General features: G+C 33.3%; 9 protein-coding genes and 1 long non-coding RNA gene across 26 annotated transcripts; 6 read left to right on the top strand and 4 right to left on the bottom strand.

Annotated features, from left to right (window-relative positions):
* Positions 1-1947: 1947 nt before the first annotated feature.
* On the bottom strand, positions 1948-26698 carry LOC119081645. 4 transcript variants are annotated; one of them, XM_037190727.1, is made up of 5 exons: positions 26537-26698; positions 16083-16998; positions 3121-4279; positions 2766-2959; positions 1948-2631 (listed from the first exon to the last, which is right to left on the bottom strand). In XM_037190727.1, exons 3-5 carry the CDS (start codon positions 4271-4273, stop codon positions 1990-1992), a joined length of 1989 nt encoding a protein of 662 aa, XP_037046622.1. In that variant the 5' UTR covers positions 4274-4279; positions 16083-16998; positions 26537-26698; the 3' UTR covers positions 1948-1989. The 4 variants fall into 4 exon arrangements, with proteins under 4 accessions (XP_037046622.1, XP_037046624.1, XP_037046623.1 ...); XM_037190729.1 differs by lacking the exon at positions 26537-26698 and adding an exon at positions 19861-19964; XM_037190728.1 differs by lacking the exon at positions 26537-26698 and adding an exon at positions 19677-19963.
* Positions 26699-27272: 574 nt separating this feature from the next.
* LOC119081648 lies at positions 27273-28031 on the top strand. Its single transcript, XR_005088509.1, has 2 exons — positions 27273-27482; positions 27579-28031. It is a non-coding gene; the product is annotated as an uncharacterized LOC119081648 (long non-coding RNA).
* Positions 28032-28676: 645 nt separating this feature from the next.
* Positions 28677-30268, top strand: LOC119081647. Its single transcript, XM_037190731.1, has 3 exons — positions 28677-28818; positions 28884-28971; positions 29151-30268. The coding sequence occupies exons 1-3, from the start codon at positions 28798-28800 to the stop codon at positions 30179-30181; spliced, it is 1140 nt and encodes a 379-aa protein (XP_037046626.1). The 5' UTR covers positions 28677-28797; the 3' UTR covers positions 30182-30268.
* Positions 30269-32156: 1888 nt separating this feature from the next.
* On the top strand, positions 32157-35858 carry LOC119081644. 2 transcript variants are annotated; one of them, XM_037190725.1, is made up of 8 exons: positions 32157-32302; positions 32362-32557; positions 32747-33984; positions 34044-34206; positions 34584-35087; positions 35152-35330; positions 35387-35514; positions 35584-35858. In XM_037190725.1, the coding sequence occupies exons 1-8, from the start codon at positions 32267-32269 to the stop codon at positions 35783-35785; spliced, it is 2646 nt and encodes an 881-aa protein (XP_037046620.1). In that variant the 5' UTR covers positions 32157-32266; the 3' UTR covers positions 35786-35858. The 2 variants fall into 2 exon arrangements, with proteins under 2 accessions (XP_037046620.1, XP_037046619.1); XM_037190724.1 differs by having other exon boundaries at positions 32362-32686.
* Positions 35859-35943: 85 nt separating this feature from the next.
* LOC119081646 lies at positions 35944-39969 on the bottom strand. Its single transcript, XM_037190730.1, has 7 exons — positions 39838-39969; positions 37196-37888; positions 36952-37115; positions 36786-36895; positions 36421-36724; positions 36196-36357; positions 35944-36133 (listed from the first exon to the last, which is right to left on the bottom strand). The coding sequence occupies exons 2-7, from the start codon at positions 37858-37860 to the stop codon at positions 36045-36047; spliced, it is 1494 nt and encodes a 497-aa protein (XP_037046625.1). The 5' UTR covers positions 37861-37888; positions 39838-39969; the 3' UTR covers positions 35944-36044.
* Positions 39970-45717: 5748 nt separating this feature from the next.
* On the top strand, positions 45718-66249 carry LOC119081643 (ion transport peptide). 6 transcript variants are annotated; one of them, XR_005088506.1, is made up of 4 exons: positions 45718-45893; positions 62539-62753; positions 64235-64875; positions 65491-66249. XR_005088506.1 is itself a non-coding variant. In XM_037190722.1 (3 exons), the coding sequence occupies exons 1-3, from the start codon at positions 48879-48881 to the stop codon at positions 65600-65602; spliced, it is 378 nt and encodes a 125-aa protein (XP_037046617.1). In that variant the 5' UTR covers positions 48285-48878; the 3' UTR covers positions 65603-66249. The 6 variants fall into 6 exon arrangements, 1 of the variants encoding a protein (XP_037046617.1); XR_005088504.1 differs by lacking the exon at positions 45718-45893 and adding an exon at positions 48230-48929; XR_005088505.1 differs by lacking the exon at positions 45718-45893 and adding an exon at positions 54194-54844.
* A 7375-nt stretch (positions 66250-73624) lies between these two features.
* LOC119081639 (DEAD-box ATP-dependent RNA helicase 20-like) lies at positions 73625-81585 on the bottom strand. 4 transcript variants are annotated; one of them, XM_037190714.1, is made up of 10 exons: positions 81487-81585; positions 81190-81274; positions 79956-80539; positions 79486-79848; positions 79078-79412; positions 78590-79013; positions 78248-78517; positions 77881-78183; positions 77444-77548; positions 73625-75668 (listed from the first exon to the last, which is right to left on the bottom strand). In XM_037190714.1, exons 2-10 carry the CDS (start codon positions 81213-81215, stop codon positions 75601-75603), a joined length of 2478 nt encoding a protein of 825 aa, XP_037046609.1. In that variant the 5' UTR covers positions 81216-81274; positions 81487-81585; the 3' UTR covers positions 73625-75600. The 4 variants fall into 4 exon arrangements, with proteins under 4 accessions (XP_037046609.1, XP_037046608.1, XP_037046606.1 ...); XM_037190713.1 differs by having other exon boundaries at positions 78248-78568; positions 78623-79013; XM_037190711.1 differs by having other exon boundaries at positions 78248-79013.
* Positions 81586-81745: 160 nt separating this feature from the next.
* Positions 81746-86742, top strand: LOC119081641 (NF-kappa-B essential modulator). 5 transcript variants are annotated; one of them, XM_037190720.1, is made up of 10 exons: positions 83719-83938; positions 84099-84467; positions 84535-84637; positions 84700-84945; positions 85016-85158; positions 85251-85434; positions 85495-85616; positions 85680-86141; positions 86201-86337; positions 86418-86742. In XM_037190720.1, the coding sequence occupies exons 2-10, from the start codon at positions 84111-84113 to the stop codon at positions 86590-86592; spliced, it is 1929 nt and encodes a 642-aa protein (XP_037046615.1). In that variant the 5' UTR covers positions 83719-83938; positions 84099-84110; the 3' UTR covers positions 86593-86742. The 5 variants fall into 5 exon arrangements, with proteins under 5 accessions (XP_037046613.1, XP_037046615.1, XP_037046614.1 ...); XM_037190721.1 differs by having other exon boundaries at positions 83811-83938; positions 86424-86742; XM_037190718.1 differs by lacking the exon at positions 83719-83938 and adding an exon at positions 81746-81753 and having other exon boundaries at positions 85251-85616.
* A 1409-nt stretch (positions 86743-88151) lies between these two features.
* Positions 88152-91522, bottom strand: LOC119081640 (putative sodium-coupled neutral amino acid transporter 10). Its single transcript, XM_037190716.1, has 7 exons — positions 91302-91522; positions 91202-91237; positions 90740-91138; positions 90557-90678; positions 90234-90488; positions 90142-90172; positions 88152-90073 (listed from the first exon to the last, which is right to left on the bottom strand). Exons 1-7 carry the CDS (start codon positions 91350-91352, stop codon positions 88616-88618), a joined length of 2352 nt encoding a protein of 783 aa, XP_037046611.1. The 5' UTR covers positions 91353-91522; the 3' UTR covers positions 88152-88615.
* A 288-nt stretch (positions 91523-91810) lies between these two features.
* On the top strand, positions 91811-92889 carry LOC119081638 (splicing regulatory glutamine/lysine-rich protein 1). Its single transcript, XM_037190710.1, has 3 exons — positions 91811-92418; positions 92473-92613; positions 92682-92889. The coding sequence occupies exons 1-3, from the start codon at positions 91906-91908 to the stop codon at positions 92814-92816; spliced, it is 789 nt and encodes a 262-aa protein (XP_037046605.1). The 5' UTR covers positions 91811-91905; the 3' UTR covers positions 92817-92889.
* Positions 92890-101032: the final 8143 nt, after the last annotated feature.

Genomic DNA, 101032 nt, shown 5'->3' with positions numbered 1-101032 from the left:
CGTGCTCAAAATAGTTCACATCTGTACTCGAACTGTGTATCATTTGTTCACATGTTCTTGGTTTCTGTGCACATTTTGAGTTGTGTACACAGAATGTGAACACTCTGTACGCCTGACTTTTTCCGTGTACAGAATGTGAACACTCTGTACACCTGAATTTCTTTTGTGAACAGAATGTGAACACTCTGTGCTCTGGAATTTTAGTGGACAGAATCTTCATTTTTTGGCCAGGTGGATACTTACTTGGATTTAATTAAATTGAAAAATTGGAAAAAATACCTTACGTAATCGTTGAAGGTTGTTATTTTGCCACTAGGTATTATAGCCCTTGCCTTCGGCTCGGGCTACAAACCTCCCTCTCGGCAAAATAAAAATCTCCAAACAAGGACGTAATACTAAACTCTTTCGATTTTTATATATTTCTACCGGTCTGGAAGAACCATTTCGAAATGGGATGTGTTCGATAGGATAAACTCTCAATTTGTCTGCCAGTTCTGATTTCATGTCGAAAATTAAAGTTTTTGTACTTTTTTTCTAAGTCATTAATATTTATTCGTCAATAATGATAGTAATAATAATATAATTGTAACGTCTATGTTAAATCCAATATAATAATAAAATTATGAGTCTCATTTTAACGTAAATATAATTTCTAAAATTTATTTTTTTTTTCAATTTTTTAATTTTTTTTTTTGTATGGAGTTTTTTTAGACGCCAATCTAATTATTCTGTGACTTTGTTGTGTTTGTTGCACTAACACTAAATTTTTTGTTTGTTTTGTATCAAAACCAGTTCAAGAAAAGGAACATTTTAAATTACAATTTGACCAAACTATAACCAAAAGTTTACATGAGATTTTTCCAAATTTTTTTTTTGCTTACAATTTTTTTTCGTTTCATTTTTGAAAAAAATTATAATAATGAAATTATCACAGATTTGTCTAGAATAATCATGTTCTTTTTTGGCTTCATGTTTTTGTTCAATGTATTCTCTTTTATTCACTTTTAATTATAATAAAAAAAAATCGATTAACCCATTTTGAATGAGCAAATGGAGTACCAATAGACCAGTGCAGTGCCAGAACTATGAGTCTGTCATGAATCCACGGTCTGAAACCTACATTATTACCCTACCTGATACAAAAAAAAAACATTTTGTTCGACAAGTACTGTTTTTGAGCTTTAGAAGAGTCCTAATGCGGATATGCCTATTGTATATCGTCGTTAAAATTCGAACTGGTGTCCCAAGAGACAAAATTAAAAAAATTAAATTTTTATTGAAAATCCGGTCGAGTCAAACTAGTTGGCAATCGCCTTACATGTCTTTCAAAAAAAAAAATATTTTAAAATTTCATTTGTCTCTTGAGACCTTAATTTTGATTTTCTGCGATGTTCTATTGTTCTAAAATAAAACAAATGAACAAATGTTTCCCGTATCAGGTGTAGTGTTATAGTACGGCACAGAATTCAAACCGTGCCCTTACGCGGCACTCAGAGTGTCGTGTCACACCGGTCTACAACTAATTTAATGATATTTTCATAAAATTATTTTTTTTAATTTTTAATTTTAGTTTTTAAGATTAATATGGTTCTCTGTTCACATATTTAAACTTTTTTATAATTTTTATATTTGAATTGTACTTCTTTTACTATATACGTTTCATTTCATTGTTATTAAAAATTTGCTGCTTGAATGCTCATTAGTCGATTTAATCGTTTAGTTTATTAAATTCAAAATGTAATTTTATGTCAAAAAGCTAAACTTATTTATGATTTTCTTTTGTACAAAATCTTTTGTTTTTTTTTATTTATTATTTTGCTTTTCTTTCAATGACCATGACAACTAGAAAACTAATAACAAGTGAAAGTATAATTATAAATATTTTTATCAAAAAAAGAAAATACGTTTTTCACCAAATCTTCCTCCGTTCCTCCATATCCGTCGAACAGATTCAGACAAATCGATAGATAGACCGAGACGACAAAATCACTACTTGGCCATATGTTTCTTAACCAACGCATCCAACAGCCGAAGCTTAGCTTTCTTCTGTTTATAAAGTCCGTACGTTTCTTCCATCATAGTGCGATCAGATTTAAGCATTTTACGGCCGTTCTGTTCCTCGAAAACATCTTCGAATTCTTTAATCGTCCGTCGCAATTGCTTCTTTTCACGACGTGCCAATTCCAATTGCTTCCACAATTCATCCACCGACAACGTATGCACATTTTCATGCACCGAACCAGTTGTGGTCGTTGATGTGTCTGTTGCCGATTCGTTCGATTGCAGCGACACTGATGTGTCGGTGGGCGATTCTAATTGAACGAGTGGTGCCGCCGCGACAACAACCGGAAATTGCATAGCTTCATGCTCTAATATGGTTGGAAGATCGGAAACTCCTGTGCCGGATAGGGACACTGTTGCGCTGCGATTTATCGTTCGTTTGATGATGCGATATCGATCGTACAGACTACGGACTGCATCCCGTTCCTCACGAGTATTAGGCCGACCGAACAGCGATTCGATATAAAGGAGTCCACGTTGAATGGCTGTCTTTTCTTGAATTAATTGTTCCGGTGATAGGTCGTCGATGAGCACAGGCCGATTTTCCTCGTCGCGTTTCACTTGAAGGCGCTAGAAATTGAGAAAAAGGAAATGTTTGTAAACTTGGATTTTGATCCGTTTTGAATCGGCTTAGCTTGAACTTTAGTCAGCGTCTAAGTGTCGAAATGAGTTTACGAACAATTACAGCTTAAATTTCCATTTACCTTTTCAATTTCCGCAAGCACATCTTTGAGTTTATCGGTTTTCTTGCCAGTATTACTTTGTGCTACTTTCAGTCCACTTCCTGAAACCGAATTCGATTTAATTTGTTGCTTCTCCTTGCGCAGTTTATGAATTTCAGCGACTGCATTTTTCATGTATCTATCGTTCATCTTTTCAGCGTGTGACGGTTTGTAACCTATGGGAAATACGAAACAAACGAAAACATTGAACAACTGTGAACAAGAACTCTTTAAAATAGACTAACAAAGCGTTGATTGGCAGTTATTGAGAATTTTAACTTGGATAGAGAAGATTGATAGAAATTTGAGGATATGAAAGGTTAAATAGGATACGTACCATGTTCCCGCTGGAAAATTTCTTCAAAATTTTCGACTCGTTTCTTCAGCGCAATCAGTCGTTTATTTATTTGCTTCAGTTTTTCGTCCGGAGGCTGCAGCAGATTCACCGACGGAATGCTTTGCATCAACTCACGAGTTTTCAGATTTTCCACCTTAGTGAAATTTCCCAACGTTTTCAGTCCATTGTTGGATGCAGCACTTACACTTCTGACCGAACTGTCTATCGATTGATTCACGTGATCGAATGTGTTTCCCGAAAATCTAGGACAAACAACCGGCGTTTCATCGAGTGATGAAATCTCCCATGGCAGTGATTCGTTTGCGGATTTGTTTTTGGGAGTGTTGTTTGGATGCGTAGTTTCGTTCTGTTCGAGTAGGGCTGTCGTTTCATCAACAAGATCATTTTTCGATAACTTTTCGTCACTGTGCCTGGAAATGCTCACAAAACCGCGTCTCTCGCCTTTAGATACCGCTTTGTCATATTTGTAAACATTTTCGTCTCGTTCGCGAAGTTTAGATGCCAGATACTTGTTCGTCTTTTTTGATGATTGAGACCGTCTGCCAGGGGGAGCTCGAGCTTTGCAGAAACGTTCGCTATTTCTTCTCCGTTCATTCTCGCCGTCGACTTCGTCGTTATTCTTATAGCCGTGACGACTATCTCTCAACGGTGATATGCGGTGCTTGTGTGAAAAATCGAAAGTTCTGGACCGTGCTGGACTTGTTTCAGCTCGTTTGTGGGTTTCCCTTAAAATTTCTTGAACTTCATTGTTTGATGCCTTGCGTTCGCGACACTCATGATGGTCGACATTTTCATTCGTTCGGTCTTGTAGGACATGCTTGAATTCTTCATGGGAGCACACTCGACGAATAACTTCATAGTCAACATTTGGAATATATTCCTCACTGTTTGATCTTATCAATTTTCGGTCTTGCGTTATGGACGATGTACTGTCTTGACGTTCTTTGCGCTTTCGTGATATTTGCCATTCCAACGGATCAATTACTTCGGGCAAGTATGTGGAAGAAAATCGATGTGATATTATTTCCGATTCCGGTAAGTAGATACTGTTTTGGTCATTTGTTGAAGATGAAGAAGATGTTGTGAGACGACTCAGGTCGCCTTCTTTCTTAGCAGATGACGGATGTCGCATGCCGCACTAAAAATAAAAAAGAAATAAGATCGATTATTAAGTTGTTCACACTTTTGGTCCATTATTATTAGGATAAATCACCGAAATAATTTTGCTAACAATGAAAGAGAAACTGTACACCAAACCTAATACTTGATACATTATTTTGTAAATGATACGGACGGTGATACAGAGGGTTGTGGTGTATTTAGCGTTGCGAATAAAACTGAAATTGTCAGTGGAAATTTTGTACAGCTTCAGCTTTACCTTCCGACAACAATTTAACCCGTAATTACATAATTATGTTATACGTTCCGTCATGGACGGCGTACGTGTGCTGTTATTCTTTTCTTTTTGACTAAAAATAGATAAATAATCCGAAACCAAAATAAACCAATTGATTGTCAATTATGTAAGTTAATCGTCAAGAAAACAAAGTAAAAACATGTTTTTATTGAAGTAGCTAATACAAACTTAACATATTTTTAAATCAAAACAATTCTGGGCTAGCTAGATAACCGTGAAAGTTAAGGATTTGCACAATGTGCACTAAACATATATAACTTCTATCACTGAACGTCTGCTACAATCAGTTGAGTAAAGTATATCTGAGTACCTTAAACAAAATCTAGTACTTCAATATTTTACATAGCAGAACATTAACCAGAGCTCATCGTGTATTATTCTTGCCATCGCTGTCGATAACAGATGTGTAGCCGTTTCTAAATCCAATACAAAAATTCAACATAGTGTTTCACGGGGTGATAAACCATTTAATTAGTGAAATGCCGATGATTAACTAAAAAACGCGAGCATTGATCGAAGGATGGTCAGTGTCAATTTATTATAACAATTACCACTCACAACCTGTAGAAACAATGAAAAATTTATTTCTCGACGTATGAAAATCTCTAAAAAATATCGGAAAAATGACGGACAATGAAAATTGCGTTGTCATTAATTTATTGCATGTCGTTTATAGACTTCAACGCACGTACAATTTCTATCTTAACGTACAGAACGTATAGGTAGAAAAATTATTGTTTCTTGTTATTTTCAGTATGTGATTTTAGTGATGCATTTAAGATGTACATAGTGGGTTTTGTATACAGCCTGAAACTGTGTAGCTAATACAAATACATTAAATTAGTCAGCAACATAAATGGAAACAATGAAAATGATCGACTGTTGTTCTTAAGTAAGTAGTAGTCACTCATAGAGAAACAACACAAAGGCTCATTGAGTTGGTTCTTTGTCAATGAAAAATAAATAAAAGTATTGTCGAGTGGCGAACATTTACATAGTATCCTGTTTTTTCACATAGACCCAACCACATAAACTTTATTTTAATGTACCCACTTTACGAAGCTTTTTCTTGTCTCCCTTTTCACCGAAAAAGCTATAGATATCAAATGACGCTGTAGAGATGTATGTATAATAGTCAGTGTGCTATACTATTTTTACTTTGCTAAAGTAAGCAATATTGTTTGGAGTTGGATTGACTCATTATGTGCACAGTACATACAGGTATAAATTTACAATGTCCACAACGTCACACAATATACGAAAAGTTGCCATTCTACTTAACGTTGTTCAAGCTTTTGCAGAACCATTGTATTAATGAAAATGATATCGGTTGAACAAACATCGTCGTTGAGGAAGACAGATTGTCTACGAAAGTTTCGCTTCACTTCACGTTATTGAATAACACACAGAATCACAGTGATATTAATCTAGATATATATTCCAATCAGGAAAATGGTTGACAACTAAAGCTCGTGAATAAGCTGTTATTGTTGACGGGAAACAAATGACAATAAGAGAATTGCAGTAAAAAAATATTTTATTAATTGAAAATATTATTGTGAATTAGGCTCATTGTAACATTTTAGTCACCTTGTTAAGGTGCGAAATAATACCAGTATTAGCTTGGTTTTAATCGGTTTCAACTTGTGTAAGATATCATCACTATAAATTATCAAGATATCAAGATGCTTGAAAGTGATGTTCTTGTCAGCTAACTTAAAATCATCTCGGTAAACGAGGATTTTCGTGCAGGCAATACAATATGAAGTGATTGAATTATTGAAAAAGATCTTTGTTAATTTCATAACACCTACTCAAACAGCCTTTTTACGGCTTTCCGTACGTGAAAAAAGTTCTTCGTTTTGTCTCTTTTGCTTCTATAGCAAGAAACTCGTCCTAATAGACCGAATAGGGAGACCCAATCTGAAACCTATGCCGTATCCTTACATTTTACGACTTTAACTTTTGAAGGTAATTCAGCCATCTCAGCATCACACATCGAGAAAATCGAAATCGGTGTCAATTTGGTTAAAAAAAACTGTGACCTTATGAGGTCCTGATATGCATGTGTGGTCTCGGTCTGTAAAGATAAATATGAACAAAAAACGGAGGCACAAGTAGGAACTGTGTAAAGGCCATTACATCACTTCTATGTATTGTTGAGTCCGAAGGTTGTTTTTTTTATTAAATTTTCATTACGTACAAAGTAAGTCACTTGTAATATACATCCATCACATCCATATCTCTATATCACAGTTCCATTTTACATAATCTACAATTACCGCTTATCAAAATTGTGTGAAAAACTAGTTTCAATCACCTTTCATTCCCACAATCAATCAGCTATCAAAGACAATGCGTAATCGTAAAAATGCTTCAGCTGGAAAAGGCTTATCGCAACTATTTTCTTCCATTGGGAAAAACGAAAAGAAATTGCAACGTTCCAGCGTTATTTATAAATTGTTATTGTAAAAGTATTATTAACACTTAGCCAGACAAAAAATTTATTTTCTACGGTGTGTAAGTAGAAACATTTTATGATAATTTCTTTGGCAGTAGATTTTATTTTGATAATGAATTAGGTCAAATGATGTGGGCAGTAAAATTTTGTATTTACAAGTCATCCACAGTATGCATAAATGTTTGTTATGAAAAGATAGTCAATGAAAACAAATTTTACCTTTAAAGCAACTGGTATTATTGCGCTCAACATTATTTCCAATTAAATTTGGTTCATTAATCGAACACCATTGAGAATATTTAACAACTTTGAAGCGAGTGTTATAACCTTTCCGCACCGGCTTTGAAATGATACTGAGCTAATTGAAAATTATGTGTCTAAAAAACTGGTAATATTAATATCTTACACTTACTTGCAAAAAAAAACGTATAGAAAATATCAAAATAAAAATTCTTATCGTTTAAACTGAAATTCACTCAATCACACAACATCATCCTCTCTTTGTGTAAGTATAACTTGTGTGTACTATTTCAGCAATTAGATAGAATGATAAACGCGCTTTTTTTTTCTTTTCATATACTTATTCGATTGACTCTGGTGGTTCTACTCTATTGTTTTTATTATATACAATGAAAATAGTAAACAGCCGAACCCCGAACTGTTGTGTTTGTGACTCTCTCGGGAGAAATTATCATCGAGAGAATGTAAACAAAAGACAGAAGTAAATGTTTTTCGCGTAAAATTATGGAAATGAAACAAAGAAGATAGAACCGGTACGAATCTAGATTAAAGTGGTAATCCATTTCGCACGCATTACAATAATTGAATCAACATTTAGCCTATGACTTTATGAACATGTTTAAGTATGAAAAGGCCATCGAATTGAGTTCTATAAAAATAATCGACAAATTACTCGTTCAATTTGTATGTTTTTATTGTAACATGCAGACGATACAGTCAATAATCTAATTAACATATATATGAGTCTTTAAGCTAATTACAATGTGTTTATCATCAATATTTTTGTGGTGATTATTTGCGATGATAATTGTTCTGAATTGTAATTGATATAAGGAATAATAATAATGAAACATATCGACTGATCATCAGTATATTATAATGTGTAGTGTAAAGTACCCACCCACTTTTTCATTTATTGTTTATTAATATTAAAATTAATCGAGAGTTTTTACGATAAGGTTTCAAAGTTAAATTTGGCTACAGTCAGAGGCAGTGAAATTTCAGCATGCATTTTCTTCAGCTGTTTTTAAGCTAATCATCACACACAATCAAAACAATTTATACTTGTTTATACGGTTGAAGTTGCCACACGCACGCGCGTGGTAGTGGCAAACCCGTATAAAGGCGTATAAACAGTTTTGATTGTTTGTGTGGATCAGCTGAAACACAGCTGAAGAAAATTCATGCTGAAATTTCACTGCCGCTGACTGTACTTGAACTAGAAGAAAAAAAAACATCAAATTCAACTCAAATCAGGAATTATTTAATAGCAAATGTTTCTATCAAAACAATAGTCACAAATAACGTCCAACGTGTACGTCAACGTGAATGCACATTGATGTTTTACGTGATCTCTATTTAATATTTACAAATTTTACTGATAGATTCCGTAAATTGTGATAAATAGTAAAGTTTGTTTTATTATTTAGCACAATGATAAGTGTTAAATTATTAGAATTCCGCATTCCGCCTCGGATGTTGTTATTGTGTGTCGTTCGACATATTAATTGCAAAATAAGCATTTGAAGCGTTATTGATAAACCATATACTTTTCGAGTGGAAACTTCAAATTACGTGACACGATTATGATCGAATGTGTCATTCTATTTTATGTTTCTTTGCACATTCATGTTGAAAATAATTCAATTGAGGGAATAAGCAAATGAGGTTTAAGGGAAACAATGTATTGATAAGCTTTCACAAGAGTTCAAGGTAATATTTGAGAATCGGTTTAATAATACCATACATCGAGTAAGGTAATGTACTTGCTTAGGCTGATTGTAATGAGCTTACACCGCATTTTTACATTACAATAAGTAAACAGTTGAACAAATTCATCGTTGTCTGGGCTGGCTTTTTTATCGATCGAATTCAACATTTTAGCTCTTTGTTGTCGATGTTAGAAATAATGAAATATTCATGAATTCCTTAAGACTTAAATTCTCGAAAGTGACAACGTCGATATCAACATTAACGATATGTAGTAGTAGCAATAAAAAGTTCCAATTTAACAGAGATCAAAATTGTTTCTCTGTCTAGTCGTATACCTCTTATGTATGAATTGTTCCATATGATGTCTTGTTTACTATTATTTATTTGTTATGAACTCTCTGAACTGAAGAGGCATCTACAGGAAGGTATATTCAAAATGGAGCCTCTTAATTTTAAATTTATGAGTTTCGCGAGAGTTTATTTGTTATTAAATTTTGAAGTCTTTGATTTAAATTTTGAATAATTGAAATATTCCACCATCCATGGCAACCGTTTCGTAATGAAAATCATGTGAAAATGTTGACAATATTTTGTATAAAATTAATCTCCTCACATTAATGGTACAGTCGAAGAAATTTAGTTTTCGGGTTTTCCAAAGGTATTAATCTTATTTAACCCACACTTTATCCCACAACAATGGAATCCACAAATTTAAATTTAGTTAACTCAGCGGTCGCAATGACGGCGCTGCAGTCACGATTTCAAAATGTGATATAGGGTGGATAAACTAAATTTTGGTTTTGGTTACATTTTCTCTTGGTTTTTAATTATTACATCAGGCTTCTAAATTAAGAGTAAATTTATGCAATATAAACCGTTTGAGTTTGAAAAAAGATGTTTTGTATCAGTGAACGATATAGGAAAGCGTTCAGTACGTCTCAACATACAAAAGAACGTAAAATATAATTGAACATTTAGCCACCCTACGTCCGTCATCGCTTCTATTGTCTTCAAAAACATATTGTGTGCTTGTCATGATATGTATCAGAAGTTTGTTTATTTATGTGTCTCATCTAAAATGCTGGCCAGCAAAATTTTGATCATTAAATTCAACGGCAAAATTGATCAAAATGTTAAAATAATTGTGAATAATAGTGAAGTTAATGTGGTTTTGTTTTCTCTTCATAAAGGAATTTGCATCAGTTCGATGTAAAGTGCGGAGCACCATTAGAAAAAAAAACTTGTCGCTGAAGAATGATCAAAAAGTTGCTGGACGCAATAGCTTCAACTAATGCTTTGCAGGATATAGAATCAAAATTAGAGAAACACCAAGAGCCGTCCATTTGAAATCTTCATCATCATCATTTCAACTAAAGGTTTTTTTTAACGAAACGGAAGTTCGCTCGCATATTCGGATCGGAACATCTCATTCGTTTTCGCTAAAGCTCGTAGCCGTCATTAATCATGATTCCCATGAAGAATCGCCAAAAATAAAAAATTGGCAAGGGATGAAGAAACGCCGGCAAAAACAAAGATTGATAAATTTGTCTTTGTTGCGTTTCTTCACACTTTGGCGATTCTTCGTGGTGATTAAACAAATCCTTGGAAATTTATCCTTTTACGAAATTTATCTAAAAGGCGTTATTTGTTCGAAGCTAGTGAATCTATCCTTTTATAAAAGTTACGAAAAGCTGCCTGGTTCGATCCTAAGGAAACTCTTATTTTACGTCAGGTAACGGCATCTTGTTCGATCCTAGGGAATTCATACTTTAACGAAAGATCCCGAGGACACTATCATTTTACGAAAGATAATGTAGAGACATTTCAAAAACGTATTTTTAAACTTTGGCGTTTCCTCACACTCTGGCGATTTTTCTCTTCTTCACACTCTATCGATTTTTCTTGGCAATTCATCATTATGGTTGATTTGTTAAATCAACAAGAAAAATCGCCATAATGTGAAGAAAAACCAAGAAATATCGCCAAAGAGTAAAGAAACTCCAAGGATCATAGAGAATTGAAAATTTGTCTTTATGGCGTTTCTTCACACTTCTGAGACTTTTCTTGATGATTTAACAAATCAACTAAATATGATGAATTGTCAAGAAAAATCGCCAAAGTGTGAAGAAACTCCAAAATATGACAAATCGCCAAATAATACAATATTGTCGATTTGACTATAACTTTTATTTAGAAAAAGATTGTACGGGACAGTATGTACTGCATATCATATAATTCCTCTCTCTTGTGTTTATCTGTGTTCTACGAAGCCAAAATATAATTTCGGACTACAAGTAAACCGTCTCGACTGCCCAGTAGTTATTTTCCTAAGTTCCTAATGAGTGCAAAAAGGCTATTTCAACATTAGTTAGGAAAGCATAATTTTTATGTGAATGTTTCTGAGGTTTTCCATCTTAATATTTTCATGAAGTTACAAATAATCCACAGAAAATTTCATTACCCTAGAACGAGGTCGGAAATCAAATAAATCAAATAGAAAACAGACTTGGAAATTGTTATTTTGTCTAAAAGTTGATATTAAAATTCTTTGGAAATCGTAAATCGCATAATTGCATGAGCAGGCATCTCAGGATTATAAATCAGGAACTTTGAAGTTCGTCATATATTCATATTCTTATCTTATTCCTGACCAGATTCTGTTTTCATGATTGAGCTCAATCATGAGCTTCACTTATACAAAGAATTTATTTCCTATGCCAAATTGTAATTTGGCGAAAAAGAATGTTCCGAATCTGCGTTTCGTTTAAAAAAAAGCCTTTAGTCTAATTTTTATTCTATATCCTGCAAAGCATTAATTGTAGCTACTGCGTCCAGCAACTTTTTGATCATTCTTCAGCGACAAGTTTTTTTTTTCTAATGGTGCTCCGCACTTTACATCGAACTGATGCAAATTCCTTTATATCACATTAACTTCACTATTATTCACAATTATTTTAACATTTAGATCAATTTGGCCGTTGAATTTAATGATCAAAATTTTGCTGGCCAGTATTTTAGATGAGACACATAAATAAACAAACGTCTGATACATATCATGACAAGCACACAATATGTTTTTGAAGACAATAGAAGCGATGACGGACGTAGGGTGGCTAAATGCTCAATTATATTTTACGTTCTTTTGTATGTTGAGATGTACTGAACGCTTTCCTATATCGTTCACTGATACAAAACATCTTTTTTCAAACTCAAACGGTTTATATTGCATAAATTTACTCTTAATTTAGAAGCCTGATGTAATAATTTAAAACCAAGAGAAAATGTAACCAAAACCAAAATTTAGTTTATCCACCCTATATCACATTTTGAAATCATGACTGCAGCGCCGTCATTGTGACCGTTGTGTTAACTAAATTTAAATTTGTGGATTCCATTGTTGTGGGATAAAGTGTGGGTTAAATAAGATTAATATCTTTGGAAAACCCGAAAACTAAATTTCTTCGACTGTAACCCACACGAAAGTCAGGATCGAGAACGTGTCGGTTATGTCTTTTTTCTATTTGCTTCTATATGGAGCTATTCATCAGTCGACTCTAATAAATTATCGTTTCGTGGTTGTTACTGACTAACACTAAACTATGTCGTGCAGTGAACTCTTTTTTTATAATAAGCATGGGACAGTTATTGCTATAATTTACACATATAATGGTTGGAGTTCAATATACACACGAATGTATCGATTAGAAATCAGATTTATTATTGTTTTGATAATGATATGCCTCTAGGGTTACAGAAGTAATTTTATGTTGACGATTTAAAGTAGTCACGTGTACCCGCTACTAATTTAGATTGTCTAATTAGCGAATATACACACGCTATTTTGATGTGGGAAGACTGTACTTATTCAAATGCTTGTTAAAATGCCATTCGCGTAGTTATTTCTTCGTTTTGAATTGCATTTTATTTGTATTTTTAACAATTGCTTCAATTATTTTTCTGTGTAAGTTTCATCGACGGTCGACTTCAGTGAGTACTCAGTACTAATGCTGCAGTAATATTACTGATATCTGAATCTAAATATTTGAACAGTAAAATGGCCATTTATCAAAAAAAAAAAAATTAAATACAAACACTGAAACAGAGAATAACAAAATTCTTTTAAAAAAAATTTGTTATCGTGCCAGAATTTCACTTTATTTATAGACTTATCATAACCGAAATATTTTCTTTAACATTTGTTTTTATCAACAACGAAATACGACCGCTCCATTTTTTTTTTTGATTTTGTTGAGATTTTTTAAAGAACATTATTATATTTAACAATAACTGCAATTTTATCAATTTCGTAAATAACTCAGACTCAAATGACAAGATTTTTTTTTGCAAAGTAAGTAAGTAACTAAATTCCTTGGCACGTGTTGCGTATCGCAGAGCGTCGGTTAGGTAAATTTTCATTAAGTTTACATTGACTGCAGACAATCTATACACGATTTTTTCCTAGTGTAAAATGAAACATGGCTATGCTATAATCAAATCATGCAATTAGAATCTGAGAATCACACAATAGGATGATTTTCTTCTAGTACCTGGACTACAGTTAGAGACAACCAAATTTATATCGAGTTTTGCTTGAGCTGTTTTACCTGTTGGTCCGCTCAAGCAAAACTCCTGCTTTTCCACAACACATTCGAGATTAATTAGTCGTATTTTTAAGAGTGTATAAACTGTTACAATGAAACTGTAATTGAATATTGAGATCAAGGCCAACAACCGAACTAGGACACCAAAATGCAAATATCTTTCCACAACACAGGCTAAAGGAAGCTGAAATTTCAGGAGGCTTTGTTTTGAAATCAGTTGTCAGTTGTGTTGACCTCTAAAACAAATAGGAAATTTAATTTTCTCACCACCCTCGAAATGAAATTTCTGTCTTTTTTCCTTCGATGAACAAATAACTATTCATGATGAAAGGGGAGACAGAAAGGAATTAATGCTTCAATCACAATTCTTGTTAACTTAAAATGCGTTCTTTGTTGAGCTCTAAAAGTAGAATTGCAGAAAGCGGGTGGTTCAGGTTGAAATGTATTGTGCTACGAAGTCAACATTGTTAAAAATTGTATAAACTTGTGAGAGAAAATATCGTAGCTGGTAGTCTTCATTATCTTCATTATATGATATAAAAGTTTGAATTTATTGACTGCCGTTATTTTGCATTGATTTGTAATTTTTTTTTTTTTCATGAGGATTGATTATTGCAATAATGCTTTCGTTGATAATATTGAATCAAGAAACGAAGTTAGCATGAAAGTAAGATACACGTTCGTGCTTTGTTGTAAGAAAAAATATTTAGGTCTGGTGTGTCTGACGTCAATTACCAATTTATGATATTATTGAGTTCAATTGTGTTTCAAAAATTTTCAATTTAACCCTACACAATCACTGATACGTGACAAAAAACACGTTCGCAGCTTAAACTATTTAGATCGATAAATACCAATGTAATAAAAGCTGTAATTGAAAACCGTATCAAACAAAATGTAATTCGTATTCGATTCGGACTATTCGCAATATCAAGGCTGGTCGTTAGCATCATTTTTAATTTAACCGAAATCCCTAAAAAAACGAATGTCATTTAAGATTTAATTCCGGAAGCTTGTTTTATATACGAAAATTGAAAATTTTATGCTGTCCATGCCAAAACATATTTACACAGTTCAAGACCGCACGAGCCAAATTTTCTTTTATAAAATTTTGTAAACAACGGATTGGCTACAAACACCAAATGTATATCATTTCAGATAAATAGATAATTTTGGTTTGAGATTATATTTATAGCTCGGTAGAAATTTGTTCAAAATTATGATTGATAATGTGATGAGAAAACGCATCTGCTGTTGCTCATCATCATCAGCTATTAATTAAATAATTAATTAATTACAATTACAGAGAGTGTTTATCCTTGACCAAAGTTATACGAATGCATTATAATACAATCACGCACTTATGTGAAGCGACAGCTATACAAAAAGTATCATGTGATTGTGAGACTGTAATTAAAAACCAATTTAGTGGATAAATGCTTCATTGAAAATTAGATGTGGTTCTACTTGAATAAGAGAAAAATGAGTGCGATGCGATATCCTGGAAGTAGAACGAAGCAGGTGTGAGTTTTTCATTTAGTTCAAATTAAAAAAGACAAAGAGTTGGAATGTAGTCTTTTTTAATTAACCTAAATTGATCAGTGTGAACGAATATCCATATCCATGGAACAACTATCTAATAGGTAAAAAAAAACTCAGTCATTTTAGCGATTGGCTTCTCATCTGAGAGAAAAAAGTGTGTCACATATGGGAATCCAGGAATGAACTGCAGAAAATCCAGGAACGAACTGCAGAAAATTAATTTTCGGATGAGTTTCGGATGGAAGTTCATTATCTGATTAATTCTTGTATGATGGTCAGGAAATGTACTACATTTCTTGTAATTCATTAATCGAATCCTGTGAATCCAGGAACAAAATGTAGAAAATTGATTATCGGATGAATTTGTGCATGGTGGACAGGAATGAACTCCAGAAACTTTATTTTTTTTTAATGCATTTTTGGTATGGTGAGCAGGAAATGTACTAGATTTCTTGCAGTTCTTTCGTGGAATCCGGTATTTAAAAATCAATGAAATTTTCTTTGGTCAAATAGAGCCGCAAAGAAGCTATCTCTCTCCTTTGTCTGTTTCGCTCAGCTGAAACTCTTAACAACTATACGCATTAAAATCAAAAAGACAAAGTTCATTCAACAAACACGCGTCCGGACAATTAAATTAATCGATGTGTTCAACCAATTCAATTCGAATTTTAACTACAGATGAGACCGCGTGACCGCGAATTTATTTGCTTATATAATCAATTTAGCTCTACTGCCACAATCACAGTTAATGGCAAAAATAAAATGATACCATAGCAACTTCAGTTAAATTAGTCAAATGACCGTCCAATTAAGCGTTTTCTTTAAATAGATTTTATATTGACAGTGATTTTCGAGTGAAAATATGTTTTTGATTAAATTGCAATATTAAGCGCAACATTCTTTCGAATCAGAAGAGTTTAAACAAAGAAAATTGCAGAATTTATTTTTGTTTAAATTCGTAACTTACCAGGAAGGCCTTCACTGACTTCCAAGCGTTCCTCGCAATGACTTGTATGTTTGCCAACTTATTGGTGCCGATGAAATTTTTTCAAAAAATGTCCGTAATGGACAACGAACAAAGTAATAATAAAAAAATGAAAAATTTACAATCAATTCACAAAAAACTGCAAAAGTTCAAATCCACACCGCTTTTGGCAATCGTCTGAGCCGACGAGTTTTCCGTCGAGAACTGATATTGACGTATATAACATTCACTTTCCTATGAATCAGTGTCCGAGCGCGCACATTACTCGACTGAATGGTGGTTGTTGAACACTACACATCCAAATGACATTAACGACGATATAAACAATTTAAACATTAGACGTATACTTAACTAATATTTTATAATTTTTTGTTTTGTAGTTTTACTGTTTTTAACAAGCACTTAATAAAAAATTCATTTATCCAAAGAACATATCGCGATCTCTGCACATTTTAGAAGTTGTCAACAAACTATGGCTGTTTAAGAAAATGTGTTGATACAAGTCGGTAATTCAACATGTAGATAGGTAGTTCAGCATGTGAACTAACTAAGTGTTATTATGATTTGAATGATGTCTACTACGCCAACTTGTTAGCCAGCACACCACCGATTACGTTTATTTCGTTTTAAAAAACTTTTTTTTCTCGCGAAAATCGTTCAAGTTTTCAACACAATACACCGTGTGCCTCAACACAGTTCGACCGACTATAAAATATTTGAAAAGAGTCACGCGGAAATTATGAACTCAGTGGATGCTATTTCGAAAAACAATTTCTTTAATAATTAGTTGGCAAATATTTTGGTCGTGATTGATGACGGGTCATGTAAATATAATGTGTTTTTTAAATATGCCGATGACTCAATAGCTGCTCGGTTGTATGCGGTACTAAATATGATCCTGTAACAAATAAAAAACAGATTAATTGATGTGATTATGTTCCCACTCGTAAAGTCAATCAATTCTATTCAAAATTTTATTTTTTCTGTACGAAAAGTCGGAATTTGATATAAAAATTCTAAACGTAAGTCAGCATATCTTTGTCGAGTTAAGCAATAGTTCTCTTTCATTGATATATTATTGGGTTAATGCATCGAAATATAGTATCATTTAATCTGTTGCTTCTTTTGTTTAAAGAGTATCATGTAATATTTATTACAAAATCCCAAAATCAATTTGTTACAATCTTGTACTTCATTTGGTTACTCAATCGTTTTGCTATGATGAGTGTTATGATGAAAGAGAAAGAGATATTTTGACAAGTATCCCAAGGCAAGTTATAATAAACTGGTCTTCGGTCCTCTCGCTCTCAACGTTCCACGTTGAAAGAGAAGCAAATACTTTGACAAGCAGCCCAAGGCAAGTTTTAATAACTCGTGTTCGGTTTTCTCGCTCTGATCATAACAGTCTATTATAAACCAAACTGAGGTCGTCTTTTTGTAATTATTGTTGACTTCAGATTTCCAAGATGTTAATGGTAGTTTTCGATTCCAACGAAAAAATGGCACAAGTGTTTAATCCCACTGAACTAACAAGTACATTTGCGACAATTGGATAAAAAGTAAATTATTGGATTTGTTCAGATATTGTATTCATTATAGTTGCACAGTTGCAGATGTATGATTTCATTTTAAAGTTTTCTTTCTTTTTCCCCAAGCCCCTTTGCCGTCATTTTTCTTTTATTGTGTCTAAAAATATGAGTGCTGGTAAATTAGAATAACGCTGGCATTATCAAGCACACTTTTATGGCGTTATTTGTAATAAGTTGTGAAAGTCTATTTTTGTCTTTTACAATTGTTGACGCTTATCTATCTGGAGACCTATGTTCCGTTAATATACGCGTATACGTTAAAAAAAAGTCACATTGTCTTGTCTTGTACAAATACCTACAAATGATTACATTTTCCGACTTTATAAGTAATTTTAGAAATACTAAATGTTGTGAATAATAGGGAGATTGCGAAAATTAATAATTGACTCTCCATACACTTTTCATGGAGAAATTACTCTTAATTTTCAGGTCTGAGAAAAATAGAAAAATAAGAAGTCACCTTTTCAACGTTTATAATCTGACTGGTTCCACATGCGATACCCACATTCTTAAGTAAACACAGTGTGTATTACACACACTTCCATATGTATTTGTATGTATAGTATCGTGGATATCGAATTTGGAACAAGTTGGAGTTGGGTTATAATTGTTGAAAGTTACGGTAATTACCATCCAAGTTTTTTTTAGCAGTTTTAAAAGTTTGATAAAACATTGTTGGAACTACAAAGAAGAAATAGATTTTTTTCACGTTTCAGCATTCCGTACCTAAAAGGAAAACTCGGTTGGCCTGTTGTAGAGGCTCCACAGTTTATTTCTTTGTGCCCTATTTTCGTGTGATAAAATTCACTCTGGTAAAATAACTATGAAATGGCACAGCTGTGAAGTTGGCCCACAAAAAAAGAGTGGAGCGCTGACGTTAGTAATTTTATGACAAAATATACTAGAATTATAAAAAAATTAATTATATTTAAGCTTTAGTTTCCAAACAGCATTTCCCCATAGTCACGGGAGATTATCCAACAAAAATCCAGAACATAATTCATTCAAAATAATCCGCAATATGAAACGACATAAAAGAAATTGTATCGCATTTCAATTTTCTATTGCACCATTTTCCTTAATTTTTTTTTCAGGAACGAGTCCTCGGGAGTCAATTGGTTTTAATGCTTTATGTCTGACAAAAAAGATGGTTGAAGAAACATTGCAAATGGTTAATTTAGAAAAGATCTGCTGAAAAAATGGTTGCATGAATACCAGAAAAGTTGTTCGACATTTTTATTTAAGATGCACTCCACCCTCACTATAACTTAACAGAAACGTCACATAAAACTATTGCATCAGAAAAGGTCAAGGAAAAACACTTTATTATGTCACAAATCTATGGTGTGCTCCCCTGCAACCATACAGAGTTGCATACACCTATAAATTGATCTGACCTTTAGCTCACCTTTTCGTCAGTACAACGGTTCATACTTCACAAAACAGAAGAAAAAAACCATTAAATTTTAAATCATATTCTCGTATCGATATTAAATATTCATACTGTTCGAAATGTCGAAACATCAACCCATTTTGTTTGGGCAGCAATCTAATTAGTATTAAGAGGCATTTTTATCAATAATTTATCAACCGTAATTTGTACCCAAAATTATTTTAATTTTTGTCATTATCATGCCGTTAAAGTCGTGAGAAAGGAATGAATATCATTGGAAACACGCAATCTATCTCAGTTGGGAATTGTTTTTTATTTTTTATTTTTAAGTTAACCGAATCAGTGACAACATTCTTTCTGGCTTTACAATTTTATTGATTTTTTATGGAGCCGTGCAATTAAGCTTTTCCAACTTTTCCTATGATTTGGTAGAGTAACTTGCATGTGTGATAATGAATGATAATGGTCATAAATGGCCACATAAGCGCACGGAGGCAGTCGAAATAAAAAGTAATAAAAATCGCTGAGCCAATGAAATTACCCGGATTCTATTTTATACATTTACATTCGAGTAAAACTAAATAAAGAACTTACATAATACGCCAATATCCGTATAAAAGTGAAATAGAAAAATGTTCCAACATAAAACAACACAACTTTCACTCAGAAATATCTTGACGTTTTTCCACAAATTTTCTTATTTTCACTTACTATACTCATGCATTCAATTCATTGCTTAATCAGTATATATTTCCTTTTAACTCACTAATGAACCCACCTAAAGAATAAATAGATTCTTGCTGGTCGGGTTTCGACTCGGTTTATCTTTTCCTACGTATAAATTCTTTCAAGTACGTTTCGTTACTGTTTTCGGTTACTGGAAGAATAAAAATTATATTTTCACTATATGGAAAATGGAATGGAATAAAACAGAAGAAAAAAAAAAGTTTCCTCGATGTTAGAGGAACGTTGTATAATCAATACGGGACAGACATGCGTCGTACCGATGTGTACATATTTAAAGATTCAGTAGTACGAGAATGTTTTCAATGAAAATATTAAATTCACTTTTGGAAACAGAAGTGTGATGTGTATGCATACACGTATTTGATACATATATCTTTATCCAAACGAACTAACCTAGCTGAAGATATAAGGGTACAATATTAGAATTTTGGTCGTCTAAACGGAGTCATCAAATTGCATATTAAATTCAAAGTCAATATTGCTTCCTAAATGCAAAATATGCAAAAAGAAAATGTGAAGGAGAATAGGCTTTTTTTATGATCACATTTATTGTTTATGGTTATTTGAATAGTTGAAGAACATGAAACTTGGTTCGTTTTTATGAACATCGTTATGAACAACGTCAGAGCGCTTTACTTTTATTGCTTTTTTTTCTTTTTTTAACTAATAAATCTTGTGGGCCGTATTGGGAATGGAGACACAAAGCTTAGCAGTTTTTGGTATTGTCTGCAGGTGATTGTTATATGTTATCAGTAAAGAAATCTTACTGGGGATAAATAAATCACTGTTTTAAGAACTAGTCCAAGACAAAGCACCCTCGTTTGAAGTCTTGTAAAGTTCAAGGTTATGATTCAATTTTCAAATTAACATAAAACTTTCGGAAACTTCTTGCATTATTGCTGACAATCACGTGATACCGAAAATTCGCGGTTGACTTGAAGGAAGCGCCGACCCCGATACATTCCGTAAAAGAAAAAAAAAACTTCGGTATAATAACGAAGTTTATTTTGATTCACTAAATCACGTTCTTAATAGGAAACTCTATTTTAGAATAAATAATTTCCATTTAGCGAATGAAATGCACGAAATGTTAAATGGATTTTATTTTGGAAGAAATTTACCATCATATTTTGACGTCATTCGATCGGGCCGTCGAAGTAAATGACTAATTTTACTAACGATAATTTTAGAACAGAAAATAAACATCACGAGAATTCATATTCGAACAATAATTTGTGGTTGTACATAGTGCGCTCTGGTTCTCTTCAAAATTTATTTAACACTTTCGAAATGGAAGAAGAAAGTGTGATCTTAAAATAGCCAAGTGAAACAGATTGAGTTGAATAATTTCTGGCATATTTGAGCTTTTCGGTACATGCATAATCAGTTTTTGTTTTGTATGGCAAATATAGAAAACTATTTTTTGTAGATGACATCACATGAATTAGTTAATGCTAATATTGTTTGTTGCCGCTAATGTTATTCTTTGGTCTTTATGCGGATTTAAAGTATATTTTAGAAATTTTAGTAATCAGTTTTCTCGGCTTATTATGACAACAAAACTTCATCATTGTACTTTCTGTGCAATCAAAAACCTGGGCAGTAATTCCTGACGTTCCTGACCTTGAGCTAATTTTTAAAGAGCTTTGTTGTTGATTACAGTTGACTGCACTCATTTCTTGCAGATCGATACCATGCAATCAATATCATTTTCAAAAATGAATACGTGCGTTCTACACACACTCCCCCTCATACTTTACCACTGACCTACAGAATATATATTGAATCAACCCTCTTTCACATTAAAAAAAAATTATTTATTTTACTGCTATGGGAGAGAGGAAAAAGTGGAATACATGAATTTTCCTTTCAGTAAATGTCGGTGCGAACTTTCAACGTTCATTCATGTACGAAGAGAGCGCATAGCGATTCGATGTCTGCGCACTGTGTAGCATAATAATATTTACACAACATAACATTTTCGCAACATCCCAATTTGATACAGCAGATTTTATGGGTTCTTATATGTTCGCTTGCAGTTCGTCGAAAATGTACGAATTGGAAAAGTTTATTCAATGAAAAGGCACAATATCCTTTGCTTTATTTCCCAACTAATGTGATAATATTGTTATGACGAGATGGAAAAAAAAGAGAGAAGGCGACACACCCATATCGATCGATATCGAACATTGAATTGGCTTACTGGCTTTAATATTCAATACGATGAAAATGGAAAGCTGATGAATAGTCAATAATAATTTCCTCATAGATATGAGAAAATCAGCCGAATATAAATCGATTTTGGTGAGATATGTTTATGAAATGTTATTGAATTTGTTGTTGTAATATAGTCCTAGACTGTAGAATCTATATACAGAAATAAACACGGATTCAGCAATAGAAGAGAAGATGCTTAATGTCAATGCTTAATGTTAAACGAACACAAATAATTCTTTAATGTTAAAAGATGTTGATGCTTACAGACAAGTACATTTCAAATTGATTTCTTCTCTCGTAGATGCGTACTAGACAGTGCAGTGTCTGACCAACTAACATCGGAGAAGTTACAAAAAACTACCTGTTGTAATAAGAAAAGTGTTAGAATCCATTTCCATCATCATGGATTAATATAATGATTAATCTAAGCAATATAAGGAAATACCGTATAACAATGAAAAGAAATACGACGCAATTAGGACACACGGTATTAACGTCGTGAGAAAATTACACGCATCTATCAAACAACATACAATTAAGGAGAGAATGGAAATTCGTAGTTGCGTAATTTTTTCCCTCATGATTTCAAGGCTGATTTTATAAATTAATGCTTTCTATCATAGCACCCCACGGAAATGATTCATTACCCGGTTACATTAAGGTAATTTTGATTTCCGCTGGGCTTTTCGAATAAAATTCCTTAAATTTTTTGTTTGGAAGTTGTAATTTTGAATAATGAAATTATAGTCGTTGCCTTTGAAAACCCTGGCATTGATTGGTATTCTCAGCTATTTCCTAAATATTGATGCATGTAAAGAGGCGGTTAGAGTCGGAGCTTTCACAAAACCAATTCTTTGGAGAGATTTGATTCTTTAAAAAAAAACAGTCGACCGAAATCGGACGCATTTTCCAGTGGAATTTTTTATTTGTGCCCCCAGAAAAGTATTCGACCATAGAAACCAGAACCACTTACAGAAATTTTTCCAGTTACACGAGCCGTACAGGGTCGTGTGGAGTGTCATTAGAAAGGTAATTTTAGGTACTTCCGGGGCAAATAGGGTCTTATTAGGTTTAAAATTCATCCACTCTGAGATATGTGCAGTTGACGTTTTCAACCAAAAAAGACTGAAAACTTACACTTTTCTTAAAGAAATTTCTTGAGGTACATGAAACGTACATGGTCGCAAAAATGGAAACTGGAAAATGCGTCCGATTTCGGCCGGCTGTTTTTCAAAAGAATCCCTCTTGCCGGTTATTGTTTGCAAACAAATTCCGCAATGAACTATGCCTAATTTCTTTGCTGCCCTATTGCACTATACATTACATAAGTATTTTACAAAAAATATTAAGCCGCTATATCAACAAAATTTAATCAACAATAGCAAATCGTTTATTTGCTCGGTAATAAACTCAAGTTAATTTAAAACTAAACTTCTTGATCTGGATTGATTGAACATGCTGTTCAAATTGAAGAAGAGTCTGAAATTTGTTTTCATATATAAATTTATAAATAACACAACCCGGATTAAATAAACATTATTACTTACACACTTAATTTAACCTTGAACGGAAAACAGTATGTATATACGAGAAAATCATATAATTCGAATAAAATTAATCATTAACAATATACACAGTGTGGAACAAAAAAAGGAAATACGACGAAAAACTCGCAAAAAATGTGATTGTGTAGAGTTCGTCTGAAAAACATTTGCTATCATTTGACCTTAGCCGATATCTGATTCCGGACCATAATAAATTATTCTAAAAAAATCCTATTTAATTCATTATTCGCAATGTATATTCAAATGTATAGATAACAGAAACAGACGACCGACACACCTCTCGCTCAATCGAGATAATAATAATACTATGTGCGTTAAGTTTAAAATTAGTCTCTTTTGTTATATATATACTCTTTAGAATACACACTAAAGCCGTCCAAATTCATCTTTTTGTATAATTGTATTTGACTGTGTAAAAAAAATGAAATACGAATCACACACAACCCGATTGTATTTATACTAACTGCGTAAAAGAATGAGAAAGCTTTTTAAAAATAAAAACAAAATAGAACGCCGCTCATCAACATAACACAGCTATACAATTTTTTGTCGGTATTAGCACTCTGGAAATATTATGTCAGAATGGAAATATGTGCAAATTGATTTGCAATAGTGCGTAGGACGTTATTGTTCGAAAAATGCATGAATGTTTGCACTATTGAAGTGGGCACTTCAATAGTGCAAATTCTTAATTTACACCATACACACATTCCGAGAGCATCTAATCATTGCATAAGTATAAATGAGAGGTTGAATAAAGAACGAGAACAGTCATGTTTTCAGCCGGGAATCTATTTTTAAATTCGTTCGCAGTGTTTCGTTTATTGTCGAGAGTTTGTTCAAACTAAGACTCAGACATAAACTGGCAATATCTACAGCAGATCAAGTCGATGTGCGGGGTTTATTTTGCCGAGAGGTTCTGAAACCTGTCCTCACTTTGATCCATTTATTTAAAGGATGGGAGGCAAATGTAACAAAGAACCTTTAATTAGCTTGGTATGATTGTAGTAGTCCCGACAATATACAACAACATAATCCATCTGTTATCGACAGTAACGATAAACACAAGAGACGTCCTCCGGTTAGTGTGGTCTTACATAGTAAAATGTATGATGTAACGATTGAGGTAAAAGTATTTGCTTCAAACAATAAGAGATTATTTTAAAGAAAAAGAAGTAACAGATTTGATGACTATTACTGCCGTTAATCCGAGGCGTAGCCGAAGTCAAAATCCCCAATAAACTGTGAACTCTAAAACCAATTCTCTTGTTTTCCCTAGTGATGTAATTCACCACTTCACCACGAAGGCCCTCAAGTGAGAAAAAGTTTTATGAAAGGGTTCCCAAAAAAATGAGCATTACTCGTAGTAAATGGACCCCAGAGGATACAAAAAAAAACACACAGCAATCTGATCCCTTCTCATACAACATTTTTTGATTTTCGATTTTTCCGAATTTTGTATGGATTTTCATGGCATCAAGAATTTTTTTTTTGAAAGGATACCCAAAAAAGAGTATTGTTAGGAATTATCGAGTGATGTGACCCACTCAGTCAGAAAAATCGTTCCACTATACACTGACAAAAAAGAGTTGAAATTCTTATCTGTAGCAGGTAACTTTGTCTCCAGGTAATCTAGAATAGCTGCTGCAGCTGTATTTTTTGTATGAGGCGGCTATTCTAGATTACCTGGATACAAAGTTACCAGCTACAGGTAAGAATTTCAACTCTTTTCTGTCAGTGTATCTTAGCTGATCCTTCGAAAAAATGTTTTTTCTATTGAGGGCCACCGTGAATCTGAGGTGAAATTTGAAATGAAAGGAAAAGAGATCTGGCTTGTCACTTAAAGTAAACATTCCAGGTTGAGGTTCAAAAATGTGAAGGTTTCTCTATAGTGGTAGACGATTTAAGTCTTAAAATTGCACATGAAAACATCACAGCAACAAAAAATTATGATTAGGTGAAAGTAAAGTAAACTAAACTTTAGTACTTTGTTTTAGCTATCGATTCAGACGTTAACTCCGAACTGAATAAATGAGGCAATATAATTAATTTGATATTTTGCGAAAAAAGAAAATCAATCGATGCAAAAATTTGTTGGCCGAACAACAAAAATAAAGAAGAATCCTCGCACAACATGTGTATTGTAAACATCAACATTTTCTTTGATCAAACAAAAATCTTTCACTCAGAGTTATTTTTCGAGTGGGTCGGTATTCTATATGCTGTGTGTATTTTTGGTGTACGTGATGTACGTCATCCACGACAACTTTTTGTACACTTTTCTTCGCGATGTGTATATGAGTTATATACAATACATACTGAACTATATATGTAGGCAAGTGGACGAAAAATTCTTTCATTGAATAATGCTGCACCATCAAAATGTTGAATAAATAAATTTTACTGTCCGAAAATAAAACGATAAAATTTTATATTTGGAATAATATTTTTCCGTTCGTTGTTCGAACAAATTGTTAATTGGATGTCAACATCATTAGATTATATTTATTTTCATTTTACCGCCAATATTGATCATTAAAATAATCGCACGCGATATTCGTTAGAGATGATGGGAAAATTTATTGTAGGTCAAGAACTTGTAATAGTTCATTCTGACAAATTAGAGTAAATGATGATTTCACAAAATGACGAAATGAAATATCTACACCTATCACTGGAACAAGTCTATTGTAAACAATAGTTTCGAGAGAATCGGTTCTGTAACAACTCACAACCTTTCAGTGATCGGCAAAATGTTTCCGGACTTTACATCAAATCAACTTTCAATGGCCTCGCCTTGTTAAAAATTTATACTAAATGATTCGCGATTTTAATCGATTCACTGGAGCACAATATAATACTCGACAATCACATAGCACTACACCCCCCGGGAACTGGAATCGGTTTTCACTGGTGGCTACTTACCCTGTTTTTCCATCAAATATTTATATTATTCACACAATACGATCCATACGCAATGTTTACTTTCCATAACATTTTAATACTTTTTATTCAATTAGGAATTACAATAAGTGTGGAAAACGCTTATACTAGCAAATATTTATCTGCTCAAATGACACACGAGTAACTAACACCCATACACACAAAACATGCTCTATGTGCATCTGTATTTATTTGGTTTGTGCATAAATATGCTTGAAAGTGTTACCAGATATTGCATAGCGTTGTACTATCGGAAAATAGGTGGCGTATTTCCGCGGACTGTGAATGAAAAATTTAAATTTTCCGGTATCGTTCTTCAATGTATATGAAAGAATGAAAGAAATAAACATTCTGAGAAACTGCTTGTCATCTGCTATCGACCGTCGATAATCGACGTAGAAGATAAAAAAATCGATCGTTCTTCTTAGAATATATGTTAAAACAAACGCAGTAGTAGATTTTACAAAAGAATTGGGCTCAATAACTTCTTGTAGTTTTGCTCAGTAACACAGAGCGTGACACTGGGCATCTTTAACTCTAAAATCAATCAATTATATTTTCAGAAGCACCAACGGACACAGTCACGTGGTTTGTATTGTAATTAGTTTCTTGGTGAATAAAATTCGATTGGTCTCAACTTTGAGTACATACATCGACCAAAAGTTAATGTTACTGGTTTTTACGTTTGATTTAAAAATTGTTGTAGTTTTCAGTAGTTAGTGGTCTCTCAGTAGCATTGGCATGTGAACTTTCATTCCATGTTTGTGTTTATTTAGAACTTTCAATAATTAACTTAAAATCCAAACGATCATAAATCCTTCAAATAGACTAATAGGTCGGCTTATAGAAGCCTGGCCTATTGGACGTATGTGTAAATATGAAACCTACTCGAAATTGAATCGATTTCTTTTAATGTCAGTAAGAAGAGGTGAGTATATGCTGTTCACAGGATGAGGAGCATTCTACACAAAGAATGTCGTTAACAACGTTTTTGTTCAAACATTGTCATTTTATGTCATCATAGGCAACTCGAGTAATCATACCAGAAAGGAAATTTTTAGACGGACACCTCGTAGAGACCACTGGAAAGATTTTCTGGATAATTCTGTCAAATTGCCTTCTGTCGGCATCTTGAATAACGTGCTAGACCATAAATGTGACATGTTATTCGAAGATTCAAAATCCAAAAAGTGCAACAGAAATGACATGAAATTCGAGCAATCAGTTGAAATAACACAAGTCGTCCTAAAGAAAACAGATCCAGATCCAATAGATAAACCTGTCGTCGAAAGCGAATCAGCGGATTTAGCGTTTTCTATTGCTTTGCTCTTTGATAAAAAACTCAAGCGATCGCTAATTAATTTCACAAAATGTTCGTGTCGAAAATGTTTAAACCTTTGCAGATGTAATCGGCGTGTATTAACAACTCAAAAATAATAAAAGAAATGAAAAATAAATGAAACGTTCGAAATTGTAACGTTTTTTTCTTCTATGAAATGAGCATTTTATTTAATCGATAGAATGGATATTCTTCTAATGTGTGCCCAAAGGAAAGGTACGGCGCAGAAGTTGTAAAAATTGTGTGAGGGTAACACACATCGCGTTACTGCAAGAAAAGGATGGGTTTAATTATTTTCTTTCAGTGTTTTTCATAGACAAATAGCTAGATATATTTAGAGGAGTCCGCGATGCTGTCTACCCAGGTATTTAACAATTTCTTATCGATTTCCTCGACACTCACAGATTTTTTGTGATTTTATTCGAGGGGCGAATATAGATAATCCATAGAATCCTTAGAAAATCATCATATTCAAAAACCATTCCTTTTAAATTCATCCAAAATCAGTAAAAGATACTTTGAATTCCTTAGAAAATAGGAAAATCCTTGAAAACCTTCAAAGTATTGTCTTTTTGAAAATCTTTTATCACTCGATTTTACTCACACTATCTCAATTCTAGGTCACTTAATGGGTGTTTGTCCTATCACAGCACACCTCGGACCGAATGTTCATTGTAGAAGTAGGATTAATTTTTGGAAAACTGAAGATGTAAAATTTCCAACGAAAGTCCGAACCATTTACCTACTCTACAAATATTCCATAAAAAAATTAAATCAGAGCCCCATGCTTACTAAATTTTGAACGTTACTTTAGTACTCTCCTGAAAATTCTACTGTAAATTTGCTAACAATAAATTCTCATTTTCTCTAAATTTAAAACTTTGAAATTTTCAAATTCTGAAATATGTTCCTGCGCACACATTTGGTTAGATACGAAATGTTTGATGTATTCATAAATATAAATAAAAATGTTTTTTGTTTTGTTTCAAGGCAAAACTTACAAGACCGTTATATAATCAATTCAAATCAGTTATGAGCTTTGGGGACTCAATCGCTTCTAGTAATGCTTTCGTTCGAAGTAAGTCGTTTCTCTAAATTATTCGATTTAATTCATTTAAAACTTTTACGAGAGATTTTGATCACATAGATCTTCTTTAAGTCTACAATTCGTCGTTGAGTTTAGTCCATTCGTCCAATCGTCTTTCTAGAAGAATAAGTTGGTTTCCAATACTTTAAACTAAAGTAATTTTTTCGCAGGCGCCTCGAACATGACAGCGGTACAATTACCAGATATGCTACTTACGAAACGACGTCCAGAGTTGTCTTTAAAATTTGACCCACGGACGAGGAAACTATCTTTGCAACTAGGGGACCAACAACTCGGATCTACTCCAAACCAAACCAATAGTAAATTCTGTTCCTACTGCAATGCGCCGCAATGTAAACTTTTAGCTAAGTCATCCGAAAAGGACGATGCTAATAATGAATTATCGAAAAATGACGACAGGAAAATAGTCACAATATCGATTGATAGAGAAGCATTTTGTCGAGCTATTTGCAATAGTCCAGAAAGTGGTTCGCCAACTGGAAAAACAGAAGCAGTTACTGATGGTGAGTATTGTCAGTATTGCAATGCCCCAAAATGTAAGCTCACGGCAAAGCAAACTGACAATGTTAGAAGTATTGAAGAATCAACCGAATATTGCGAATTATGTAAAGCGCCAAAGTGTAAACTTGAAGAAAAATTAGCTGTAACTCCAGTTAAGAACGACGTGGATGTTCGATCGGAAAATCCCAACAAGATAGAGAAAGGTTTTGAGTACTGTAAATATTGCGATGCGCCGAAATGTAAACTTACCGAAAAATTCGAAAGGCTTCGAAGTGATGTTAACGCGAAATCGTCTGAAGGAAGCAGTAAAACCAAAACTTCTTTGTCGAAAAAACGTAATAAGTACAGCGACACCAGTAGAAATACGGATGAAGAAATGGAACTTTCAAACGACGTAACAAAGGGTCCACACTACTGTTCGGTTTGCAAATCACCGATATGCAAGTTCGAGCTACCGCAAACTACCCAAACAGAAAACGATGTAGAAAACATATCCGACACGTCTAAGAGCTCAGATAAAATTAGCATAACCTTGAATCCTTCCGAAATTTGTGCAACGATATGCGCGGAAACTTCAAAGAATGCGTCCGTCAAACCGATCATGAATAGTCCCGAAAAGCGTTTATCGAGAAGTAATAAATTCAATGCCAGTTACGATAAAGACAATTCTAAAATTTAAGGATTCTTGAAATGGTATTGGCTAACCTGTTCAGGTTTAGTTCAAAATTAAATTTATAAAAATTTCTGAAATAAAATTGTTTTTCAATAAAAGGTTTCTTTTCGTTGTGTAGACAAATTTGATTGATCTGATTTGACTAGGACGAACATTGAGTCCGTAAAATTGTATTTTTAAGTCAAGATTTGAGTTTAAAAAACGCAATTGTATCTGAAGTCCAAGTGTTTGTGCTTTTTAGTTCAAAGGAACGTGACTGTCTTTTATTACTACACTGAGCGAAATTTCTTACGTGCTATGCGTATATCATTCGTGCCACCTGTTAAAAAGTGTGGTAAGGTAGTTATACAGCGGACTCGAATATAATAAAGACGTATTTCGCTTTGACAGAGATTAAAAAATATGAATTTTATTGAATTTACGTGTTACGGCATGTTTCATTTTCATTTACATTGCCAAATCACGTAAAGCATTGTACTTACGAGGTTCCAAGTTGTTATTTGACAAGTGGGGAATACAGCCCTCCCCTTCGGGTCGGGCTGTAACACCCCACTTATCAAATACACAACTTGGAACCTCGGAAGTAATATAATATTACCTACGATTTACACCATATTAACCAGTTTATAAGTCGTTATTATACATTTTAGTAGTCATTGGTAACAAATACTTTAAATTAAAAATTGACTTCTTTGGGAATTGAACCGGGGACCTCTCAATCATGAGCCAACGATCTTTCTAATGTAGCAGTACAGTAGTGTTGGTGGACATTTCGTATTGTTGAAGCGTACTTTGAAAGCCATAAACGTGTGTGGCGTATAAGCGCACAATAATGGTGATATGTCGTTTTTTAATATAATTGAATTTAAGTTCATAAAGCACGCGTAATTAGCTTCGACTTGATGGCAAGACAGTTATGGACACTTATTATCAAAATGAAATTACTTTATAAAAAATGAAAGTATTTTGACGAGAATTTTTCTAATTTACTAAAATATTTTTTTTGTCGTTTATCTTCTTCGAGTTAAGAAATATAAATATGATCCGAATTCAATGTCTGAGACCGGCATCCACTATATACGTTTAACATACTTGATGTGCGTTTAGCTTCCGTCCCACTCGTAAGTTATTCATATTCCACGTGTATCACCACAATACGTAACACATGAATATTCAAATCGGACAATCGAAATACGTAACTACGTTTTCAACGTGTTCCACGTATAGAAGACATTGTCCATGTATCATATACATTAATGAAGTATATTACACCTTTCCGAAGAATTTTACACATACCCGGAGTATTGTATGAATTTTCTTTTTATGTATGTAGCTGCAAAACATTCGTAACATATTGCACGTATTACGTCAAAAATTTGTTTGATACGATGTCCAGTTTCAGTACTCTGTTTCTGTTTAGAGTACCACTCAAGCTTGAACTACGTTGGTATTACACCTGTGGCTTCAACATAATTTTTAGCGGGTTTAATTATCTATTTACTATTGGCGGCCTAGATGCAGGAAATTCTTGGGTCCTTCAATATTTCCACCCATTCAATCTATCTATCTATTTACTTTTACTTTACTGGGGATGTAATGTGGCCTTTCCCTTACCAGGAAAACCCTTTACCACGAAGATCATAAAGTAAAATAGCTCTGCACTCGGGAATTAATTTGATATTTCGTTATTCGCATTACGATGAGTAAAAGTACCTCGGGCTGAAACCTTCGAATCCTTTTACTCATCTAGATACGAGATATCAAATCACTTCTCTGGTACAGTAGTCTACTATTGTTTCCGTGTATTGCGGTCATGCTGGTCTTCTTCTGGTTGCCTTCAGCGCCATCATGTCAACTCTCGAGTATGACTCGTAGGAAAATATAGAAGGTGAATTTTTTAGAATTAATTTGTGTGACTGAGCTGTACCACTAATCCCATTGTTAGTTTTCTCCTCGAAAATTGTACATTCGTTAAAACAATCTTAGTAAACTCAAACAAATTTGTCGTTTCAAACTTTAGTCGTTTTTCTTTAGTAAATTGAGCGTAACGTTTTTCTTATCGAGTTTTCAAATTTTCAAGTCAATTTCATAATGTATTGCAGACGTTCGCTAAACAGAATTATTAAAGTATGACAAAAACATCAGCTATTCAGCAAGAACCATTGTTTATAAAAAGATCTTTGCAGGTTCTCTGTAGATATTCGCATTCGTGTCATTCAAGACAAATTGTGCTCTTAAAATGTAATGAATTGCGTAATACGAAAGTCCCATTGCTGCTTCCCACATTTGTCAGGCGTTTTGCAGTTGGAAAAAGCAAAGAAAACGAAAGCAAGGGACACAAGCCTTCAGCTAGGCTGGATTTAATGGCACCAAATTTTCGAAGTAACTATTCCTCGCTTAAATTTACATCGAAAAATCGAAAGGAAATCGATGACAAAGTTCAAAATATGCCACAAAAATCTCTCACATTGAACATGTGTAGGCAATCCTCAAACAATTTGTCTACGTTTCGTAAGATTTTTCAACTTTATCTTAGCAAATTTATGACTTCTGTCTCTCGTCTTCTTGAAGAAACCAATGTTGATCGTCTGACTGGAGAAAAACCAGCGAAAAAAGGTAAAATCGACCGAAATGAAACGAAATGTAAATCTGACTTCTGCCGACATATATGCGCCCTCAACTCGTCAACGTTCACATCGGAGATTAACGCTTTGAAACCGCTGTCTGACCATAAAGTTCCGAAAAGTGTCCTTGAAAAGCTCACAGATGCCGAAATAAAAGAGATCTGTGAAACAAGATGTCCTTGCATAGAGGCTCATATGCCACGCGCAAAACACAATTTTAAGGACGTCAAAAGTCAATCAAAAACATCCATTGGCCTGACGAATAATTCGGAAAAGCCACCGACAGCCACTCAATCTACAGCAAAATTACAAGATTTATCTGCAAGAAAGATAGAAGTTGGTTCCACGAGCTACTCCGGAACAGTCTTTCCATCAACAAATATTAGAACGATCAGAGGGACAAATCGAAGAAATCGAATGGCATGGCCCACAAATAATCGGTTGTCCATGGCCAATGACACTAATCAGTCAAATCCAATCGATCCCAACGCACTACGTATGAAGCAAAAAGATAGTTTAATTCGAAGTTCAGCTGGTACTATGCAACCAACGCCGATCGGCAGTTCGTACAAACCAAAATCAAAATACGTAAGAATGATGCAACAAAATCAGACAAGGACTTTGCCAAAACAAGTGACATTGCCGGAATATCAAATTCATCCTCGACTAACATCTCGAATTGATCCTCGTCAAACACGTGTAGTTAGGCTCCGACAAGAAAATCAAATTGATAGAAAAACATATAACATTGGTCCTTTTCCTGCACCACATGACGTAACAAGACCGCAAGATAGCACCATCCAATCTCATTCATTACAAGCATTTCGTACTCAAATTCAACCGAACGTAAATCCGTGTGGGAATGTTGTAAAAAATGCTTGTCATTTCGATCAATTGAAACCCGTACCATTCAGATACCAGCCATTATATCCCAAAAATCATCATTCCGATCCAGTAATCGAAAATCAAGCTCCGATGTACGTGAGAATTCCGTACCAGTCAATCAATTTACTACAAAGGCATGACTGGCGTGCTAAAAGTGCTAAAAATCGACACATGTCAGGCATTCAATTGAAAATGCCTAGAACGATTGCAAATTCAACCGGATTCGTTGCGGAGTCTGTGAATGTGAATAATGTGACGATAGGCAGCACTAAAGGAATTTCATTGCCCTCATCACAAATAGTGAGAAAGAATACAATCTCCAAGTGCACAAAAACCTAATTTTTCGTCATCTTCCTCAGGAAAAAACACAACCGATGGACTCGAGGAGTGGTGATACTGAAACATTACAACTATCGGGGAAAATCGTGTCGAAATTAGATGAGAACCTAACCGTTCTAGTAGATGGTCCTAGAAAATTGAAATTGGTTACTTCTACGTATCCGCAGTTGCGAGATGAAAAAGGTAAGCCAATAAGTGGCGCATGTGCCTTGACACAATTAAAGCGTGTTTAAAAGTCGAGTATTCAAGCTTTGAACGCCAATATAAATCAGTAAATCCTTTGCTTCTTCTGTTTAAACTGTCTCCTAAAGTTCGATGTAAAGTCTGTTACTTCATTTGTTTCGACATACACTTTACTATAAAAGACCACATCACCTGGAGGTCATTGTAAATTTTTGTTTTTAGCTGTCGTAACAGATGATTGTTGAAAATGCTATAGTTTTCTTACCTTTTGTTGGGATGTCGAGTAAGTGAAGTTAGACTAAAGATATTCCACCAGCTGCTATTAACGTAACCCTCAATTTATTCTTGAATCAGATTTTTTCGTTATCTTTATGCAGACGTGATAATTCGAATGGAATATGTCAGCCTAAGTGATGCCGATGCAAGACATTACTTGACCGGGAAATACAATCCACATTCCTACGCTACGACAACAGTCGGCAGAACTGGAAGTGGCATAATCATTGAAACGGGACAAAACGTTTCCGACGTCAAGCCGGGAGATAAAGTGTTTATCAAGCCAATTAGTTGTGGAAAATGTTCATTATGTCTGACTGATCACCGGAACTTATGCGAATACGTTACTGCATCGGAATTGTCTCCAATGGTTGGCGTCTTAAGCCGTTTCCATGTTCATTCGTCCGAATTCGTTACGAAAATCCCAGACAATGTTAGCATGTTAAATGGAGCAATGACCTGGACGCTGTCTACAGCAATTAGGGCATGTCAGAAAGCGTCTGTATCAGCTGGCGATGCTGTTTTGGTGATTGGTGGTGGAGCACTTGGAATGGCGACAAGCTTAGCTGCTCAATTGTTGGGAGCGACCACTGTGTGTTTAGCAGGTAAAATAGTAGATGGAAGCCCAACCAGTCAGTGGCGTTAACTAAAAAAAATATTTTACTTGAGATATTCGAAAGCCGATTTTGGACGAAGCCGAAAAATTTGGCATTGAAAGTGTGTTCCAAATCGATCCAATATCACCGAGCAAAAATACTGCCATCAAACTTTGGGAACAAATCAACGTTTATCCTCGTATAACGTTCGACTGCACTGGATCACAATTGGCCAATGAAATCGCTATTAATGTGAGTTTTCCATTTGCCTTTTTTTCGTCTTAATCGTTCCAGCTTAATTTCCTAAGGCTACACAAACCGGAGGAAAAGTGGTAGTTATGACAAATAGCGGAATTGATGTTCATATTCCCGTTCCTATTTCGAATCTTGTTACTCGTGACATCGATGTGATTGTTTCTACCTGTGGAAACGATAAGTAGGTTCTTATAATTTGCCTGGGGTATATCCAATGTTCTCATAAACATTTCTGCTTGGTTTGATATAGGTCTGACATTGCTGCGCTACGATGCCTGAGTACCAGGAAAATACTTTTCGAAAATTACTTTCATAAACATTACGACTTATCCAATGCAGACGAGGCATTCGAAGAATTGCACGATCCGAATCGGTTGGATTCACACATTATTGTAAAATGCGGTTGTGCCTGTGGTAAACGGGCTGGTTCTGAGGATAAGAAAAGTTCCTAGAAAATTTGATTAGTTCAAACAGTTCACTTTCTACGCAAATTTTATGCCAATAAACCGTACAATTTCATCAGTATCTCTTGACGTACGATCTTCTCCAAGTCAGAGAGTTCTGTTTCTGATGCGTAAGACTATGTTGCAGATCATTAAAATTCAAAACCCTCGTTCAAATCAATAACAAAGTTTAATACAAAAAGCCTTTAGCGTTAACTATTACCCCACAATAATACCAAATCATTGACTTGTATTTGTTCTACAATTCTCAAAGTTTACTGATAATCTGGGGTGGTTTAAGTTGCCAAATGTCCATCACACTATCATCTGCTTCCAGTTGGCTTAACACATTTTTATCTGGAGAAAAGTTGAAGAAGTGGATTCCAATTTTATAATCAAACAACAGATTTACTACTCACCGCCAGATAAACTAAATTCGTTCAGTATTGGAATAATGTCGTAAATTGGCACAGCCATGCTTATATTCGGGTAAACCAAATTGTAGACAGAATCTTTTGAGTTTGATATGCATACGCCGAGAAGTTTTTTGTCTTCACTAAATAAGGGACAGCCGCTTTGTCCTAAAAAAATCAATTTAGTTCATTGTGAGCACTGCATCGTTTTCTAACAAAAGATATGCTCACCAGCTTGAACATTGACATCAGCCAGTATCATCCCTTTCGACAGTTTTGTGATTCGTCCATCATAAATACTCGGCGAATCGATTTTCGTTGAAAGTGAGGAAAAGTGTGGAAATCCAACTGAATAGACACCGTCACCGACTTGCGGTCTGTCTGTAGCGTATTCAGCAAAACAATTATTTGGAATGTTAGTCGGCACCTCTAAAATCGCTATGTCGTAGGCGTGATTGAATTTGGGATTTTTATACAGAACTTTGCTAGAAAACTTGGTTTTCTTCAAAAAGCACGTCACGGTGGATAGGGCGTCCTTTAAAATCGAGACATCAGAATTTAAATGTTAAGAACGATCCATTGTTTTGTAAGCATACCACAGCAATAATATGACTACACGTTATGATCATTCTGATGCCATTTACTTTTAACAAGCATCCAGTACCCCAAGATGCGCCAGATTGAATCAATACAACAGATCGTTGCACTGAAAAGAAAAATAGTTAAACTTAGACTGAGAAAGTTTATCAATAGCGTTTCTACTTAGACATTTCGGTGCAGGTTCGCTCGAAGGACATTTTAGTATTCTTGAAGTGACCCGTTGTAGGAATTCTCTGGCGATATTTCGATAATCAGCAACGAGTGACAAAATAGCAGTCTCATTATTCCAACAAAATGTCGTGTTTATTACAATTCCGATAAGCTTTCTGTTTAAAAATAAATAAATGGAAAAATTGATTATTGAGACCTCGAAGGTCTCGCCGTTAAGCGTTCTTACTTCACTTACTGGTTGCTATCGTATACTCCTCCACCTTCACAACCATATACCAATGGTGCTGATATAATCAACATGCATTTGTTCAGTCCAAATATGTTAGCTACCTTCGATACATTTACAGTATTGAAGAAACTCTCGTGCGCAAATGGCGTTGTCACACAGATTACCGTATCTAATTTGTTTAAGCTTTCCTTTGAATCAGCATCTGCATTCATTACATCAATCAACGACTCGTCGGCTTTTTTATTTGATTTATTATCACAGAATTCCAATATCACGAAACTCGATACCAATAACTGATGGAAGCCAATTTGATCAAACGGTACTTTGTACGACCGAAATCCCGATAAAATATCTTTGATGGATTCGAAAATGGTGTTACTGTTAAAAATATATTTCAGCCGTGCCTGACGTCGAACCAATCCATTTTTGTTCTTAAGAATTACTATGAAAATTTCACTTTGTAAGCTCATCCATTCTTCATCTTTAACAGTTATAACTTTGTTGTTCATTAAGCGATTTTCTACGTTCTTCTTCAGTTTCTTCCTTTCGACTAGTTTGGTTAAAATAGACCCCGTGCTTAAAATGTAGTCTCCATAAACAATCGATGATTTCTTGTTTGCTGCATCAGACTTGGGATAAATCAAAGCGTGATTAGTGTTTTCCAAATTCATCCTGAACGTACGTGGTGGGTGGTGGTATCTGATCGAGAAAGTAGGTGTTTTAAATTAAAAAATGAAGAACAAAATATTGTCGAACTTCATAGTTATAGTTCTATTTGGGAAGCAATATGCAGACTATTAAATTTCTCCATAAAAAAAAAATTTGGCTCAGAACCCTCAATACCCACGATGGAAATTTTAAAAATAAATTTCTGGCTACTGGCCTATCGATCAAGTGGCAAGTAAGTGAGTCATCTGTTATCGACTGCAATGGCAAAAGTAAACCATGAACTCTAGGTGGTTTTCTTTTATAACAAAAAAACGTATGTTGAAACCAATGAAGTAAAAGATTTTGTAACAACCACTTGGCGATACTTTGAACAAAAGTGGAAACAGATTTTGGCATAAAGAAAACTCAAATGTAATATTCAGCTAGTCTCAGTAATACTGAGTCAGTATCAGGGCCTATTTTTAGGGATTTAATTCTTTAAAATTCAATAAAGTTCTTAAAAAATTCCTGTAAATTCCTTATTTTGTAAAAAAAATATGAAACTTTTAAGGATTAAATTCCTAAAAATAGGCTGTCCAGTCTAGATGACTCCAACACGATTTATTAGGAAATCGTCAAATAACTGAAACTGTTCGCAAACGAGTAAATTGTTTTTTTAGTCGGTGTTAATGACTTCTATATCTGATTTCATCAATAAAATCACTTCAAATTGTTATGTTCGCGAATCACTACAACAAAGACTTGCACTTTCGTGTTGAATTAATAAATTTTTATTATTTCGGCGACAAAACTAATTCGTCTGAAAAAGATTTTTGTATTTGTTTTACGTCATTTAATAACATAATTTTTAATTATTTTGCTTTTATGATGTCAAGTTTACAAAAAATAAACATTAATTTTGATTGACAGTCCCATTCATTGAATTGGTTTTTAATATTATTTTTTTCTTCGCCATCTTACTAAGAATTAGTTAAATTTGTTTTCGAAAAGTTATTTTAAGTCATGACATAGCGTAAGAAATACCTAAATCAGACATAGACACTAAAAAAAAATCTGTAAAAAATACTTTGTGCAAAAATTATGATTAATTGACTTGTGACTTAAATAAGATCCTATTTATTCATTCAATAAAAAAAAAATTATTTGGCCGAAGTTATTCTGGATGCGAGAAGGATGTCAATCATTCTATTCACATAAGTTGTTATAATTGTTATGCTCTTCACTCTGCCACAATATTGTGTTTATAGAAATTGATATTATTGATATATTCCATGAACTAGGAACAGCACAAAAAGACAAAATAAAAGTTTACCACAAGAATATTCATTAAAAAGTGCCTGAGAAGTCTGATGGTCTATCGAAGTTTAAGGCAATTTTGGCACAGACCTAAAGACACATTTTTTTTGTTGTTGAGGCACTCAACTTGAGGGTATTATTCTGGTAGTCCTAGGCGAACCATAAAGTATTCTTCATACGTTACCGAGTATTTTAAGTTGAATGAGTCGAAGATCAGAACATCTGTTAACATGACTATTGGTTTTCTAACTTAAAAAAATGTTAATTATCTCAATGTTGACGGGTTTTGACGGAATATTCACCAAAATGAATTGTTTCTTGTACGAGTTGTGTCAAATTCTTGAAATTCATATTTCCAAGTAGTAACAAAACATCAAAGACATCATTCGGAAACGAATGTTAGGTTACAACAAGAGTATTGATAAATTGAATGAGCGAAAATTTAAATATTTTTACGGAGTGACAGTGGTATGATGGTCTCATTATAGACACTGCACAAGCATAATATTATTTTTGATTCAAACCAGCTGGATTTCTTACGTAGAACGTAAAATATTCGCGAATAATCATCGATACGAGAATATTTTTATTCTATTTATATTTTACTCTTGAGTTGGAAACAGCTAAGACAGACAGAATGTCTCTTGTCGGCATGTGCTTTAAACAAAGTGCTTTGAACTTACTTTTTCTTTTTAAATAAATGGTACAATGTTTCGCTCTGTATTTCTGCTCAATGATAAATTTCTCGTTCACCAATTAATAAAAATGATAAACAAACATCCAGTGTCAAAATCATATGATGGAAATTGTTAAACATGGCTGAATATTATACTAGAATTCGTTGTTAAATGTTTCTTTTTCTCCTTGTCTTATATGTCTTATAAAACGTCTTATAGCAATAATAAAAAGCAAAACCATACAGTCGAAGAGATGTGATCGGCCAATGAATTCAAATAAAAACTGACTCATTTTATTAAAGTCGTTAAAAAAATATCAAATGTGAGTTGGTGGAATGGAGAGGTTATTATTATTATTATTAGCGTATGGATTTTATGATACAAATTCACAAATATAGTTTTCAATAAATCGCGGAAGGCGATCCAACTTTGCACCTTTCCAAAATTTGATTCCTAAGTTACGAGGGACGAGGGAAAAAATTCGGAAACAATCGAATTAAAACGACAGCGTCTGTGGTCTGCAGATGCTTAGATGTTAGTTGTCCAATTTCATTATATCACATAGACTCTGGACAGATTTCTTTTAAATTAAATTAAATTAAATTTTTAATTTTGTGTAAAATTTTTGAGAAGCAAAATATTTTACGTCTATGGTGAGGTCGATAGTATTTCAAAAGTATACACTGAGAGAAAAAAGATTAAATATTATTTTAGTTCAAAATTTTTTAATTTGTTTTGAAACTTGATTTTAATCCAATCGACAAATAAGAGAAAATGCATCACCTGAAATATGCAAACAAGCTGAGCAAAATGTATATTATAACCAAGGAAGTAGAAGATTGTGTTTCAAGCACTAATACGTTACATTCGATACTGCGAAAGTAAATCATTATTGAGTTAACAATTTTGTGATAAAAGCAAACTCGTGTGTTTTTGAGCAACAAGCTTCGGCAACTGTCTTTTCGACAAGTGTAGGGTGTAATACATCTCTCTTGTCAAAACGACAGTTACAGAAACAAGTTGTTCAAAAACACACGAGTCGGTGAGCGATAATGACAGAGTGGTTTCCGAAGTAATCAAGTACGTAGCAGCATTATAGTTATTTTCCTAACGCATGCTAAAACGCTTTTTTAGCGAATGAGAGGTTTCCAGCTCGAGCCAGAGGCGAGTGCTGGAATCGAATTCGCTAAAAAAGCCTTTTAGCATAAGTTAGGAACAACGTTTTTCCTAAATGACGTGGGAAATGAGCGACGAAGTCGAAATGAGTTAGGAAAAATGTATTACGGTTTGCTACTTGCGCCTTGAGAAAGTGATTTCCACAGGAAAATGAAAAAAAATGAACTGAAAGTAATACACACGTAATGAATCATTTTCGCAGGGGGATTATACTATGTAATGGTCAACTTTTGCATGGGGCAGTATAGTCAAAGTTGTTTTATGTCTCTAAGTGGGACCGTTTGGAGTAAATGGTTTAAAACAAAGCTAATTATTGAACGATCATTGAACTTCCTAATGCAAAGAATCTGTTATAATCAAGAGAAATGTGGTGGCAATTTTGGGACTAACAAACGAAGTACTAAACGACAATTAACTATATTGATTTTTTGGTGTGATATTGACAGCCGATCTCTTTACTTACTTCTTGTTTTGAGTTTTATATTAACTTGTCCTCATGTTCTGCGACAGTTTTACTTGCCTTTCCAATATTCTATCTATGGTATCAAATCAGTGTTGCCCATGGTGAACTTGAAAAAATATTTAGTAGATGTACTGTTTATGGCAGAGGCCTAAAAACTTATATCTGAATGTGAATACCTGAATAATCTCTAAAAGATTTAAATCTTACCCGGGGGATTTCCTATGTGATGTCTTAAATCTTTGGCGCTTGTAATTTTCTTATCTTTCACAGAAGAGAATAAATTATCGAGTTTATCGAGTCTGTTACTTCATTTGATTCAAATGTTTTTTTTAACACATTGAAATTAATTGCGGCTTGCCAAATTTCGGCACCCTGGACTTTACTTAAATAGTCGTGGAATGCCTCCAAATAAATTTCTAAAAATCCAAAACTGAATTCTAGATTTTTAGAAATTTATTTGGAGGCATTCCACGACAATTTAAGTAAAGTCCAGGGTGCCGAAAGTCGACAAGCCGCAATTATTTTGAATGTGTTAATATGGATAGAAAATCTATTACTTCCTAACTTCTAACTGCAGAAAGTCATGTTACTGGGAGCGTTTCGCTTATTTTTAATAACATGTAATAGCTGCCTGCAAACAATGAGACACTACTTTCATGTCACTCATCAATACCATCAAATCGCGAACGTGCTAACAAAGTTTCTATCTATTCTTTTGTTTTAAATTAAAGTCAAGCAACTGACATCTTTTCTCACATAAAATCCATTCACATGCGAACAACATTCCTCTAAGCGATGTTTGACCAGAGCAATTAATTAAATTTTTTGAAAATTACACGATACCAATGTATTCTTACCACCAAAGATTCAATTTCAATGCAAAATGTAGCCATGAACGTAACATATATCAAAGTTGGTTCAATATTAAACGGAAAATATATGTAACTGTTATACACTTCTCATTACACACTCCTCATTCTAGTATGTATGCTGTACATTCAAATTAGTGCTAAGTTTTATTGGTAGATCCATAACATGCATTCTAGTTCATTAGCATTTCAATCAAATATTTTCTTTATACTAACGTTGTAATGTTATAGCATACCTTTGACGAGATACATAGCGTCACATGAAATACTTTTTTTTTCATTTTCATCATTAGATGTTAAATTAAAATCTAAAGCATGAAATTGCCGTAAGGCCGAATCAAATAACTCAGAATCACAAGTTGTACTTATATACTTAAACCAACTTGTAACTTGAAAAAAAAAAACATTTCTAAACAGACTGCTTGTCTCTTGCATGTAATATTGTAATACACTGTTAACACCACAAATGTGATAGTCATTTTCATTTTAATTTTCCATGCAAATCGTAAATTGATTTGTTAACTCCGCAGAACAGCATTTTTTCCTTTGTCTCATTTACATATCTGCATTTTTGCCAAAGAGTATTTTGGCTCGCTGCAAATATATGTGTGTATTATATGCTGATTTATTTAAATCAACCACTGAAAATAAAAACTAATTGAATGACTTCTTGTGTACAGTAAGAATGAAATTGTACAGCGAATCAACTTGTGAACAAACATTTTGATTGATCAAATCAATTTATAGTAATACAGAAGAATGACGTTGGTATGCCAATTTCGATGTCAAAGTTGTTTGTAATGTAATATCTTTGAGAGGAGTTTAGTCCATCGTGGGTTTTTTTGCATGAATTCGAAAAAAAAAATGTTGACAGCGTATCTGGAACGCAATTATGTATAATAAATGCTTTTTAATACATAACTTTAAAATCAACAAAAACTGGTAGATCAGTTGAAGAAAAATTGTTACAATAATCTCACTTCGTGTAATGAACATAATTAATTGCATCATACACCGGTGACATGTTTAAAAAAATGCGATCGATTTGAAGAACACGAAAGGTATACTTACCTTAGTCAATAGAAAAATGCTCTCGAACACCCATGCACACCATGTAACTTTCATGAAAATACTTTGTTTTCACTGAGAAGGAAAATAGAATGAAAATACACAAAAGACTTTGTCCAATTTTGATTATCTCTACCATATTTAAACTGTTAAAATACTTTACGTTGCCGTCTTCTTAATTCGGTGTCTTTATTATTGACCTTAACACATCATGTCAGATTATGTGGTTACAAATGTCGTGATGAATTTTCCGAACCTTCTAATACTTACCTGTAAATTGGAGGTAACAATGTTGATATTGATTTAATACTACTACGAATTAGAAAGTATCCGTATCACCTTCACCGGTTGTTCATTTTTGCAATGATTTTTAATTGAATATAGGTGCTACATTTTCCTGAGCTTTTTAACACAGCAGACATAATGTCTACATTCAGTTGACGCTTGGGGAAACCTTTGGTAAACGGCTATAGTCAACTGTTATCGGGTTGCAAAAACAAGCGATGAGCTATGTTAAGTGATTTCTTGTATAGCAAAGTGCTGTTAAACTAAAGAAGTAAAAGATTTTGTATGAAACACAAAGCGATAGTGTAAACAATAGAAGTGACAGAATTAATCATTTAATGGCGAAACGTTTGTCTCTTCAGAATGCTTAATCGAACCAATTAAAAAACGAAATCAGATCAACGGTCTATATTGAAATGAAAAGCAAAATTAAAAATGTAAGTCTAATCCCTGTTGAATCTTTTGCCGAGTAATCTACGGTTGACCGCTTTAATTCCATCAATTATTTAATAACTTCCTACCCACGTACGCATTTCATATACTCAAAACATATTTTAGGTAACGAAGCAAGAAGAACTCAAATTATTTGCTTAATAAGAAGTCGGTAAAGCTAATGAATTAATAATATTTCTCTGCATTTCTACAGCTTTATATTCAATTCATACTGCGCACGTGATCAAATTGTCTTCTAATTTCAGATAATGACATAGTAAAAAAGCAATAATGTATCACAAGTTCAGCCAAAAATATATCAAACTTGAAACTGGGCTTAACAAGCATAGTGTACATGTCTAACACAATGTTTTTTTTTCGAACATAAAAGCTGTAATCATAAAAAAGCATGGTGAGCTACATAATTTTGAACATGTGGGAGACAAACTGGCATATTTAGATTTGAACTTACGCTCCGGAAGTAAGGAAAGTTATGTCTGGACACGATGGTGGAAAATGTAAATTTTGTAAATTTTTACTTTTCCGTATTTCAGAACAGATTGAGGAACAGATTTAGCGATCTTGAGATTCTTTCTCGTTTCAAAGTATACTCAAACGATAAGTTTTGAATTATAGTTACGCTTGATGGTGGATTGTTTAGTAATTATTTTTGGCTAAAAGGATTTTGCTGTGTATTTTTGCCTGTAAATCCTCAAAGAACGTACAAATTTAACGATCGGTTGCTTTCTTCAAGCCATATAAATACGCGTCTCATACGCATTTAATTGAGCTATTACAAAAGTCTAGTAAATTGAAATTCATTTTCTAACATAGACTCCCATTACAGACACATTTTCTGTTAGAATGTTTACATGACAAATTATATGTAATATTGATTGCATTGAATAACACAATTATTAAAATGTTGAAACCTCAACCTCAACAACAATATTGCATGTATGTACACCTCTTCTCTTCATATTTTTTTTCCCTCCGCAATGACGCAGGCAACGAATAGCAGAAGTATGATGAGTTTGTAGAATAAAATACGCTTCATCTTTCAAACGAATAATTTTATAGCAATGATATGATGTAAAGTATAGAAATAAAATGGCAGAGAAAATGGTCAAAGATAACATCAAATGCTTTTAATCTAAATTGAAAAAGAATACTAAAAACACATATAACATACTAAATTAGAGACATGTGAGCATTGTAATTTACCGCCCATTGAGATGTTATAGCGATGTTCATCGGAGATGTCGCAGATTTGGATTGAACGAACGAACTGTAGGTGGAGTTGTGAATTGATTGGTACGTTGAGTGCTTTTAGAAAATAATAGAAATGATAATAGCCGAAGAAAATAATTTTGTCCTAAAACTCATATATTACGTTTGGCCATCCACCGTAAAGTCAGCCATTCATTTTGAACAAAACCGAAATTTTTCTCGGTCTTGCAATATTTTTTGTCTCATGAAGTCACCGCAGCATCGGCATCAGAGTAAGAAGCGTGATGAAAAATGCTATACCAATCAAGGGATGATTTTCATATATAAATAAGAAAAATGATTTTCAAAAAATATTTTGCAATTGACATTAGACGATACCTATCTTGTTTTCCAAGAGAGATTTTCTTGGATTCATTTTCCTGTTGTACGATCAGTTGGAGAGTGAATAAATATAATTCAATTTAAAATAAGATTTTGTGTGAGTGAACGATCGATTTATCAATTCTTGTGGATTGTTCAGGGATATTCTAATACTAAAGGTGAGTATCTTACATCTATCAAACTTGATCCGCTTAAGCTATTTCAATCGAGAAAAAAATAATTCGGACCGTGATCAGATATGGAAAAGACATTGTTTGTTTTACTTTTCTTCCCTTAAAATCTGCAATAAATCAGTAGAGAAAAATGTGAAGCCTGGTGATTGAAAAGTCTCATAACTAGAACCTTGTGATACAAAAAGATATATTTTTTGCTTAGTAATAGCATTAAAATGCAAAATTAATAATGTTACGTAAAGAGCAGAAAACAGAATTCATTTCTCGACCAATTAAATTTTAATTAACGTGGTTTTGAATAGATATAGTTCAAAGAATAAATTGTTCAAAAAAATCATTATGGTTTCATGTTTCGTAATAATGCGGACTATCATACTCCGTCTATGTTAATATCAATGTCTGTCCAATCAGGTAGATGATTGTTGTTGGTTGTTCTATGAAAAGGTATCATTCAAGTAATACCTTCACAGAATGCTCATTATCATAAGAAATCGGCGTGATAGTTCATGGAATTTTATCTCTGATCTGATAAAAATACCGGCTGGATGACGTCAATTGCGATAACTTTAACGTTTTCCATTTAATGTTTGAAATGTCTAATAATCACTGATCCAATTAGCTGGAACATGGTTTTAAAGTAAGCTGAAAATGTTTGATGGGAATACCCATCTCGACGCATGGGACACGCTTCACAGGCATACAAAAAATGCGGAGCCTTTATTCATATAATTTTCGACAAAAAATGCAATTCTAGTCATTATAAAGCGCTAATGGTTTTATAAGTACGCAGATTGTAGTGAATCATGTGAATATATACAAAAACAAATCCACTTCCAAGTAATATAATTCGGCATTTAATTTTGATACGTGCGAAATATCAGCAACATACACACGGATCAGACGAAGTAAAACATATAAAAAACAACCGAAAAAGCCAAATTAAAGAATGCATAAGTTCTGATGCATCTTCCCGAATTAGTTTTCAACAAAAATTTGTTTCGCTTGAGGATGAGTGTGATGTAATAAAACAAAAATGATGATTACAAACAGAGAACTGGCTTCGTTATTTTGTTCTGAAAATATTTTTTTTTTCAGAGAAGTTAATTGCAATAAAAATTCGACTTTTTTCATTTATCTTCTTGACGATTAATGGTATATTTCAAATATTGGGACAAATGATGCAAGTGGTGCCACTTTTGTGAAATTTGTTGATACGGCCTGAATGCCTGAATCCCATCGGCTTGTACCATTTTTGTCATGGATGTCCATTTTCGTTGTATATTTTTACTTTCATCGTAATTATGAATTACCAGTTTGTAATGAGAGCTAATTTTTAACTGCAAAGTTATGTTTCTGTGTGTGTCCTTTAGATCATCAGAATACGTTTAGAAGTTGATTAAATTACAAAAGACTAGACATAAAAAAGTGCCAGTTTCTGGTATGAAAAAATGGACACAGAAATTCATTCACAATTTTATAGTTACTTGTCTACGTTGAGGAACTGACCTTACAGTTTTAACTAACTCTTAGAAAATTAAACCTTTCTAATTTACCTTCTTTAGACAGATTATTGATCTGACAGAATGACTACAAATATTTTAAGCTTACCATGGACCAATTGCTTCGTTGGTATCATAGGTTTTATAGCAAACAGAAATATAAAACTTCTCTTAACGAGGAACATCCTGCATTCGTATTTTAAGTATAAGTATAAATATGTAGAAATACTTGCTGTGTATAAACAACCGATGTGATAGTAGTGATACTTTTTGTAACGTTTTTCAAACACTGCCAAATTTTCGGTTCATTAGTAGCTGCAATTGTTACTGTAATTTGATTTTTTCATTTAATTATCTAATGCAATGCAGCAAAATACCGACTGCAATTGAACTATGATTGTGAGATCTTTGAAGACTACATACAACTGCAACACATTACGTGTATATGTAGCAAATATGACATGTAATTGGATTGAGCGAGGTTTAGTTGGCTTAGTCGACTAAACAGTATCAACAAATTTTGAATCACTTTGAGACTATGACAAGTATCATCACTGTCAATAAACTCTGGTAGATAATTCCCATGTTTTGTTAAATATATAGTCGTTCCTTATATCAGTAAACATGGACTGGAAAATTCTGAACTCATCAAGCTAATGAAACAGATTAATTTCCAAATCAGGTGAACTTTCGATAAGTGTTCGTCTAGCAGACGATTTCTCAAACGAAGCCATTATGTCTATCAATACTTTTGCTATACACCGACGACAGTAGCAAATATTGACCAAATTGAAATTATTTAATGGTTTTAACCTCCACTTCAAAATTAGACGATTTTACAAATGTAGAGGCAGTTTGAGTATGCCACTGTAACGGTAACCATATTTTTGGTTACAAAAATACATTTATAGTGCAAAACAAAATGCGTGTCCAGACTTTAATATGGAATAATTGAATATAAAGGCATGTGACTTTAGTTGGAATAAAATTTGAATCGTACGGTGTTGGTTGGAAAAATTTATTGATCCCAGTGAATAAGAGCTGCTCAGGCCAGTTTCATGAGCAACAACTGTTCTATCAAAATATCAATTATAATGAAAGTGTAGAGATCCATACACTTTACAATTTATGCTCCCAAAGTTCTATTTCCGTGTTTTATTCAATTAACTACCAATTTATTGTGTGTGCAACATCCATCTTTAATTCACCACATAATATGTTTTAAGCTCAGGCAACAAGAAAATAAGTAAAATTAAATCAGTGGCGTTGTAACAGTGAATTTTTCATTCATTATATTGGTTCGATGTCATCAATTTCATTTATTGTGACGAACGGAATTGGTATCGATATAAATGTGTTAGTTATACTGTTCGCCAGTCAATTGAAGTGAACTCCATAAATAACTCGTTTTACTGTGCTAAAAACTGTCCAAGATTGGGTCGAATAGGGATTACACAAAGCTCCATATTAAATGGAGATGGACAATTCGAACAAAGAACTACCAAATTCGAGACCAAATTGGGTAAGTTGTTTGTGTCGTGTGATTTCATAATCGCATTCGTTCCATAGTTTAATTTGATGTTTAACAACATTCAATGTATACTCATGCCAGCTAGTTCAATTTACGAACAGAACACTGGTTCTGGCATTCTGATATTTACGCATTCAATGAGATAGTAAATAAAATATGGACAGCAAATGGGATGGGATAAGCATCAGGTGAAGTCATCTTTCTTTTCGAAGTATTACGTTCTTCTGTAATATAAGTATTTATAAGAACTCTAAACTAAACTAAACTAAGAAATTCCAGTTTTTTTTGCGACCGGTGAGTCTCAAATCTTTAGAAATTACTTAGAAATACAACTTTCACGTTTTTCTCAGATATTTTTAGACGCCATCTGCACGATTATATCTGTTACTTCCAAGGTTACTTCTTTTGTTTCGAGTATCGGTTAGAGTTTGATACAATAGGAATTGGTACATACTCAGTCAAGTTGTGAGTCATGATTGCAACAGTTTGAATGTGTGAGTGAGTACATATCCGATTGTGAATGTTTATGAAACGTGTGGAGTTAAAGCTCAACCGACATATTGAAATAATTTTTACATGAGGATTCTCTACGAGCTCACACATTCAAACAAAAGGGCATTTCTGTGCAGTTGAAAACCTTAAACATTGAATTTTGACCACAGTCAACTAAGCAACAGACTACCTACTTCATTATTAGCCAATAGTGTAGCTTTTTCGTTCGATTTTAAGTGTTATCAGACTGTTTATTCAGAACAGATGGACTTATGTCAACCGTTCGATCGTTCTAGGATGAAAAAAGTCAGTATCTCTTTCATGTGCCTCATCAATTACATTTCGAAGTGACTATTCGCAGTCATCTGCAAATAGTCAATATTGTGACTGTTGGTCACATGTACAAATTGTAAAACTAGGGATTGATCATCCTTTTACCAACTGTATCATTACGGATTGTTGATCCCTTTGACAAACTGTGACATTAGAAAGTGCTGCTCCCTATAACAAACGGTAACATTACAGATTGTCGCTCCCTTTTACAAACTGTAACATTACAGTTTGTCGCTCCTTTTTAAAAACTGTAACATTAGAGAATGTCGCTTCACTTTATAAACTCTAACACAGAGTGTTGATTACTTTTACAAACTGTGATATAGCAGAGCGTTGCTCCCTATAACAAACGGTAGCATTACAGAGTGTGTATCCATTTTACAAACTGTGAAATTACAGACTGTTGATCCATTTTACAAACTGAAACATTATAGTGTTGACCCCTTTCGCAAGCTGTGACATTACAAAGTGTTGATCCCTTTACAAACTGTGACATTACAAAGTGATATTCCCTTTTATAAACTGTAACATTACAGGGTGCAGATACCTTTTACAAACTTTGACATAACAGTGTGTTGCTCCTATTTACAAACTGTAACATTGCAGACTGTTGATCCCTTTTGCAATCTTTAAAATTACACACTGTTGATCCCTTTTACAAACTGTGACATTGCAGACTATATTTCCTTTTTACAAACTGTGACATTACAGATTTTTGCTGCCTATTACAAACTGCGATTGTACAGACTCTTGCGCCCCTTTACAAAACTTTAATCACAAATTCTAAAAACAGTCAATATTAATGCTATTCGCAGACTATTGTTAACAATTAAGGCACAATTAGTCTGCGAATAGCATTAATACTGACTATTGGCAGTCAACTGTGAATAGTATCAATATTGACTATTGGCAGTTGACTGCGAATAGCATGTGCCATTACTTTTTTCTTCATACAATTTTTCAAGCCATGAAAACACTTTGAAACCAAATTTTCGTAGAATGTACACTCATGGAATTTTGAAAACCGACACATTTTCTGTTTCGTGGTTTACTGGTTTTTTGTGAATTTTGCATGTATTTATATGAAGAAATCAGAAACTCAAGTAAAACACAGAAACAGAAAATGTGTCGGTTTTCAAAATTCCGTGTGTGTAGTATGGGATTACAATGACTCAAAATTATTATGAAACTTTTCAATTTGAATCTAAAAATACTCATTAGGAATGTTATCGTATATTCATGATAAGAGATATTTCGATTGATTTCCATTTTTAGACACATTATCTTAAAGACAACGATTTTTGGCATGAACTATGATTTATTGGGACCGCGATGTCATGTCGTAAAGAGTGAAAATTATACTGCATTTGCAATATCTTCCCAATCAGGACATTAAATATTTATACTATCAACTCATTATAAAGATAAATACGTCCGTGTGACTGTGACAATGCAAAAGTAGAATTCATTTTTTTTTCTCGAGTTTGACCAATCATAATGTTATATCTTTGTATACAATAGAGCTATAAAAACAGTCTCAATTTTTAATAATAATCGATGCGAAATCTATGACTAAAACATAAACTAGTGAATGGTCAGAAATAAAAACGGTTCTTTCGCGTTATATAAAGTTACAGTTGTTGGGATCCGATGCCGTGTTATTTGAAAGGAATTTCAAGGCTATGAAATGATTCGGGTTTTTTTTTCTGCACGGCGGTTTTGGTCCCTTGTATTTTCACAATGCCTACAAATTCGCTGACTTGTATACCTAAACAAAACATAATATGTTATTGTAGGTATTTATTATGCCATAAAGTTGTTGCAAAAATGTGCTGTGTATGGCATGACGTAATCTCTGGAAATATATATATTTTCGACGTCGAAGGAAGCGTAAACGTGGTGGGTTGTACATATGAAAATTATATTATTTTCGGCTGTAATTATATTTAATTAAATTACATTACGCATCTGCTGATAGAATTGGGCCAGTTTAATTGGTTTGACAGAAGGAAAAAAGGTGCACGGATCGTTAATTCAACATATTCGTGCAAGTGTCTGCAGTCTGCATTAAATTCAAATGTCTATCTAACATAAGAATAATAGCATAGCATCGGAATCTATCAGTGCAGGGTTAAGCTTATATAAACTGCAATCATATGGACATATAACGATTAAATCTGGTACTTCTTTTGTTCGAATTATCACAAAGTGTTCAATATCTAATCGTTTACTTCTTTAAAGAGACAGCGGTCATCGTTCATTCATATAACATATGACCAAACGCACAGTACAACAAAAATAAGTAATTAAGTCTTGCTTCGAACAAAAGCTCCAAAAGATACACATCAGGATACCCATGAAATTTAGGATCCAAAAATTAGGTACGGTTAGTGTATAACTATGTTCTCTGCGCCTTAAAAATTCGTTAATTAATTTAGATGAATCAAACGTAAAAAACGAAAGATAATATCAGTGTGAAAATGAATGAATTGAATAAAGGGCTATGTAGGTAAATGTTTCTTTATAACACACAGAAAAAAGCTGTCCATTGCACCGCACCCTATACAAAAAAATCTTTTTTAATAAACATTGAAAGTCATGTAATTATAGGAAGTTGGTGTTTCTTAAATTTCACCTGATATTGTCATCATTTTTTCATATTATAGGATAGGATTGATCTTAGGCTCTAAAACTGCACTAAATAGTTTAATCCGGCACTGGTAATCTACCCATAGATATTCTATAATAATAAGAAAAATATTCAAAGCCAGAACAATGTTTAAAAGTGATTGATGCAAATTTTCCCGAAACTTATGAACGTATGAGTCTTCATAATACATACCACGTGCAGGGACCACAGTTTCATGTATTTGCGAATTGAATGCCTGACTTTAACACAAATAATTTTTTTTGAAATCGATACATCTTTTCCGACAACAAAAAAAAAGTTTAAAGTTCTTGCGAATTTTTTCAACTAATACTTTAACCCAAAAATAGTGCGTCTAAGTGTCGATGAGACCACATCATGTCTTATACAATAAACATGTGGAGAAGACACAGGGTGAATTTAATTTGTAGGACTGTTACGTAATGGGATTCTATTTTCTCTGAGTTATCAGTATAATTGTGAATCCATACGAAGAAATAAGGTTTTCTCCTTTTAATAGGGCTTGTTTGTATCCACACCTAGATGTAGCACTCTACTCTTTTTAATTTCGTAAAAGTATTACCTGAGTAGAGTAATAGTGTCCAGTAAAATTCAAATAAATCGTTTCAAGTGCCATGTATAGGCCACACAATATCTAGAATGTATTCGCAATTTGAAATCGAAAATCGAAATTTTAAGAAAACATTTTCTTTTTTCATTATAAATGTGAATCACTCTAATGCACCCTGTGTAATGAAAGCACCAATTCCCATCAATATAGTACAAATTTCAATAGGAATGCCAAAATATTGTGTCAGATTTTTTTTTAACATACACAAAAATAAGAATGAAAAAAGGAACATTCAGAATTGATCTTTCCAAATTCGATATATTGGTAACACGAAAGAAATCTTCACAACCATTTTTATACCTGTTGCATTATATTAGTAGAGAAATGTGTCGAGAAATGTTCATGTATGTTATACACATCGACAATAATGAAATGTTTAAAGTACTTTTTTTTTGTTGCCGCGTAAAATTTATGAACTTCAAAAATAGATTTCTTTGTGCATTTTATTAAAAAAAAATTGAGAAAAAAATCTAAAATTAAAGTTTTTTCTGGGAAGTATGTGTGGTTCCCTACTATCATCCCTTCAACGTAATAAGATTAATATTCATGCGACAAATGGAAACTTACCTATGATGGCTTGTGTTTGGCATTAACATAGAAAAGTATACTCTGTCTGTAATCCGTATTCTGTGACGGTTGCTGACTGTTGTCACGCAAAATTTTCATACATTCCATCTGAGAGAAATTATTGAAAGTAATTGATTGCTTACCGAAACTCTCTGCTATGTTTGTACAATGTACATAGTAGAAAACACTCATATACTGCTAATAGTAATAAATTCAGTGCTATGTTCAAACGATAAAAGCAAAATTGCAGACGAAAAAAAATTATTGTATAAATCGACTATCTCATTAAATTCGATCACACAATCAATCAATCATTCTCTAAAATGTTAAATGCAAAAATTGAAGATATAATCAGATCGCAAACAAGTAGCAAATGATCAGCAACAAAATCCAATATCGAACCATTTACTACTTTTTATGTGTGTTTTGCTGGTGTATGTGTCTGCATTTTTTTTCTTCTCGTAAAAAATTTAAAATCGTTAAATAATAAACCGCTCACTTATGAATCGGACTATACCTCTAACTTTAAGACAGTGTGTATAAGTGGGGAATCTTTTAAATACAGACGTTTCTGTTATATTAAGTTTAGTCCTTAAACACTTACCAAGAAAGTCAGATAGCTAAAGATATTATGATTGTGACATACAACGAGTTCTGATTAAAATAAAGTTTTTTTTATTTTCTTATTTGTTTACGTGAAACAGTTGCATTTTGCTTGCCGATTTTTTTTTCTCGCATTTTCTCCTGCGAGTGTGGCAATATAGTTTCAAAATTTTAAGAATTCGTGCCATAAAAAATAGGAATTCATTGGAAAAATTGTATAAATTTGAATTTTTTTTCGGTTATTTAAGATACGTCTTGTTGAAATTATAGTAGAGAAGTAATGTGATAGATAACAGTGTGACATCAAACAATAATTTGGTTTTATTACTTATGGGATATTTTCGTGTTTTATGAAAACGAAGCACAATCAACGTGTATACGTTTTACTGAGAAAACTGAATATTTTTTTTGTTGTAAGGTAGCATCCTAAAGTGAAAAGAAAACCGTGCGAAATATTTTGAAAATGTCGGTTATAAAGTAACGAGACTCTTTGGTTAGTTATAAGTGCATGGTCAATTAAACAGATCAAAGAATTTCAAGTGACAATTTCAACTGCGAAAACTATTGAACAATTTTGAATTGTGTGGTCCCATTACTGAGTCATTTCGGATTAAAATTCTTCCTTGAACAAATGTAAGTACGACGATCTTTTCACTTCTTTCACTTTTAAATGCAGAAATTTTAGTTGAAACCAATTCAAAATTATTGGTGTGAATTAATAATTTTTGCAAAAATATAAAACAAATTCTCAACGAACATAAAATGGAAATTTTTTCTGAGATTCTTGCGATTGTTCGAGTGCTACATTTGATATTTTTACATTTTAAATAAAATGCTTTTTACTACGGGCACGATCGATTATCAAATGTAAACTCCGTGCTAACGGAAAAATTTCGACGCGATGAAGGTGCCGATTCTTATATTTAATTCTAAGGTCACCATAGAATTCACGTTTTTTATTGCACGAATTAAAAATCCACGTGTATTGCACTCGTTACCAGTAGTTTTCCAAGCCGATAATATCATTTCACCAAGCACAATTTTGTCATTGGAAGTCTATACCATATTACTTTACCTTCTACTTGCTATGTGCATCGCAATTGACACTGTCTGTAAAAAAAAAAATTGTGGAAAAATTTTAAATTTTAATCTTTTTTACCGAAGAAATGATCAAATACACCGGCCCATCAATTACGTAATAATGGAATGAATATTACTAATAACTAACATTATTCACTTCCATACTTATCAGTAATTCCTATTACCACACGAATTTATCATTAGTGACGCAATGCATCTAGGCACTACTAAAATTTATGAATTTTTTGTATCATTTTTCCATAAATCAATTTTGTGAAAATATTGTCAAAGGAAGATAGATTACAGTTGAAAAGTGGAAAGAAATAGATTTACAATAGATTTCAATAAGAGGCCAATATGTCACCTATAAATATCTTGAAACACTTCAAGGATAGTCCTTGGGATTGACTTAGAATCCTTCAGAAATTGAACGTTGTACAGATTTTTCGTCGCGATATTACAATTTATTCAATCAATTGAGGTCTCTTTAACTTAATTTTAATACAGCTCAGACTCAAAGAATGGGGTCTATAGTAAAAATAAAATAAATTTTTGAACCAGTTTTGTGCATGACTCACTGGACAAGAGAAGTCTGTGGTTCGGTGTAAATTTATTTCTCAGCATAATACCGAAATTTATCACATTAAAAAGAGAAACGATAACAAAGTTAAAAAAGAACACGCTACTTTTCATATACTTATATACTTTGGAAGTAGACAGGCCTCCTAATAAATAAAGTTGTTTTATTATCTGAGGTTATTCTATTTGACCGGGGACTTGTTATTTTCGCATGTATATAACTATTCTGATATTCATACAATTACTACAGTACAATAACTGGCTGCATGTGTACATTTTTAAATATTACACATATTTCGTCGGCTATCTAATCCTTATCTCATCAGCAATTTGCTGAGTGTTATCGCTTTATGATAACACAGAAATAGAAATAACTTCGTAAATATTTGTGCTGCTACACATAACGTATATATCTCTTGGTTGTTTCATTCATAAATTTTCGTTTAAAAGTACGCATTGTTTGTTTGTCAAAAATATTAAGCCGTTTCAAAAAGATAAACAGAATTCGTTTTATTGATATAGTAATACGAAATGCTTCTTCGAAAAATGGAAGTGGACGATTATGCAATGCTATCTGCTTTATGCTATGGAACGAAAAATTCTTGTTAGAATTAAACGAACAGTAACAAAAGGTTATCTATTCGTAATCGCGACACTCACTTTACTTGGAGATGAAATTAGTCACAATATTCGTTCTAAGCTCTGTTTTATCAAACATTTATTGTACACATAAAAATTGGACGCTACATTATTGCTGCAAAAGGTCATTCCGAGTATCATTTGCAAGTAGCTGTTATGGGTAAAATGGACAATTTTTTCCAGTCCAAAGTTTCTTCGATTTCGCATAGATAGAATTATTTTGGTTTTGATAGATATGAGATTAGGTTTAATAATGATGCATCGTAACTCGATAAGTTAAAGCACCTGGGGCTGAAGCCTCGGATACTATTACAGTAATCTACTATTACAAATGGAGATGATTCATTATCTGATGACATTTTCGGATACTGTTGCTTTAACTAGTAGGATGAAAACTCTTGCCCTGATAAGAAACTTCTCACTCGTTGAAATGTCCGAACAACCAAGAAATCTACTACTACCCCCGAAGGTTTCAAAAGAATCTCACTTCATTGAATAAGTGTCATGTTGTCATATAGAAGAAACCGGACCATCATCACGATTAAAATATGTCTGCCTTCTCCATTTCGAGATTATGTATATTATACCTACACGTTTGAAGCTCTCAGTAGTAACACAACTCCCCATCCCTTGTTAGTGTTGCGTTTTCTTTACACACAAAAGTTTCCTTTATGATGAAATCTTCTTTTCTAACGAACTTTCGAAAAGTGCATGTCCAGTTGTCCTATTATTATATGCACAATACTCTTTTAAGTTCAAATCAGCTGGATTTTCATCTAAAATAATTCTCAAAATCTTCGATTCATACACGTCATGAGTTTGTAACACACATAAAATGTGCTCACAAACGAAATATAATAGGAAGTCATATACGCAATAAATTTGCCATCTGAATCCAATTAAAGTGGATTTTGCAGACAGTTTTATTAGAATTTATCAATTCAATTGATACGTTTAAATACGCTTGAATTGACTGACTTAAAAAAGTTATTTTTGGAAAAATCTTAGAAAAAAATAAAATAAAAATAAAATAAAATTTGTGGCTTTACTTTATAGATATAAAAGATCGTCACTAATGTGTTGTTTTATTTTGATTTTATATTTTCTGGTGCGTTGAAAAATTAAATGTTCATGTACCTTTGTTGCGGATATATGAATATTCTGAGAAAAATAAGACGTAGGATCCGATAGACGCCAGGAAATAGGTATTTAGACAAATGAAAACAAGAAGAAAAAAAAAAATCTTTCAAAGAAAATGGTGAGCAAATTTTTTACGATTAATGTAAAATTAACCTTTCATTGATGCTATTTGTCTAATAATAAATTTGGTAAATGTATTTCTGGCTGATCAACATTGTGGCATTCTGTTAATGACAGTGTAACATTTTCAATTAGTATTTTCAAAATGCTTATGAATAATCTTTGATGATCAGAATGTGATCCGGAAGCTGATTTTAAACACAAAAAAGTCTTGCTATATCGTTGTTTTTCATGTCATGTTTTACATGTAACATGACATCAGTAATGGAACATAGATTTCTTGTCAAAAGAATTGCATATCAAACGGACAATGTCCATTGGACATCTTTGACCAGACCTGACCTGTACCCTGGATATAGTAATAGTAGTTAAAATAGATAATACTTGACAGGTTACCTGAAAAATATGTAAGAAAGTTACCTGAAATCTGACCTGAAGGTTTGAATGGAACTAGGGTTAAAGGCTGGTCAGGTTGTTTTTCTAAACTTGCCTAAATTGACCTAAACTTTCACACTCAAACTCGTCTTATTCAGAGCTTTAGTTCATTAGATTGTACCTATCTTACACAGTTTTCCGTCCATATTACCTTCTACTTAAATCGACCAATCGATTCAGATATTCACCATTTTCCAAGATCTCCGCTCTGGCATCGAGTATGAAACCAATACGAATTTTACTAAACGCTATCATCGGTATCTCTGTGAAGATACTTTCTTTTTTGTGTAAAATAAAGTCGTGAAAATAGCTCGAAAAATTGCAATTACATTTTCGTTCCATATTTCGTTAATGAAAAATGTTTAGATAGAAAAAAAAATCATTTGCAATCAACTTCATAGTTGAAAAAGAATATAATTGCACTATTCCCACTATAATTAAACCTTCGCACACAAAAGTATACTCATTGCAATTGCAGTATTATTGCATCGTATTTAAACCATTAACATATCCCATACCAACAACAGAAAAACCGGCTAAGTCATAAATATATACGCTCAATGTGTACAACGCGTTATACATATATCCATGATGCATTTATCGCGCAATTTACAATATTTTTATATGCACCCATAATTAATTACTCAATTTATTAAAAAAAAAAGTTTATATTGCTTGTATCAACCGCATCGAGCACACCATTTATACAGAAGATACATATCAACATTCAACCGTACAACATGTGTGTAAATTTTCAAGAAAATATTCGCGCTAAGTTGCTTATAAAGCGCAACACAATCGAGACTACACTCCTGAGCTCAGTGGTACCATACTGTCTGTTGAAGTTAAAGACATTCTATTTTCGTTTCGATTGAGTGTAAAATCGTTTGAAGTATGGTTTTAATCGTCAGACCGTTTTTTTTTATAGTTTTGTTATAATTTTATATATGCTTTAAGTGGTGTGTATACTAATTAACTTATCTTGACGGGCAACATTATAAACTTTATTACAGATAATTTGATATTCAGAATGCTTTTCAATGTATGTATTACAGTATATAAATCGTACGTACGCATTAAAGGTATATAGAAAAATTGTAAAATTGTGTGAACTGAATTTTTAAAGTCAAGTTAAATGTTCTTTAAAGAGATTTGAGCATCGTAATATGATCGCGTAAATCTTATTTTATGTTGTAATCGAGTTTTTATAGTCACCAACGTAAGTGTGTACAATTTTTATGTAGTGTTACGCTGTAAAAGTTTATGATCTATATTACGCTAATAGATACGATCTTGGCTACAGTTTCGGTTAGTTTATATTTGAAGGACCAAATTCACAAATCTTTTTTTTTCGTACGTGTTGAATAGAGATTTAGTAATTCTATTGAGATTCTGGGACCTATAAAAAGAAGTGAGTAGAAATCAATTTTAAGTGACATTTCATTACGGGAGGCATCTTTCAATTTTAATTCATTTATCAATTAAGCAAGTGAGCAAGCATTACTTTATGTAATGATTTTGCTTCTCTATCGAATGACACTATTTTTACCATAATTGACGAAAAAGTTGTCTTCCGGCAAAGCTTTCGCGTATAAAACTGATCGTATGCAGGGTCTTTCATTGGGAAACTCATTTACTGAAACTACTTAAAATTACCGAAATTTACCAAAAAATTAATGAATTTACCAAAATTTACCGAAAATTCTCAAAAATAGACCTTTCTACCGTCACATAAAATGATATTGCATCATCACTTTTGTCAATAAAATATAAAAATTATTATCTCAATATTAAGGGAGACAACAGCCATAAAGTTGCATCATCCTAACATATTTACACTTACCAAACTACCTGCTAACGAATGACAATCCCCTGTTGTGCAACGATGAACAGCTTAAGAAATACAGATAACATTAATAAATGCTTGAATATGGGTGCTGCATGAAATTATAGTGTCGGTATAAATGTTCCAAATCCTTTATACCTCGTAAACACTTCAACCTATTAAATTGATAGCTGATAGATGAACATGATAAAACGACATAGACATCTTTGACAAGGTTTCGTATAATTAATAATTAACTCTATCTCATGAGCTAAAAGAACCGTATTTATCTGAAATTCTTACCTAATATCATCGTACAAATTATGTACAAATAACGCCGGTCGTCTTTTGGCGACATTATTTGTTTAGCATACAATAACATCATTATTCGTATTATAATGTTGTCAATAAATTGTAAAAGATCAATAGCTTTGTTTTAAAATTAAATTGATTGTTTGGTATAAGTGGCTTGCGTTGAATATGGTATGATTTTATAGAGGTGACGCACGGTAATAGTAAACTTTATAATATCTAAATTGGCTTCAATTTTAATTGTCTTATTTGTTTCCTAATAAGATTCAAAACAGAAGCGAGAATATATGTCCTCGAATGAAGAAAGATTTACGCGCTATGGAAATGAAATCAGTAACAGGAACTATTTGGCATTATGTGTTCAGTTCAGGTTTTTACCATACATCGTGCATTCTATTCATAGCCGTTCATATAACTGAAGCTGAATTAAATTGAGTCTAGAACGGGAAAAGAATTCCGAATTCGTCAGACAGAAAAAAAGGTTAATATTCGAAGAGATAAGGATTTTTTAGTTCCGTTTATTTGCGTATTACTTATCAGTGTTACTATACTATCATCAACTACGCGTCAATAAAACTGTAACAGATGCGTCGCAAACCTATTAATGCCTTTACAAGTTACTGCACGTGTCCATCGTGTGAGTCCAATCTATAAAATTTCGATAAACAAAAAATCAATTCAATCACTTGATAGACTGTTGTGCAATAGCAATTATTGACTCTTAAGGGACAGACATCTCCTTACGTAAGATGATAAAAAAAAAACAATAATGGAAAAAGCTTTCCCTCGCTTAATTCACTGCATAAACACTTTAGTTGATATGGTCGGCAGTTTGTCATTTCCGCAATTTTGATATGTATAGAAAGCCAATACTTTAGTTTCTGATGGTGCTGTTGATACACATCAGATAATTTATTTCAGATGAAAAGTGAAATAAATGTGATTTTTTGACATTTCATTATTTTATAGAAAAAATCGACGCGGTTTTGAATAATTTATTGCAAATGGAACTGTAAATAAGTTTAATAAAATAAATTTACAAAAAGACACAACAACACGTAAACTTGTTAATCCAGTTTTGCATAGATCGACTGCAGATCGATCGATAACGTTGATAATATAATGACTTTTAAGCAATATAGCCACACACATGGAGTGTTTATATTGATTTAATCAAAGATTAAAATTAAAGTGTGTAATAGTTTATGGCCGCACTCATCTGCATATATTACCACTTATGACTACAAGATAATTTAAAATCTTATCCGTTAACACACGCTTCCGTGCTTCAAATGTAATTATTGTTATACATATAATATTGAATTTCAAACGAAAATGCCGCTTTATTATTGAAGTGCATTGGAAAACAATAATTTAGAACTTCCTTTTAATTCAATTTAAATTTTAGCTTAATGTTTGTAATGGACAGCAGTTTTTCACTTCATTTTGATCTTTGATTTATTGGTTTGTTGTCTGATGAATTCATCTATGTAGTAAACGATAGAGGAAACGGAGTATTCTTCTATTCAGTGGAATTGAATGGAATCGCTATACGGTATGAAATGGCTCCAAAAATGTTATAATATTAACGTCATATAATGTTATATTAATCTGAAGCCGACGCATCCTTCCGACGACGTCATTATATGCCAATTAACTATCTTGCACATCATTCACTTACGACCAACTTTCCAGTTCAAATCAACGTTTCAGAAACGGCTAGTTATCTGTTATCAACGACTATGAAATCAACAAACGATAAGCTGTGACTAGTACCCATAAAGCAATATCTATGCATGTTTAAACAAATGAAGTAAAGGATTATGTATCAAACACTAGGTAAACAAAAGAGAAAACAGATTTAGTCGTTATGCTCCGATACGATACAATGTAGCTTAGTTTGAGCATCAGCCCGGCAAGTTGAATATTGTGGGTTCGGTCCCCACCCGCGAACCAAATTTTTCTTTTCTTTAATTTCATTCCAATACGGTTTACGATTTCTGATAATTATTGTACAACGTCTGCGAAAGGTTGAAAATTTTGAGCGATTTATCATCAAAAATATGAATCAGAATAATTTGAAATGTTTGAAAATTCTTCTTTTTCGACCGGCTTAACAGACATCTTGTATAATATTGTAATTCGATCACTCATAACACTTCAATATTTTAATCCAATTATTTTCTTTAATTTACAGATGTGTTCCCGAAATCTGGCGATCTCGGTGGCACTAATTTTAGTATTGCTACCATTGTTCAATTCCCTGCCACATCACAGTTTAGCGAAACGGAGCACATTCTTTGAAATTGAATGCAAAGGCGTATTTAACAAATCAATATTTTATCGGTTAGATAGGATATGCGAGGATTGCTATCAGTTGTTTAGAGAACCAGAAATACATCAAGGTTGCAAGTAAGTAAATTTTATTAAAATGTAAAATTAGCAGACACTAAAACCATGCGGCTAAAACTGTTAACACATAATAAACATTTGACTAATGGTTTTTTTGCTGCGAAAGAAAGAAAAAAATAATTTCGCAATTAGTTTTTCGTCTGCTTCTGGAAGTGTGAAATTATGGTCAGATAATATGATAGCCTAGCTACATATATATATCAAAATATATAACTGTTTCCTGTGTGAAGCTGGCAAATTTCCATCTATTCGGATAAATGGTGATATTCGCATAAATTTTCTCAACAAAACATTTCACAAGCGGGTCCACGGAGAGAGAGGACTTTGATTTTCGTCAAAAAAAATAATTGCAAAATTACAAAAAACACTTTCAGATAGATTAACTTTGAAAGCGTGATAATAACTGTCGACATTAAATATATCAACAATTTTTAGTGTCGTGTCGTCATTTAGATCATTAAGATTTAGAAATGTCATAAATGTTAAAACATAGTCGAAGACACACGTACGATTTAATTTATTTTGTTGCGACTTTAGTTGTTTGCCAAAAATTTTTCTACACTTACGAGTGTTACTTACACAACGAAACATAATTCTTATGGCATGGTCGCATCATAAAGCTATAGGTGAAAAGTGTTAACATGATGTGAGTGATGTTAGGTCAAGTAGTTCTCGAAAGTTTTCGATATATTTTTTGTTTTCGACACTACTTTGGAAAATGGTTGTTTTATTTAGATTTATTAGATTTTTAGATTTCGGCTGACACCCTTACACTTGCTAAAGCTTGCTAAAAGCGTTTTCACATGCATTAGGAAAAATATTACATCACTAAGGAGAAAACTTGACATTTTCAGTAAAGTCTTATGATCTGAAAACGTAATTTTTCTTGCGGTGATTTGTTTCAGATGAAATTTTCCTCAGCAACAAAACTTTCCAAAAAGCAATTATCATTTTCTTGTGCTTTGTCATTACAAATCACACTGGAAAAATTTCCACAAGTTAATAGAAAACAGCAAGCAAACCAATTCCTGACATTTTTCCATGTAAAACAATTATAATGGAAAATGACTCTTTTCCGCCTTCTTCTCGTAAAAACAATTAAACGATCCCTTCGTTGCCTGTGATATAAATACCGGTATAAACATTTCACAATAAATATTTTTCTCTTAACGGAGGCACGTCGTCATAATGTTCTATCTGAATGGATTTTTCCAACACATCAATTAAACAATTTGCAGCATTGATTGGCAGTAATTAGTCTTTGCATGAACGTTAATATATTAGCTGATAATTTATGTGCAACTTAATATATGAATTAACACTTCGCTATTATTAAAGTTGTAATAAAAAAGCTGAGTCACTGAGTTTGAACATATCGAACTTGGAATTTATTTTGTATTGTGCACCATTTTCTTCCACAACTTAATACGAATTTACTATGAGTGTGAACAGAAATAATTATTAAATTTCAATTTTTTCAGGAGACGATGTTTTACTACCGAATTCTTCAAAGGGTGTTTAGATTCATTACAATTAACAGATGAAATCGAAGAAATTAAAAGCTACATTAAACAAGTAAACGGAGGTCAACCTCCTGTTTTAAAACACTGAACGAAATGGGATATTAATCATTTTCGTATAACAATCCCATGAAAATATACTTTGTAAAAACAAACACAAAGAACAGGCAACTCTATTTATTTTTTAATTTATTTAACACAGAAAAGAGCTTTAAATCAAAATTATTTTTATAATAAAAATTATGTTTAATATTGTAAAAATAAATCAAAAACAATTAAATGTTATTAATGGTTATGTGAGAGCAATTTAAAATTAAATTTAAAAAAAAAAACATTTTACTAAGTTTACGATGAATTTATGTATCGTTTCGTAACATTGAATCGTTGAGAAGAAGTGTGTAATAAAAACAACATCATCGAAAGTATTAAAACAAAATTGAAATGATCTAAACACTCTAAACGACGACAAGCCGTTCATCGATATTTTGGTTTCATCCATTTTAATTCCATCCGATATAACAATCGATTGGAATTCTATCACAGATAGAGCTGGGCGCATTATTTCATTTTGTGTTTTTAAAGTTTTTTTTGCTTTGTTTATGGTACGTTTAATTTGAGTTTTTTTTTAATTTTTTTATTTTAGATTTTAGATTTAATTTAAGGTTTTGATTCTTTTGATTTTTACTTTTTTGAAAAGTTTTGTTCGTTTTTACATTTTTGAAGAAACATTTGATTTTTAACTTCGAAAATGGAAACCAATCATTCGATTTTGTAAAAGTGTTTACTCGAGCCAGCTGATCTGTATTCCTACACATTCTTAGTTACATGCTTATTTTATGGTACAACACATATAATTGGTATATCATCACTTAACTAGAAATGTATATGAAAACATATCAACTGGTTTGCTCAGCTGAAGTAAACTTTGACACAAAAATGACTTTTTTTGGGTCCCGATTTTTAACGCTTGGGAGATCAATTTCAATGGAATCAATAACGTCATTTCTAATACAAAACTGACGACATATTTCCATAAATATTGATCTTCCAGCTGTAATACCCACGAGGCGATAACTTTTTACTATCGACATCTTTTTGACCGATTTTTGGACTGTACATTTTGCAAACAATTTTTGACATCAGTCTTTTGAATACATTAAAAACTACCGTCACTCAACCGTTCTAATCAAAAACAATTTTCTATGCTTTTTTTACAGGGCAAAGTGTTTTGGTACCGAATTTTTCACTGGATGTGTTGAAGCACTATTGCTGCAAGAAGAAATCGAAAAATTTGAAAAATGGCGTGAAATGTTGGGAAAACGAAAATAAATTAATCCTAGCAACGTCTAAATCAGCTGACACCTATCGGAGAGTGTTAATGATGTATAAATAATAAACCATCTTATAATATCAAGATTTTCTAATTTTGATTTTTTTTTTAAATTAATTAAACTCAATGAAGTAAAATATTTTATTAATCATAAAAAAATAGTGGCAACACTCTTTATCTAGTCCTTGGATAATTTTTAAGTTTTTATTAATTTTTCTTTGTTTTAAGTTTACTTGAAGTACATTGTATCGACAAATGAAATTAGTATTTATATTTTGTTTTGTAAAGTTAGTTTTGTTAATTAATTAAAATTAATGAATATAAAGAAAAACAACGGCTGGAACATTAAATTGTCATAAAATAACCAATGAAAATTATAATAAAATATTGTTAACAATAAAATTTATTTTGAAATCAATAATTTAAAAACAAAAACATTTGTAATTCAACATAACACAAAACACACATTCCTTAAACAGCAGTATTTCCATGGAAAACTAAAGAAAAATCAAATCAAATGGAAATAAAACTCAAGTCTGTTCTAAAAAAAATTATGAAAACTGAGAACAGTATACCATCTTAAGTATTTTAATTTAAAAAAAGGAAAACACAAAATATATTTCTGATATTGCAAACAAAAAAAAAATCTTATTTAATTCAATTAACATTTTAAGTTCCTTTTAGTTAAACAATTACCGAAAATGTGTATTTCTAATAACAAAAATATTCTCAACGCAATCAAAGTAATGATTTTTTCACGAAGTATTCAAACTGATCGAACGACACAAATCAATTTTTTTTTTGTTTAAATAAATTTTAGAAATATTTTTCAATTTTTTCTTTCTCTTCTTATTATTTTTACATACATATACCTAACCTGTAAATAACTTTTTATTAATTAAAGAAAAAGAAATAAAAATTTATTTATGAGCATAAACATAATCGCGGTGTTTTATTTAACAACCCCCAGGCCGAATGATGTGTTATCTATCAGCAGTGGAGTTTTTCTTGAAGCTCATGGAACCTATTTTATACACCTGTACCCAGAATATGAAAACTCTCTCTATATTTTAGCACTAAAAGTCGAAATACACACACAAACTTTTCGAACAGCCTTTTAAAGTAGTGAGAAGCATTACATGAAAGTTCAGTTTTTGTTAAAAATTCATATTACCCCTTTTAGAAACGACAGACCCTCTGCGATGTAATCATTAAATACGTAACTGATGTTTTTAAAAATATTGTCAATTAATATTTATTGTTATAAAGATTGTTTTTGCTGGCTCACAATGTAGTCTTTTTTCGCTCTTTTTGAATAAAGAACATATTATTGCCAAGCGATTGGTACAAAATCTGTTACTTCGCTTGTTTTAGCATAAATTGGACGTTAAGAGGAAGTAAGCTAGACCTAGAGGTGTTCATTTATTATTGATGGATGGCCGTTTCAAGGTAAACACTCCAATAAGATGTGTAGAATAATGAAGTAAACTCAATCAACAAAATTAACTAAAATGAATAAAGAGCATACCTTTCACTCAATCAGTAATAACTTAAAATTCCAGCTTGAATACGTGTCGCTCATCACATTATAGTCACCCGATTTTCTATTGTTGCCCTCGTTGTTACCAAAACTGATGTGTATGTGATGTGCCTTGATAATTTCCAAATCAAACTTAGGATGTAGCATAAAAAAATCTATTTTCACGCCGCTATAAGCAAGAAGACATTCAGCTACCTTGTAAATAAGAAACTATACAACCGATACAAAAACTTAAAAAAAAGTTGACAAAGATGAAAGTGACAATCCGTTAGATCGCGCTTAGAAGTAGATGATGAGGGCAATCAAACGACAAGACAAGTCGCCTTCTTTACTGGACACAGCAGTACAATAGTTTATTTTTCACATTTTTACCAGAAAAAACCTACATAGACAGGTATGTAAAGAATGGATAAAGAATTCTCAATCCTGATGGTCAGACGTGTAAATATGCTATTGTATAAAATGTAAATATGCTATTGTCAGGAATGTCAGATCTTTCAGACGGGAAACTATTTGTAAATTAATTTTCCTCTTCCGAAATCAACTGACTTTTGAAGTCGTTGGTTGGCTTGGCCCAGGGCCCAATATTGAGAAATATTTCACTAAGTTTTACTAAAATAAAATTCACCAAATTTAGTAAAATAATTGTCAATATTAAAATGGGCTATCCCGTGGAGTGACCACGGGTGTGACACTATTCACGCTATTCACATATATTTTATGTCGAAGTGTTTGGGGTGGTGTTAACCTTTTAGAAACATTGCACATTGCACGACGACTTTCTGAGGAAGCAGTAAGTAGTCGCCGATTCTTCAAGAACTCGCCATTTCTTCAGGAAATCACTGTTTTTCATCATGTTGGAGAAGGGAATATTCCTTGGACGAAATGTTAAAAAGGCGACAAGAAATGACCACTTCCTGAAGAAAAGGTGAGTTCATGAGGTTCATGAAGAATCGTCGACTATTCACCTCTTCTTCAGGAACTCGCTGTTTCATATGACAAACATGTGACCAAATCATCATTAATTCCGTTATTTATTTCAAAGCTTATGATGCAATAGTAGATGAGTATGTAAATAAGTATACACGTTTTCTAGTGAAACGCTATATTCCGCGACGAATTCTTTTTAATTTTCAGCTTAGAAATACTAGAATCGAATCGGATTTGAAATAAAAATTTTGATGTGCACGGGTGAGACACGAACTCACAACCTTCAACTTACCGAGCATCAGCCCTGAAAAGTATACATGTGTTCGATGTTGAGGCGTGAGAGCCGAAGACGCCGCATATATTTACATAGTCTCTGCTGTAATCTACTTATAAATTTGTAATAGCTACATACTTGTTGGGACGATGGTTTTTATCAATTTCGTGAGTTGTAGCCCGAACGAAGTGCGAAAAATTCTGAAATTTGTGCCGAAGACATGAAGGATAATTTCGTTGCTAATCAGGGATGTAACCAAACGATTACTCACCTAAGAAGTTCAAGCTTTCAGAGAATCATCTCTATGTTAAGATTAAGACCTGTCAAATATATAATTTACATCTCTGTTCCGATTGGTGGCACTTTTAACATGCTAACCTTTTATGCAAAAATATTTCTAGGTCCGGATTGGCTACCAAGAGTCACAATTGCGGCAATGGGTGCCCTATTTGATCATCGAAAATCAGAAATTTTTGAGTGAGGAGAGGATACAGACCAAGGACAACGGTGTGAATGCATAATGTTCTGTGGTACGAATTGGATTTTAAAACACAAATTTTTGTAGTTTTGTATAGATTATATTTTAATTAAATCTACAAAACGCACGATTATAATGAAAATAATTATAAAAATTAAATTGAGAATTTCGAATTCGTTTTAATGGAAAAGAAATTATTGAAGATTTAATTCGATCTTAGAATTGGGAAAAAAAAAATATTTTCAAATTGATGAGACTCAACAAATTGTTTTTACAATTAACAAAATTAAAATGAGTTTTCTTTTACTTTATTTTTTTTTCTCTTGTCTAGTTTTGTGTTAATTTTTAATGCACGTAGAGCTTTTTATTTCATTTCTTCTTCTTCTTCTTTTTAATTATTTGTGGAATTTGTTATTCGCTTTTAATAATGTTGTCTTGTCTTATTGAAGTTAAATTAATGTAAACATTCTTTTCATTTATATCATCAATGAATAACTAAACCGAAGATCTAAATAATTAAAGAAGTTTGAATTGTCCGCGGAAACAATAAATAAAATGTTTTGTCGACTATACTGTTTGACGTAAGACGTAATTATAAATTTTGTTTTGTTTGTTTTCTTTTTAGTAAAATGCCCATTGATTCAATGATTGCTCAGATAAAACGATTTTTTTTATCATTTTTTGTTCTTCATGGAATTTCATTTGCTTTTATTTTATAATTTTTTTGTGTAATTAAAAATTGGTGTTAAAAGCCCTAAAAACCACGCTTTTAGTTACAAATTTGTAATATGATTTTTAATAAATATTTTAAATCTTTTGCTATCAGTTTTTTTCATCTTTTTTAGTTACAGATTGAGAATTACAAGAACGGACAATTTCAATCCAATTTATGTATTATTCATTCCAACTTGTTATATCCACGTTATTGTACAGACACATGATGTGTATATGTGTGTGTAATAATGTAGATATTTCATGTGGACTACATTGGATTCAATAACGTTGAAAATGTTACTTCTGTGTTTTCTCACACTGTAAATTGAATTTAGTTTTCATATAAATTCAACTAAAAACAATTTTTCGTTTTAATATTTTTTCAACTAATGAAATTATTGATCAAGTAATTAATTAGCGTTTTTATATGCGACAGTCATTTTCTTTGTTTTCTTTTATTTTTCATTTTTTTTTCAATATAAGTAAAAATGTTTGAATTGCAGGTTGTTTTCAATTATTTTTTCTTTTCACTTTTTTTAAATATTTGCATTTCATTTACTTTATTCAAAATATCGTTAATTTTTTTCTTCTTTTAATATAATCACTAGCCTTTTTTTGTTTGGTATTGTTTTTTCATAATTATCGTCATTTGATTGCTAATTTATTATTTAACAAAAAATAATAATTTTTTTCAGTAAAATAGGAATAATATATTTGGTAATGTAATATAAAAAGGAATTATATTTCATTCGAGGTAAAAAGACGAAAAATATTTTTTGTTTTCTTTTCTTCTTTTAAAAAATGTCATTTTTAATGTCATTAAATATCATTTAATGTTATACTCGTGAAAATATCACAGATAATTTGCTTTAGTTATGCTGTTAATTAAGTTTAAATCTGATGGGGGGATATGAATTGAATAAACGTCTCTCACTGGTTCGTTCGAATTTACTCTTATACTTTTCTTCTCTTAAACGAACATCGAGCTAACGTTTCTTTTCGATTTAATCAAGAAAATCTATTTAAAACAAAATTTGGAGGATTTACATTCCGTTTGGTTTTTAAAATCATTTTTAACTAAATTCCGTACTTAAAATTTGTTTCTGATATTTTGTTTCACTAAATTCACTGCTACATATATCCATATATGTGCCAAAAATGGTTCTATTTATATGCGCCAATGGAATTCTCTGAGTAACGAATTGGTTCGTTCCTTTATATCGAATACAATCGATAAGACATTTGTATGGCACAGAAATACCTAAAAAACATTTCGTATGAACCACAACCATTTCATTTCCAGTCGAGAGATGGTATGGTTAGAAGGTAAGTGGATACACAGTATAAAAATCAGATTTAAAAGAATCGGAAAAAGTAAAACTGTTGACCACCTTACCGACAGGTTTAATGAGACTGCAATGTAAAAAGAAATTTTGGAAGTTTTCACAAGGCACAAATTTATGTTGTAACTATATACGGCACAGAAATATTTTAGAAGTTGTCGGTGACGCACCAGAAATAATATATGTAGCATAATCCATCGATATAAGACAGGAGTTTTCTTTGAGAAATATTACATTAAAAATGGCAATAATTTCATTTTAATTATATAAATTAATCATCAAATGTTTCGTTAGCAATTGTTCAAACGACTTATAGCAAAACAAAACACGCGTTTTTCATTAGTTCTGCTTTTGTTTTACGATAATTAAAAAAAAGGAACTAGTTTCTTCTTCATCCCAGAAAAAAATTTCCACTTATTGTATTGTCGATTTTGAATGTTTCGTTTTTGCAATATTTTGACAATAAGTTTTTTTTTGGTTCATTTCTAATAAAAAAATGAATTTTTCTTTTGTGAGATTCATTTTGATCATATTACATTAAATCGTGTAATTTATCGAGAAAAATAAATTTAACAAAAAATTAAATCTCGCAACACAATCTTGATTTTGTCTTGATTTTGTGTTAGGTTTCTTCTTTTCAATGACTGCTTTTATATAAATTATTTCGAGTTTTAAAATAATTAATTTTTTTCATTTAAAAATTTCATAGCGCATTTTCGTTATCTTTTTTCAAAAAAAAACTTTTCATTGAAGTTGTTCTTTTAGTTAAAAATAAATATTTTTAGTTTATCACAGACGTTATAGATTTTTTTTAGTAGTGTAGTCAATTTGTTTTGACGGAAAACACGTGTTAATCGTGTTCTTAAGCAATAAAAAGATTTTTTTTTTCAAAAATCTTCATGAAATTTTAATTTTTATTTGTTGTAAGCTTTACTCTAAATTGTACGTGCGTAAAAAAGTATAGATGATTTCAATGGTAATGAGATTTACCATCAAAATTCATTCACTTTTTTAATAAATATTTCCTAACAAAAAATAATAATCAGCGTAATTCGTTCTAAACAAAAAAAAAAATAAGGAAAATTAATAGGAAGTCTGCGATAATTTTAAATATTATTTCCGTTTTCATTTCATTTATTATTTTCACTTAACAATTAATATTTTGAATACTGTAGCAAAAGGTTTTCTATTCATTAAAAAAGAACTCATTTTTTATTTTTGTTTAAAAAAAAGTTTTCTAATTCAATCCATTCGCGTCGGGTGTGTCTACAAAACAAATGTTTCGACATTAAAAATCTTTTATCTGAATTTTTTCGTCTATTTATACTTTTCATTCTTTTTCCTTCTTTTTTCACAATGGAATTCGTTGCATGTTAATCCAGAATGTTATCACCTAAAATTTATTTTCTTTTATCTGAAAATGTTTCTAGTTTTAAATTTTGTATTTTTTTTTGTGTAATCATTCACAAAACATTTTTTGCTTATGTGACATTTTCTTATTTAATTTCATTTAGAAAAACTATAATTCCTGTTTCACCGTCGATATTTATGTTTTTACCGTCGAGTATGCTTAACTAGAATAATAATAATAATCATAAATTGCAATTAATCTTTACAAAGTGTAAAAATTGTTTTTAATTTCTTTTACTTTAACTATTGGTTTTTTGATTTGTTTCTTTTCTCTCACTAAAAAAGTTCTAATTTTTTTATTCTTTCATTCATAGCCGAAGTCTCTTTTCACTTTGTTTCATAAATTAATTTAAACATAATTTGGTGAACATGAAAATATGAATGTGTGGCGAAAAGTCCTCCCTGCTATTGACAGCTAAAAAACTCTACCAAACTCATTATCGAGTTATATTCGAAAAACACGATTTTTTTTTTCGACGACCAATGTCATCCTTGTCACTTCAGTTGAAACCAAAAGACATTGAATTATTCTAGATTCGAACTTCCAAAATGGCTGAAGATCATTTTTACGTTTTGTGGAAAAGCTAGCTATCAATCAAAGGAGAAACGTGAGGCCATGCAGATGAAAATTGGTGTAAATCAAGGTTTTTGAACCAATAAATATGAAACGAGTTTGACTTGAGCTAGGGAAAGAAAATAGAAATCGTCTAAATCACACAAAATTCTGCATGAGATACAGACAATCAGTTTCATTTAAAACATATGACCCAAATTTTCGGAAATCTTGAGTGTGATCATTTTTTGGTAAGGTATATTCGATTCAAGTCGAAGAACTACGTGTCGAAGTTACAAATTTACACCAATTCAAGAATTTCGTTGAAAAATTAACTAACCAATTTGCATTTTATTAAATTTAATTTAAATTATTAAACAAGACACACATCACAGAATCAAAAATGTTTTTCTTCTTTCTTCTTGTATGTAAATATATTATCGGTGGGATGATATAAGATGATTTTCACTTTTTCGTAAAATAATTCTTTTTCCCGACATTTCAAACCAAAAATTCTGAAATGTCTTGTGAGATAATTCGATTTTTGAAATTAAACACGTAGCAATTTCCGCAAAAAGAAAATTCCTAATTTTTAAAATTATTATCTTTCCAATCAATGTCATTTCTTGTTCTTCTTCTTTTTCTTGTGAAAAAGTAAACCTTAGTCGATTCGAAGGATCTATTTTATGCATGAGAGTCAAACATGCTATTTGAAACTAAAAATTAATAGAAAAAAAATGAAAAACTGCTAATCATGCTAACCATTCTAATATTTCTTGTTTTATAGTAATTAGGACCATTCACTGTTAGAGCTTATCATTTTGTCATTTTAAAAAGAGTGTAATCTAATCGAAACGAACAATTAAAAACAAAAATTTTTTATAGGAATTGAACTGAACAAAAAAAAAGTTGTTAACCTTACATGATCTATATATATTACTAATGCACTTATATATGTTGAAAACTAAAAGTTTGTTAACATTTTGTATTCCACTTTTCATTTAATTTTTCCTTTTTTTAATAAAGTCACACAGACGAGAAACTAAGAAAAGAAATATTTTTAAAATTTTGCGTTTTATTGTTTGTTTTAAGCTTCGCTCCACTGCATTTATTAATTTTGTTTTTTTCTTCTTCTTTTAATTTTAAGAAAATTGTGATTCGGAATTAAAATTCATTTTAAATGGTAAATTCATTTGTTTTTGTTTATCATTTGCATTTTTATCAAGTCACATCATTTACTCATATCATGAAAGTATGTTTATACGATTATTTATATTCACTGCACCGAGCCATTCAGAAATAAATGGATTTTTTTTGTTAATTCGTTTTTTCTCCGTTTTTCTTTTACTTGAAAAATAAAATGTCATTTTGCTTGTTCTTCTAAATCATTCTCAATTATTTAGGTTTTTAATAATAATTAATAAATCCAAAGGAATTAATATTTACAATAAATTTTAAATTATAATTTTGTATTCGGAAAATTGATTTTTTTTTGAAAATTTCTAGATTCTAACAACAAAGCAATTATAATTATTACGATTAGGAAAATGATTAATTCAAAAATTGTTAATGAGGAAATATTACAATTGATTTTGAACACGTAAATAAGCGAGACATTGTTGACTGAATTTTATTTAAATACGACAACGCGTTAGGAAATTTGTCGATAATTGACCTCAATTTTTCGATGCAGAAACTTCTTTGTTAACATAAATATTTCAGTTTGTGAGATGTTGCATTTCTGCCTGTTTAAAATGTAAACTTAAATATGATTAATGCAACAATTTCTGCAGACAATTCTTCGGTTTAACTTCTTTCATCAAATGAAATTGTCATTTTTTTGGCTGTTTTGAAATAAAATATTTTAACAGAGACACGCGTCGTATAGCGAAGGAAAAATATTTCCAAAAATAATCTAAAACAAAATTAAATATTCCAATGCCTGTCAACACTCCTAATTTACGTTTCTTAAATTTTAACTTTTACTTTTTCGAGATCAACAAAATTCAAACAGAAGTGAGTTGTACAAATCACCACACACGTACACGGAGAATTATTAATTTCAAGTTAATTGAAAAACAACAACAAAATGAAAATAAATAAATATTCGGTCAAATATAAAGATATACACGTTGTTGTCGATACAAATTTACGTCGTTGTACAAAAAGTAACAGAATTGAACTTTTGATTAAAATAATGAATTTTACACATTAACAAACGACATAATCTGAACAAAACGGGTATTCGGTATGATTTGAATAGTTCCTTCGGCACAAACAATACCTTTTTCTCTGTTTTTATTTAAAATAAAAAATGTTTTTTACTTTGACACTTTGAACGGGGGTAACAGACGATGTGTACACGTTCAATCACAGATTTTTGTTTTAAAAAAACAATTTCTCTGATTCATTCTCTTTCTTTGTGTCGGTAAGCTTTTCATTTCCGATCAATTTATGTGTATTGCTTGATTTGTTTTACGGGAATTGTATATATTTTCGTGTGGATGGTTTTTTTCTCTTATCTACTTTGTGATCGTAATTATTTCCTCATTGATTTAAGTCGTTAATCATTTACATTTTTTTTATATAGAAATACTGTGTATACATTCATATTGGTGATTGGTATTTATAAGGGTTAATTAGTGTAAGAACTTCTCTTCTCTCTTTTTTTTATTAAATTTTTTCTCTTCTTCGTAATAATAAGAACTAAATAATTGATTATAATAATAAATTTGAAATTACGATTAACGCACGCTTACTGTTGAACAGCTGCTGCTGGTGGAGTGTATGGATAATATGGTGATGGGTACTGTCCATAAGGACCTGAAAAATTTACGACAAAAATACTTAGTTAAGAAAATTGTATTATTCGGATCATGATGCGTTCGTTTGGTGCCAAATAAATTTTGTTTCCACAACAAGGTCAACGGGTTGACCAATCGTTTAAAAAGTAGTTTAAAACATAGAGGAAGGACACAACCATCAGACAAACACAGTTATTATTGTAGACTAATACAAATATCAAATACAAGATGAAACTTAAAGTTTATCGGTAAGTTTATACACTGAATAGGTTAGCCTGTATTTTCGGGTACTATGAGAAATTTAGTCCAAAATTTGTTGAGATGGTTCGGACTCCGACTCCGACTCCGATTCAGTTTTCTTTGTCTCTCATTTAAGCGTTCTTGTTGCTTCCGAGTAGCAAGTAAAAGACTGATATATCGAATCAGAATTTAAAAAAATAGTTTAGGCACCGGGAGAGTACCATTCATTCATATAGATCATCTTCAAGTTACGGTACTTTCAGACGAAATCTCAATTAAGTTTCGTTAAAGGTTTCGTTCACTCATTTGTATGTTTTTTGAACGTGGATGGCATTTCAAACGTCCTTGAAGATGATCCATATGAAGTCATTGGTTAGAGCAAAAAAATATGTAAACAATCCATCACATCTACTCTAACCAACGTGTTCGTAATCTCTGCATCTCAGTTTATAATGATTAATTCGGCCAGCAATAGTATGGAATTTTATTTTTTTAATTTCTTTGAGGTTTTGATTGTGCTTTGAAAATTTAGACACTAGAAAATGTTGAAAATATCGAAAAGGGCACAATGTTCCGGTACATCCATAAAGGAAGTCTGCAATTCAGTGTTGCCATACAGGTCATAAATCATTGACAACTCTATAAATATGAAGTGTCAAATGTATGACCGACACTCCAAATGCAACCCTTAATAGGGTATGGGAATAAATTCCGAATGCGTATTTATCGAGTTTTTACTTTGTCGGACAGTATTGAATTACGGACGTCATTATGGATGTCCCCAAAGCTAAAATTTCTTAGATTGGCTGGCTTTAGAATGTTAGTCACTGTCGTAAATATCGATTTACATTGAACTTGTCATTTCTCCTCTTTAAGTCCATTGCGAGGTACTCGAACAATTTGAAACTAAGGACGTTACCTAAATTTTTGCTAGAATACACTGGCCCCACCATTTATCTACCATTAACATCTAATAGAGTGGACAATACATCCTTTACGTATGTACAAAAATTTGCGCTATTGCTGTTTCTCCCTCGTATATAAATTCCAAGCATCGGAGTGGAATGAAATTTGTAACAAAATCATTGTCACTAGATCTAACCATTCTAACCGTGTGATAGAAAAGAGAGATTATTCAAGTGATACCATGTGCCTCGACCCTTTGTACTCTCTAACTATCTCATCTTAAATCACACCCTTGAATCCGACCATGTCATATTTCATATCATGTGTGGCAATACGAGCCTTGCTGTTTACGCTAACAAGTAAATAAGTTAACAACTTTAGGAGAAAATCGGTTGCATTGACAGTATAGATATAGATAGTTGCATTCTCTTTCGACACAATGTCACGTATAGTTTCATACAATTCAAATGCGACTTTTATTATCGTTCATAAAGTCGACTGCAATTGATGCTATTGATATTATATTAGTGTACATAACAATAATAAAAAAATAAAGAACATAAAACAACCATAACAACCTTACGCGATACGAGTTCGACAAAAATTTTCCATTTCTATTGTCAAAATTAACAATAATTAAGTCCTTACCCGATGGTGCAGCAGGCATATTTTGATAACCACACGGATTACTTTGTTGTGGTGGTGGCATCTGTCCCGATGGGATCCCACGCGAACCTTGGAAGAATCGACTTCCTGTAATGATATCTTTTGTAGAACCATTTGTAGAGCTCATTCACGTACGAGAAACTTAATGAATTAATGCACTGAGCTGTTTGGAATTCAACATCCAATATCGTCTTTCACACATCGAACACATCGCATTTCACACATCGAACGAATTATGTTCGCTGGCCACAGCGACATCATTTATATGCATGTAGCACACAGCATTTTTGCTGATGCGCCACACCGACTTTATTTTAATTACTTTTGACAACAGAAATCGCAAATTGACGTAGGACACATAACATAAAATGAACTGAAACCGTATGTCTATAAACATGCTTGCGGTACTCGGTACTTACCAATAATGTTTTGAACGCCTGCGTCAACCATGTACTGGGCAGTCGAAGGAGGAGGACCAGTTGCATACATTGGAGCAGATTGCGGAGAATTGGCTGCTGGATAAGCGGCACCATTCATTGGATATGCGTTGGATGCAATCTCGTCACCATTGGCTGGACCAGTGTAACAATCGATTTGATTGTTCGGCGACGACTCGCCGCTCACCTGGTCACCACTTTGATGGTATTGATTGCGTTGATAGCTTGGATTGTATGGTCGGTTCTGTGGATTGTGTGTACGTGATTGGTAAAATGGTCGATTTCCTGTAGCAAAAACAAAGATTGAATTAGATAGACATAATAGATTAAAGTGTGCAGTCAGAATTACCCTGATATCCGCCTTGTTGTTGATTCATGTTGAATGAATTCGGAGCTCTAACGAAATTGTTTCGACCTTGATAGTTTGGTCGAGGCTGACGATATTGCATTTGTTGCATATCAACGTTGTTATTGTCGTACTGTTGGAACCTTGGACCCAGATTAGGTTTCGTGAAATTGCGATCACTATCCGAATTCCTCCATGTGTTGAAACTGCCATCGTTAACTTGTCGGTTTTGTTGTGGATGCTTCCAATGGGCTGGCTTATCGTTTGCATTCCCCGAATTGGCTCCGTCCGGCCGCACTTGCCAATTGTTTTTCGGGTACATAACTTTACCGGATTGATTGTTACCGTAGTTGTTAAATGAATTTTTCATTGGATTACCCATTGGCACAGGATTGGCACGAGTCGGCCAGCGGTTACGACCTTTTCCACCACCGGTCAAGCGAGCCATTTCTAACAGATCACCTGAAGGATGCTGACCAGCTTCTTCCAAAACGCTCACCAATTCGCGTGCCTGCCTAGCATTTCCTGGGGTGAAAAATGTGTAGGCTGTACCTGATTGCTGGCAACGTCCAGTTCGTCCAATACGATGTATATAATCTTCGGATGAATTGGGGTAGTCATAATTGATTACGAACTTTACATCTTCAACGTCCAAGCCACGGGCAGCTACATCTGTTGCAATAAGTATTGACGATTTGCCCGTTCGAAAATCGGTTAACACAAAATCTCTTTCAGGTTGGGATTTGTCTCCATGAATCGAGGTTGCGGCCTGCAACAACAACAAAATGTCAATGTCAATAATGAGCGTGGATAGAACGTGAATTTTCACTTACAAATCCTTCCTGGCGAATGCTTTTCAATATGTCCTCGACTTTCTTCTTGGTTTCAACAAAAACGATGATTTTGTTTGTTCGATCGGCAGCAATTTCGCGCAGCAAATTGATGATTCTACCTTCCTTCTCCTCCTCCTGGCAGATCTCAATAAATTGACGAATGTTATGATTGGCCGCCAGGTTTAGCGAACCAATGTTTATTTGAATGTACTCGTTAAGGAAATCTTCGGCCAGAGTCTGCACTTCCTTGGGCCAAGTAGCTGACCACATAAGCACTTGTCTGTCTGGTCGAATTTGTTCAATGATTTTCCGAATCTGTGGCTCGAATCCCATATCTTAAAAGTGGAAAAGGAAAACATTAAAGCATTAAAGCGGATGGTGTAAAGTCAAAATGTCTATCACACTTACCAAGCATACGATCAGCTTCGTCGAGTACAAGGTATGTGCATCGTCGTAAGTTGGTCACTCCACGTTCAAGAAAATCGATCAAACGTCCCGGTGTTGCAATAATAACCTCAACACCGCGATCTAAATCCCTAGCTTGGGGACCTTTTGGCGAACCACCAAAAATGCATGTGTGCCTAATGAGGGGATTCGAATTAAGGCCATAGTCATGTGTTACAGCTTGTATCTGTTGGGCTAATTCTCTTGTTGGTGCTAACACCAATACAATCGGTCCATCACCGCGTTGTAAACGAGGCTGATTTTGAATGTGGACAATAGCCGGTAGCATATATGCTAATGTTTTTCCCGATCCAGTCTGTGCGATACCTATAAAGAGGCAAGTAATTTATTAGAAGGGTTGAAGAACGCGGCAGCCATTTTATGGAGTTTCTAAGCATTCAGGAAAATCAAATTAACAAAATCGTTGTACTCACCAACCATATCACGGCCACTTAAAGCAATTGGCCAGCCTTGAGCTTGGATGGAAGTTGGCGTCGTAAAACCTTGCTTTTTCATTTCAATCATAACTGATTCGGGAAAATTCGATTCTTCCAATTGTTGTGTCGGTTGCGGAACACTACTACCCATTACGGTGATCTCCAATTTCTTTCTAAAATCAGCGATCTCTTCTTCAGTTCGAGTCACCGCATTCGCATGAGGTACATAGAAATTCTTTTCAAACGGATCCAATTTGTCCCATTTCGGTGCTTCGAGACCCTTTCCTGGATTTTTCGCCTTCTCACTTTGCAATTTAGCACGGTCTTCCTTTGTCATGAATTCGTTTTTCAATTCAGGCTTCTGGTACGAATTGAACCGGGGCGGCATATTTTTGTCGTATAAATTTTTGTTCACGAAACCGTTCGGTTGTCCACTTCTTGGACCACCGAATTCTCGTCGTGGACCGCCAAAGTCTCGTCTCGGCTCGAAACGAGACTGAAAGTCTGGATATTGAAACTGATTTGGATAGACTCGTTGACCGCCATATTGTTCTTGACCTTCTGCTCTGGGTGGCCGAAAACTTTAACGAAAAAGACGAATATTATTGGAATGGGCTGTGGTCTCGTCTGGCTTTTGATTATGAATCTTAAGTTAAACAGATAACAAAATCTGAAACACTGAAGCAGTTGCCGATAATCCAAATACTGTTCCAAGAGACTTGTCTCCGGATTCAGTTGAAGTATAATTGAAGAAGAAATCATTTGTGACATTCTTATGCTAATGTCAAAATAAAGCAGCCGTAAAAACGAAAAAAATGTGTTCTGTAATAGACTACATTGTCAGTGACTACAGTGCCTCACCATAATTCACTTGAAACAATTTCAATTCAATAGCAATCGATTTTGACTGTCTCGTAATTTTATTGATTTATACTTGCAAGCATTTAACCTTCGCGTGCAAACGCGTAAGTGACGACGGTGACGTTGTAAATTTCAAACACGAATTAAATCCGGATCTTTTGCTTGATCCAGAATGTGAAGTAATGATTCTGTTTGCAACTGGAGAAAAAGGTCTCCGATTGCTAAATATTCAAAAAATTAAAAGTAAAATTTTCAAAATGGACGACACAGTCTTGAAACTGAACAGTGGAATTATTTCGTTTGCATTCGCGAATGGAGTCAAAAACTTGGAATAAATTTAGAAAAACGTATTCTGACACATAATACTCACAATCCAAAATTATTTCCGTGGAACATTTTGCTTCAGTTGTAGGATATCGATTGATTTTGTCGAAAGAATTCCGTTCCTCAATGACCTAAAAAACCATTTGAACAGAAAAAAAAACTCATTAGCTTCACAGCTCCACCATTTTTTCTGACGAAAGATGTTCAAATTCATTCAAAATACGAATGGAAATTGAATACGTGCATCAGATAATTGCAATTGATTCGAATTAGTTATTGATACAGTTTAGAAATTGGATTTGGAAACAATTTATTGAGAAAATTAATTAATTGAAACCTTTACCTTATGGGTTTGTAATGTAATGTTCCCGGCAGAACAAGAATGGATAAAGAGAAAATGAGACTGATGAAAGTGCAGTGCCGTAAGATGGCTACGAAAATTGTAATAGATCATGTAGTGATGACAGCTTCGCTTGAATTTTAAGACGCTATAAGAGCGCCATATTTGAATGTATATTTGCTGCGTAGGGGAGAAGCTTTTGCAAATAAAGAGATACACAAATACTGAATAAGGAGTGACGATACTGATGATAGTTCAATAATTCTCAAAGTAATACTAACTAAAACTTCGTTTACAGACCCACAGTCTCTACAAGTTTTAACTCTGAGTCAGAATGACGTTATTAATTATTCAACTTTATGATGGTGGTAGAGTCGGATGACACACAACAGTGTAAACTGTCAAAACCAAATAATAAAAACACCTGCCAAATATCTAATCGATTTGCATTTATTTTGAACCAACTGTAAATTCGCCGACATTAATAATGAACGAGCATTCAAGGCTGTAAACTTTGTGGAGGTCGCGCAGATGCAGACACGCTGGTTACACAAACAAAATTTGACATTTTCGTAGAAGATGGATTCTCAAATTTGACAATTTCTTAGTAGGTGAATTCTGTTTTATATGTCACCAACAGTCTACAGCCTTGAGTTCATTGTCAATTGTCGTTTGAACTGTCAAATAAGTTGTCATTTTTGTAAAGCTAACCTCAGATCGAACAAAAAAGTATTGGATAGTGAGACGCCACACAAATTTTCATATATTTCAACGAAACCTCTTTTGATCTTAGCTTTGTGAAATTGACAACTTATTTGACACTTTTTGAGAGAAGGAACCGCTATTTGACACTGCAACATCTCTCTGGTTTTCGACGCATGTAGCATATGAGTTATTTACATAACTGGGGACGGAAAGTTTAAATATCGAGCTTCCATGAAACTTCTACAGAGTGTGGATTTGAGAAAAAATTCTAAGTACTGTCGCTGATTGACGTTGTCGGCAAGTCGGTCTTCTTACACTTCATAGTAACAATATTTTCATGGACAACTTGATGGAAAAACCAATTTGTTAACAAATGTTAGCTTTTTCTTAATTTGGAACTGAAATGACAGTGCCATCGCTGATTTTGCGGGTGTGACGACAACAATTCCCATAATTCACACCATAAGTCCGCTGCAAATTCAAAATGAAACGCTCAATAAACAAATCAAAGGCAGCGTTGTGTTTGGTCAACTCGCTTTATTTTCATATAAGAATGCGTTGAAATTTATTTTTTAATTCATTGGTTCACCCATCGATTCATCGAAAATTCAAATTCTGAAGCGCAGTTATGGCGTGAATCTATTTAAACTTTTGCTACCCTTGGTTTGAAAAGTGTGTGGTACCTAACAGGGGAAAGTGTTTTTTTGGCGAGTATGCGTGCAATATCCAGTTTTTGCAATAAAAGACAAAAAATCAAGTTTCCCTTATGTTAAATACTATATGTTTTGTATAATATAGTGTAGTCGATAACGCAATTTTCAGTACAAACGTTTACAAGAGTTATCTGCTTAGATTTCACCCAAAAATACTTCTAAAAGTATTCTAACAAGAAGAGACAGGAATCTATAGCAAAAATACAAATTTCTCTTCTTAATAGGACACATTTGGAACTTTTTTGAATGAGATATAAGCAGAAGACTCTTGTAAACGTTTTGCGTTATCGACTAGACTAATAGTTATGTATCAGCTTTGGACGATTAAGTTTAGGTAATGCTAGTCCGAACAAGGTGAAATGAAATCACGTGTCAAATTCAAAAATTCCTTCACTGAAGTATGCCTAACTGACATAACTCGATATAAAAATAAAAAGCCAATTTTTCATATGATTTTAAAATGAATTTAAAGTGATTATTAACATCGAGTCGCCTCTGTCTCGGACCACTCGAATCAACCAACTTCTCAACAAATGCTTTAAACTTTTGATCCCTACTTATGTAAAATGATTTTCGTTCTCATTGATAACATTCAATACACAGATGTATTCAATCAACCACACCACTTTCGCCACAAGTCTCGCCACTCAGTCCCTAGTAGACCACAAAACAGAGAAAATGTATCGGTCAAATTATATAATTCGCAAACTGACAAACTCAAAAATTTGAACTAACTATATCCATTATTTCTGCCAATACTGCGGATCAGTCGGACATGTGCAATATTTCTAGTACACCTGCGTGCAGAGTGTAATATAGTACATTTTTAATTTATGTGACATAACGTGCATTGTGTCTTGGATTGTAAAACCTCCATTTTTTATACGATGCGCTTCTCTCATCTGTTTGTGCACTTTGCATTACTTCATAACTTGTTCATCTGATAATACGTGTTTATTGTATTTTTCTGTTTACTTGAACAACTTTTTATTATTATCATCTCTATTGTGGATTCACTTTCGTTTTTGGCGATAAAGGTATGATTAAATTCGTTGGTCGAAGAACTAATATTTGCTATCAATACGAACGTTTATTACTTATCTAAATACGCACTTTGTTCTCAAATATGGTATTACTCATAAAGGAAATGCTAAACGACGCTCAACTAACAACATTTGTTTCTTGACGTCTTTCCAGTTATTTCTCAAAATGTCCGACGATGAATCCAGTTTCGTTATTTTGGGCTCGACGCCGACCCCTTCGATGGAACAGTACAATGGTCATGAACATTCAATGGCGAAAGAAAGTGGTTCAATCACTTCAAATGTGATGCAATCATCTACACCAACAATGCAAAATTTTAGTTTGGTAAGCTCATTATTGATGAATTCGCCTTCGTTATCAGCGGCCCACACTGATAATTTGAACGGTGATTCACCTGTTAACTCTGTGGCTGTAAATGAGGGTAATCCGTTGACGCAGTCGATGATGAAAGCACCTACAGCGTCTGGCAATGATTTTGCCGAACAATTTTTGATGGGTGAAATACCGGCTGATTCATTGAAGGTAATTTAGTCAGCACATTTTCGGTCACCACTTATCACTGCTAAAAATTGATCCCTCTGAATTATAGTACAACATTTGGAAACATTTTCCGAGTTTCTGTACAACTCAATCCAACCCTGAAGACATTGAGAGACTCGAAGGATTTATCAACGAACATGTCAAGCTTAAAGGTGATTTTCTTGTCATCAATATTTTCATCATGAACACATGACTAACCGGTCCATTAATCTAGAAAATTTGCAAAAGACCAACGAAGCTATGCGCCAACACTTCAGCACCATCGATAAGTGGCAGACCAGAGTCAAAGAGCTGAAGGAAACGCAAGCTAGTGAAATAGCCGAATGCAATGAACAGAATGCAAGTCTAAAGGAGCAATTGCGATTGAAAGTCGTTGAAAATGAAAACTTGCATGTTGCACTCCTCGAACGAGACGAATTCAATCAAAAACTTAAGATGGAAATTGCCAGAATTAAGGAAGGTGAGTGTTTGCAAAGACCTGTTCGTTGTCACCATTTTGCTAATTCATTTCGTTTCGTAACCATTTGCAGAGCATGAAGAGAAAACCATGCAATTCAACATGAATTTAGCCTTTGCGGCCGGAGAAAATAACGATTTGGTTCAGGATATATCTGCCAAGAACGCCATCATCCAGAATATGACCAATATGATAGAAAAATTGGAAAAGCAATTGGTAGGTGGTGACGCTAATGTTGTCCCATTTTATTAGGCCAACTGATTCGTAATGCCAGTTTACACAATCTAACTCTGCATTTTTGTGTTCAGGTGTCGTTCGAAATGGTGTCACTTCAACGCGACGGTGACCGCAACAAAAGCGAAAGTTCTTTAATGAACAAATCACAAAGTGCCCCAAAGCAAGAATCACCAAATCCTTCATTGCAAGAATCGCACAGCTCTTCAATGGGCAGATCACAAAGTTCTTCCATGGATGGATCGCAGTCTAGCAATGGTAGCAGTTCGACTAAGCGTTCGACAACCAGCGCTCTAAATTCCGTTTGTAATCTTACAGACTTTGCGACACAATTGAGTGCTGCGCGCCAGCAAAATCTTCAATTGTTGGAAGATGTTTCTAACAAAATAGTTACCATCAAACGACTGGAAAGTGAGTCGTCCAAATTGCAACATCAATTGGTAAGCTTATTCTCTCGTTGCAGTCGGGAGTTAATTATACTAAGATTTGCTATTGTTCTGCAGTTATCATTGGAAATGATTGTCAACGAAAATGGCCAAAATGCGAGCGAAGACAGGGAGAAAGTGCGTCAGTTGAAAGATGAAATAAATCAAATATCCATACAAAATATACAGATCCGCGAGGTGGTCCAGAACGAGTATGTCCAGCAAATAGATCAATTAAAGGAAAGTCTTGTCCGCGAACAGGAGCGATATCAAAAACTCAAAAGCGACAACGACAAATGGATCATGGAATTCGATTTACAACGTCTCAAAGTGACCGAATTAACCGATAAAGTTACGGAAAGGCAAAACGATTTGGCCGAATTAACAGCCAAAAATGCTGAACAGCAAACCGAATTGACTGAGATGCAGAAGGCGATTGTGTTGTTAAGATCGAAGGAGATCAATGCCGATATTCAGGCTCATCAGAAGGAACAGGAGTTTGCAGAGATCAAGGAAGAAAACGAGTTCTTGAAGGCTCAGGTAAGGAAATGATTTTCTTTTCGTCATGTCAGGCGAACTAACGATTTGGTATTTCGTAGTTGGACGTATATAAAAGTGATTTTGAGATGGAGAGGCAGTCCCGACAAGACATTGCCAACGAAAGAGAGGAATTGTTGAGCGACTTGAAATTATTACAAAGGCGAAATCAACAATTGATTGAAGAAGCACAGTCAAGGTAAACAAATCTTATCTCAAGAGCACCATTGTATAATCGATGAACCGATGATCTAAACAAATGTTTTCTTTTGTAATCAGAACCAGACTTTCAAATGGTGCGTCGACGTCATCATCAACTGCATCAGCTCCCCCACAAGCTTCAGCCATGGAAAATCGAAAACCGGTTGGAAAATTTATTTGTCCGGTTTGCAATAATTCTTCGTCAAGCCTAATGGCTCTTCAAAATCATGTCCAGAGTTGCTTGGAGAACTAGTGTGTTGACTGGTGTTTGGACTAGAAGTAGGATTTTTGTCGTAGCGTTGAAATACTTTGCATTCAATTTATTTACATTATGTTTGACTAACTTTAGAATTCTAGATGTATTTCTATGCGCTGTTAACTTTGAAGAATAAAATCAATTTAAACAAAAACATCTACCTATTCATCTGTTATTGTTAACGACGACAAAAATAATGACAAGCTCTTGGTAATATGGTGCTTTATATAGCAAATAGTATGTTGAAAAAAATGAAGTACAAGATTCGAAATCAACAGTTTAAAAATACTTTGATCGATGGAAGTAATAGACCCGATAATAATACCGGTCATATGATTGCCGTCAGGTTACTGATAAACTGATTGCAAGTAAAAGGAAATTCGATCGCAGAATAAATTTCCGTTGTACAAAATGATTAAAATTTGACCAGCAATTCCTGCAATCCTGAGAATAGAGCGGTATTTTCCTTTTATAAAATTACAGAGAGGTTAAAGTAAAATTCGGTAGGTTTTCTGTTTTGGGAATTGATATGATTTGTAAATGATTCTATACAAAATTCGTTTAACAAAAGAAGAAAAATCTAGATTTTCATTTGTTCAGCGAAATTCTTTTGGAATCAATTACGAACCACAACATTTAACAATTTAGAAAACAAGTCGAATTTCACTATTATCAGATTATTAAGATAGAAAGATGTTCCTTCTACTGCGATCAAATTCTCTTGTCCTTTCGATCAATTTAAATGCATGCTTATAAAAATATGATTTTTTCAGTCCCTATTCTTACTAATCTACATACGACTCTGCACAAGTGCAAATTACATCTACATTTTTATTGACCGCATAACAATGTACCGGATTCTCGCCCGAGTATCATGAAGATTTTTTGTCTCTGTCAGAGACTCTAGATTTTAACTGGCCCATAGATTTTCAATTTGAATTGCTGAAACTAATGTCTAATGGAAGCGAGAATAGACATTTATTCCACTGGAACTGTAAAAAGGTGTCTACATCGAGTACCGAGATATCGGTTTCAAGTTCGAGGAACATAAATAGTTTTTCATATTATATCGAGGGGATTATAGTTCGCTTGCTCTACCGTTGGACGTTGGGGTACTATATGTCCAGATTATATTTTTAACAACTTTTTTGTTATCTTTGGTCCTTCCTTATGCAAATTATTTGTGGTCATTTTTCGGCAAGTTGTTTCTTTCAAAAATATCAGGAAAAATTACATAAGAAACAAGTGACAATTTGTTCTCATCAAAAACGCATAAAAAACTACTTGTCGAAAAATGACAACAAATAATTTGCAAAATAATCTACTTTTTTATGAAAATGTCTCCAAAATGTTTCTTATGCAAATTATTTATTTGCATTTTTGATCATGTAGTTTCTTATGAAATTGAAAATTGCTAAAAAATAAATGGAAAAGTACCGTTAAGTGTTTCTTATGTAAATTACAGCAGATGGTGGTGAACCATGCTTCTGGTTTCCAGAGATACTGTATCGACATTTGCTATTGCCAATCAGATTTTCAGTCAGGTTAAATTGAAATTTATGTCCCTGAAAATCAAATTTTTATTGTTTTCTTTATAAATAAAATTTACATCCAGTTAACATGCTAGACAAACTTAAATGAAATTTGAAAATGCCCTGACTCGCACCAAAATTAGCATTTTACGTACACTCGAAGTGAAGTGAAGTCCGAGGTTCTTGATTTGAAAGTTGTGGTTTGGAAGTGTTCCTACATAAATTTCGTTGAGCAAATGAAAATCGAGATTTTAATTTTTTGACTTTGTACTAGATACGAAAACTGAATCTCAATCTCAATTTCCAAATTGAATTTCCGAACCAAATTCATGTTGGAACAATAACAAACCACAACAATCCCAAACCAGAAAATAGGACAGATTTCACTTTTCCGCTAGCGTAACAACAGCGATTTTCATTTCAGTACACTACTGACGCACCATCGAAATAACATTAAATAACATACGTGTCCAGTCCATTTCGCTGAATTATCTTGTGTCCTGCACAGATTTTAAGTCTCTGCCAACCATCTTACCCACCAGATCTATACTTACATCAGGGAAATTCTTTCGATTCTCTGACACTAACGATATACTTTCATCATTCAGGACAGGTTTCACGCAGTCTTCATCAATCTCAACCGATCGCTTTTGTCGCAACAGTTCCGCCTGCGATATTTCATCATCCGCAATTATCGCAGACTGATCGGCTGCTTCGTGCACATGGAGTAAATCTCTCTGAATAGCCGCATGTTCTACTACGTCTTCTTTCGAAACTTGCTTGGGATTGCTTTCTCGACTGTTATTAGGGATCAGATCGACTTGATTGGCATGTTTATTTATCAACATGCTGATAATCGGGCCGTTCATGGTTTGATTGGTCACCACATTCGGCGGTTGAATGTTTGCGGCGTTTTTATCTTCTTGGTCGTCTACGTTGGTCTTTTCTAGTTGTATAGATTGGACTACAGTTTCCTCTTCTGCTTTCTGTTCGCCCAAAAGCTTTTTCTCTGCCTTCTCTTCCTCATGTTTCTTGTTGTCCTCCTCCTGCACCTTTTCGATTTTCTCCACTTTATCGACGATTTCGTCGAACTTCTGAAGCACCAGTTGTTGCGTTTCTTGATTTTGTTTTTCCAGCACATCCTTCATTTCTTTCACTTCCTGAAGCAGTTTTTTAGTCTCTTCCAATCTCTTTAATTCGCTGTTCGAGTCGTCTGCTATTTGTTCTTTCTTCTCGATCGCGATTTCTTGCTCTTCTTTTTGGATTGCCTCCTTGTTGATGTCATTAGACTTTTTGGAATCCTGGAATTTGGCGATTGGTTGAATGTTGTTGTCAGCGTCGAGCGGTATTAATTTAACCTCTACGGCCTTGGGAACAGATGAATCTTCTTTAGGATCTGGATCGTCAATCAATTTCAATCCGTCAACCGGATTCTCGTGATATTTACTCTCCACTGGAATGGGTTTCGGTGCTTTTGGAAATGGTTCAATTTCATCAGGAAGCTTTTTCAGGTCTAATTCCAGTTTAGATGGCGTAACATCGTGTGACAGAAGGATATTTTCGATCTTTTTGGATAAATTCATTGTCGGCTGTTCGATTGAATCATCAATATGCTTCAAAATGTGATCAGTCTCTTCAAAGCTTCCCGAATTCTTTTCATCAATGGCATTCAGATTAGCATACGTTCCGAGAACCATTACTATGAAGCCGAATATCAACAGAAATTGAGCGAGCAGTTTCTCCGTTGAATTTTTCTGACAAACTTTGATAAAGCACGATGCCGGAAACATGATACAAATGGCTACACCAATCGTAGATCCAATAAATCCAATAACTAATTCGATGGAAGGGATTAATATGCCGACTACCAGAGCAAGTGAAACCAACGAAATTGTAATTAGCTTAAAACGATGTTCTGGAATGTAATGGGCAACATCGGCGTGTCCCTAGAAAATACCAAAAGAAATGCGGATTGGCACATGACGCTCGGTAGCGGAAAGTAGAATAAACTTACTCGTCGGTACAGCAATGAATTTAAGCTGGCTCTGAAATGCAAATGAAATTGAGATGAAGAAACCTGGTGATGATCGCAGTCCTAACACTTACCGACACGGAAATATGATTAATGGAAAGCTGAATGCCACCGATAGTACAAAACCAATCTTAATTGCATCGCTTGCCAGCGACGGACTAAGGTTTAGTAATATATTCCCCGAAAATGGTTTCGTAGAAAATGCCACGTATCCGAAAAATCCAACCAAAATGTAGACGAACGTACAGATATTCGTAGCAGACTTTACGTAGTCGTTCATCTTGTCCAGTGATATGTTCGACACATTCTCAAAGACTTCAAACAGCTGCCTGTTGCCATAAGAAAAATTAACGGATCATTAGCTGTACGTTGAAAACATTTCTCTCGTGAAACTCACATTTGACATGATAATGCCATACTAAATATGGGCAAACATTGCAACACCCCGGACCAATTCCAATAATCCACATTATCCGTCCAATCTCCGGTTGATATTCGTTCTGTCGATTCGGCCATAATCTGTAAACATGGGCAATTGGGTGAGTCTTCGATCTCCCTGCCAAATTAATTGTGCAAGCACCTTCATAACCAGACAGAAGTAAAAGCCGATTGAAGCTGTACAAACAGCGGCAAGACTGTCAACATTCCTCAGCAGACCCAATGGAATGATACAAGCAATGGTCACAAAGATCATAACGTACGACCTGAGCGTATACGTTTGATGTAGATCGAACATTTTTGCTATGATCTGTGGTCCCAGGTCGCCAACAACAACAAAGTACGTTATACAAGTACCCAGTAAATAGCCGATGATGCACAGTTCCACCATAAGTTTTCCCGACGAGCCGAAAATTGAAAATGCAATAATTTCCATCGAACGTCTGCGGCATATTGCTGATGATTTTAATAGGTAGTAACAGCACAATCTGGTAATATAGTTACTAACGGCGAGAAGACAAATAGCTAGGATGATTCCACACTGTTTGAAGAATACATTTTATTGCTTGTGCTGCGCATTTCGTTTACTGATAAAATCATTTACCTTTTGAAAGCAAAATGGCATGGCTAGTATACCCACCTAGATAACGAAATGCAACCAAATTACGATAAATATCAGCCTTAAATAAATTGGTATTACGTACCCCAATTATACTGTTCGCCAGTGTCATCGTGTATACCATTTTACCTCCCATTGTGGCAGTTATTATTTTGTTGCGCCAATCAACAGCTATGCCATAAAATCAACTGGTCAGATATCATTCTTATAAGTAAATAATGGAAACTAAGGTGATGTGTTTATTGTATACGTTGGGTACTTTTGTTTGAGGTTAATGCAAAGTTGGTAAATAAAGCACAAGAATGTCACTTACATTCTAGCTGGAGCAATTTACAGTGCCGCATATATTTTCAAGCGCTGGCAGATGATAAACGTACTAGCATGAGCATGACATTCTAAAGAAATCGAACGATTCTTAGTTACTGTAATTAGTTTAAGGCAGGAATATTATTCCAAATTGATCTCAGTTGGGTAGTGCAACTTGTCCATCGCATTAATTGAGTTCCCATACTTTTCGGTAAATAATCAAATCGTTAGATTCATTTCGCGCCCTCTGTTGCATTGTTAACCCAACACTGTCTTTGACATTTCACATGTCGCAGAAACGTGTTTTTGTTTACTAATATTAACATTCTCACGCGTACTCACGAGGTACTCACATTTAGCTGAATTTTTCTTTATCAATTACCATGTTTGGAAGTGATGATTACATTGTAGAACAATATATCCGACCCGATACGTGTAGTGTGCCCTTAAGAAACGATGAAAGTGCCGATTTATTAGGGAATTTTGATGATTCCAAGCGAAAGAATAATGAAGCAGATAACAATCATCCCGACGGTGGAGGTTCTGGAGAAGAATTTAGTGAAAATGGTGATGATCCTGAACAAAATGACACTGATGAGTCTGAAGTTGATGAGCCATCAGCTGACTCAGGAAAAATCCAGACAGATGGATCTAGAAAAGTCAAAACAAAGGAGTATGACGGGAAAATCAATCAGGAACAAATAACGTCGTTGTTACGTGGTTCTGCCAAGGCTAATCGATTCGTTCTCTATGTGACAAACTTAAATTTTGGCACGTCGAAGGAACGATTAACGGAATATTTTTCCACATCAGGAAATGTGAAATCAGTTCGTATTCCTAAGAAACGAAAAGGAGGTTTTGCATTTGTTGAAATGTCTGATGTCGATGGCTTTAAGGTACGGACAATGCTGTTTATCAATTTTGTTAAATTAATCCACGGTTTTTTACAGAACGCTTTTTCCTTACACAATACCATGCTGGACGACCGACCGATTAAGATACAATTATCAGAAGCTGGTAAAAAGAAGTCGGCCAACAAGAAAAATATTCTGAAACAGAAAAATCGTAAATTGGCAGAGATGCGGAATGAAGTAATTTTGCCACCCGAAGGAATTACTGCCACACAGTTGATTGACCGAATATTTTAAATTTCTTGCAGACAAAGTCTTTTTCGAAGAGTGGCAAAAACTACGACAAGTCCATCAAGAAGGAGATAGCGAAGGAAAAGCTTCAGCAAACGAAAATGTGGGAGCGAAGAAAAGCCAGGAGGGAGAGAAAGAAAACCCAATCCTAGACATGTTTCACTGTTGCAAATTTTATTTTTGAATAAATTGCAACTTGTTTTGTTGCTTACAGATGCGCTTCTACAAGATGAACGTGATAATTTGTCTCTCCATATTTATTCTACTTACTAGCCAAATTGACTTATTAGCCAAATTTAGGTAGGTTTCGCGACAGTTAATTTGAATTACCGATGAAATTACCGAATTTACTGTCAAAATTGCCAAAAACTAAGTTCGGTAATTTTGTCAGTAAATTAGGTAATTCCGGTAATACAAATTACCAATATAGCCTGGTTTACGATGGAAACGTTAAATCTATCAGTAAAAATATGAGAAAATCGTTTTGGAATTACAGCCTCCATCGGCATGAATCCAATTCGTTCTAACTACTCCGCGTGCCACATCAACGCTGCAAAACATAATCCGTGCGTACGTTAAATATTTACGTCTCGTTTGGAATTACTTGGACTGAATTCTCATCCAGTGATTGAAGTTATAATTCCAAAACAGTAATTGAAACGTATAACATTAGACAGACGGCAAGCGTTTCTTTTACATCATCGACGTTGATTGCTAATTGTATTTTCACTAGAACTCCATTTCTGCAAAGGGTTAATCCTACCATTTTACATTGTCTTTTTTTTTTTTTTTTATTAAAAATAGCTGTCCTGGTAGGACATGCACGGAGGCCACCATTGGGCCCATTGTGCGTACTATTGTTTTTTGCAGCACTATGTTGTTTCGACGAATCTTCCTGTACTACTGATGTAGTTCAGGATGTCGTTTGGTTGCAAAGATTTAATTAGATGATACCTAACAGTGAATCCGCCCAAATACTTTCTCCTTGCAGTTATGAAAGCAGGACAGTAGCACAAGTAGTGCTCAGCTGTGTCATTAGGATCGCTGCATTGTTCGCAGCTAGCATCCGCTCGTCTGCCGATAGTTGTTAGATGATTGTTAAAGCCAAAGTGTCCTGTCATTACTCCTGTATAATTTTTTAGTCTCGTCCTGCTGATGTTTAATAAGAACTTTGAGTTCTTTCTACTTATTTTTATGCAATTTTTGGCTTGTCTACAGTTCGGATTATCTGCCCATGACTTAATAAATTTTATGTTACGGAGTGATGTAATTTTTTGTCTAATACAATTATATGGAGTACCCATTACAGGTTCGGGACCTATGCACTCTGTTAGTGCACCCTTTTTCGCTAAAATGTCCGCTTCCTCGTTTCCTTTAATTCCAGAGTGTCCCGGCACCCATATTAGTTTTACTGTGTTTCTCTCAGCTAACTTATTTAGTAAGTTCCAGCATTCCAGAGTGATAGCAGATTTTATAACAGGCGAGCGTAAGGCTTTTAAGGCTGCTTGACTATCTGTGTAGATACATACATCGTCATTAGTGTTACACTGTGCCTTACAGAAGTAGTATGCTTCTATAATAGCTCTCATCTCCGCCATGTATATAGAGGAGCACTTACCGAGCTCATTGTCTACATTGTCTACTCAAACAATTAGTTAATGTGTCACCAATAGTGACGACGAAAATGTCAATGATCACAGGTTAGTAGTAAAACAACGCAGTAGACTTTCTGTAAATGTGTTGCAAGTACTTGAAATTAATTTTCAATTTCAATTTCATTTCTTTCCAAAAACCATTTCTTAAACTAATCGCACCGCGTAGCTCCAGTATGCGTTACAATTCTAAGGAGCTTCAACAGAAGATTGAAGTGGTTGAGTGTTGAGTCCTCTGAAGAGAACATCAGCACTATCTATTAGGGTGTATGAAGTGCCCCCTCCCGCAATCTGTCTTCGACATTATTTGAATCACCCGTTATTGTATCGTATCACCGAGAATACTTTTTATAGCAAATTTTCGAATATTAACTTCCCTCAAATAGGCTCTGATGCACAAGTGTCCAGACCAGGGCCGCACTGGCCATATATGGTGACTTGGAAAATCACAAGTGCGCTTTTCTGAATTCATTCAATTTGCTATATTGGCGCCTTTCACTTGTGCCTCTTCGACACCTTTTCTTTACACAAAGCCCCTTTTCCTGCATTTCACAAGAGAGCCTTTCAGTAGCCAGTTCGGCCCTGCCATATGTGTACTAGTAGTCGAACAACTATTGTTTTTTCATTTATAAAAAAAGTTAATCAATCAAAGAACAATAGGTATATGTGTCCGACAACTGGTTACATGTCCAGAGACTGGTGCGAGCACCGCCCACCATAATACAACCCAAATTGGGGTCAAAATAAAGGTATTGGTCCTAAATCTAGAATAAATTTATTATTTGCAACTTGTCTCCCTAATTAAATTGTCCGAAGTAAACCTACGAACATATAGTATCAATACACTACACCTACACCATTGATCAACATAATTCTGCATCACATGAAATCGAAACCTTTGTTGTGTACCTGACCATTCCCTTAAGAAACAAACTATTTAGTGATACACTTAAAGATTATATGCCTTTAAAAACGAACAAGTGAGTTCACAATACACTCTTTCAAAAAAAAGCGTTGTGCTCTTAGTGTCACTCACCCTGGAGCACTGAAGAAGAAATATTCTATTCCCTCATCGCGTAACTTTATTGCGCTAATTATTCCACATAACATCAAAATGATATATATACGTTTTTATAAAATGTTAATTTCTCTTTGGAGAATCTAATAATTTTCCGTATAAAAGCCCGCATTATTCCATATATTCACCAATGTGACGGGTTAAAAATTAATGTTTCTTCGATTTCGATATGTGTGTTCTATAATATTCAAAATAGGAAACAACCTTTTATCTATTCAATTCACATAAGTGAAAAAAAAGGAAAAGAATGACGACCAAGTCCCTTCTGCGGACTAAAATCAATATTAAACGGTATGGGAGGTTGTTAGTTGCCATCCATTTTCATATATACAATTTCGCATACACAAAGTATTCTTTTTTCCTTCTCTATGTAATATAATGTTTACCCCCATCTCTTCCATTTTCAACCATACTTTTGGATTTCAGCCCGGTTTCTTGTTGTAAGGTGTATTATATTATATTTTGCTTGAGTAATGTATCTATGGACGCATTCGGCAAAAAAAGAAAGAAGAGAGACATACCCTCCCGTTCCGAGCAATACAATTTTAACAAAACTCACTCATAGCCAAACAACTGAATCTTTAGGCATCTGTGTATTATAATGGTGTCTCCTCACGTAAACGCTTTTAATAGAGGGTGATGCTTGTTTTCGAATGCTTTTCCATACATTATTTCATTATTATTATTTGCAGAGAACCAAATTGACAAAAGAATTTTCTCTGGTGCCCCTCGGTGACACGGAGATTTTTTTTATATTTTTTTTTTGTTAGTTTATACTCTTTCATTTAAAGCAAAAGAGGGATGATTCGAATGTTTCATCATAATTCTAATTTATTTAATGGCGAAGAAAGGCTGCTGCATTTAAATGTTGAACGGGTGTACAACGTTCAACCTTTTTTTGCTGCGCTCAATTTTCTGTATACAATTTGAAGCAAACGAAAACAAAATTATTAAAACATAAAATAACGAAACCTCCATCGATTGCCGATCAAGAAATTATATTGGCCTGAAATGTCTAATCATTTATAAAAACAGCGCATAAATTTAATATAATAAACCAGTTCTGCTTTGCGCTGTGTCCAGTCATGTTGCGTTTTTTATTTGTAAAATTTACCACCAAAGCGAATTGTACATTTATTATAATAAAGACCATTGCCGCTGACTCTATATCAAACGCAGCAAAATACATGCATATAAATACTTGGCATTAAGGTGATAGTTCAGAATTTCTCATGAGTTTAGTATTTATGCTCGCACAGATTACATTTTTTATCTCAATAATTCCTTTTCGCTTCTGAGTGAAATTAGCTTCAAGAAGACAAAATGCTGTAGAATCTTCAGTGAAGATCATTATAAAAAGCTCGATAAGATGCATCGTTTGAGGAACTTTTTTTCGAACAGTTTCAATTTGTAATGCAAAATTAAACTGACGGAGTAACAGATTTAATTAAACCGTCTGCCGTTTACAAAGGTTTTTTTTATAAATAAAATTCTTGCTACTAGGTAACATAGCACAATGTGCTGTTAGCACATTAATTAAACTGAACGCGTTAATCAATAGTACAATAATACTCACCCACCTATCGCATGATTTTTTTTTATTTCGTAAAATAATATTTCCATCATAATTCCGCTTTGAAATTTTACCCATACAGTTTTAAATTTCCCAGAACCATTTACTATAATATTCCGTTGCTAGGGAAAAACAGACCTGCCCGACCTGGATGGAATTTGTCATCAAATAATTTCTGTGGGCAGAGTTTATCAAACAGAAGACTTATTCCCTTGACTGAAAGTCAGGGTCTTACACCAGAAAATACCGAAATATGTGGGTAACAAAAAGGTTCACTGTGATTGAAAATGTATGAAATGCTATGAAAAACGTTAAATGTGGGTAACAAAAAATCGTTGAGGGCACGATAACTTGAGTAATTTTTAACCAATTTGGATGATTCTTTTTTTTAAATACGTGGAATTAAAATCCCGAGGCTAAGTTCGAAGATGGGCTATGTAGAACTAGTGATCTGGAAGCTATCCGAGAAAAACGGTATATTATATTGTTGATCATAGCCTCAATTAAAAAAGATTACTTAGATGAAATTTGATTTTGTTTGGTAATGTGGGTAAATCATATAAGTTTGTTTTCGACGTTCATTAAACTAGTATGAAGAATAATTTCATCATTTGATGCCCATCTTCTAACGTGTAAACATCTCTTGCTAACAACTTGATAGTTGACTATCAAATTTGATAGTTGACTAACAACTTGATAGTTGACTAACAACTTGATAGTTGACTATCAAATTTGATAGTTGACTAACAACTTGATAGTTGACTAACAACTTGATAGTTGACTAACAACTTGATAGTTGACTATCAAATTTGATAGTTGACTATCAAATTTGATAGTTGACTATCAAATTTGATAGTTGACTAACAACTTGATAGTTGGCTATCAAATTTGATAGTTGACTATCAAATTTGATAGTTGACTAACAACTTGATAGTTGACTATCAAATTTGATAGTTCACTATCAAATTTGATAGTTCACTATCAAATTTGATAGTTGACTAACAACTTGATAGTTGACTATCAAATTTGATAGTTGACTAACAACTTGATAGTTGACTATCAAATTTGATAGTTGACTATCAAATTTGATAGTTGACTATCAAATTTGATAGTTGACTATCAAATTTGATAGTTGACTAACAACTTGATAGTTGACTAACAACTTGATAGTTGACTAACAACTTGATAGTTGACTAACAACTTGATAGTTGACTAACAACTTGATAGTTGACTAACAACTTGATAGTTGACTAACAACTTGATAGTTGACTAACAACTTGATAGTTGACTATCAAATTTGATAGTTGACTAACGACTTGATAGTTGGCTATCAAATTTGATAGTTGACTAACAACTTGATAGTTGCTTATCAAATTTGATAGTTGACTAACAACTTGATAGTTGGCTATCAAATTTGATAGTTGACTATCAAATTTGATAGTTGACTAACAACTTGATAGTTGACTATCAAATTTGATAGTTCACTATCAAATTTGATAGTTGACTAACAACTTGATAGTTGACTATCAAATTGTTTGTCATTTATCAAGTAGGTAGTTTTTAACTCCCTTTACAACCACATCTTACGCCAGCAAAATGCCTGTTATCAAATTAGCACACTTTGATTAAAAAGTGTAAGAAATTTTAATAAAGGCAATATAAGATGAATTATCTTAACTAATTTTTGAAGATTTCTTTTAAATACATGGAATTAAATGAATCAAAGAGAATATTGTAAAAATTTTAAGAGTGTGAAGTTCACACGAGTCGTGACATTTTATTCACGATTGAAGGTTTAGGAATGGGAAATCGAGGGATTATTTTTGCTCGGTCTACCAATAAATTTCTCCTTTTACAAATATTTTTGATCCCTTTACCATTATAGAGTACCAATTTACCGAAAATATTGGTAAACTGAGTTATTTTTAACGATGAAGCAAACCCTAATTAAGTTCATTTATTACCATGTCACCATGTGAAGATATATTAAGTACCGGGAAACTTCCTTTTTTATGCAAAAGTGTAAGAGAAGAACATCTATCGCACTTTTTTATTTTGTGAAAAAGTCCTCGTTCCACATTCACAAAACAAACTTCGCATCTACTCTGATGTAACAAAAATGCAATCAAACAGAATAATAGACAGCTCATACGAGTGGGAAGTTTACGGCCAGAGCGAAGCGAGGGTCGTAATCTACACGAGTCATATTTTATTTATGATTAGAGGTTGATTGAAAATCTTGAAAATTGAAATTTTTTAAGAAAATTGAGAGCTCAAAAAGTGGTCAAAAATAATTCCACCTTACCCTCGATGGTTTCCAAGAAAACAAAATTGTCAAATTTTACTGTCATTTGCGTGGAGTCAATAATATAGTAAATATATTATGTATTAAATGTGACAAGTTTTCATGAATACGTCAAAAATACATTTAGAAAAGTGTCAGTCAAGGGACCTGACCCGCCCAAAAGGTGGGACCTAGTGTTTTACTTATAAGTAATACGGCTTTAGAGGAAGATGGACAGTTGTTTTTCCTACGCTTACGTGTACACTTGTTTTTCGCATTTTTGTTGACAGACTGAGAAATATGAAAATAAACAAAAGACCGAAAGTATCAAAACAAGTACAGCATTTATTCTATAAAGTATACTAACAAATATGTTTACAGTTAAATATTCTACTCATCAGATTCTCGAGATTACGTTATAATTGAGTAAGCATGTATTGAAATGGTACTTACAGTCTAACTGATAGTGCATGTGTCTTTGGCGACAATAAGTATGGTTCTGAAATAAATAGGCCAAGACCAACTCAAAGGGTGGCAGCCAAATTTTTGTGGGAGGTTTATGACCTTGACAATCCGAAAATTTCATACAAATTTTGACCGTCACTAACAAATTTTTTGTTTATGAGTACACTTTTCAATTGTTTTCATGACATGTTGACAGGAATTTCTCATAATTTCGGCATTTGGCAAGAAAAGTTGTATAACGTCACTTCGTCACAACTCGTGAATAGCTTAAAATCTACAGTCCAAAACAGATACGTAAATAACTACCTGGGATTGAGACCTGGAACAAAAAAAAACTTCAGGCATTATCGCTTGTAACCCTCACTTCACTTTCGGACTACACATAAATAACTATTGTTTTGTTCGAAAAAAGCGATAAAACTTGCCATATGTCACTGGCAACTATTGCGTTGAAAGTGCCTTTCACACAATCTGTAATTAGCGCGTTTAACAATTTTTGCTGCCACCCCTTCGACGTAGGTTTTGAAAGAACAGGTTCAGACACCCACAATGGCGGGTAGCACACTTTCGACAAAGAGACAAATTTTGTTAATTACCCTTATTCAGATTGTGTGAAAAGTCAACTTGAAAATAACAACTTTTACAAGTATGGAATTTTGAAAACCGACACATTTTTCATTCATGTGTTTTACTTGAGCTTCTGGTTTCTCAGTTTCTCTGATTTCTCTTCTTTAAAAATGAATGCAAAATTCACAAAAAAAACAATAAGCCACAAAACAGAAAATGTGTCGGTTTTCAAAATTCCGCGAGTGTAAGTTGAAATTGTCTTATAAAATTTCTCAAACCGAATTGGCGCCACAGAGAAATTTTTGTGCTATTACCCAATGAAAGTATAAACCAGGTATGGTTCATACAACCTCTCATGAGAGGTGAGTTTGTTTATATGAAATCGCTATGTCCTCCGCTACATACAAAGTTTGACATTCGACCATACCTTGTGTTGACGTTCATTGCTATAACCTTCGTGATAAACTCAGTTGTGTCTTAACTTGTTATTTCAGAACCTTACACCCATGAACCTGTTCTTTCAGAACCTTGCACCAACGAATATGCAAGGTTCTGAAAGAACAGGTTAAGACACTTACGAAGGCGGGTGAAACACAAATCTTGACAATGTAGACATGCATATTGTTCGAAAAGTCAACTTGAAAACAATTTTTTTTTGTTAAGTTGAAATCGTCACATAAAATTTTCCAAACCTAGTTGGCGCTACAGGAAAATTTTGATCACACCGTCTTCGTGATCAACTCGAAAGT

The sequence above is a fragment of the Bradysia coprophila genome, unplaced genomic scaffold (assembly GCF_014529535.1).
Source record: "Bradysia coprophila strain Holo2 unplaced genomic scaffold, BU_Bcop_v1 contig_358, whole genome shotgun sequence".
Classification (NCBI taxonomy): Eukaryota; Metazoa; Arthropoda; class Insecta; order Diptera; family Sciaridae; genus Bradysia; species Bradysia coprophila.
The sequence above is the reverse complement of the archived record's forward strand: the minus strand, read 5'-3'. Positions and strand labels throughout refer to the sequence as shown.

Coding starts and splice junctions, on each gene's coding strand:
- LOC119081645 (XM_037190726.1), bottom strand. CDS start 7,271: ATGTTGAGCGCAATAATACCAGTTGCTTTAAAG. Junction 4,280..7,238: donor TAATACCAGTTGCTTTAAAG/GTAAAATTTGTT, acceptor TTTTATTTTTAG/TGCGGCATGCGACATCCGTC. Junction 2,960..3,120: donor AATTTTCCAGCGGGAACATG/GTACGTATCCTA, acceptor TATTTCCCATAG/GTTACAAACCGTCACACGCT.
- LOC119081647 (XM_037190731.1), top strand. CDS start 28,798: ATGTTCCTGCGCACACATTTG. Junction 28,819..28,883: donor TGTTCCTGCGCACACATTTG/GTTAGATACGAA, acceptor TTTTGTTTCAAG/GCAAAACTTACAAGACCGTT. Junction 28,972..29,150: donor TAGTAATGCTTTCGTTCGAA/GTAAGTCGTTTC, acceptor ATTTTTTCGCAG/GCGCCTCGAACATGACAGCG.
- LOC119081644 (XM_037190724.1), top strand. CDS start 32,267: ATGTATTGCAGACGTTCGCTAAACAGAATTATTAAA. Junction 34,207..34,583: donor GCAGTTGCGAGATGAAAAAG/GTAAGCCAATAA, acceptor ATCTTTATGCAG/ACGTGATAATTCGAATGGAA. Junction 35,515..35,583: donor TCTACCTGTGGAAACGATAA/GTAGGTTCTTAT, acceptor GGTTTGATATAG/GTCTGACATTGCTGCGCTAC.
- LOC119081646 (XM_037190730.1), bottom strand. CDS start 37,860: ATGAATTTGGAAAACACTAATCACGCTTTGATTTATCCCAAGTCTGAT. Junction 37,116..37,195: donor GGAGTATACGATAGCAACCA/GTAAGTGAAGTA, acceptor ATTTTTAAACAG/AAAGCTTATCGGAATTGTAA. Junction 36,358..36,420: donor TGATGTCAATGTTCAAGCTG/GTGAGCATATCT, acceptor TGATTTTTTTAG/GACAAAGCGGCTGTCCCTTA.
- LOC119081643 (XM_037190722.1), top strand. CDS start 48,879: ATGGAGATGGACAATTCGAACAAAGAACTACCAAATTCGAGACCAAAT. Junction 48,930..62,538: donor CAAATTCGAGACCAAATTGG/GTAAGTTGTTTG, acceptor TTTAATTTACAG/ATGTGTTCCCGAAATCTGGC. Junction 62,754..65,490: donor GAAATACATCAAGGTTGCAA/GTAAGTAAATTT, acceptor CTTTTTTTACAG/GGCAAAGTGTTTTGGTACCG.
- LOC119081639 (XM_037190711.1), bottom strand. CDS start 81,215: ATGTTCCACGGAAATAATTTTGGATT. Junction 80,540..81,189: donor CACGGAAATAATTTTGGATT/GTGAGTATTATG, acceptor TTTTCGTTAAAG/TTTTCGGCCACCCAGAGCAG. Junction 78,184..78,247: donor ACAACAAGGCGGATATCAGG/GTAATTCTGACT, acceptor TTTTTGCTACAG/GAAATCGACCATTTTACCAA.
- LOC119081641 (XM_037190718.1), top strand. CDS start 84,111: ATGTCCGACGATGAATCCAGTTTCGTTATTTTGGGCTCGACGCCGACC. Junction 84,638..84,699: donor CGAACATGTCAAGCTTAAAG/GTGATTTTCTTG, acceptor CCATTAATCTAG/AAAATTTGCAAAAGACCAAC. Junction 86,142..86,200: donor ACGAGTTCTTGAAGGCTCAG/GTAAGGAAATGA, acceptor GGTATTTCGTAG/TTGGACGTATATAAAAGTGA.
- LOC119081640 (XM_037190716.1), bottom strand. CDS start 91,352: ATGGGAGGTAAAATGGTATACACGATGACACTGGCGAACAGTATAATT. Junction 91,238..91,301: donor TGGCGAACAGTATAATTGGG/GTACGTAATACC, acceptor TTCGTTATCTAG/GTGGGTATACTAGCCATGCC. Junction 90,489..90,556: donor ATGGCATTATCATGTCAAAT/GTGAGTTTCACG, acceptor TTATGGCAACAG/GCAGCTGTTTGAAGTCTTTG.
- LOC119081638 (XM_037190710.1), top strand. CDS start 91,906: ATGTTTGGAAGTGATGATTACATTGTAGAACAATATATCCGACCCGAT. Junction 92,419..92,472: donor CTGATGTCGATGGCTTTAAG/GTACGGACAATG, acceptor GGTTTTTTACAG/AACGCTTTTTCCTTACACAA. Junction 92,614..92,681: donor TGGCAGAGATGCGGAATGAA/GTAATTTTGCCA, acceptor AATTTCTTGCAG/ACAAAGTCTTTTTCGAAGAG.